Source organism: Rhinoderma darwinii, chromosome 4, assembly GCF_050947455.1.
Source record: "Rhinoderma darwinii isolate aRhiDar2 chromosome 4, aRhiDar2.hap1, whole genome shotgun sequence".
Classification (NCBI taxonomy): domain Eukaryota; kingdom Metazoa; phylum Chordata; class Amphibia; order Anura; family Rhinodermatidae; genus Rhinoderma; species Rhinoderma darwinii.
In genome coordinates this window covers 363,196,500-363,340,678 of record NC_134690.1, presented here as the reverse complement: position 1 = coordinate 363,340,678, position 144,179 = coordinate 363,196,500, and the positions used below count along the sequence as shown (strand labels likewise).

Here is a 144,179-nt window from a genome sequence, read left to right as displayed (position 1 = left end):
ACACGTTGGGTCAACAAAATGTTCTAGTTGAGGGGTAGTTAATTTGGACTGAGAGAGTAACCAAGTCAAGGCAGATTCTGCAATGCACCAGGATCAGAATCAGGTTGTTAGGGCCCTTTTACACTGGCCATTTATCGCACAAATGAGCATCCACAGAACGCTCGTTCCCGATAATTGCCCTGTGTAAACAGGGCAACAATCAGCCAATGAACGAGCAAACAGGGAGACGCGCTGCCGACATGATAGAAATGTATGTGTAAAGGATCTGCCAGGCACAGCGGGGTTAACTCCCAGAACTAATCAGTCAGCACCTGAGAATACTTCCCTGAGACTGACTCCTGCTTCCACCATTCAGGCTGGCAGGCTTAGGAGTGGGAGAGCCTATCGTAACCTGGCCAGACTCAGCTAGCTCCCGCCCTCGGTCTATTTAAGCCTGCACTTCCTGTCCCTCGGTGCTTGTTATTGCTTGTGTTTCCCTCCTTGTGGTTTCCTGGCCCAGCTACAGCTCCTGCTATTTTTGATCCTGCTCCATACAGACCCTGGCTTACCGACTACTCTTCTGCTTTTCGTTTTGTACCTCGCACACTCCTGGCTTGACTCGGCTCGTTCACCACTCTGGTTGCTCACGGTGTTGCCGTGGGCAACGGCCCCTTTTCCTTGCTTGTGTTCCTTGTATGTTTGTCGTGTTTGTCGTGCACTTACTGAGCGCAGGGACCGCCGCCCAGTTGTACCCCGTCGCCTAGGGCGGGTCGTTGCAAGTAGGCAGGGACAGAGTGGGGGGTAGATTAGGGCTCACTTGTCCGTCTCCCTACCCTCTGCCATTACATAATAACAAGCCCATACCTAGTCTACCCCTGGTCCCTGACACCACTATGGATCCCCGTGAGACCCTGGCTCAGCAAATGCAGGGTCTCTCCCTACAGGTCCAGGCCCTGGCTCAGAGGGTCAACCAGCCTGATGCTACCCTGGTAGTTCCCCTCACCGCACCTCTTGAACCCCACCTCAAGTTGCCCGACCGGTTCTCAGGGGACCGGAGGGCTTTTCTCTCCTTTCGGGAGAGTTGTAGGCTTTACTTTCGTTTAAAGCCTCATTCCTCAGGTTCTGAGAGCCAACGGGTGGGTATAATTATGTCCCGGCTCCAGGAAGGGCCCCAAGAGTGGGCCTTCTCCTTGGCTCCTGACGCCCCTGAACTTTCCTCCGTTGATTGTTTCTTTTCTGCTCTCGGACTTATTTATGACGAGACTGACAGGACTGCCTTTGCCGAGAGTCAGCTGGTGACCTTAAGTCAGGGTAAGAGACCTGTTGAGGAGTATTGCTCTGACTTTCGGAAGTGGTGCGTAGCTTCTCGGTGGAATGACCCTGCCTTAAGGTGCCAGTTTAGGTTGGGTCTGTCGAATGCCCTGAAAGACCTGCTAGTTAGCTATCCCTCTTCTGACTCCCTAGACCAGGTTATGGCTTTAGCGATACGACTTGACCGACGTCTCAGGGAACGACAACGTGAACGTTTATGTGTTTTCTCCTCCGACTCCCCCATGATGCCTCCCGAAGCTCCGTTGCTTCGTTCCTCCCCGAAAGATTCAGAGATACCTATGCAACTCGGGGCCTCCGTGTCCCCCCAACAACGTAGAGAATTCCGCAGGAAGAATGGTCTCTGCTTCTACTGTGGGGACGACAAGCATCAAGTGAACAACTGTCCTAAGCGTAAGGTTGCAGCCAGAGAACTTCCGCGTCTAAGTGATCATCGGGGAGGTCACTTGGGCGCACAGGTATTTCCAGTAAATATGAAACGTACTAAGATCTTGCTTCCCTTTCAGGTCTCTTTTGGTGGTAGGTCTGCTACCGGCAGTGCCTTCGTGGATTCAGGGTCCTCTACTAATATCATGTCTGTGGAATTTGCTATGTCCCTTGCTATGCCTCTTATTGATTTGCCTAAACCTGTCCCGGTAGTGGGTATCGACGCCACTCCTCTTGCTAATGGTTATTTTACACAGCATACCCCTGTTTTTGAACTCCTTGTTGGCTCCATGCATTTGGAGCAATGCTCTGTACCGTTGATGCAGGGATTATCGTACGATTTGGTTCTAGGTCTTCCCTGGTTGCAGTTGCATAATCCTACGTTTGACTGGAATACTGGGGAGCTAACCAAATGGGGTAATGAATGTTGTACGTCATGTTGTTCTGTTAATTCTATTTCTCCCCCTAAGGAGGCGAATACGCTACCCGAGTTTGTTCAGGACTTCGCTGATGTTTTCTCTAGGGAGGCCTCCGAAGTGTTACCTCCTCATAGAGAATACGATTGCGCTATCGAATTGGTACCAGGAGCTAAGCTTCCTAAGGGTAGGATATTTAATCTTTCTTGTCCCGAACGTGAAGCTATGAGAGTGTATATCCAGGAATCCCTGGCCAAGGGTTACATTCGTCCCTCTTCTTCTCCGGTAGGTGCTGGCTTCTTCTTCGTGGGGAAGAAGGATGGTGGTCTTAGGCCATGCATTGACTACCGTGGCCTGAATAAGGTCACGGTAAGGAACCAGTATCCCCTTCCTTTGATTCCTGATCTCTTTAATCAGGTTCAGGGGGCCCAATGGTTTTCTAAATTGGATCTACGGGGGGCGTATAACCTTATTCGCATCAAAGAGGGGGATGAGTGGAAGACTGCGTTTAACACGCCCGAAGGCCATTTCGAATACCTCGTCATGCCCTTTGGGTTGTGTAATGCCCCTGCGGTCTTCCAGAATTTCATAAATGAGATTTTGAGAAATTACCTGGGGATTTTTCTGGTAGTGTACCTTGATGACATACTGGTGTTTTCCAAGGACTGGTCCTCCCACGTGGAGCATGTCAGGAAGGTGCTCCAGGTCCTTCGGGAAAATAAACTGTTTGCCAAAACCGAAAAATGTGTGTTTGGGGTACAGGAGATTCCATTTTTGGGTCAAATCCTCACTCCTCATGAATTCCGCATGGACCCCGCCAAGGTTCAGGCTGTGGCGGAATGGGTCCAACCTGCCTCCCTGAAGGCGTTACAGTATTTTTTGGGGTTCGCTAATTATTACAGGAGATTTATTGCTAACTTCTCGGTCATCGCTAAGCCCCTTACGGACCTCACTCGCAAAGGTGCTGATCTCCTCCACTGGCCTCCTGAGGCTGTCCAGGCTTTTGAGGTCCTTAAGAAGTGCTTTGTCTCGGCCCCGGTGCTGGTTCAGCCCAACCAAATGGAGCCATTTATCGTGGAAGTTGACGCATCTGAGGTGGGAGTGGGGGCTGTCTTGTCCCAGGGTACCAGCTCCCTCACCCATCTCCGCCCCTGTGCCTACTTCTCCAGGAAGTTTTCGCCAACTGAAAGTAACTATGATATTGGCAACCGCGAACTCTTAGCCATTAAATGGGCATTTGAAGAGTGGCGCCACTTCCTGGAGGGGGCTAGGCACCAGGTAACGGTCCTTACCGACCACAAGAATCTGGTTTTCCTAGAATCTGCCCGGAGGCTAAACCCGAGACAAGCTCGATGGGCGTTATTTTTTACCAGATTCAATTTTTTGGTTACCTATAGGGCTGGGTCTAAAAATATTAAGGCTGATGCACTGTCGCGTAGCTTCATGGCCAGCCCTCCTTCGGAGGAAGATCCTGCTTGTATTTTGCCTCCAGGTATAATCATTTCCTCGATCGATTCTGATTTAGTCTCTGAAATTGCTGCTGATCAAGGTGCAGCTCCCGGGAACCTTCCTGAGAACAAGCTGTTTGTTCCCCTGCAATTCCGGCTAAGGGTACTTAGGGAAAATCATGACTCCGCACTATCTGGCCATCCAGGCATCCTGGGTACCAAACACCTCATTACCAGAAATTATTGGTGGCCTGGGTTGCCTAAAGACGTTAAGGCCTACGTCGCCGCTTGTGAGGTTTGTGCTAGGTCCAAGACTCCCAGGTCCCGACTAGCGGGCTTACTGCGTTCGTTGCCCATTCCCCAGAGACCTTGGACACATATCTCCATGGATTTTATCACCGATTTGCCTCCATCCCAAGGCAAGTCGGTGGTGTGGGTGGTGGTGGACCGCTTCAGTAAGATGTGCCACTTTGTGCCCCTCAAGAAACTACCCAACGCCAAAACGTTGGCTACCTTGTTTGTCAAACACATCCTGCGTCTCCATGGGGTCCCTGTCAATATTGTTTCGGACAGAGGGGTACAATTTGTTTCATTGTTTTGGAGAGCCTTCTGTATGAAGTTGGGGATTGATCTGTCCTTCTCCTCTGCCTTCCATGCTGAAACCAATGGCCAAACGGAGAGGACTAATCAATCCCTAGAACAATACTTAAGGTGTTTTGTCTCTGACTGTCAATTTGATTGGGTCTCTTTCATTCCCCTCGCCGAATTTTCCCTTAATAACCGGGTCAGTAACTCGTCAGGGGTCTCTCCTTTTTTTTGTAATTTTGGGTTTAATCCACGGTTCTCCTCCGTTTCACCTGGTAGTTCCAACAATCCTGAGGTAGAGGTCGTTCATCGGGAACTGTGCACAGTCTGGGCCCAGGTTCAGAAAAACCTAGAGGTGTCCCAGAGCGTACAAAAAACTCAGGCTGATAAAAAACTTTCTGCTAACCCCCTGTTTATGGTCGGGGATCTGGTGTGGTTGTCGTCTAGGAACTTGCGTCTCAAGGTTCCGTCCAAGAAGTTTGCTCCCCGGTTTATTGGGCCGTATAAGGTCATTGAGGTCCTCAATCCTGTCTCCTTCCGGCTGGAGTTACCCCCGTCTTTTCGGATACACGACGTGTTTCATGCCTCCCTCCTCAAACGCTGCTCCCCGTCCTTGGCTCCCTCGAGGAGACCTCCTGTTCCCATCCTCACCCCGGAGGGGGTGGAATTCGAGGTGGCCAGGATTGTGGACAGCAAGATGGTCCAAGGCTCCCTCCAGTACCTGGTCCATTGGAGAGGATACGGGCCCGAGGAGAGGACTTGGGTACCCGCCCGGGATGTTCACGCTGGGGTATTGGTCAGGAGGTTCCACCTGCGTTTCCCCAGTAAGCCAGGTCCACTTAGAAAGGGTCCGGTGGCCCCTCATAAAAGGGGGGGTACTGTAAAGGATCTGCCAGGCACAGCGGGGTTAACTCCCAGAACTAATCAGTCAGCACCTGAGAATACTTCCCTGAGACTGACTCCTGCTTCCACCATTCAGGCTGGCAGGCTTAGGAGTGGGAGAGCCTATCGTAACCTGGCCAGACTCAGCTAGCTCCCGCCCTCGGTCTATTTAAGCCTGCACTTCCTGTCCCTCGATGCTTGTTATTGCTTGTGTTTCCCTCCTTGTGGTTTCCTGGCCCAGCTACAGCTCCTGCTATTTTTGATCCTGCTCCATACAGACCCTGGCTTACCGACTACTCTTCTGCTTTTCGTTTTGTACCTCGCACACTCCTGGCTTGACTCGGCTCGTTCACCACTCTGGTTGCTCACGGTGTTGCCGTGGGCAACGGCCCCTTTTCCTTGCTTGTGTTCCTTGTATGTTTGTCGTGTTTGTCGTGCACTTACTGAGCGCAGGGACCGCCGCCCAGTTGTACCCCGTCGCCTAGGGCGGGTCGTTGCAAGTAGGCAGGGACAGAGTGGGGGGTAGATTAGGGCTCACTTGTCCGTCTCCCTACCCTCTGCCATTACAGTATGGGAATGAGCGATCGTAGTAATGAGCGCTAGTCCCCATACTAGCTCCTTGTGAAAGGAGCAAACGAGCGCTGATCAATGAGCTGTCGCGTTGATCGGCGCTTGTTTACATGGCCCACGTCGGGCCTTGTAGAAGTACCTTTAGGCTATCTCACTATTCTATCCACTCTCTTATGAAACTGTCTGACGCACGAAGTTTGACAGATTCAAACTAATGCCTCTCTTTTCTGAACTATCAGCATGATTGTTAAAGGGTATATTGCTAGGTTTTTAAAGAAGATCAATTAAAATTTAAAGTTTTAATGTACTTTATTATTTAGAAAGTTCAACAAATATTTAGTGATGGAATATACTGTAAACTATCAGTAGAACCGTTTACTGTCAGTTTTCACATGACCTCAAGTTTTTGTCACGGTACAATGATAACATCAATATAGGACTAATAGTATTGTGAAATATTTCTTATCCCTTCTTCAGTAGTAACATTATTGTAAAGCAGGAAAAGGGTCTTATCTTGTTCAGTTTGGTCAGTACATGCTATCACATGTTTGTATGTTTGTGGTGTCTACTGGTCATCTTGTGTGAGATAAAGTCACTATAAAGCTTGCAATGCCCTCAACCATAACAATGGTTTGTAAATGCCTTTTTTAGAATTTTCCTAAATGACTGTGTATATTTAATCTTTGAGCTTCACCAATCCATGGTAAGGCAGAAAGTTTATAAATGGAAAGAATAAAATACCTTGGTTACTTTTCTAGGGGTGAGTCACACATGGACAGTGACGTCAGGGGATTCTCCAGGGCCGGAATCCCTGGCCAAAGCATTGCTGGCGCCCTGGGCGGGGACTTTGAGGCTTTGCAAAGCTACCGACGTCACTGTCCATATAAGGACAGTGACGTCAGGAGCTTCCACATCGTTGGAGTCCCTGGGCAGAGCATCTATAAGCACTCTTCCCGGAGACTCCGGTGCCTTGGAAGCTCCTGACGTAATTTTTTGCCAACAGTCTTGTTTGCCAACAGTCTTGCTCAGCACCTCTAGGAACGCCTTCAAGACTGTTGGCAAACCATTCCAGGTGACTACCTCATGAAGCTGATTGAGAAAATGCCAAGACTGTGCAAAGCTGTCATCCAAACAAAATGGGCAACTTTAAAGAATCTAAAATAAAAACCAAATTCTGGTTTGTTTAAGGGCATGACCACACATGGCGGAATTCCTCCGCAACTGTCCGCATCAATGCCGCACCTAATCCGGGTTGCGGATTACGGCTGCGGATCTGCACAAAATGTGCAGAAAATTGATGCGGACTAGCTGCTGCGGACTGCGGGAAAAGTGCTTCCCTTCTCCCTATCAGTGCAGGATAGAGAGAAGGGACAGCACTTTCCCTAGTGAAAGTAAAAGAAATTCATACTTACCGCCCGTTGTCTTTATGACGCGTCCCTCCTTCGGCATCCAGCCCGACCTCCCTGGATGACGCGCCAGTCCATGTGACCGCTGCAGCCTGTGCTTGGCCTGTGATTGGCTGCAGCCGTCACTTACACTGAAACGTCATCCTGGGAGGCCGGACTGGAGACAGAAACAGGGAGTTCTCGGTAAGTACGAACTTCATTTTTTTTTACAGATACATGTATATTGGGATCGGTAGTCACTGTCCCGGGTGCAGAAACAGTTACTGCCGATCGCTTAACTCTTTCAGCACCCTGGACAGTGACTATTTACTGACGTCTCCTAGCAACGCTCCCGTCATTACGGGAGCCCCATTGACTTCCTCAGTCTGGCTGTAGACCTAGAAATACATAGGTCCAGCCAGAATGAAGAAATGTCAAGTAAAAAAAGCAAGACGCATCCGCAGCACACATGACATGTGCATGACAGCTGCGGACTTCATTGCGGAACTTTGAATCTCCATTGAAGTCAATGGAGAAATTCCGCCATGAGTCCGCCACTGCTCCGCAACAGACAGAGCATGCTGCGGACACCAAATTCCGCTCCGCAGCCTATGCTCCGCAGCGGAATTGTACGCATCGTGTAAACGAACACTGCTAAATTAAAGTGAAAGTCAATGTAGAAACGGCTCCGCTGCGGATTAACGCTGCGGAGTGTCCGCAGCGGAATTTAAGTGCAATTCCGCCATGTGTGAACCCGCCCTAACACTTCTTTGTTCAATTAAAGTTTTTATGTCTTTAAAATGAATCTACATTGCACATTGTAGAAAAAAAAAAAGAAAGACCATGGAATGAAAAGGTGTGTCAAAGTTTTTGACTGGTACTGTGAATATATATTTTATATATATATACAAAGCTGTCTGCCAGGTGACCGATTCCTTACAACAACTTTTTTAGTCCCAATAGGGTATATTAACATTTAATAATATAATCGTATACACAGGCATTTGCTTAAATGGATTTTCTGAGATAAAATGACTATGTGTTAATGCTTGTAATTTATTCATGTAAATACATTTGTAATATACTTACATTTTCCAAATTGGCCCCGTTTCCAGATGCTGCCGTGTGGTACTTGACGGGTGATGTCACTCTCTGGCCACTGTGTTTATCTTCAATTCTTCTCTGGGTATACGACACGTCACTTGTGACGTGCCGTGTATGGGCTGTTCTGTTGTACAGCCCGTAACGCGCATGCGCGGTCCCTGCTGTTCTCGCGGTCCCTGCTTTTCTCACTGCTGTACAACAGAACAGCCCATACGGCACGTCACAAGTGACGTGTCGTATACCCGGAAAAGAATTGAAGATAAACACAGCGGCCAGAGAGTGACGTCACCCGTCAAGTACCCCACAGCAGCATCTGGAAACGGGGCCAATTTGGAAAATGTAAGTATATTACAAATGTATTTACATGAATAAATTACAAGCATTAACACATAGTCATTTTATCTCGGAAAACCCCTTTAAGGTCTTATCCACACAAGTGTGTCCGATCTCCGTCCGCAAAAAAACCATCCATTTTTCCATCCATATGAATGTCCGTGTTGCACCCATGTGCATTCCCATTGTGCCTGGTCTTTTACGTTCGTATTTCATCCATTTTTCTAATTCGCAAAAAACTAAAGGTCTAGTTTTGTCAATTTTATTACAATATTGTCCCAACGTACTGAAAACACTGACAAGATGGTCACATGATTGCTCAAACACCATTTTCTTTTGCGTTTAAAGCAAAGAGAACTTTTTTTTTGCCTCGCAATAGATCGTGAAAAACGGACAGCACACGAATCTCGTCCATGTGCTGTCCGTATTTATCATGCACCCAAAATGGGTGAGTCTGGTCCGCAAAACGGACCAGAATAGGGCATGCTGTGAGTTTCTCGCAACAGATACACACTCCACTGAAAAAACTGATGTGTGACTTGCCCCATTGATTTGTCAATGTACTGCCAGCACATGGATTGGAAATACATTCGTGTGAATAAGTCCTAAGATATTATCACTATAGACTGTCATAATTGCTAAGTGCTGAGGTTCACAGGAACATCTGAAAAGCATCTGGTCTAAGGAAATAATTTGGCAGATTTTATTGCAGGTGTGTGGCTCTCAACCACAGCCTTACTTCCGCAAATGATGGAGGGGACACAGCTGTTGTGTCCGTGAAATCACCACACTATATATAGACTGTGCAGCCATAACAATAAAACCACTGACGGGTGAAGTGAATAACATTGAGTACCTTTCAAAGGCTGGATATATTAGGCTGGGTTCTGATGCCCTGGTCAAAATGCCTTTTTTGTGATGAATGGGGGCAAAACCTTGCCATTTTGCAGTAAAGTCAGAATCCAGCCTGAGGGATCAAGTGAACAGTCAGTTCGTGAAGTTGATGTGTTGTAAGTAGGAAAAATGGGTAAGCCTAAGTATCTGAGCGACTGGGGTCAAATTGTGATGACTAGTTGACTGGGTCAGAGCATTTCCTACATGGCAGGTCTTGTGGGTGTTCCGGTATGCAGTTGTGAGTACCTAGCAAAAGTGGTCCAAGAAGGAAAAATGGCTAACCAGCAACAGGGTCAATGGCACGGCAAAGCAAAGATGTTTCTGGGGAGCAAAGATTAGCCTGTCTGGAAGAGCTAATGTAGCACAAATTGCTAAAACGTTAATGATGGCTATGATAGAAATGTGTCCGAACACATAATGCATAGCAGTTTGCTGTGTTTGGAGCCATTTAGCCGTAAACCAGTCAGTGCCCATGCTGACCCCTGTCCACCACCAAAATCACCTACAATGGGCGCGAGAGCTTTAGAACTGGACCATGGAGCAATGGAAGAAGGTGACCTGGCCTAATGAATCACGTTTTCTTTTACATCATGTGGACGACCGGGTGTGTCACTTACCTGGGGAAGAGACGGCACCAGAATGCACTTTGGGAAGAAGGCAAGCCGGGAGAGGCAGTGTGATGCTCTTGGCAATATTCTGCTCAGAAAACCTTAGGTCCTGGCATTCATGCGGATGTTACTTTCACATTACCACCTAACTAAACATTATTGCAGACCAAGTACACACCTTCATGTCAATGGTATTCCCTAATGGCAGTGGCGTCTTTCAACAGGATAACGCGCCCTGCCACACTGGAAGCATAGTTGAGGAAAGGTTTAAGGAACTTAACAAAATCTTTACGCATCTCAATTCGATTGAGCATCGGTGGGATGTGCTGGAAAAACAAGTTTGATCCATGGAGGCCCTACTTTGCAATGTACAGGACTTAAATGATCTGCTGCTAACGTCTTGGTGCCAGATGCCACAGGACACCTTCGGGGGTCATGTGGACTCCATGTCTTGATGGGTCAGAGTTGTTTTGGCGGAACGTGGGGGACCTACACAATATTAGGAAGGTGGTTTTAATATTATTGCTGAACGGAGTATATCTGTTGAATTCTGTTAACTGCTATGCAACAGAAAAAAGTGCAAATGAAGGGCCAGATTTACCTACAGGCAGAGTAGACCTATGCCTATAAGCTGTCCAGGGAGAAGGGCATCTCCTGGAGGGAAAATTATATGTATTTTTATGGTAATTGGGCACTCACAGTGCTATGAGAAAGGGAGAACACCCTTGGATAAATAAGTGGAGGGACACAAAGGATGCTAGATGTTGTGAAAAGTGCACTGCAATGTTCTGCTTAATTTTGTAAGAGCAAACAAGATTTCAATTGTTATCAGTATTAATTGTTGTGGGTTGTGCCTTGATATCTGCCCACACAAATTCTATTTCGAAGACAATCTTATTTTGATGTATTGCGGTGTTTGGTTCCAATACTTGTATTTTTAGGGAAAAACAAACAATGCATTTGAACATAAGGCTATGTTCACATGGGATTCCGCCGCAAATTTTCACCTCCCATTCATTTCAATGGGAGTCAGACACTTCTGTTTCCCACTAGCTGATTTTTTCAGCTACCAGGAAAAAGAAGCATCGTGCTCGATCTTCGGGCGGATTCCGCCCGAACCTCCCATTGAAGTCAATGGGAGGGAGGTATATTCCTGCCGACAGCAGGAATAGTTCCGCGGCAGATTTTGTGGCGGGACCCACCACGCAAAATCTGCTATGTGAACAGGGCCTAAGAGTTTTTTTAAATTGAATAACAAGGTGATGGTAGTATAAGAATAGTCTTTATATATAGCCCCAACATATTCAGAAAAAGCAGTAAATATACTTAGGCAGTAGAAGAAGTAAATACAGTTAGGGGGGATTCACACGAACGTGTATTGGGTCCGTGCGGGCCGCGTGGTTTTCACGCGCCACGCACAGACCAATACAAGTCTATGGGGCAGTACAGTCCGTGCTTTTTGCGCAGCGTTTGTCCGCTGCGCAAAAAGCGCGACATGCTCAATATCTCCGCGTATTTCGCGCATCACGCACCCATTGAAGTCAATGGGTGCGTGAAAACCACGCAGGTCGCACGGAAGCACTTCCGTGCGAACCGACTGAAACAGCGCACCAGCTGTCAAAAGGATGAATGTAAACAGAAAAGCACCACGTGCTTTTCTGTTTCCAAACATCCAAACGGAGTGTCTTTGAGATGAGCGAACCCGGACAACCGAACCGAACTTCACTGGGTTCGGCCGAACTCGTTTTGGCCGAACCCGGCAAAAAAATTTCCGGTACGCGACGTCAGGAGATAGTCACTGTCCAGGGTGCTGAAAGAGTTAAACTGTTTCAGCACCCTGGACAGTGACTTCCGATCCCAATATACATGAACGTGTAAAAAAAAAAAGAAGTTCTGACTTACCGATAACTCCCGGCTTCTTCCTCCAGTCTGACCTCCCGGGATGACAATTCAGTCCAAGTGACAGCTCCAGCCAATCACAGGCCAAGCACAGGCTGCAGCGGTCACATGGACTGCGGCGTCATCCAGGGAGGTGGGGCCCGATGTCAAGAGAGGCGCGTCACCAAGGACGCGTCACCAAGGCAACGGCCGGGAGGGAAGTTCTCGGTAAGTACGAACTTTTTCTTTTTTTTTAACAGGTTTCTCGATATTGTGATCGGCATTCACTGTCGAGGGTGCTGAAAGAGTTACTGCCGATCAGTTAACTCTTTCAGCACCCTGGACAGTGACTGACGTCGACTAGACTCATCTCTATGATGGCGGCTGCGCGAAAATCACGCAGCCGCGCATCATACACGGATGACACACGCAGCTGTCAAGTGTTTTTTGCGCGCGCAAAAACGCAACGTTCGTCTGAATCAGCCCTTAGTCAGAAGAAGCCGTAAATGTAGCAAAAGTGAGATATAAAAAAAAACAAACAGCTAATGGCAAAAAAAATAAAAGAGAAGTTCCTGCCCATTAGAGCTTAAGGGATTATTCCAAACTCAGACATTTATGACATGTCCACAGTAGGCCACCTACACATTCATTCTCAGCCTGGATGCGGCGGCTGGCTCACCAGGTGGGTTGGTGGATCCCTTTCTCATATATGGGACCCAGAGGTAAGTGCTCTATTGTTACTATTAGCAGCAGGACTGCTGCTAATCATTGATTTCAGTTATCTCTGTGTTTGGCCGTTGCTGGGCAATGCCTTTGGTCTGAGTCTTGAGTTGGCCATCATTTACCGTACCTGGTTAATTAGGGCAGAATACTTTTATTGGGCCTATATATACTTCAGGCCTGCAATACTCAGGGGCAGGTTAGACTGTTTCTGGCATGTGCTAAACTCTTTCAAGATTTGTTCTTGTCTATGCGTTTGTTTATACTGTGTATCACGTAGTGGGGTGTGGACCCACTTGGCCGTAACGCGTAGCGGGATGGCAGCTGGCCAAACAGGTAAAGTACAGAGTTCAATAGTTCAGCGAGGATACCTGAGGCAACGTAGACAGTAGCGAGGCAGGCACGTCCCGGACAAGGCGGCCGGAAGACCTCAGGTGAAGCATAGAGAATCAAGCGTAGACTGTAGCACAGCACGGCAACAGCACAGCATGGCACTAGAACTGGGTAACACGGAAACAGGATACGGGATACAGGAACAAGGTACACTGGGAAACTGGAAGACACTGGGAGACCATTAGCACGACAAGCTATGAGTAACAAACAATGCTCTGGTAAAGAGCAAGAGGGCAGAGCCCTTTTTATAGCCCAGGGCATCCTGGCCTAGATTGCAGACTTCCTGCAAAATGCGCGCACTGGCCCTTTAAGATCGTGCACGCGCGGGCGCCCGCCGAAGAAAGTCTCGATGTCCGGAAGTGAGTGCCGGTGCCTCACATGCCGTCGAGGTTTAAGTCAGAACGACGGGCCCTGGCCATAGACGTTACACTGTGTACCTGTTGGTTCTCTGAGAGATCTAGTTTTTGTATAGTGTATTTATGTGTATACTGGGATCAGTAGTTCCACTGGTTTGTTTGCCTTTCGTGTGCGTTTAGTCTGCTGCCAAGCTATTATCTTACCCTGCTGTGGGATAGTATTCAAATCGGGTCAGTGAGTGCTGTTAAATCTGGTCCACTGTCTATTAATCTGTTAACTGCTTGCATGCTATTCATCTTCCATCCACTCCATTTATGCGTCTTCATCTTCTACTATCTTCAGTGTTCGGTTCCGCTCGTCCACTGGTGAGTTAGTTGTGCCTTTTGTTTTCTGTGAGTGCTGATGCGTGCTTCATCCATGTGATAGCGATTATGTAGTGTTGTGGTCTTGAGCACCACCAGCATCATAACACCTAGTTGGTAAATCTGCCACAACGTATATACATCACTACCATTAACCGTCACACTGGCTAAACTCATGACATTTTTTTCTATGCTAGGGCCTCTGTTGAGTGGAACGAAACGTTTTTTCTTCTGATGTGAGACTTTTTTAAAAAGCTGCATTTCATAAATGTGTCTTAGGGCATGACCACACATGGCGGAATTCCTCCGCAACTGTCCGCATCAATGCCGCACAGAATCTGCGTTGCAGATTCTGCAGCGGATCTGCACAAAATGTGCAGAAAATTGATGCGGACTGGCCGCTGCGGACTGCAGGAAAAGTGCTTCTCTTCTCCCTATTCAGTGCAGGATAGAGAGAAGGGACAGCACTTTCCCTAGTGAAAGTCAAAGAAATTCATACTTACCGGCCGTTGTCTTGGTGACGCGTCCCTCTTTCGGCATCCGGCCCGACCTCCCTGGATGACGCTCCAGTCCATGTGACCGCTGCAGCCTGTGCTTGGCTGCAGCCGTCACTTACACTGAAACGTCATCCTGGGAGGCCGGACTGGAGACAGACGCAGGGAGTTCTCGGTAAGTATGAACTTATATTTTTTTTTACAGATACATGTATATTGAGATCGGTAGTCACTGTCCCGGGTGCAGAAACAGTTACTGCCGATCGCGTAACTCTTTCAGCACCCTGGACAGTGACTATTTACAGACGTCTCCTAGCAACGCTCCCGTCATTACGGGAGCCCCATTGACTTCCTCAGTCTGGCTGTAGACCTAGAAATACATAGGTCCAGCCAGAATGAAGAAATGTCATGGTAGTAAAAACAATACGCTCCGCAGCACACATAAGATCTGCGGACTTCATTGCGGAATTTTGACTCTCCATTGAAGTCAATGGAGAAATTCCGCCATGAGTCCGCAACCAGTCCGCCACTGCTCCGCAACAGACAGAGCATGCTGCGGACACCAAATTCCGCTCCGCAGCCTATGCTCCGCAGCGGAATTGTACGCATCGTGTAAACGAACACTGCTAAATTAAAGTGAAAGTCAATGGAGAAACGGCTCCGCTGCGGATTAACGCTGCAGAGTGTCCGCAGCGGAATTTAAGTGAAATTCCGCTATGTGTGAACCCGCCCTAAATCTTGGCCATGTAGTAAGCCACGCCAACTATTCAATCCAATTTTACAAACTGACATCCATGGAGCAAATGGCTGTAAATTCTGGTGCAAATGGTTTATTAAATATGTTGCATAGCAGATTACAAACTATTTTGGTGAAAAAATTGCCCAAAAAAAAATAGAGCACAAATACATTGCTAAATATGTGCCAAAGTATATTAGAAAGTTGCGGAACCTTTCACTATACAACTATTACAACCCTTTAAAAACGAGATATGAGAATAACATTGTATGCCATGAACAGCTGCTATGAAACCTGTAGAATGACTCTGTACGATTTCCTATCACATCCGATATGTATAGTACATTACAGTAAAATGTCTACTGTTTTGGCCTGTGGTCAGTGTTATTATAGCAGTGATTGTCTACTTAGAGTGATAGTGGTTTAGATTTTAGTAGCCGGATGTTTGTGGTTCTTGGATATGGAATGGTGAAGAAAAGTGAAGATAATGGAGTGTAGATAAGTGGCAGGAAATTAATGATGGGTTGATGCGGGGATGGGTAATGTTGACATAATGTTAGTAACGACGGTGGATTTAGATTTCCAATATATTAGAAATGTAAAATATAGATGACTCCGCCAGAGTAGGCTCTACTATAAAGCTATGTTCACACGTACAGGCTTTGCTGTAGAAAATTTCAGCTGTTTGGTGTGTTGTCTCATGTGAAAGAGGTTGTTTCTACTGAGACAACTCCTTCAAGGGTATGTTCCCATAGGGAGGATACGCTGCAGATTCTCTGAAACAGAAAACCTGCAATGGAATCTCAAAAAAACCGCAAGTAAATCAGTTTCAGAAATCTGCAGTAAATAGTGCGTTTTTCTGCGTATATTGCTGCAATCATGCTGTGGATTTTCCACAGCGGTTTTACCTGCAGATTTAGTATGAAGGATTTATTATAGCAAACCTTATGTGCATCTGCAGATTTTCTGTGTGTTTTAGTGCAAATCCGCTGCACAAACCGCAACACAACTCAACTTACGACATTTAGCACAGAATTTATGCTCGCCATTGAAGTTTACAGGCCAAATACGCAGCAACTCCGCACAGAATATGCAGCACAAATTGACATGCTGCGGATTTGAAAGTCGCACCGCAGAACAGAACTTTTCTGTGATTTAGTTTTGCAGTATGGGCCTGAGATTTGCAAAATCGTATCCACTTTGCTGCTACTGTAAACGTTGCGAAATTTCCGCACAGAATTCCACTGTGGAAATGCTGCAGCATTTACACCAAGGGCCTCAAACTTGGCCTCGTAAATTGGCCACACATAGCAAAAATTGTGAAAATGACGGGCCGCATTACTTTCAAATTTGATACAATACAAAATTATTGTTAATCAATTAGTTATTTGAACTACTACAACACTATATTACTATAATAATATTAATAATAATAATACTACATTACTATAACAATACTACATTACTATAATAATACTACATTACTATAATAATAATAATAATAATACTACATTACTATAACAATACTTAATAACTATAATACTACATTACTATAACAATACTTCATTACTATAATAATACTACATTACTATAACAATACTACATTACTATAATAATACTACATTACTATAATAATAATAATAATAATAATAATAATACTACATTACTATAACAATACTTCATTACTATAATACTACATTACTATAACAATACTTCATTACTATAATAATACTACATTACTATAACAATACTACATTACTATAATAATACTACATTACTATAATAATAATAATAATAATACTACATTACTATAACAATACTTCATTACTATAATACTACATTACTATAACAATACTTCATTACTATAATAATACTACATTACTATAACAATACTACATTACTATAATAATACTACATTACTATAACAATACTACATTACTATAATACTACATTGCTATAACAATAGTACATTACTATAACAATACTACATTACTATAATAATACTACATTACTATAATAATAATACTATATTATTATAACAATACTTCATTGCTATAATAATACTACATTACTATAACAATACTACATTACTATAATAATACTACACTACTATAACAATACTGCATTACTATAATAATACTACATTACTATAACAATACTACATTACTATAACAGTACTACATTACTATAACAATACTTCATTACTATAAAAATACTACATTACTATAATACTACTACATTACAATAACAATACTTCATTACTATAATAATACTACATTACTATAACAATACTTCATTACTATAATAATACTACATTTCTATAACAATACTACATTACTATAACAATACTGCATTACTATAATAACACTACATACATTACTATAACAATACTTCATTACTATAATAATACTACATTACTATAACAATACTTCATTACTATAACAATACTTCATTACTATAATAGTACTACATTACTATAACAATACTACATTACTATAACAATACTTCATTACTATAAAAATACTACATTACTATAATAATACTACATTACTATAACAATACTACATTACTATAACAATACTTCATTACTATAAAATACTACATCACTATAATACTACTACATTACTATAATAATACTACATTACTATAACAATACTTCATTACTATAAAATACTACATTACTATAATACTACTACATTACTATAATAATACTACAGTACTATAATATTACATTATTATAATAATACTACATTACTATAATAATACCACATTACTATAACAATACTACATTACTATAATAATACTACATTACTATAATAATAATAATAATAATACTACATTACTATAACAATACTTCATTACTATAATACTACATTACTATAACAATACTTCATTACTATAATAATACTACATTACTATAACAATACTACATTACTATAATAATACTACATTACTATAATAATAATAATAATAATACTACATTACTATAACAATACTTCATTACTATAATACTACATTACTATAACAATACTTCATTACTATAATAATACTACATTACTATAACAATACTACATTACTATAATAATACTACATTACTATAACAATACTACATTACTATAATACTACATTGCTATAACAATAGTACATTACTATAACAATACTACATTACTATAATAATACTACATTACTATAATAATAATACTATATTATTATAACAATACTTCATTGCTATAATAATACTACATTACTATAACAATACTACATTACTATAATAATACTACACTACTATAACAATACTGCATTACTATAATAATACTACATTACTATAACAATACTACATTACTATAACAATATTACATTACTATAATAATACTACATTACTATAATAATACTACATTACTATAACAATACTTCATTACTATAAAAATACTACATTACTATAATACTACTACATTACAATAACAATACTTCATTACTATAATAATACTACATTACTATAACAATACTTCATTACTATAATAATACTACATTTCTATAACAATACTACATTACTATAACAATACTGCATTACTATAATAACACTACATACATTACTATAACAATACTTCATTACTATAATAATACTACATTACTATAACAATACTTCATTACTATAACAATACTTCATTACTATAATAGTACTACATTACTATAACAATACTACATTACTATAACAATACTTCATTACTATAAAAATACTACATTACTATAATAATACTACATTACTATAACAATACTACATTACTATAACAATACTTCATTACTATAAAATACTACATCACTATAATACTACTACATTACTATAATAATACTACATTACTATAACAATACTTCATTACTATAAAATACTACATTACTATAATACTACTACATTACTATAATAATACTACTGTACTATAATACTACATTATTATAATAATACTACATTACTATAATAATACCACATTACTATAACAATACTACATTACTATAATAATACTACATTACTATAATAATACTACATTACTATAACAAAACTACATTACTATAATAATACTACTTTACTATAACAATACTACATTACTATAATAATACTACACTACTATAACAATACTGCATTACTATAATAATACTACATTACTATAACAATACTACATTACTATAACAATACTACATTACTATAACAATACTTCATTACTATAAAAATACTACATTACTATAATACTACTACATTACAATAACAATACTTCATTACTATAATAATACTACATTACTATAACAATACTTCATTACTATAATACTACTACATTACTATAATAATACTACATTACTATAACAATACTTCATTACTATAAAATACTACATTACTATAATACTACTACATTACTATAATAATACTACAGTACTATAATACTACATTATTATAATAATACTACATTACTATAATAATACCACATTACTATAACAATACTACATTACTATAATAATACTACATTACTATAATAATAATAATAATAATACTACATTACTATAACAATACTTCATTACTATAATACTACATTACTATAACAATACTTCATTACTATAATAATACTACATTACTATAACAATACTACATTACTATAATAATACTACATTACTATAATAATAATAATAATAATACTACATTACTATAACAATACTTCATTACTATAATACTACATTACTATAACAATACTTCATTACTATAATAATACTACATTACTATAACAATACTACATTACTATAATAATACTACATTACTATAACAATACTACATTACTATAATACTACATTGCTATAACAATAGTACATTACTATAACAATACTACATTACTATAATAATACTACATTACTATAATAATAATACTATATTATTATAACAATACTTCATTGCTATAATAATACTACATTACTATAACAATACTACATTACTATAATAATACTACACTACTATAACAATACTGCATTACTATAATAATACTACATTACTATAACAATACTACATTACTATAACAATATTACATTACTATAATAATACTACATTACTATAATAATACTACATTACTATAACAATACTTCATTACTATAAAAATACTACATTACTATAATACTACTACATTACAATAACAATACTTCATTACTATAATAATACTACATTACTATAACAATACTTCATTACTATAATAATACTACATTTCTATAACAATACTACATTACTATAACAATACTGCATTACTATAATAACACTACATACATTACTATAACAATACTTCATTACTATAATAATACTACATTACTATAACAATACTTCATTACTATAACAATACTTCATTACTATAATAGTACTACATTACTATAACAATACTACATTACTATAACAATACTTCATTACTATAAAAATACTACATTACTATAATAATACTACATTACTATAACAATACTACATTACTATAACAATACTTCATTACTATAAAATACTACATCACTATAATACTACTACATTACTATAATAATACTACATTACTATAACAATACTTCATTACTATAAAATACTACATTACTATAATACTACTACATTACTATAATAATACTACAGTACTATAATACTACATTGTTATAATAATACTACATTACTATAATAATACCACATTACTATAACAATACTACATTACTATAATAATACTACATTACTATAATACTACATTACTATAATAATACTACATTACTATAACAAAACTACATTACTATAATAATACTACTTTACTATAACAATACTACATTACTATAATAATACTACACTACTATAACAATACTGCATTACTATAATAATACTACATTACTATAACAATACTACATTACTATAACAGTACTACATTACTATAACAATACTTCATTACTATAAAAATACTACATTACTATAATACTACTACATTACAATAACAATACTTCATTACTATAATAATACTACATTACTATAACAATACTTCATTACTATAATAATACTACATTTCTATTAGGGCATGACCACACGTGGCGGATTTCCTCCGCAACTGTCCGCATCAATGCCGCACAGAATCTGCGTTGCAGATTCTGCTGCGGATCTGCACAAAATGTGCAGTAAATTGATGCGGACTAGCTGCTGCGGACTGCGGTAAAAGTACTTCCCTTCTCCCTATCAGTGCAGGATAGAGAGAAGGGACAGCACTTTCCCTTGTGAAAGTCAAAGAAATTCATACTTACCGGCCGTTGTCTTGGTGACGCGTCCCTCTTTCGGCATCCAGCCCGACCTCCCTGGATGACGCGGCAGTCCATGTGACCGCTGCAGCCTGTGCTTGGCCTGTGATTGGCTGCAGCCGTCACTTAGACCGAAACGTCATCCTGGGAGGCCGGACTGGAGACAGAAGCAGGGAGTTCTCGGTAAGTATGAACTTATATTTTTTTACAGGTTGATGTATATTGTGATCGGTAGTCACTGTCCAGGGTGCAGAAACAGTTACTGCCGATCGCTTAACTCTTTCAGCACCCTGGACAGTGACTATTTACAGACGTCTCCTAGCAACGCTCCCGTCATTACGGGAACCCCATTGACTTCCTCAGTCTGGCTGTAGACCTAGAAATACATAGGTCCAGCCAGAATGAAGAAATGTCAAGTTAAAAAAGCAAGACGCATCCGCAGCACACATAACATGTGCATGACAGCTGCGGACTTCATTGCGGAAATTAGAATCTCCATTGAAGTCAATGGAGAAATTCCGCCATGAGTCCGCCACTGCTCCGCAACAGACAGAGCATGCTGCGGACACCAAATTCCGCTCCGCAGCCTATGCTCCGCAGCGGAATTGTATGCATCGTCTAAACGAACACTGCTAAATTAAAGTGGAAGTCAATGGACAAACGGCTCCGCTGCGGATTAACGCTGCGGAGTGTCCGCAGCAGAATTTAAGTGAAATTCCGCCACGTGTGAACCCAGCCTAACAATACTACATTACTATAACAATACTGCATTACTATAATAACACTACATACATTACTATAACAATACTTCATTACTATAATAATACTACATTACTATAACAATACTTCATTACTATAACAATACTTCATTACTATAATAATACTACATTACTATAACAATACTACATTACTATAACAATACTTCATTACTATAAAAATACTACATTACTATAAAAATACTACATTACTATAATAATACTACATTACTATAAGGGCATGACCACACATGGCGGAATTCCTCCGCAACTGTCCGCATCGATGCCGCACAGAATCTGCGTTGCAGATTCTGCAGCGGATCTGCACAAAATGTGCAGTACATTGATGCGGACTAGCTGCTGCAGACTGCGGGAAAAGTGCTTCCCTTCTCCCTATCAGTGCAGGATAGAGAGAAGGGACAGCACTTTCCCTAGTGAAAGGAAACGATTTTCATACTTACCGGCCGTTGTCTTGGTGACGCGTCCCTCTTTCGGCATCCAGCCCGACCTCCCTGGATGACGCGCCAGTCCATGTGACCGCTGCAGCCTGTGCTTTGCCTGTGATTGGCTGCAGCCGTCACTTACACTGAAACGTCATCCTGGGAGGCCGGACTGGAGACAGACGCAGGGAGTTCTCGGTAAGTATGAACTTATATGTTTTTTTACAGATACATGTATATTGGGATCGGTAGTCACTGTCCCGGGTGCAGAAACAGTTACTGCCGATCGCTTAACTCTTTCAGCACCCTGGACAGTGACTATTTACAGACGTCTCCTAGCAACGCTCCCGTCATTACGGGAGCCCCATTGACTTCCTCAGTCTGGCTGTAGACCTAGAAATACATAGGTCCAGCCAGAATGAAGAAATGTCAAGTTAAAAAAGCAAGACGTATCCGCAGCACACATGACATGTGCATGACAGCTGCGGACTTCATTGCGGAACTTTGAATCTCCATTGAAGTCAATGGAGAAATTCCGCCATGAGTCCGCCACTGCTCCGCAACAGACAGAGCATGCTGCGGACACCAAATTCCGCTCCGCAGCCTATGCTCCGCAGCGGAATTGTACGCATCGTGTAAACGAACACTGCTAATTTAAAGTGAAAGTCAATGGAGAAACGGCTCCGCTGCGGATTAACGCTGCGGAGTGTCCGCAGCGGAATTTAAGTGAAATTCCGCTATGTGTGAACCCGCCCTTACAATACTACATTACTATAACAATACTTCATTACTATAAAATACTACATTACTATAATACTACTACATTACTATAATACTACAGTACTATAATACTACATTATTATAATAATACTACATTACTATAATAATACCACATTACTATAACAATACTACATTACTATAATAATACTACATTACTATAATACTACATTACTATAATAATACTACATTACTATAACAAAACTACATTACTATAATAATACTACTTTACTTTAACAATACTACATTACTATAACAATACTACATTTATATAACAATACTACATTACTATAACAATACTACATTACTATAATAATAATAATACCACATTACTATAATAAAACTACACTATAACAAAACCACATTACTATAATAATACTACATTACTATAACAATACTACATTACTATAATAATACCACATTATTCTAACAATACTACATTACTATAATAATACTACATTACTATAAAACGAATACATTACTATAATAATACTACATTACTATAACAATACTAAATTACTATAATAATACTACATTACTATAACAATACTACATTACTATAATAATACATTACTATAACAATACTACATTACTATAATAATACTACATTACTATAATAACACTACATTACTATAATAACACTACATTACTATAATAAAACTACACTATAACAATACCACATTACTATAATAATACTACATTACTATAACAATACTAAATTACTATAACAATACTACATTACTATAATAATACTACATTACTATAATAACACTACATTACTATAATAACACTACATTACTATAATAAAACTACACTATAACAATACCACATTACTATAATAATACTACATTACTATAACAATACTACATTACTATAACAATACTTCATTACTATAAAAATACTACATTACTATAAAAATACTAAATTACTATAATAATACTACATTACTATAACAATACTACATTACTATAACAATACTTCATTACTATAAAATACTACATTACTATAATACTACTACATTACTATAATAATACTACATTACTATAACAATACTTCATTACTATAAAATACTACATTACTATAATACTACTACATTACTATAATAATACTACAGTACTATAAGGGCATGACCACACATGGCGGAATTCCTCCGCAACTGTCCGCATCAATGCCGCACAGAATCTGCGTTGCAGATTCTGCAGCGGATCTGCACAAAATGTGCAGAAAATTGATGCGGACTGGCCGCTGCGGACTGCAGGAAAAGTGCTTCTCTTCTCCCTATTCAGTGCAGGATAGAGAGAAGGGACAGCACTTTCCCTAGTGAAAGTCAAAGAAATTCATACTTACCGCCCGTTGTCTTGGTGACGCGTCCCTCTTTCGGCATCCGGCCCGACCTCCCTGGATGACGCTCCAGTCCATGTGACCGCTGCAGCCTGTGCTTGGCCTGTGATTGGCTGCAGCCGTCACTTACACTGAAACGTCATCCTGGGAGGCCGGACTGGAGACAGACGCAGGGAGTTCTCGGTAAGTATGAACTTATATTTTTTTTTACAGATACATGTATATTGAGATCGGTAGTCACTGTCCCGGGTGCAGAAACAGTTACTGCCGATCGCGTAACTCTTTCAGCACCCTGGACAGTGACTATTTACAGACGTCTCCTAGCAACGCTCCCGTCATTACGGGAGCCCCATTGACTTCCTCAGTCTGGCTGTAGACCTAGAAATACATAGGTCCAGCCAGAATGAAGAAATGTCATGGTAGTAAAAACAATACGCTCCGCAGCACACATAAGATCTGCGGACTTCATTGCGGAATTTTGACTCTCCATTGAAGTCAATGGAGAAATTCCGCCATGAGTCCGCAACCAGTCCGCCACTGCTCCGCAACAGACAGAGCATGCTGCGGACACCAAATTCTGCTCCGCAGCCTATGCTCCGCAGCGGAATTGTACGCATCGTGTAAACGAACACTGCTAAATTAAAGTGAAAGTCAATGGAGAAACGGCTCCGCTGCGGATTAACGCTGCGGAGTGTCCGCAGCGGAATTTAAGTGAAATTCCGCTATGTGTGAACCCGCCCTTATACTACATTATTATAATAATACTACATTACTATAATAATACCACATTACTATAACAATACTACATTACTATAATAATACTACATTACTATAATACTACATTACTATAATAATACTACATTACTATAACAAAACTACATTACTATAATAATACTACTTTACTATAACAATACTACATTACTATAACAATACTACATTTATATAACAATACTACATTACTATAACAATACTACATTACTATAATAATAATAATACCACATTACTATAATAAAACTACACTATAACAATACCACATTACTATAATAATACTACATTACTATAACAATACTACATTACTATAATAATACCACATTATTCTAACAATACTACATTACTATAATAATACTACATTACTATAAAACGAATACATTACTATAATAATACTACATTACTATAACAATACTAAATTACTATAATAATACTACATTACTATAACAATACTACATTACTATAATAATACATTACTATAACAATACTACATTACTATAATAATACTACATTACTATAATAACACTACATTACTATAATAACACTACATTACTATAATAAAACTACACTATAACAATACCACATTACTATAATAATACTACATTACTATAACAATACTACATTACTATAATAATACCACATTATTCTAACAATACTACATTACTATAATAATACTACATTACTATAAAACGAATACATTACTATAATAATACTACATTACTATAACAATACTAAATTACTATAATAATACTACATTACTATAACAATACTACATTACTATAATAATACATTACTATAACAATACTTCATTACTATAACAATACTACATTACTATAACAATACTACAATAATATAATAATAATACTATATTACTATAACAATACTACATTACTATAATAATACTACATTACTATAATAATACTACATTACTATAACAACACATTACTATAATAACACTACATTACTATAACAATACTACATTACTATAAAAATACTACATTACTATAACAATACTACATTACTATAATACTACATTACTATAATACTACATTGCTATAACAATACTACATTAATATAACAATACTACAGTACTATAATAATAAATACTACATTACTATAACAATACTACATTACGATAAGGGCGGGTTCACACGTGGCGGAATTTCACTTAAATTCCGCTGCGGACACTCCGCAGCGTTAATCCGCAGCGGAGCCGTTTGTCCATTGACTTACACTTTAATTTAGCAGTGTTCGTTTAGACGAGGCGTAAAATTCCGCTGCGGAGCATAGGCTGCGGAGCGGAATTTGGTGTCCGCAGCATGCTCTGTCTGTTGCGGACCAGTGGCGGACTCATGGCGGAATTTCTCCATTGACTTCAATGGAGAGTCAAAATTCCGCAATGAAGTCCGCAGATCTTATGTGTGCTGCGGAGCGTATTGGTTTTACTACCATGACATTTCTTCATTCTGGCTGGACCTATGTATTTCTAGGTCTACAGCCAGACTGAGGAAGTCAATGGGGCTCCCGTAATGACGGGAGCGTTGCTAGGAGACGTCTGTAAATAGTCACTGTCCAGGGTGCTGAAAGAGTTAAGCGATCGGCAGTAACTGTTTCTGCACCCTGGACAGTGACTACCGATCCCAATATACAGCAACCTGTCAAAAAATATAAGTTCATACTTACCGAGAACTCCCTGCTTCTGTCTCCAGTCCGGCCTCCCAGGATGACGTTTCAGTGTAAGTGACGGCTGCAGCCAATCACAGGCCAAGCACAGGCTGCAGCGGTCACATGGACTGGCGCGTCATCCAGGGAGGTCGGGCTGGATGCCGAAGGAGGGACGCGTCACCAAGACAACGGCCGGTAAGTATGAAATTCTTTTACTTTCACTAGGGAAAGTGCTGTCCCTTCTCTCTATCCTGCACTGATAGGGAGAAGGGAAGCACTTTTCCCGCAGTCCGCAGCAGCTAGTCCGCATCAATTTTCGGCACATTTTGTGCAGATCCGCAGCAGAATCTGCAACGCAGATTCTGTGCGGCATTGATGCGGACAGTTGCGGAGGAAATCCGCCACGTGTGGTCATGCCCTAATACTTCATTACTATAATAATACTACATTACTATAATAATACTACATTACTATAAAAATACTACATTACTATAACAATACTACATTACTATAATAATACTACATTACTATAACAATACTTCATTACTATAATAATACTATATTACTATAACAATACTACTTTACTATAAAAATACTACATTACTATAACAATACTACATTACTATAATACTACATTGCTATAACAATACTACATTAATATAACAATACTACAGTACTATAATAATACTACATTACTATAACAATACTACATTATTATAATACTTCATTACTATAATAATACTACATTACTATAACAATACTACATTACTATAAAAATACTACATTACTATAACAATACTACATTACTATAATACTACATTGCTATAACAATACTACATTAATATAACAATACTACATTACTATAATAATACTACATTACTATAACAATACTTCATTACTATAATAATACTATATTACTATAACAATACTACTTTACTATAAAAATACTACATTACTATAACAATACTACATTACTATAATACTACATTGCTATAACAATACTACATTAATATAACAATACTACAGTACTATAATAATAAATACTACATTACTATAACAATACTACATTATTATAATACTTCATTACTATAATAATACTACATTACTATAACAATACTACATTACTATAAAAATACTACATTACTATAACAATACTACATTACTATAATACTACATTGCTATAACAATACTACATTAATATAACAATACTACATTACTATAATAATACTATATGACTATAATAATACCGCTAGGTTTAAACTTACCGGAAATTTGTGAGTTTACTACATGTGCTTATTTTTAGGCCTAGTTTTATTCCTAGTTCACACTGAGTTTTTTGCAGGCAGAAAATTCTGCCTGGAAAAATCAGCTCCGTTTTTTTTGCACCACACAGGCGTTTTTTACCTCTTTGTTCAAAAGGCAAAGAAAAAAACTGCAAGCTTTTTTTTCCAAAATCCGCGTCAAAAAATGAGTCAAAACGCTGCGGCCGTTTGCGATGTTTTTTTCCGTCTCCCATTGATTTCAATGGGGTTTTTGAGGCAGAAAACGCCTCAAGATAGGTCATGTCTCTTTTTTTTCCCGCGAGCGTTTTTTTACTCTAGTGGGAAAAAAATGTCTCCCATTGAAATCCATAGGAGACGTTTTCGGGCGTGGTTTTCGACGCGGTTTCCACGGCACAAACCGCAGCAAAAAAAATGTGTGAAAAGGCCTAACAATCCAGGTTTCCAGTTTATGGCCCTGTTCACGCAGAGTTTTTTTGCAGGCAGAAAATTGTGCCTGGAAAAATCAGCTCCGTTTTTTTAAAGTGGTTTTGCACCACAGGCGCTTTTTGCCGCGTGTTTTTACCCCTTTCGTCAACAGGCAAAGAAAATAGCTGAATAGCTGAAAACGTCTTAAGATAGGGCATGTCACTTCTTTTTCCTGTGAGCATTTCTTTCCGCTTGCGGGAAAAAACATGCCTCCACCACCCTTTGAAATCAATGGGAGGCAATTTCGGCCGTTTTTTGCAGGGGTTTCCATGGCAAAAACCACGTAAAAAAAACCTCTGTGTGAACAGGGCCTAAGAAAAATCTGACTCAAAATTCCTTCAGGAATTGTAGATAAAGCCACAGTGCCCTCTGTAGATAATGCCACAGTGCCCTCTGTAGATTATGCCACAGTGCCCTCTGTAGATACTACCACAGTGCCCTCTGTAGATACTGCCACAGTGCCCTCTGTGGATACAGCCACAGTGCCCTCTGTAGATACTGCTACAGTGCTCTCTGTAGATATTGCCACAGTGCCCTCTGTAGATATTGCCACAGTGCCCACTGTAGATAATGCCACAGCGCCTTCTGTAGATACTGCCACTTTGCCCTCTGTAGATAATGCCACACTACCCTCTGTAGATAATTCCACACTGTCCTCTGAAGATATTGCCACACTGCACTCTGTAGATAATTCCACAGTGCCCTCTGTAGATAGTGCCACAATGCCCTCTGTACATAGTGCCCTCTGTAGATAGTGCCACATTGCCCTCTGTAGATAGTGCCACATTGCCCTCTGTAGATAGTGCCACATGGCCCTCTGTAGATAATGCCACAGTGCCCTCTGTAGATAATGCCACAGTGCCCTCTGTAGATAATGCCACACTGCACTTTGTAGATAATGCCACAGTGCCCTCTGTAGATAATGCCACAGTGCCCTCTGTAGATAATGTCACACTGTCCTCTGTAAATATTGCTACAGTGCCCTCTGTAGATACTGCCACAGTGCCCTCTGTAGATAATGCCAGTGCCCTCCGTAGATAGTGCCACAGTGCTCTCCGTAGATAGTGCCACAGTGCCCTCCGCAGATAGTGCCACACTGCCCTCTGTAGATAATGCCTCAGTGCCCTCTGTAGATACTGCCACACTGCCCTCCGTAGATAGTGCCACACTGCCCTCCGCAGATAGTGCCACACTGCCCTCTGTAGATAATGCCTCAGTGCCCTCTGTAGATAGTGCCACAGAGCCCTCTGTATATAGTGCCATAGTGTCCTATGTAGATAGTGCCACAGTGCCCTCTGTAGATACTGCCACACTGGTCTCTGTAGACAATGCCACATGCCCCCTGTAGATAATTCCACAGTGCCCTCTGTAGATAATGCCACAGTGCCCTTTGTAGATAGTGCCACAGTGCCCTCCATAGATAGTGCCACAGTGCTCTCTGTAGATAATGCCACAGTGCCCTCTGTAGATACTGCCACACTGCCCTCCGTAGATAATTCCACAGTGCACTCTGTAGATAATGCCACAGTGCCCTCTGTAGATAGTGCCCTCTGTAGATAGTACCACATTGCGCTCTGTAGATAGTGCCACATGGCCCTCTGTAGATAGTGCCACAGTGCCCTCTATAGATAATGCCACAGTGACCTCTGTAGAAAATGCCACATTGCCGTCTGTGGATAATGCCACGGTGCCCTCTGTAGATACTGCCACAGTGCCCTCTGTAGATACTGCCACAGTGCCCTCTGCAGATACTGCCACAGTGCCCTCTGTAGATAGTGCCAATGATCTCTGTAGATAATGCCACAGTGCGCTCTATAGATACTGCCACACTGCACTTCATAGATAGTGCCACAGTGCCCACCATAGATAGTGCCAGAGTTCTCTATAGATAATGCCTTAGTGCCCTCTGTAGATACTGCCACAGTGCCCTCTGTAGATAGTGCCACAGGGCCCTCTGTAGATAGTGCCATAGTGTCCTATGTAGATACTGTCACAGTGCCCTATGTAGATACTGCCACACTGGTCCCTGTAGACAATGCCACATGCCCCCTGTAGATAATTTCACAGTGCTCTCTGTAGATAATGCCACAGTTCCCTTTGTAGATAGTGCCACAATGCCCTCCGTAGATAGTGCCACAGTGCTCTCTGTAGATAATGCCACAGTGCCCTCTGTAAATACTGCCACACTGCCCTCCATAGATAGTGCCACAGTGCTCTCTATAGATAATGCCTCAGTGCCCTCTGTAGATACTGCCACAGCGCCCTTTGTAGATAGTGCCACAGGGCCCTCTGTAGATAGTGCCATAGTGTCCTATGTAGATAGTGCCACAGTGCCCTCCGTAGATACTGCCACACTGGTTTCTGTAGACAATGCCACAGTGCCCCCTGTAGATAATTCCACAGTGCCCTCTGTAGACAATGCCACAGTGCCCTCTGTAGATAATGCCACAGTGCCCTTTGTAGATAGTGCCACAGTGCCCTCCATAGATAGTGCCACAGTGCTCTCTGTAGATAATGCCACAGTGCCCTCTGTAGATACTGCCACACTGCCCTCCGTAGATAATTCCACAGTGCACTCTGTAGATAATGCCACAGTGCCCTCTGTAGATAGTGCCCTCTGTAGATAGTACCACATTGCGCTCTGTAGATAGTGCCACATGGCCCTCTGTAGATAGTGCCACAGTGCCCTCTATAGATAATGCCACAGTGACCTCTGTAGAAAATGCCACATTGCCGTCTGTGGATAATGCCACGGTGCCCTCTGTAGATACTGCCACAGTGCCCTCTGTAGATACTGCCACAGTGCCCTCTGCAGATACTGCCACAGTGCCCTCTGTAGATAGTGCCAATGATCTCTGTAGATAATGCCACAGTGCGCTCTATAGATACTGCCACACTGCACTTCATAGATAGTGCCACAGTGCCCACCATAGATAGTGCCAGAGTTCTCTATAGATAATGCCTTAGTGCCCTCTGTAGATACTGCCACAGTGCCCTCTGTAGATAGTGCCACAGGGCCCTCTGTAGATAGTGCCATAGTGTCCTATGTAGATACTGTCACAGTGCCCTATGTAGATACTGCCACACTGGTCCCTGTAGACAATGCCACATGCCCCCTGTAGATAATTTCACAGTGCTCTCTGTAGATAATGCCACAGTTCCCTTTGTAGATAGTGCCACAATGCCCTCCGTAGATAGTGCCACAGTGCTCTCTGTAGATAATGCCACAGTGCCCTCTGTAAATACTGCCACACTGCCCTCCATAGATAGTGCCACAGTGCTCTCTATAGATAATGCCTCAGTGCCCTCTGTAGATACTGCCACAGCGCCCTTTGTAGATAGTGCCACAGGGCCCTCTGTAGATAGTGCCATAGTGTCCTATGTAGATAGTGCCACAGTGCCCTCCGTAGATACTGCCACACTGGTTTCTGTAGACAATGCCACAGTGCCCCCTGTAGATAATTCCACAGTGCCCTCTGTAGACAATGCCACAGTGCCCTCTGTAGATAATGCCACAGTGCCCTCTGTAGATATTACCACAGTGCCCTCTGTAGATATTGCCACAGTGCTCTCTATAGATAATGCCTTAGTGCCCTCTGTAGATACTGCCACAGTGCCCTCTGTAGATAATGCCACACCCCTCCCAGATACTGCCACAGTGCCCTCTGTAGATACTGCCACACTGCCCTCTGTAGATAGTGCCACAGTGCCCTCTGTAGATAGCGCCATACAGCCCCCTCTGTAGATAGCGCCATACAGCCCCCCCTGTAGATAGCACTATACAGCCCCCTGTAGATAACGCTATACAGACCCCCCTGCAGATAACGCCATACAGAACCCCCCCCTGTAGATAACGCCATACAGCCCCCTCTGTAGATATCTACAAAGGGGGCTGTATGGCGTTATCTACAGCGGGGGCTGTATGGCACTATCTACAAGGGGAGGGCTGTATTGCGCTATCTACAGGGGGGACTGTATGGCGTTATCTACAGGGGGGGCTGTATGGCGTTATCTACAGGGGGGACTGTATGGCGCTATCTACAGAGGGGGTCTGTATGGCGTTATCTACAGAGGGGGCTGTATGACGTTCACTACAGGAGGGGGCTGTATGGCGCTATCTACAGGGGGACTGTATGGCGCTATCTACAGGGGGGGCTGTATGGCGTTATTTACAGGAGGGGCTGTATGGCGTTATCTACAGGAGGGGCTGTATGGCGTTATCTACAGGAGGGGCTGTATGGCGTTATCTACAGGAGGGGCTGTATGGCGTTATCTACAGGAGGGGCTGTATGGCGTTATCTACAGGGGGAGGGCTGTATGGCATTATCTACAGGAGGGGCTGTATGGCGTTATCTACAGGAGGGGCTGTATGGCGTTATCTACAGGAGGGGCTGTATGGTGTTATCTACAGGAGGGGCTGTATGGCGTTATCTACAGGAGGGACTGTATGGCATTCTCTATAGGGGGGACTGTATGGCGTTCTCTACAGGGGGGACTGTATGGCGCTAACACCATACAGTCCCCACTGTAGAGAACGCCATACAGCCCCCCCTGTAGGGAATGCCATACAGCCCCCCCTTCTAGGGAACGCTATACAGCATCTGTATACTCCTCTAGAAGCAATGTTTCTGGAGGAGCATTTCTCAAATTCAGAATGCAATTTATTGTATCCCAATTATTTCTCTTATGTTCCCGCATGAAACCGTGAGAAAAAACCCTGTGTATGTCCCTGGTATAAGCCAGTCGACTTCTAGGGGTGCTCTATTATGTATTCGTAGAACGTGGATCTTTAGTACAGCCTGTGGATGACAGCGACGGGAAATATGTCCTCTGAGGCTGTGTTAACAGCAGCCTTTATCTTTCTAAGGCACAACAGACACAGAGAAGAAGGGGGAATTTGATTTCCCTGTTGCTACTCCATTATTGGATTACTCTCACTCAGCGTCCCCAACCCCCCAAAAAAATGCGACCTACAGGGTGTCCTACAAAAGACATGTATCCCCTATCCACAGGATAGGGGTTACATGTGTGATGTGTGATGTGTGATCGCTGGCAGCGATAGGGAGAACGGGGGACCGAAAGTCCCCCGAAGTTCTCCATGACTAACCTCTGACTTCCGGCGTCTGCGCAGCTCAATAAAAATGAAAGGAGCGCTGGTCACGCATGCGCAGAAGCGCGACCGGCGCTCCATTCATTTCTACGGAGCTGCCGACACAGACCCCGGAAGTCCGAGGTTTGTGATGGAGAACTTCAGGGGACTTTTAGTCCCCCCGTTCTCCTTATCGCTGCCAGCGATCACACATGTATCCCCTATCCTGTGGATATCCTGTGGATAGGGGATACATGTCTTTTGTTTACTGGCATAGCGGGGAGATACCTCCCTGCTCTGCCGTAGTGTTCAGTGGCGTCCCGCTGTAGCAGCCATAGCGGCTGCTAGCGGAGCCTCCGGCCATGGTGGGGGCCCGTGCCGGCGGACGACACGGGCCCCCTCATGCCGCGGGCCCAGTAGCAGCCGCTACGGCTGCTACGGTGGTAGTTACGCCACTGATCCTGGATACAAACACCAGCGCATGCGCCATACTCCCAGGCCTCTCTCTAGAGCACGCACGGTGACATCAGCATGTCAACACGCACTCCACTTTCATTACCCCGTCACATCAGGTGACGTACTGCACTATACCTATTGGTTATCCTCCACTGTGGGTAATACGTCCTCCTAGGCCTATTAACACGGCGGTGCACACGCGCAGTGATGCCACTACAATCGCGCATCCTCCCTACTCGTCACATCATGTGATGCGCTAAAAAATTGTGAAGCAAGGACACACGTATAGCAGACTGCACTTCTAAATATGAAATTACTTTATTATCGCAATACAAAAAATGGAAAGTATAAAGCAAACAGTACCAATAGCTTTCTGCTTAGTGAATTGAAAAATGTGAAAATTATGTTTGATTCCTATCTGCATATATTTACTCTGTATTTCTCTCTTTTTATTTCTATTCTTTCTCTTTTTTTCCTTTTTTTTTTTCTTTTTATGTAATTTGCTGATGGTTTATATAGAAATAATTGAACACAAAACCTTTTATTTATTGTATGTTTTTGTAAAATCAATAAAAATAATATTTAAAAATAAATAAATAATGAGTGGGGAAAAAAAATTGTAATGCAAGGACACACGTATAGCAGACTGCACATCTAAATATGAATGAAATCACTTTATTATCACAATACAAAAAATGGAAAGTATAAAGCAAACAGACAAAATCTCAAAACACCTAAAAGTGCACAAATGTGTGCTGGACCCCAGTCCTGGCCCCTGGTTAGTCCACAGGACGATCGCTCATGGGAAAAAGACTGATTATATAGCATACACCACCTATCACATAGAAAACAATGTGTAAGATATGCATCCCGGGTTAAAATACGCCTATGTACACAAACATGTCTCCTTACTCACGTGGCGGAATTGCTGTGGACAGTCCGCAGTGGAATTCTGCAGCGGCTGTTTTTTACATTTCTTTCTATACATTTTTAGGAAACTTAGTTCAGACTTTGCAGAAAATAACCGTGCAGAAATTAGGCTGCGGTGCAGATTTTTCCCTCCGCAGCATGCTCTTTACATTGCGGAGAAGAATCTGAATTTCACTGCGGATTTCAGCCTTTGCAATGCAAAAACTGAAATCTGTGGCTTGTCCGCTGTGATATCTGCAACGTCTGAATTACCTGTCAAATATGCAAATGTTAGTGCAGATTCGTTGCGTAATTGCCCCAAATCTGCACCAACATTTGCAGCGGAAAAATTCTGCCACGTCTGAACGTGCCCTTACAATGATGTATGAGGTTAAAAACCCCTATGACAATGAAAGGTATCAAACAAATGCATGTACAATGTACTAATAAAGTATACCAAAATACAACCGTGAGAGAGAGGAATGGTGGAAGACCGCACGCTTTTTGCCGGGCTGACGGCTTGGTGAGGGGTCCGCGCGTTCTCCCTTCTCGTTACATAGCTACCTTCATAGACATATCAGTATACTCCTGCATTACTGTAGCCTTGCTGTGATACCATGTTATTGCTATTATGTTTTCTTGTATGTCCCATCCTTCACTCCAATACTAGATATCGGCACAATATGTAAATTCCAATAACTAGTGGTACTAACGGATGTTGCTGCCTGTTTCCTTATACTGTTTGTTCCCTCACATGGATCTTGGAGCACCCACCATGGACTCTTCTGGTGCTTCGTTTCTTGGCCTCCATCTGGCCACTGTATTACAAACAGGACCACCGAGGCTCTATTTTTAAACCTATGTTAAATGTCCGATAGTCGTATGTGATATACACTAACTTAGATGACCTCTATGTACTACTATTAATTGTTTATTTCACATTTTGTATTATGTTTCTAAGGCTTCGTTCACATCTGTGTCAGAGGCTCCTTTGAAGATAGCGCCATCCACCCTGTAGATAGCGCTACCCATGTAGCTAGCGCTACCGCCCCATAGATAGCGCCATTGGGACTACCTCTAGGAGTGGAATCCCCAGCCAGAGCATAGGTCACGGATTCCGCTCCTTGAGGGAACTCCTGATGATTGCCCGTATACCCCTGGCCACATGGGACACCACCCGGAATGTGGGACTGTCCGCACAGCATGCTGCGCTAGTGTGTCTAGTAAAATCACATACACCTCGACGGAAAGCTCACGGAACCTATTAAATTCAACGGAGCAGAACTGACGGAGCAGAACAATTGAACACACCAATGCAGGTGTGAACCCCGCCTAACATGCATTATTTTCGGCATCTTTTTGCAGTGTTTGAAAAAGGCTATGTTTATAGGCCGAGACGTTACACAAGCCTTATGTTGCCTATTTCTGAATAAATCTAATCTGCATATCTAAACGGAGTGCTCAAGTCTATCTCTATAATGCAAGACCGCATTGAGAAATTTGAATGAAGCTGCGGTCCAGAATGCATCAAAGTCTATGGGACTGACCAAGAAGAGAAATACAACGTTTGGCTGTTACCGTCAATCCCGTAGACCTTGAAGCACATGCTCAGACGTCGCAGGGGGTTCAGGACCCCTTGTTCTAGGGATTAGTAGGGGTCGCAGTAGTGGGGCCCGCAAAGATCAGACACTTATAATAGATAGATAGATAGATAGATAGATAGATAGATAGATAGATAGATAGATAGATAGATAGATAGATAGATAGATAGATAGATAGATAGATACTTTATTTATCCCCAGAGGGAAATTGGTTTACAGTTGTAACTCCCATTTACAGTACATATTATACAAAACAATACAACATACAGCAACGACATATAATACAACATATAATAAAACAAATAGTGTAGATGCGTATTTGGCAGACGCTGCTCTTTTTGCTTTGGTGGGTTTTGTGCTTGTTACAGCCTATCCGTAAGTAAAATTTAGAGAAGACATATCACCTTTCTGACATGTCTGTTTTAGTAAAAAATGGGAGTCCCCATAAGATAACTATTCTGAAGCATCTTTTTTTTTGGGCAAAAAGTTTGTTTGAAACCAATGTGCCGCCCGATAGATTGTTGGAGAAAGCATCAGGAACCAGTTTTTAATGTGGTGGGGCATCTACTTTCAGAATATAAATAAATATGGTGGCTTCTAAGCGTCCATTCACATGTTGCAATTGAGCTGCACTTAAAACTGCAGTGAAAAAAATACATCCGAAAACCGCATGCAATTTTACGGCGATTTGTTGAATTTTTCAATGCCGCTGCATTTTTTTTACTGCAGCCACATCGCAAAACGCACCACATCGTGGTAAAAACGCATGCGGTTTTCGGAAGCATTTTTTCCATGTGGTTCTAGCTGCAGCTCAATCACAACGTGTAAATGGAACCTCAAAGGGATTTTTTAATTAAAAGGGTTCACCAGTTAGAAGAAATTGATGGCCTACCCTCAAGATGGGTCATCAATATCTGATTGATGGGGTTCCAACTCTCGGCACCCTCATCGATCACCTGTCTTGAAAAGGCCGCGCCGCGGTAACTATAAGTGTGTCACCAATTCATAATACAGAGCAGCGACAGTAATGACGGGGAATTAGCGCTCGCATGAGCGTCGTGGCCCCTTCAAAACAGCTGATCGGCGAGGGTGCAGACAGTCGGACCTCCAATCAGATATTGATGGCCTATCCCGAGGATAGGCCATCAATTTCTTCTAACTGGACAACCCTTTTAAAGATATTTGCAGCATATAGCTAGCCTGTGCCACCAATGTCCGATAAGGAAGGAGTCCGACTGGTGTGACCCTAGAGCAATATGGCTGTGGCGCTCCTGTCGGCTCCGCTCACTTTCTTTCATTGCCAATAGCCATCCATGTTGCCGTATGGAGGACAGGGCTGTCCCAGCGACGCTGCCACTTTGTGCTCGTGTCTGGCAGGGGTCGCAGCCACCAATGTCTTGGATGAAACGACACATTTAACTCTTTTGGTTTTGTCGTTTTTAATCTTTTGGGAGAATACTTCACACGAAGCGGAAGCGTTTTTGAAGAAACAATCCCTGAACTGAAGCATTGCAACAATTTGTCCGACTACATAATTAAGTTTAGAACCCAAATTACCAGCAGTGAAAGGGTTAAACCAGCGCAGTAAAAGATTTGGCAAATAAAGTCCATAAAACACGCCGGTCATGAAGGGGTTAAGAGACTGTCGTGTCAGCAGAGCATTCCATATCTATCAGCAGACCCTGCGCACGGTTCCGCTTTTCTCCCCAGATAAGACTGTGTCCCTCATGTAGAGGCCGTCACGTCACGTGAGGAGACGGTATATGGTTATAATAGGTGATGCGCCATATTTATCACCACAGGGTAGAACACGCCCATATCACGCTCTCCATATACAGGCTGTGAACGTGTATTGTGTGGAATATATAGCCCTGTGCACAGAACAGTAGCGCCCTCCTTGCCCTGGTACCAGGCTGTGCCCACCCAGTGTCAGTAGGAGGAGGTTGAGCGGCAGTGCAGGGGTTAAGGAGCGCTCACTTCCTCATAGCGCGGGCTGACGTGCTGTGTACATGGTGATGGCGGGATCCGGGAGTGCTGCGGCCGCCGCTGTCATGAGGCTTCCATGCCGGGGGTCTGAGCTGCGGGCGGCGGTGTTCCTAGCAGTAATGACGGTGATGTGCCGGCTGCCTGGGCTGTGCGGTGCGATACAAGAGGAGAGCGCAGTGAGGCCGGTCACCTCCGGCAACTGGACCGCGGTGTTAGAGGGGCAGTGGATGGTGACATTGTGAGTATACGGCCGCCAGTGACAGGAGGAGGGGAGCACACCGCTGTGCTGGGTTACAGCCATTGTGCGAGCGATCATTTATATGCGCCGTGTACACGTCATTCTTCACTGCGGTAACGCCTCGGTGTGTACTGCGCGCGCTATGTACTGTTCTTATAGGCACCGGGATTAAACCCTGGACATAATGTAAGAGCAGACGATTCACACCCCATCAGTGCCCCGCAACGTGATCCCAGGGTGCCAAGTGGTTTGCCATAGTGCCCTCTAGATATTTTCAGTTTGATGATGACAGGCAGTCATTGGAGAAAAGAACGTGTCACGTGAGGGCATGTCCCCGCCCTCTAGACTTGTTTATAAAACTGGAAGTGCCTGAGAATACGGCTGAAAGAGTCACATGAATTTCTGATTGGCTGAGATGTCTCATTGATAGCTGGCAATGTATGTAGAGGGCTAGCTCTTCAGCAGGTTATTGGAGATAACGGAATTATATAATCTATGCAATGCCAGTGAAAACCTGACCTTTCGGGGGAATCTGAGGAATGGCCGAGTGTATGTGGGACTAGACAGACCTTCCAAATGGAAACTTAGATGGAGTTCCCTTTGTGTGTCTAGTCCGGCCTTCTATGAATAGGTTCCCATGTTGCGTACTTTAGGTGCGGGTTACAATGAGGTTTTCAGCGGTGGTTCATGTGACGTCCTGTAAAGATGGTTGAACATTTGCGCTGCCGCTGTATTCAACTGCATAGGACTGACCGAGTGGCGCCCTGTACTTGGCTATCTCCGTCAGTCTCGTAGAATTGAGTGGAGCGTCAGCGCACGTGTTCGACTGTCGCTTTATTCATGTGAAAAATTTACATTCATGGGGAAACGCCTTCCCGCCAATGGAAATAACTACATCCATTTCAGCGTTACATTCCCGCAACCGGGTGTACAGTTACTTCCAATATATACAATAAAATAAAACTGACAAACTGCTGCAACGAGTTCTCTCTCATCCCGGCTGGTTTAATCCCTAAGATCCCGTGGACCATAGCAAATGTGGAATCTAGTTAGTCTGGTTAGACAGCGGGAGGGGCTCCATCTGTCATCCCATCAGTGCCCCGCAACATGATCGTGGGGTGCCAATGGGTTTGCCAAGGCCTAACAAAGGCTCGGCCTAATAGATTGCCTTTCAGTTTGATGATGACTGGCAGTAATGTTTTGGTATACTGAGTGGATCAAAGTAATATAGAAGCGATCAAAGGATCGCATTGTAAAGTCACGTAGTGGGACTGTAAAATGAATGAAATAAAGTTTAATAAAATGTATTAAAAAAAAAATTGTACACAGTGGGGAAAAAAAAAAAAAATGAAACCACTTCTCTATAAAAAATGGTTTTATAAAATGACACACATATATGGTAATGCCACAATCGTAAGGACTTGTATAATACAACGAAAATGTTCTTTAAACTGCAGGGTGGAATGATATATACAAAAAAACAATGGCGGAAATGCTTCCCCCCCCCCCCCCCCTTTTTTTCTTTTCTTTTCTTTTTTTTTAGTTTTGTTCCTCTGCCATTTATTTCCTCACCCCCCCCCCCCCCCCCCAAAATGAAAGTTAATCAATAAATTATATGAACCCCAAAATTGTTATTTTAATTAATATGACTCCTCTTGCGAAAAAACAAACCTACATACAGCCTCGTAGACGAAAAAATCAATAAGTGAAGGCTCTTGAAATGCAGCGGCGACATGACGTTATTTTTCCCATGAAATGTTCTATTCTTGTGCAAAAGTAGGAAAACGTAAATAAAACCTATACATACTTGGTATCCCTGTAATCGTACTGACCCATAGAATAAAGCCAATATGTTATTTATGCCGTATGGTGAACGGTGTAAAGTTAAAACACCTAACAAAATGGCAGAATTGCAGTTTTTTCTTTCCACTCCCTCCCCAGAAAGTGTTAAGAAAAGTTAATCATTATGTCATATTTACCCCAAAATGGTGCCATTACGAAATGCAACTTGTCCCACAAAAAAATAAATGAAAACAAAATCCTCGTACTGCTACGTTGATGGAAAAATAAAAAAAGTTATGACTGGGAAGGCAGGGATTAAATGAGCAAAAAAAAAAAAATTGCCACGTCAGGAAGGTCAGAACTGGATGCAGCGGGACGGGGTTACGGGCAGCGGTCTATCTCAACGGGTCCACTGGGCTAAGGCCCCATGCACGCGACCGTAGTTTCATCTATCCCGAAATACTGCCCATAAATACGGATCCGTAATCATCCGTATATATGGATCCGTAAAAACAGGGAGGATGAAAATGATGTCACCAGCATGTTGCATAGCAAAGCTTCTGTAAATACGGACGGTATATGGATGCACATTCGCAGCCATCCGTATTTACAGAAGCTCCCATAGACTTCTATGGGAGAGTCCTTGCCGTAATTACTGACGAGAATAGGACGGGTTCTATCATTTTTTCCAGCACGGACACCCATAAGTAAAAATACTGTAAGGAATCTGTGGCCAATAGAAATGAATAGGTCCGTAATTACTGATGAAAAATACGGCCGTGTGCATGGGGCCTCGGAGTGCCTTTTACACGGTGATGTTAACTGCACACTGTTTGCCGCTATTTTTTAGTCTCAAGGACAGATGGAGCACGTGGTTTTTATGTGCCTCACCTGTACTAGTTTCAAAACCGTGACAATTGGCAGTAAACCGCGTGGCCAAGATCCGCTACATGTATTTGCACACTGACACAATACAGATGATTGGGGTGCGAAGAAGCGGGGGAGGGGAGTGTCTCCTCATGAATACATTGGACTCATAACTATTAGCCCTCTGTATTGCACACAGCGCCATGGTTATTTTTTTTGTGCTGTTGGATCTAAGGGTATGTTCACACACAAACTCAAAAACGTCTGAAAATCAGGAGCTGTTTTCCCTTGAAAACAGCGCCGTATTTTCAGACGTTTTTTAAGCCACTTGCGATTTTCGCTGCATTTTTTTTGGGCTGTTTTTGGAGCTTTTTTCAATAGTCAATGAAAATCTGCTCCAAAAAACACCCCAAGTGCACTTCTTTTTCGTGGCTGTTTTTTTTACACGGCCCGTCGGAGCAGAACATCGTTTTTCCCATTGAAATCGAAAAACGCCCGAAAAAAGGCAGTGTGAACATACCCTAATAGTCCAGCTGTCCAAGAAAAAAGGTTAGTTCAAAATGCCCTTCTCCCCTATATCACCCTATTAGCAGTTTTGAGACCGGTTCCCTTCAAAGGGGTTGTCTCATGAATACAGTAATTTTCAATCTACCTTATTTGGCATATAGACATCATGCAGTGGGTTCCCTATTCGGGCTGCCATCCCATTGAGCCAGAGCAGAGAGCCAATGACATACAGCATCTCTTGCTTTGGCAGACCACCCCACCCACCCAGTCCATGTATTTCATGGTACTACATCCCTAGTGCAATTATATGGCTGGCTACCACTTCAAAAGCTGAACCCACTGGCGATGAGCTGATCTCATGGCCGGCTTTTATCTGAAAAGAGATAGTTTTGTGAGTCTAAGGGTACGGCCACACGGAGCGGCCCTGACACTGTCGTAACGCGGCTAACAATCGTGTCGGCACCATGTTTGGTGGGCCTGTCAAACAGCCTGTTAGTGGCCGCATGTTAACGCGGTTAAACTGTCCCTTTTATCTGCAAAATTGTGCGGCCATGAATTAATACACCCTTTATGGCCGCACGATTTTACAAACTACAACTTACCCCCTATTCATTCTCTATGGCAGCGCCTGAAAAAGCCGAACACTGCACTCGGCTATCTCCGGCACTCCCATAGAGAATGAATGGAGCCGCAATGCGCGTGTAACTGAATACCCCTTAACGAGGTATTTGACAGCCGTGTACATAGTGCCAGGGCGGTTGTTGGCCGCATTGCGACCGTGTCAGGGCCGCTCCATGTGGCCTTACCCTAAGAGCTCTTTTACACCGGCCAATTATCGGGCAAACGAGCGTTCGCAGAACGCAAACGCTCGTCCGTCAGCTGATTGTATCGTTTTAAACGCTGAAAATATCGTTGTTGGCAGCACATCTCCCTGTGTAAACAGGGAGACTTGCTGCCGACATGATAGAAATGTATAGGGGCGAGCGATCGTGGTAACTCATCCCCATACTATCTTCTTGTGAAAGGAGCAGACGAGCGTCGTGCCGTGTAAGACCATCCTTAGCCCTGTTCCCATCACGTTTGTGATATATACAATTCGTGTGTACGCAGAGAAAGCTCAAGACGCACACACTAAACATGTGCACTGGGTTACATTACGCTGACTAGACAAAAAGAGCGTCTTTCTGGCCTCCGACGGATACCGGTATGGCATCTGTTCAGTGTATATCCTGGAAACTTTTCCCGGCATATACGTTAAACAAAGGCCATAAACGTGGTGTGAACAGGGCCTTACCTCTTTACTAAATAACTGTATTCAAATATAACCGTCTGAGACTTTCATATTGTGACGTCTGTTGTGTGATGTCCTGTGAGTGACGCTGCCTGTCATGACTTTCTTTATCTCTTCGGAGAAGCCAAGGCGCTGCCCCCTATAGCAGCCACTATACTCGCTATGACAGAAGTATAGTCTGATAAGGAGCGGTGCCTTCCAGATAATCGGCTTCTACAGAACATGACCTTTCCAAGAAATTGCTTCTCTCCCATGTGTATGAAAAATACTAGGCCGCAACTCTCCAGCACTGAGCCATAGGAAGCATTGATCTCTGTGACAATAGCCGCACAATCTCTCAGTGCATCCCTGCCAGTTCTTGTGTGGTTACTGTGCAGAACGATTGCATCAAGCTTTGTAGAATGTAGAATTATCAGTCCACAATTCCAGTTCCGGTACTTGAGTCATTCTCTTGGGTATGGCTTTAAAAGGCTATATACGCCTTCGCAATCTTATTTATATATATATATATTTTATAATAGTAATAAAATTGTGTATCAGTGTTATTGGTGCAACTTCCTAAATACATTTTATTATAAATGCTCTTTACTTTTTGAGATACAGCTGCTTTGTATCCTGTATACAGAGCAGCTGTATCGTTCGCTAAGACCTGAATCTGTCGGGTCCGCAGGACTGATGGGTTCAGTGAAAGCGGGTCCTGCGTCTCTCTGACATGCAAGATCCACTTGTAATCCATGAACTTCGATGTGATTGAACCAGTCAGTGCTGCAGATCTGATGGTTTCAGCGCTAGATCCAGATGCTCTGTATACAGGATACAAAGCAGCTGTATCTCAAAAAGTAAAAATAATTTTTAATAAAATGTATTTAGGAAGTTGCACAAACTACACTGAGGGACAATTTTATTGGAAACAAAATCAACAATTTCAAAAGTGTACATAGGCTTTAACCACTTAACGCCGAAGGACGGATATTTCCGTCCTCAGCAGCTACTAGTTCGCGCAGGAGGACGGGTACTGACCGTTTACCCACGTGTTCAGTGACAGGAGCACGGCTGTTATACACAGCCTGGCTCCTGCTGCAACTGCCGGAATCGAAGTGGGCTCTGATTCCGGCAGTTTAACCCATTAAATGCCGCGTCGCCGTCGGGTTTCCATGGCAGCCGGGGGCCTAACAAAGACCCCCACGTCTGCCTTCAGCAAATTCCTGTTAGGCGATGCCGGCGGCATGGCCTAATAGATTGCCTGCCAGTTTTACACTGACAGGCAATAATGCTTTGGTATACTAAGTATACCAAAGCATTATATATGCGATCGGCACATCGCATAGTGAAGTCCCCTGGTGGGAGTAAAAAAAAAAAATGTAAATCAGTTAAATAAAGTTTGTGGAAAAAAATAAAAATAAAAATTACAGTCAAAATCAAATAAAACTACTTTTTTTGCCCAAAAAGTGGTTTTATTTAGTAAAAGTGTCAAAACAAATAACACATGCACATATATGGTATCCCCGCGATCGTAAGAACTTAAACAATAAAATGAACACGTTAATTAAACCGTCGGATGAACAGCGTCCAAAAAAAACACTGCAAAATTCCTTCTTTTCTCCCATTCCCCCCATTAAAAAATAAAATAAAAGTTAATCTATAAGTCCTATGTACCCCAAAATAGTACTAATGAAAACGACACATTGGCCCGAAAAAATCAAGCCCCCATACGGCCACATTGACGGAAAAATACAAAAATATACGGCTCTTGGAATGCGGCGATGCAAAAACAAGTAATTTTTTTTCTAAAAGGCTTTTTATTGTGCAAACGTAGGAAAACATATAAAACCTTTACATATCTGGTATCCCCGTATTCGTGCCGACCCATAGAATAAAGTTAACATGTTATTTACGCTGCATAGTAAATGGCGTAAATTTATAACGTGAAAATCAATTTTGGAATAGCTGCTTATTTTCAATTCTCTCCTAAAATAAATATATTCTAAGCATCTAAAAATGGTACAATTACAAAATACAACTCGTCCCGCAAAAAACAAGCCCTTATACGGCTATGTCGAAGGAATAAAAAAAAAAAAGTTACGACTCTTGGAATGCGACTGTGAAAAAACAAAAAATAATCCTTGGTCATTAACGTGCAAACTGCCCTGGTAATTAAGGGGTTAAACATTTTGGACATTATTTTTCGTTTTGAAAATTTAGTTTTCAGTTGACTTACTGGCTTCGAGTGGTCTCTCAAATGTTTCACTGAATTAAGCTGCCCCAAATCTATGAGGTTCTTGTCACCAGCTTTAAAGTTAGTCTTAATCTCTTATGCTTTTCATTGAAGATTGGGAGAGGATCAATCCACCCAGACTGTAGTAAAATTCTTAAGCATGGCAGGACCAGAATAATGGACACGCAAACCTCGTATCCGCCTAGGGTGCAATTCTAGATGATGATACGTTAAATGTCCAGCAACGCTATATGTGTAACCGTTCTCCTTGAAACGCGGTAATCATTGCCTCCATATTATAAAATGGTTGGTTAGGGACTAGACTGCATAATGCCCCAGGGGCACTATACCAACCGTTGCTCCTTGAATACCAAACAAGGAAGCGCTGATGATCGTAAATGAGACTGCCGGGCCTGCCTTCAAACTGAAAAAAACTATACCTGGCACTTTGAGCAGTTCTTGTGAGTAAGAGAAGCCACAATACACGGTGCGGGAGGGGGTGGTGGTTTGTTTTATACTTGGGGACCAATATCACCTTGTCTTTAGTTGCAACTTCAGTTCTCCTTTTCAAAGACGTCTTCCTTTGTGAACTCACATGTGGTCTAGTTTGTACAATCTTTTTCTAGCGGCTGACTCATGCACATTGACATTGAGTGCAGCGTGACATCTGCTTCTAGATTCGGAGCACCCAGTCTAATCTGAGATCTAATTATTGTACAATGTGTACTTTGTGCTTGTTGATCTATCAAAGAAGCCGAATATTCACATGTGGTGGTGGGTAAACCAACAAGTTTAGGTTTGCCAGTCTGTGCCGCTGCCTACTTGGTTCTTCTTGGATTGGAGTCAAGAGATTGATCCGCCCTGTTGGTAACGTTCACTACTGTAGAGGGCTGCATCTCCTTCTTATTTTATTGTTATTGCATGTTGATCTATCAACTGACTCGCGTAGTAATTGTGTAGATGTCCCGAAAGGAGTGTTACAATAAGACCCAGCATCGGTGCCCCGTGGTTCTGCCAATACAGTAGTGCCACTTATTGCACGCCCTGTAAAAAAGTGCACGTCACTTCTTGAGCCGTTTTTAGAGCCGTTTTTTATTGGGTCAATAGAAAAACGGCTCAAAAAACGCATCCAAAAACGCTTGATGCATAAAAAACGGCTGAAAATCAGAGTCCGTTTTCCCTTGAACAGCTCTGTATTTTACAGCCGTTTTTTGTCTAGCGTGCGAACGTACCCTTATAGGTGGCTGGAAAACTTCACATTAAGAGCTACATAATTGACTAGTTGCAAGTTCGGAGCCTCGAACATTGAAGCACACACTGCAGCAAATATTTGGGTTGTGTACCCCACTGTTACCCCATATTACCCAGGCCAAAATTCCCAAATGAATCCTAGTTAGAACCTCCAGACAATTCTGTGCCCTCAATCTGAGTCTCCAGTGATAATGACGCAAATGACACCCCTAAATTCTTCCAATCAGCGGTGCTTACAGCAGAGTGGGCCACACTGCACCTACACAGTAGTGCCACCTTGCAGCTACGCCTCATTGTAAGATGTAGTGTAGGAAAGCGTTTAGTGCCCATACAGCTATGAAATCAGCACAGAATACCCATACAATGCGCCCGCCGAAAAATAATTACTCGGCCACATAACAGTGACCATAAAATACTGTATCTTTTGGACTAGACAATTTTTAGTAAGACCTTTTGTCTCCTATAAAGTGTCTGATTTTCAGCGGTTTTTTATGTGTTTTTTTTACGGCCGCTTTTGGAGCTGTTTTTCTATTGAGACAATGAAAAACTGCTCCAAAAAACGGCTCAAGAAGTGACAAGCACTTCTTCTTTTTTACGGGGCGTTTTTTGGGCCGTATTTACAAACGGCTGCGTAAAAAAAAATGCCCCGTGGGAAAGAAACGTCGTCTTTCCCATTGAAATCAATGGGCAGATGTTTGGAGGCGTTCAGCCTCTGTTTCTTTAGTCGTTTTTCAGGGCGTTTACGGCCCGAACAACGTCTGAAAATAGCCCGTGTGCACATACCCTAATAGTAAAAATTGTGCACCCCACCGTCCCACTCACTTCCCAAGTAGGCGATGTGGGACTACCTGATGGACACCATGATGGATACCTGATTGAACATATTAAAGTCAAAGGGCTCCGTCGGGCGCCGTGTGTGTCCGTCATGCAATGGATCTGGTGCTTCTGTTTTTTTTTTCTTTCGTTCTGCTCCTATGCCGGAGCCGAGCAATGGAAAACCAGAACGCGCATGTGAACAAAGCTTTCCCAGCCACTTCCTTGTTCTGGTCTGGGTTCAGTCTGTGAAGAACTGACGATTCTGCGTCAGTTTTTTTTTTTCTTCCTGTAATTGCTTTAAAGGGGTTTTCCAAGATAAAATGTCTGTGTTAATGCTTGTAATTTATTAATGTAAATACATTTGTAACATATTTACATTTTCCAAGTTTGCCCCGTTTCCAGATGCTGCCGTGGGGAACTTGACGGGTGATGTCACTCTCTGACTGCTGTGTTGGTCTTCAATTATTTTCCGGCATACGAGTCATCAGTTGACTTGACGTGCCGTGTATGGGCTGTTTTGTCGTACAGCCCATAAAGCCCATTTGCGGCCCCTGCTGTTCTCGCGGTCCCTGTTCTTGCGAACAGCAGAACAGGCCATACATGGTACATCCCAAGTGACGTGTCATATACCCGGAAAATAATTGAAGATCAACACAGCGGCCAGAAAGTGACATCACCCGTCAAGTACCCCACGGCAGCATCTGGAAACGGGGCCAATTTGGAAAATGTAATTATATTACAAATGTATTTACATGAATAAATTACAACCATTAACACAGACATTTTATCTCGGAAAACCCCTTTAAGTTTGTGAATTTCTTTCGTCTGGGTGGCATCCGTATGCCAACTGTTTTTCACATCTGAAAACGTCCTTAATTGTCCCAACACACTGAAAACACCGGCAGGATGGTCACGCGACCGCAGAAAAGGTGATTTCTATTGCTTATATCATAGAGAGCATTGTGAGATTCTTCATGTTCATATTTTTGGCTTCTGACCATATTTTAATCCAGGATCACACTGCTCTGGTTCCACTTCTCAAGGGTCTCCAGACCACCATCGGTAAAAAAAGGGAACAGATTGCATCCGCGTGGCCTTCGTTTTTCACGCAGGCCCCTTGACTTCTATGTACCATACCTGCGTAAAAAAAAAATTTAGAAAAATAGCACATTCTGCTAATTAGAATTTTTTTTTTTTTTTTTTTTAACTCCTCATAGATGGATGGTCCGCAAAAAAAAACTGACTTCCTGAATTGGCTTGTTTTCTGTAATGGGTCCATGCTCAGTCGGAGTGCTGTGCTACACTCGGGCAGTACGCGGATGTAAAAATAGTTAGTTTGAGCTCGAAGTCCTATGACCCAGGACACCCTACCTGCTGGTCATTTCTCTCCAATATATCTACCTGAATTTTACGATCAAACTATTTTATTTTTATCTGGATTATTTGAAGTTTCCTAAATGTAACAAAAATCTGTGCTTATTATATGTGAAGACTAAACATTGTGAGATTGATTTTATCCTGGGCTTTACAAGGATTAATATTTAGGAATTGATTTATTCATGTAATCCTAACACTACAGCAGTAATCTAATCTTGCAACAGAAATCTAATGAAAGGAGAATAAAAGGGTCAAACGACTACTTAAGCCTGAAATCCGCATGAAATCTGTATGCGTCGTCTAGGTTTTGTATTGCTAAAAGTAATTCTTTATTGGAATCCATACGGGTAACTACAGAGAAGACGTAATGGTGTCCCCATTATAATTAGATATCGGTGTTGATCCTAATAATATGGCAACGTGGTTAACATCTGACAAACTAGCAACAAAAGTCCTAATCCAGCATACAATTTTAGGGATACTAATGTCTGTCTTTGCATTTTCTATGCCCATCAGCATAATATGACAGCCCCTGTGTGAATACCACTCCCAGAATATAGGCTGCAGTACAGTACGTGTCCTGTTCTATTCTGAAGGTACCTACAGAGGAGTAGATGAGGATTACAGGGACGGATTGGGACGAATAGTATGCGGATGTCATCCGTGTGTTGTCCGTGTTCTTCATGCACCCATAGACCTTCAATGGGCGAGTCTCATCTGCAAAAACCAACCAGAATAGGGCATGCGGTGAGTTTCACACAACAGACACGCTGCGTGAAAAAACACGGATGTGTGAATAGCCACATAGAATTGCATTGGTCAGTCTGCTGTCCGTTATACAAATGGACAGCACACGGACGTGAAATACATTTGTGCGAATAAGGCCTTAAAGGGGTTTTCCGTCTTAGACATTAATGGCATATCCACAGGATATGCCACAAATGTCCGACAGATGCGGCTCTGGGACCCGCACTAATCTGTAGAATGGGGTCCCCTAAACCCTGTCCTACCTTGCTTGTTTCCCGCTGCCTTCCGGCCACTTCCTCACTAGGTGGTCAGGAGTTACGGAAACCGCCTAGCTCGCTGAGCATCTCTGTTTCCTCCTCTGGAGGCAGCGTGAGCCGTGCAAGCTAGAATGGGGTTTAGAGGGCCTCGTTCTAGAGATAGGTGTGGGACCTGCATTTGTTGGACATTTATGGCATATCCTGTGGATATGCTATAAAAGTCCAAGATGGGAAAACACATCACTCTTTAGCAGTTCTCGTTATCACAGGATGACAATGAAAGGCTTTTATAAAGCTGGAAGCAGATAACAGAAGGTCACACCACTGATTATAGATGATGGGGACTTCCCGCCTCCTCCCTTATGTGACCTCTGCACATGTTTAAGAGCATGCCCACATCACTCTCTCTTGGGGTATGTTCACACACTGTGTATTTCGGGGTGTAAACTCCTCAAAATATTCCTGAAAAAACGGTAGCTAGATGCCTACTAACATCTGCCCATTGAATTAAATGGGGGGTGGGGAATGGCGTTTCGTTCAGACCAGACGGGGAGCTTTTTTATGCCACTGTTAAAAAAAAAAAAAAAAAAAGAGCGTAAAAAGGAGCATGTCTCTTCTTGAGCTGTTTTTGGAGTTTTTTTTATTGACAATAGAAAAACAGCCCCAAAAATGCCTAAAAAAACCCGGCTGAAAATCAGTCTGTTTTCCTTTTTGAAGACAGCTCCGTAATTTTCAGCAGTTTTTGATTTTGCATGTGAACTTAGTAACAACTTATGCAAGTACATGTGCCATGCAGTTTCAAAAGTCGCCATGTTTTGGATAGGGAATATCATCCACTTCTCTTCAGAACGCCCAGCTTCTGCCAGATCACGCTGTGACGTCACTCACAGGTCCTGCATCGTGTCAGACGAGCGAGGACACATCGGCACCAGAGGCTTCAGTTGATTCTGCAGCAGCATCGGCGTTAGCAGGTAAGTCGATGTAGCTACTTACCTGCAAACGCTGATGCTGCTGCAGAATGAACTGTAGCCTCTGGTGCCGATGTGGCCGACACGATGCAGGACCTGGGGCAGGAAGTGAGTGACGTCACAGCGTGATCTCTCGAGAACACGGCTGTGTCTGCACTGCCAGAAGCTGGGTGTTCTGAAGAGAAGTGGATGATACTTCTCATCAGAACGCCCAGCTAGTAAAAGTATTAAAAACGCCCCGATGTACGCACATAATACACGCCCAGTTAGACTTTTACTTTTAAACACACCCACTTGGACTTTTGCAAGCCTCATTTGCATAACTACAAAAATGGTCATAACTTGGCCAAAAATGCTCGTTTTTTAAAAATAAAAACGTTACTGTAATCTACATTGCAGCGCCGATCTGCTGCAATAGCAGATAGGGGTTGCAAAATCTGGTGACAGAGCCTCTTTAACCAAACCAGACAGAGCTTCAGTGCAAAGCATGGAGGAGAACGGGTAGGATCTGGAGTCTCTGAGACCGTAGATGGATTTTACTTCAGACTACCTTAGACATCCAATGCAGCAAAATTATTATCCATAGGTTGTGATTGTTAAGGAAATATTGTCTATGGATTTGCATTCTATCTTTCTCACCCTTCTCTCTCCTTCTCTCCCTCTTTTCTCATTAAAAGGGTTGTCCAGGATTAGGAAAGCATGGCTGCCGCCTTCTAAAAAGAATGAGACGCCTGTCCACAGGTTGTTCAGTTTTACCAGTTCAGCCCCATTCACTTCTATTGAGCTGAGCTGCAATACCAGACACAGCCCATGGACAGGGGTGGCGCTGTTCCTGGAAGAAAGCAGACCTGTTTTTCCTTATCCTGGACAACCCCTTTAAACCATGGCCTGTTGATAAACTGTGATTTGTATTTCTTACTTCTGGAGCACAATTTTCTATAAATAGTATTCTAATACTTTGAACAGAATGAGTTAAGAGCATGGAAGTAGAGAATTTGACTTTGGAGAACAATAACCTTCCATGGCTGATTGTAATGCGTTGTTCTTGTAATAAATGTCTCGCTCGGAGCTACTTTTGAGTATGATTTAGATTCAGCTGTGCTGTGGAAATTGAAGTACATTGTTTTCCTTTCTCTGCCTTTTCTCCCCCCCCTAAAGTAGCACAAATTGTTTTATCTCAGAGATGTTCATTCATAATCCAAAGGGCAGATTGAAGAGATGTTACAGCCTTAGGAGACATTTAATTATTTTCTGTTCATGGGTCCTTAAAGCATCACAACAAAAGAAATCTCACTTCCAAAGCTTCTTGATTATATTTTGCAAACCGATTTGATTTATGTGGCTCAACAATCTATAGTTAAAGACCGGAATATGGGCGTTAATGCCGTCAGTCACTGCTGACCCATTACATCAGCGGTCCCCAGCCTTTTTTAACCAAGGACCAGTTTCATGCAACCCCATTTTTCCACAGACCGGCGGGGGGTTTCGGGGTTTAGAGTCCGTTCACACATTTCCTACATACTGCATACTACATTTCAGCAACGGAGCTCCTTATGAAAAATCCGCAGCAAAGTACTAGAACAAACCTGGTCGCTGACCACAAACTCCTTCCATCCAGTCGACGCCCTTCTCTCCAGAGATGTCTGCACATACGGCTGTCCTGTTCCACAGTGACCACCAGGGTGCGCTCGCGAGCTCAGTCCAGACTCAAGAAGCCAGAGCGCACGCATGTGGGAGATTGTGCTGATTGCTTCCTGAGCACCCTGGGCTATAAGAAGGTCCCAGCCCCATCCTCCCACACCTGAGCGTTGTTGTCGCATTCCAAGTTTGTCTTGCAAATGGTCCCCTAGTAGTTCCTGCTCCCAGTGTTCCCTCCTTGTTCCTGTTACCTGTATCCTGTTCTAGTGCTGTGTTGTGCTGTAGTCTGGCTGTGCTGTATACCACGCATGTCCTGCTTCTCCACGCCTGACTGCTTCCTGCTGCCTAGTCCCAGCTAAGCCTGCCTTGCTACTGTCCGAGCTGCCACAGGTACCCTATATGGACTATAGACTCTGACCTGCGCCCTGTTGGCCAGCTGCCATACCGCCAAGGCGATACGGCCCAGTGGGTCCACGAACCCTACGTGACACTCATCCACACGCTGCTTAAATAATGAGCATAAAAAACACTCAGAAATTGACTTGCAGAGTTTTATTCCGCAGCATGTGAATTGTGTTTGCGTAACTGCTGCTTATTTGTTGCGGGTTTGCCCCATTGACATCAATGGGAGGGTAAAACCCATAGCAAATAGCAGTTGTTGCGTTTATTGGGGCAGAATCGTAATGATTCTGCCGCAAGAAACGCAACTCTGAAAAAAAAAATCTACTTTCTCAGAAGTCTGTTTTCCTTCTCCAGGCTGACCTCCTAGGATGACGTTTCATCGCATGTGACCGCTGCAGCCAGTCACAGGCTGCAGCGGTTTCCTGGGATAAAACGTCATCCCAGGAATGCTTAGCGGTTTTCCGCAGCAGATATTCCGGGTGAAAAACCACCACAATTTGGTGCAGTTTTTCGCCCGGAATTCCCTTCGGATACTGCGGCCCAGTACCAAATGATTCACGGCCCGGTGGCTGAGGATCACTGTATGTACTATACATGATTTTTGTACTTCGAATTCAAAAGATGCTTTAAAGTTTTAAAACAGAGCCTATTTGTTGAGTGTATATGTTCACACTGAAAATACCTTCTACCGCAACTTCACTTCTAACCAAAGAAGTGTATTAGACCCCCTTTACATATGTCCGGTGATCCTTTTTGTTGCCTACCATTCCCAAAACTTGTTTGATGTGACTGGTAATGACTGGCTCTGAGGTAGTTTGTTTCAATAGCTTCAGATCCATAAACGACAAGGGTTTTGTTTCATCAAGCTTATTGGCTACATGTAATTTAGCTGCTGAGATTTTTTACTGTGAGAGGGGAAGAGCGAGCTGCTTCATTAGCAATCTGGACACAAGACCACAACAAAGACTATACGCTGTGAAATACTGATTAAATAAAAACGGAAAAAATTTAATTATGCTACAACACTGTACAAATTTTTTATGGTATGTTTATAATAAAATTTTAGGGATTACTTACACTAGCATATTTAAAGAAGTTCTCTGGTAGAAAATGAGACAGAGTTTAGATTGAATTGGTTACCCTGGTATTTTTTTGGATCTGGTGTAGTAATGGGAGCGCTTCCATTAATAACAATATTTTAGGGAATTGCTGTTTACGCCGTCTATAATACACCTCTAAACTAGTTTTTATTACTTTTGACTAGAATAGACAAGATCGTCTTTAAAAACTTGTATGCCTTACCCTCTAACTTTGTTTTTTCTAAAGTCTACAGGCTACATGCACACGTTGCGGAATTTGAAAAGTGAAAGTCGCACACGGAAGCACTTCCGTGTGACACGCGTGATTCGCGCAACAGTAGATAAAGAAATTAACCCCTTCGCGCTCAGGTCAGTAATAGTACGTCCTGCTAAGTAGAACGTTCGCGCTCAGGTCAGTACTATTACTGACCTGAGTAAACACGGCGCCATCTTTCCCCGGCGCGTGTCTGAGCTGTGATACCTGCTATTTCCGACAGCAGGCTATCACAGCTTAGTGTGCAGGGACCGATCGCGGTGGTCCCCGCCGATTAACCCCTTAGAAGCCGCGTTCAATAGCGATCGCGGCTTCTTAGGGGTTAAGCTGCCATCGCCGGCCTGCTACACGATAGCGGGCCGTGATGGCTACTATGGCAACCAGAATCCTAACAATGGACTCTGGCTACGCCATCGACGGAAGCCTAGTGGATCCCGACAAAATCAGGACCCACTATGCTTGCTGTCAGCGAACAGCTGACAGCTCTAATACACTGCACTACGCATGTAGTGCAGTGTATTAGAATAGCGATCAGAGCCTCCTGCCCTCATGTCCCCTAGTGGGACAAAGTAAAAAAAGTGTAAAAAAGTAAAAAAAAGTTGTGTGAAAATAAAAGATTTAAAAGTAATAAAAGTAAAAGTCCCCCTTTTTCCCTTATCAGTTCTTTATTATTAATAAAAATATATAAATAAACAAATAAACTATACATAATTGGTATCGCCGAGTCCGTAACGTCCTGAACTACAAAACTATGTCGTTATTTATCCCGCGCGGTGAACGCCGTAAGAGAAAATAATAATAAACCGTACCACAATCACAATTGTTTGGTCACTTCACCTCCCAAAAAATGGAATAAAAAGAGATCAAAAAGTCGCATGTACCTAAAAATGGTACTGATCGAAACTACAGTTTGTTACGCAAAAAATAAGTCCTCGCACGGCTTTCCTGATGGAAAAATAAAACAGTTCTGGCTCTTAGAATAAGGTGACACAAAAAATAAATTATATTTTACAAAATGTATTTTATTGTGCAAACGCCATAAGACATAAAAAAAAAATATAAACATCTGGTATCGCCGTAATCGTATCGCCCCGCAGAATGAAGTGAATGTGTCATTTATAGCGCACGGTGAACGCTGTAAAAAAAATTGAATAAAAAACAATAGTAAAATTGCTGTTTTTTTAGTCACCACGCCACCTAAAAATAGAATAAAAACTGATCAAAAAGCCGCATGCACCCCAAGAAAACTACAATGGATTCCTCAAGGGGTCTAGTTTCCAAAAAGGGGTCACTTTTGGGGGGTTTCCACTGTTTTAGCACCATAAGACCTCTTCAAACCGGACATGGTGCCTAATAAATTAAATTAAATTAATTAAATGTCACCTCTACTTTGCTCTAAATTCCTGTGAAACGCCTAAAGGGTTAATAAACTTTTTAAATGCTGTTGTGAATACTTTGAGGGGTCTAGTTTCTGAAATGGGGTGTTTGATAAGGGTGTCTAATATATGGGCCCCTCAAAGCAACTTCAGAACTGAGCTGGAAACTAAAAAATAAAATAAAAATGAGGCAATACTTCGCTTCTTACATTATACTGATAATGAGCCGTGCCCACCCCGAGATGACCCCAGTTTTGACCGTTTGTATAAACGGAGACCCCTATTAGACCGTTTCAGCATTCACCCCCGAGAAGTGTATTTCTATAGATGAATCCCTGGTACATTTGAAAGGGAGGCTTCAATTCCGCGAGTACCTGCCGGGTAAGAGGGCAAGGTATGGCGTGAAGATGTATAAGCTGTGCGAGAGTGCATCACGGTATACCTACAAATTTAGGATATATGAAGGGAAGGACACCAGTTCTCAGCCCCAAGAATGCCCCCCCTTACTGGGAGTTAATACAAAAATTGTGTGGGATTTGGTGCACCCACTGCTGGACCAGGGTTACCACCTCTACCTGGATAATTTTTATACCAGCGTCCCACTCTTCAACTGCCTCGCTTCCAGAAGTCCTGCGGCATGCGGCACTGCTAGAAGAAACCTGAGAGGCCTCCCTACGACTCTGCTTGGGCAAACACTCAGAAGGGGTGAGAGCAGGGCACAATCCAGCAGCAACATATTGTGTGTCAAGTACAAGACCAGGGAGATGCCACACCAGTACCCATGTACCTGTACGAGGTACCAGTACAGGGACCCCCAAACTAGACTGCATCCTGGACTACAATAGGTACATGGGAGGGGTGGACTTGTCAGATCAAGTCCTGAAGCCTTACAGTACTTCTGGAAGCGGGGCCACAGGCATCGTACCAGGGCAACACTTTTTAGGAGAAGTTCCCCAAACTGGCAAGAAGGGAAAAAGTCAAAAGACGTGCAGAGTCTGCTATAAGAGGGGGATAAGGAAGGACACAATATATCAATGTGACGCGTGTCCCGAAAAACTAGAGCTCTGTATGAAAGAGTGTTTTCAAATTTATCATCCATCCCTTTATTTTTCATTTACCTCAGTTTTACTCGCTCTGATCCACTTCGCACAGCTTACCCCTCCTCATCTTTCCCCTCTGAGCCCTGCTGTGTGCCCAGGCAGCTGATAACAGCCACATGTAGGGTATTGCCGTACCCGGGAGAGCCAACATTACAGTTTATGGGGTGTAGGTCTCCGGTGGCACATGCTGGGCACAATATATCGGACACTGACATGGCATATATATAGAAAATTGCAAATCTCACTCTGCACCATCTGCTGCGTATTATCTTTTACACAATACCTGTGGGGTCAAAATGCTCACTACACCTCTAGATGAATGCCTTAAGGGGTGTCGTTTTTAAAACGGGGTCACTTCTCGGGGGTTTCAACTGTACTGATACCTCAGGGGCTTCTGCACACACGACTTAGCACCAGAAAATTCCCAGTAGGCCACATGGTGGTCCTTTCCTTCTGAGCCCTCCTATGGGCCCAAACGGCAGTTTATCACCACAAATGGGGTATTGCCGCACTCAAGACAAATTGGGCAACAAAATGCGGTATTTTATTCCTTGTGAAAATAAGAAATTTTGAGCCAAAACTACCTCTTATTGGAAAAAATAATTTTTTTTTAATTCACAGCCCAATTCAAATAAATTCTGTGAAAAAACTGTGGGGTCTAAATGGTCACAACACCCATAAATAAATTCTTTGAGGGGTGTAGTTTCCAAAATGGGGTGACTTCTGGTGGGTTTCCATTGCTTTGATACCTTTGGGGCTCTGCAAATGCAACATGGCACCCGAAAACCAATCCAGCAAAATCTGGGCTCCAAAGAACACATAGCGCTCCTTTCCTTCTGAGGCCTCCCATGGGCCCAAACGGCAGTTTATGGCCACAAATAGGGTATTGCCGCACTCAGGACAAATTTGGCAACAAAATGGGGCATTTTGTTCCCTGTGAAAATAAGAAATTCTGATCAAAAATGACATCTTATTGGAAAAATTGTCATTCTTTTAATTTCACAGCCCAAATCAAATACGCGCTGTGAAAAAACTACGGGGTCAAAATGGTAACAATAACCATAAATTAATTCCTTGAGGGGTGCAGTTTCCAAAATGGGGTCAGTTTTGGGGGATTCGTACTGTTTTGGCACCTCAACACCTCTCCAAACCTGGCATGCTGCCTAAAATATATGCTAATAAAAAAGCACCACCAAAATGCACTAGGTGCTTCTTTGCTTCTGTGGCTTGTGATTTAGTCCACGAGCGCACTAGAGCCACATGTGGGACATTTCTAAAAACTGCAGAATCTGGACAATACATATTTAGTAGTGTTTCTCTGGTAAAACCTTCTTTGTTACAGAAAAAAAATAGAATAAAATTGAAATTCAGAAATCAAAACGAAATTTGCAAATTTCACCTCCACTTTGCTTTAATTCCTGTGAAATGCCTGAAGGGTTAAAAAACTTTCTAAATGCTGTTTTGAATACTTTGAGGGGTCTAGTTTTTAAAATGGGGTGCTTTATGGGGGTTTCTAATACATAGGCCCCTCAAAGCCACTTCAGAACTGAACAGGTACCTTAAAAAAAAGGCTTTTGAAATTTTCTTAAAAATATGAGAAATTGCTGTTTATGTTCTAAGCCTTGTAACGTCCAAGAAAAATAAAATAATGTTCAAAAAACGATGCCAATCTAAAGTAGACATATGGGAAATGTGAACTAGTGACTATTGTGGGTGGTATAACCCTCTTTTTTACAAGCCGATGCATTTAAATTCTGAAAAATGCTATTTTTTTCTAAATTTTCTCTAAATTTTGCAATTTTTCTCAAATAAAGACTGAATATATCGACCAAATTTTACCACGAACATGAAGCCCAAAGTGTCACGAGAAAACAATCTCTGAATCGCTTGGATAGGTTTAAGCATTCCGACATTATTACCACAAAGTGAAATATGTCAGATTTGAAAAATGGGCTCTGAGCCTTAAGGCCCAAACTAGGCTGCGTCCTTAAGGGGTTAAGGAAGTGCTTTTAGTTTTTATTTTTCCACACTTCAAAACCGCGTGTCATAAGCAAGGCATATGCGTGAAAATCACGCAGCCAACACGGATGACACACGGAAGTGCAACGCGCGCAAAACGCACACGCTCATGTGAATAAGGCCTAATAGTGTGTATTTTGATGCGGAAATATTTATTTATTTTTTGTTTTTTATGCTGCAGATTTTGGTGCGTTTTTTTTTTCCCCCTAAATTTAGTCAGATACAATTCACAAGCGGAAACGCAAGATAAATTGACTTACTGTGGATTTGAAAATACGCACCGCAGGTCAATTTACATGCAGAATGCAGAAAAAAATCTGCGACATGTAGATGAGCTTTCTTGAAATCTCATTTACTTTGCTGGTTCTGTATTAGGGTATGTTCACACTCTGAGCCAAAAACGTCTGAAAATACGGAGCTGTTTTCAAGGGAAAACAGCACCTGATTTTCAGACGTTTTTTGAGCAACTCGCATTTTTCGGGCCGTTTTCGCGGCGTTTCCGTGCCGTTTTTTCGGCCGTTTTTGGAGCTGTTATCAATAGAGTCTATGAGAAAACAGCTCCAAAAACGTCCCAAGAAGTGTCCTGCACTTCTTTTGACGAGGCTGTAATTTTACGCGTCGTCTTTGACAGCTGTCAAATGACGACGCGTAAATTACAGGTCGTCTGCACAGTACTTCGGCAAACCCATTCAAATGAATGGGCAGATGTTTGCCGACGTATTGCAGCCCTATTTTCAGACGTAAAACGAGGCATAATACGCCTCGTTTACGTCTGAAAATAGGTCGTGTGAACCCAGCCTTACGCTGCGAATTTTCCGCACGAAAATACACGTGCTAAATTCGCACATAATACACATCGCATGCATTTAACCTGCGTTCAAAATTCAGTACTGATTAAGCTATAAGGGATCTGTCTACCTTGTTGACTGGATCTTGTAGAATTTAGAAGAATTGTGAATACAGCTCTGGACTATAGCTCAGACTAACTTTGGACCAGTGCAAGATAGGTAATATATTTTACAAAGTTAATCAACTTTTTATTTAGATAAGGATAATGTGTAAAATGGTGCTCAAAAAGGTGGACATGCCCTTTACATGGGGTCCACAATGAACACTGTTACATATAAAGGCTAGCCATTTGAGGAGGTATAGTTCCTACATTTTCTCAGCAGACAGGCCATACATTTCAGATTTCTCCTGCAAATTATTGGAGAGATTCTTGTAATAAGATAATATTTGTGAAATTACTATTTTAGCAATGTGATATTTTAAACCATGTGACTCCATAGATGTACAAAAACGTCACATTTAGGCTATGTTCACACGGGGTATTTTGCCGAGTTTTTTGACGCGGAAACCGCGTCGCAAAACTCGGCAGAAACGGCCCGAGAACGCCTCCCATTGATTTCAATGGGAGGCGTCGGCGTCTTTTTCCCGCGAGCAGTAAAACTGCCTCGCGGGAAAAAGAAGCGACATGCCCTATCTTCGGGCGCTTCCGCCTCTGACCTCCCATTGACTTCAATGGGGGGCAGGAGAAAGTGTATTTCTCGCTGTTTTATGCCCGCGGCGCTCAATGGCCGCGGGCGAAAAACGGCGCGATAATTGCCGCGAAAATCGGCGTGCAGGGAGAGGAATATCTGCCTCAAAGTTCCAAACGGAATTTTGAGGCAGATATTCCTCCCCCAAAATACTCCGTGTGAACATGCAGTCTAGTCAATGCCCTGCTCTATTAAACAGGTAGTCTCATTACAGGCAAAGCTGGCATATTGGTAGGATAAGCCACCAATGTCCGATTCACTTGCATTGTCTGGACATGGCCTTGTTGATGCTAGAAGGGTGAGGTCTAAGATAAAAAAAATAAGTTCCCTTTTATATGTTTTTGTATTTCAAATCTTGAATTCCAGTTTTCACTATGGCCACTAGAGCACACACATCAGGCTGACATTTCCTGTAAATTTTGCTGTGTAGACTGGGACATTGTCAGCAGAGAGCGGGAATATTTAACCCCCTAACGTATTATCACGTAACTGTACATAAGGGTTAAGGGGAAGTATGGAGCGAGCTCATGGGCTGAGCTCGCTCCATGCACAGCGGGTGACGACCGTGTTACACAGCCGACACCTCACTGCAACGGGCGGAATCAAATATCACTTTGATTCCGCCAGTTTAACACCTTAAATGCCGCGGTCAATCCCGACCGCAAGCATTTGAAGTCTTCTAATTAGGGGGCTGCTCCCTCAAACACGCCATCGCGCCCCCCCTGCAGCACGATCGGCCGGTAACAACGGTTGTTATGGCAGCCTGGGGGCCTAACAAGGGCCCCCAGGTCTGCCTTCTTTATACTCCTTTGAAGCTCTGCCTCCATGTTTCTGTCATTATGGACAACATTGGGTTAATCTGTAAGGTACATGATGGGGTTAATTACTATTAATGTGAGGCACATGGAGGTTAAATTCATCATACCTCGTGCCTTACATTAAGTGAAATAAATAAGTTTTTATTTTTTATAGCGTACACATCATAAGTGACACAAAAAAATTGTTGTGCAGGTTATTATGGCCGCGCCAATACCGAATGTGTATATTTTATGTATTGAGACTTATTTTATTTAAAAAACGTGTGTGTGTGTGTGTGTGTGTGTGTGTATTTTTTTTAAATTTACCATTACTTTGTTTTTACTTTTTTATATTTAAACTTTAATGTACTGGCATATATCTATATGCCAGTACATTAGCCTGTGTTAGGACATACCCAAGTATGCCCTAACAGGAAATATGATCAGACAGCCCTGGGGTCCTTCAATGGACCATGGGCTGTCTGCCCATATATGGTATGTCCCTCAATCGCGTCACAGGGAATCCCTGTGACGCGATCCAAGGGGCATCCCCCTTATTTTACCCTTGAATGCTGTGGTCCGCTTTGATCGCAGCATTCAGGGGAATCGCGTCGCAGATGAGCGGTTTCTCTGATCTCCGCCGTTAGAGCGAGGCTGCGGCTGTGTAATGCAGCCATTGCCCCACTACTGACAATGAGTGTGTGTGTGGTGATGCGGCGGCGCTGCACTAATGTGCGACGGCACTGCACTAATGTGCGGCGGCGCAGACACTGAAGACAGAACGTGGGGCTGTTTTTCAGTGCGCCTGCCATGTTCTGTCTTCAGTGCCGGCCGCATCACCTCATGATGACCGCGTGCACACTTAGGACGCACAGCTGCAGCCCCGTTCTCATACATTCATGTGTTACAATGCTAAGCTGTGCGGCGGCACAGCTTAGTATCGAATACATGAAATAATGGTATCTAACAGTTTGAGGGTGCACTGCATAGAAACCGTATCGAAGTTTCGATGCATCCCTACTATTGACCCATCTGTTCATTCATTGCAGCTGCCATAAAGCACATACACCTTGCTGTACTCTTTATACAGACCATACAGGACATCTTGTGTCTTCAATGTGGCCACCCTCAGGGACGTCTTTAGAAATGAAAAATTAAAACAAATCAAATACATTTTCTCTTTTACAGATTTACCAATAATAAAATGACCGTTAAATACATGAGACCTTCCCTTTAAAATCTGGTCATATGATGAAAATGGTAAAAATGTTTTGTTTTTGTCTCTTAGTGTTTTATCAAATATAGTTCTTAATATGGTGATATCTAGAATCCAGAGCTTCATTTTGGGTAGAGTGGGCATTTTCGTCAGTTACATAAAGGGTATTAACTTAGGCATGGCTTGGCACAACGTCCTACAGATGGCATGCCTTGGGTTACTCTTGTTCATTTAGTTTAGAAGGACTAAAATAAGCATTAATAGGCGAATAGCAAAAAAAGGAGAAATTGTGCTTTTCATTGGCATGGATTGCCTTATTGTGATTGCACTTGTTTTCCAGATGAATGAACACTATAGGTTTCTGGCAGTGAAGCTCTTAGGCTGGTTCCAGAAGTGTTCAGTCTTTTCTATAAAACCTACTACCCCGGTTAATGTCCAAATCTGTCCGGATGGAGTTTGTAATGCGGCTCTAGGGCCAGATTGGTCTTTATTTGGTGCCATTGACAAGAAAACTAACGTTTTATGGGTTCTAAAAAACAAAGACTGTTCATAAATTAGTTTTTTTACGCAGTTCTCATTTTTATATGTGGCTGAAGAGTTAAAGAAGTTGTTTGAGATGATAAAAACATGGCTGCTTTCTTCCTGAAGCTGTGCCACTCTTGTCTATGGGCTGTGTGTGGTATTGCAGCTCGTCTCCATTCATATAAATAGGGATCAGCTGCAATACCACACACAGCCCATAGACGAGAGTGGAGCTGTTTCTGGAAGAAAACGGCCTTTTTTGCAATGCTTTGCCTGCAGATTACGTAACATCGTGAGATGGGCTTTATTTATTACTGTCATTTTGCTCTCATTTCCTTATTGTAGCAGAGATGATTGAGTATTACTGGAACGTTTAGCTATTGCAAGTCTAGTATTTTGCTGTGAGAATTATTAGTGTTGATTTTATTTATTCCCTACAGCTGTGGATCTGAGACATTATCATGTTAGTGACTATAAGTGCTAGTATTCGTGATGTCATTTAAAGGGGTTTATTCACTCCTAAGAATATCCTCCTACACTTTTGCAATATAAAAAAAAAAACGAAACGCTAACGCATTGAACTTTAAAATATATGCATCGGTATACTTTTTCTTTTTACCGTATGGAGTAGCATAGTCCACTACATCGGAGCCTTCTGTCGGGGGTATACATCAGGAAAAACTTCTGAAATATACCTGTTAAGTGGTGGGGGTGGGGATTCTGCTCCGCTCTCTTATACCGGTTTCACTGAACATTAGTCACCAGTACAGCTCCAGCATTAAATGTTTCCGAGCGTTCCAAGATTCCTGAATAGCAAATCCTTACACATGCGGTATACGTGTTAATCTTCTCTATTGTTGCATGAATAGGCCGATATATTCATGAAAAGCTGGTTGACAACTCCTATAGTAACTGTAATATCAGCCATATTGGTTGTCAACCAGCTTTTTGCTAAAAACCGGTATAACTAAAGAGGGCAATGTAAGTATTTAAGATAAATGGTGTTTTTTTGGTTTTTTGTTTTTTCCTTTTTAAATGAGTCGTCTTTAAGATAACTAGTGTGTTAGTGTACACCAGAGTTATTTGTGCACTCCTTGCACGTTAATGGAGCTGAGCAGCAATACCAGACGCAACCTATAGACCGTTATGGCGCTGTTTCTGGAAGAATGCCTCCAGTGTTACGGCCTTCTCTCATTCACTTGAATGAGAGAAGGCTGTGAACTGCCGCTACAAGTGTGTCGGCGATTCACAGTAGGAGCAGATAAGGAATGCCGCAGCCCCTTCAAACAGCTGATGGGCAGGGGTGTCAGGAGTCTGACCCCACCAATCAGATATTGATCATCCATTTCTTTTGAATGGACATCCCCTTTAATCTATTGTATTAATAAAACCGACAGCATGGTGTATCAAATGTTGGCAGTCATGCTTGAAGCGCTGGCATTCTGGGTTACCATCTTACCAAGGGCAACATCTGCCTTTAGTTTGTATGTTTCCCTTTACTTCAGTAAGGGGGTTTTACACTGGACGATTATCTGGTAGGCCACCATTCATAGAACGCTTGTTGCCGATAATTGCCCGGTGTAAACAGAGCAGCGATCAGCAGATGAACGAGCAATCTGCTGATTGTATCGTTTAAAAAAAGTAAAATACTATCGTTGTCGGCAGCACATCTCCGTGTCTAAACAGGGAGACGCGCTGCTGACATGATGATAATGTATGTAGACGAGCGATCGGCGTAACGACCGCTCATCCCCATCCATAGCTCCTTGTGGCAGGAGCAAACGAGCGCCGATCAACGATGTCTCGTTGATTTGCGTTCGCTGCACAGGCCAAAATCGGCCGGTGTAATAGGGGCTTTAGTTTCCTCCGGGGTACTCCGTACTCCAAAAAACCTACTGATAGGTTAATAGGCTTCTTGTGAAATTGTTTTGTGTGGTTGGATTGAATTATTACAATCTGTGTACACCGCTCTAGAACGTGTTGGCATTTTCTAAACCGTATAATAAAAAATTGTATCCATCTTTCTCATTTCAGCTTTGCTCCGTGGTGCCCTGCATGCCAGCAGATTCAACCAGAGTGGAAAGATTTTGCAAAACGAAGCACTGTCCTTGATGTAAATGTAGCGAGGGTGGATGTCACTGAAGAGCCAGGTACAAGCCTCGTGTTGTGCGGCCTGGAACTTCTTTTTGGTTCATGCGATTTACCGTTGCGCCAAACATGCATCAGCACAAATCATTATGTAGTGGCATGCCAGGGGCACAGCTGCTCTGCCAAGGGGGGGGGGGTGACACTTGTAATTATTACGTTCTGAAATTAATTATGCTGAGTATTCAGTACTTTTATTTTATTTTTTCTCACAAAGCTCTGGATGTCTTGTGAACGTATGACTCCGCAACCAGCGCTCTATGTTATTCCTCAGTAAATTGAACACAGAGATAGGCAGACGGTGAGAGCTGCCCTCCCCAATTCCATGCTGAATGTGATCTTCAAAAAAAATACCTAGTTTTAATTTGGATTTGTAAGCAGAAACCATGTATTACGGGGCACATTGGTGGACTCAAAAGGGGAAAATGGCAGAAAAAGGTAAATGTGTAATGGAATATTTTACATGAACTATCCGGATACGTTGTTGAGTTGTAGGCACAGTTATTATGACCTGAACCCCCTGTAGGGAATATAATTTTCTTCTATTGGCATGCAAATGTATAGTTAGCTAAATAAGATGTTTATGGGCAAAAAAAAAATAAAAAATCCGATTGTAATTTATATTGATGACATTCCCTGAACCGCCACATATTCCGGTGTTTATGTGCCATAACCCGGGGACTTGCAGTTTCCATGGCAGCAACATAGAGCAGGATAAAGCATTAGTGATTTTATCTTAAAAATTCTTTACATGAAAACCCATTTCAATAAAATACAGAGTAGCAGCCCCCCCCCCCCATAGTTGAGATGTAACGTGCATATTAATGCCAATATAATTGTACCTCGTTCTTGCCAGTGCAATAGTTCCCACAAAGTAGAAAGATAAACTAAAGAGCAACCCTTTTACCCTTTTCCTTATGAATGTAATAGTGGGGGTTTCTTCATTGGGGCTGACTTTTTTTTATGAGCCAGAGCAGATGACCGCTGCAAATAAGCGGCCCCCCGCTCATGTAGACTCAACGTAGTGTATGAAATGGAAGTCACTTTATTGCGCCATGTAATACTACATTAGATACTGCTGGGGAATTGAATGACTCCAAATAGGACAATTCCTTTAACTTGCAAGGGGTAGTTGTATCTCACCTTCTGCAGTTGCACAACCGCCTAGAAGCATGTACCAGTAACTGCAGCAGACACTACATGATGAAGAGGCTCCAGCGTGCGTTGTACTATGCACAGTGAGGCTTCGTGGGATGCAACTTCATCTTCTGGATTAAAGGGGTTTTCCAGAGACACAACATTTTTGAACTAATATTCGATGTAAATATTTCTCAAAGTTCCTAATATAGAGTCTGCATTAAATCTGAACACTTTGCTTTCTATTCTCCCTACCTTTGCCCTGCCGGAAGTTCTGCTTTTTATCTGGTTTTTTTTTCCCCTCGACACTGGCTCGTGCACGAGAGTCAGAATACACAGTCCTGTGTCGCTACCTCGCTGACCTACGTAACGACACAGGGCTGTTCTTCACTAATTATTCTGCCCCCTCTGTGTCTATTGGCCCTCCCCACTAGTTCTCCCTTCCCCCTTTAGTTTAGCCCGCCCACAGAATCACGTGACCGCACCTCAGATATCTAATGTGATCCCCATCATCCCTAAACATATGTAATCCCCATCATCCCTAAACATATGTAATCCCCATCATCCCTAAACATATGTAATCCCCATCATCCCTAAACATATGTAATCCCCATCATTGTAGATACCAACGGTGCAGGCAGCTTTCAGGCACTGATGAAAATGGTGCCGCTATTGAAGCAGAAACAAAGACTGAACAGAGAGGACATTGAGGAGGCTGTGGACGAATAGGATGCCTCAAACACGGGACTTCTGTCGTATACCCGAGTTTGAGGCATCCTATTGGTCCACAGCCTCCTCAATGTCCGCTCCGTTGAATTCTTTGCTTATGCCTCAATGCCCGCCCCATTTTCTTTTCATTAATGAAACTCCTCAGTGCTCGTGCGCTGCCCGCCTGGAAAGAATGTGTCCCTGGAAAACCCCTTTTAATTTTCTATGACTGTGCTATCATTACCTCTTATTGTTGTCAAAACTAAGATACACGATACTTGACATAGGGTAAAAGGTTACATATGAAAGGGGCTGTGCACTTAAATAAAACGGTGCCTGAAGGCAGCGATCGGGTGGAATTACAACTTCCAAAAATACATCCTGTCCCTGTTCTTCCCAGTACTGATCACTGCTGGAGATCTTGCCCTGGATGTCTTACCCAAATTCAAAGTTCTAAATGAATTGCAGCAAATCTTCGTATTAAAGAGGTTACTCCACTCAAAAGGGATAGGGTGGGAATGGAGCAGTTCTAATAGCGGCTCCTGTACGGTTTACCACATGTCACCCCCGGCTTACAGACTGAGAAGACAGTCACCCTATAGGAGGGGTCTCAGACAGAAGACAGTCACCCTATAGAAGGGGTGTGGGGACTCCTGGTAGGCAACATGGGTAGCTGTACAGATGCTGGCTGTGCAGATTACATATTTTTTTGGCTGATCCTGTTGTTTTCATCAACAGCCACTGATAATCTTTAGGCCAACAGCTATTTTATCTTCAGTGTTCTCCAGTTGCCTTTATGAACTTTGTGCAGACTTTTGTCCACTCCTAAACTCTTCCTATAATCGGAAAACGCATGAAGATAATCAGGTTTTTGCTTTTATCGACTCAAGCCCGTTTTCTATGACGTTCACACCACCACGTTCATTTGGACCGACCAGCAGATCTCGCTAATCTTGACAATGTTAATCTTGTAAGGGGGGACAACTGTTCCTAAATAAGGCCATCTTTTTCCTTTTTTTTTATTTATTTTATTTTTTTATTTTTTTAAATCACAAGCAGAAGGCAAGGATAAAAACTGCTTTGAAGGATTATTCCAGAATACATGAATGAGGCTTTTGGGGTTTAAAATGTGAAAATTTTATTTTCTCCTATATTCTCATTTAATGATGCTGCTAAACAGTCCCTGGTCCTCACTTCTTTTAAGGCAATATTATGGCATGATGTAGCATGGATGAAACATTACTGTCGCGGGTGCTGATTGGACGTCGCAATCATGTGATGTCCAGTGTACATCACCTTAGCATGTCGCCTTAGGGTATGCTCGCACGACCTATTTTCAGATGTAATGGAGGCGGTTTACGCCTGAAAAGACTGCTCCATTACGTCTGCAAACCTCTGCCCATTGCCTGCAATGGGTTTTACGATGTTCAGATGAGGTGTAATTTTACGCGTCACTGTCAAAAGACGGCGCGTAAGATTACGCCCGCGTCAAAGAAGTGCAGGACACTTCTTGGGACGTATTTGGAGCCGTTTTCCAATGAAGAATAGCTCCAATTACGTCCGTAAAAGACGCCGCGAAAAACGCAAGTACATGCAAAAACGTCTGAAATTCAGGAGCTGTTTTCTCCTGAAAACAGCTCCATAATTTCAGACGTATTTTGCGCTGTCGTGTGAACATACCCTTAGAAGGAGAGCGGACTGGGAACTGACAAGGAGCCTAATTTATGTCCAGTACAATTTACTTTGAGGTTCTAAATGCTATGAATCATGACTTATATATTCAAATGTGTTAGGTTACTATTTTGTCATCCATATAGAATATTTTTGTATTGTAATACCGCTGATATTTACTTTTTGGTCAATGTTTTGTTTGTACTGCTTAACTAGAATATCTGAATTCCAGAATAATGCTGGCATACATATCCGTTTTTCTTATTTTTTACATAACCATGGTCAGGCAAAAATCACCATGTGTGGGTGAGATAACACACCATCACAGTGCAGTAGGATGGGAAAGGTGACGTGCACCATCAACAAGGTCTCTGACATCTTGTCAGAACCTCATTGGGGGGGGGGGGGTCCAAGGACAAACAGCGGTTAAGGAAAGACTGGCTGTCATTGAGTCAGATTTGTACATACTGTGCTTATCTAAGGACACTTTGTAGAGCAGCAAGTTTCAAAGTATTATTGTCTTGCTCTCTAATAGTCTAGTAGTTCAGTCTTTACGTTTATACCATATTATACTTTGTGCTTTGGAAAGCAAAACCCTTTCAAACTGTTTGATACACTTAAAGTGGTTGTCTCGTGAAAATGACACCTTTTAAGGGGGGAGGGCGGCCTAAACTCCAAACAGTGTAGACGCAAGTCTGAACGGCTCTTCTACACAATTATAAATCCTGCTTCATCCTCCACTTTCCCCGCCTTGTTCACAGCAGAATTCACCGCTACCGATGTTCTAGCAATCGGCCGATTGCTGTGTTTCTTGCACACGTTGCTTCTAATCTACTGATGGGGCCTACCTCGCGGCTGAATCCCTGGCCTCCCTTCATGCGGGGGGCCTGTGATACTCATCAGGGCGCACTCGCCGGGGTACCATTCTGACCCATCCACCAACTGGGAGCAGGCCGATCAGTGGCGGTTTCTAGAATGGGAGGAAGGAGTGCGGATGGAATGAACTGTTGCAGTGGCAGAAGCTGCATCCCGAGCCTTTTAAGACCCCTGGCCGGGTGATTGAATTCTGCAACCTCCTGGCGTGGCTCCATCAGTGCCCCCACTCAGGCCCCCATTGCTCCACAGAAGGCCTACAACAGACTATATAGCTTTATACCAACAGACTGCTACCTAGTCTGGGAAGGCACAGGAGCAAATTCAAAATTCAGCAGCAGCAAAGGCAGCCTGGGTTTGAAAATACACCTGTGGCCCATTTCAGTTATTTGCCAATTTATTTTCATATTGGGACTTTACCTGATTCATCCTTCCTGCACCAGACCTCATAGGGACCTGAATCACATGACCTTTTGACCGAAGTGTAAGAAATGGCCAGACTGCCCTTTTAATACCCAAATACATCAAAGGGATTACTTATTTTGCTCCAGGGCCTACTATCCACCACTAATAAACGCCCGGAGTCCAAGATTTCAGTGCCATCGTATTGCTGGGGCACACAGCCTACGTACCATAACTGGCTTTAAGAACAATTTAAGCCCCATAAATTGAGACATTCCCTCCCCCAGTGCAGTGCCCGGTGTGTGGTAAGGGGTCGCTACTATATATCGGTGACGCCTATCTTTCCTAAAGCCTTTTCTTAATTAGTTCTACCACGTTAAACTTCCTGAGAATGACATACTAGTCCTTCTCAATTAATTAGAATATCATCATAGTTAATTTATTTCAGTAAGTCAATCCAAAAAGTGAAACTCATATTCTATAGATTCATTACACACAGTGATCTATCTCCAGCATTTTATTTTTCTTTTAATGTTGATGGTTATGGCTAACCGTTAATGAAAACCCAAAATTTTGTGTCTCAGAATAATAAATAAGCCCAATTTCAGAAATGATTTTTAATACCGAAATGTTAGCCCACTGAAAAGTATGTACAGTATATGTCAACTGTTATATTAAGTCCAGAGTCAACTCAGGAAGTTTTAGAGCACTTCATGCTTCCTCTGCTGACAAGCTTTATGGAGATGCTGATTTCATTTTCCAGCAGGACTTGGCACCTGCACACACTGCCAAAAGTACCAATACCTGGTTTAATAACCACAGTATCACTGCGCTTAATTGGCCAGCAAACTCGCCTGACCTAAACCCCATAGAGAATCTATGGGGTATTGTCAAGAGGAAGATGAGACACCAGACCCAACAATGCAGACAAGCTGAGGGCCGCTATCAAAGCAACCTGGGCTTCCATAACACCTCAGCAGTGCCACAGGCTGATCGCCTCCATGCCACGCCGCATTGATGCAGTTTTTCATGCAGAGTCGGAGCCCCGACCAAGTATTGAGTGCATATACTGTACATACTTTTCAGTAGGCAAACATTTCGGTATTAAAAATCATTTTTGAAATTGGGCTTATAATCTAATTTTCTGAGAGACTAAATTTTGCGTTTTCATTAACTGTTACCATAATCATCGTTAAAAGAAAAAAAAATGCTGGAAATGGATCACCCTGTGTGTAATGAATCTATATAATACATGAGTTTCACTTTTTGAATTGAATTACTGAAATTAACTTTTTGATATTCAAATTCATTGACCAGCACTAGTATAACAATCGCACTCATTCCTCCAAAGAGCAAGGATCAAAGCTCTTCAGCCTATTGCGGAGGTACTTCACACTATAAAACAAGATGTCAGCCAAACTGGATTCAGAGTAGACTCATTAGAAAACCCCATAAGGGACAGTGAGTGAGCATACAGAAGCCACAGCCCAACACTTCCACGCTTGTTAAGATCTGAATTTATTATAAGATTACATGGAAGACCAGGATAATCATTCCAGAATGTGTGGCTTCGGAATCTGTCAAGTACAGTGAAACTTATCCTTATTTCTATAGTTGGGGAGAACTACCCTGAAACTAGCGATTTGAAAGAGTACATAGATCACTCAGCACGATCGAAAATCTATGTGCCCCCAAGAGATGTAATTTGCTGGCTATTGGACTACACAGTGAAAGAAGCTATATTGAAAAAGACCAGCGAAAATGGCCCCTGCACCCTTTGAGGGACATAACGTCACTGTTCCAAGACCTGGTCCCAATCCCCCTCCCCAAGAGGCACTTATTAAACATGTTCTACGCTCTAAAAACATCCCCTACAGGTGTCTCTTCACCTCTTGGCCTGTTTACTACCGTGGAACGTACTCGCTACACCATATGTGTGAAAAATGATGGTGATCCTCTTCTAGATAAACTAGATCTTACATGTGTGACACTACAAAATTGGAATATGATACAAGATCTTTCAAGACTGCTCAGAATTCCACCACCTACACCATGGGAACCTGCAACTTGAGAAGAGCAGGAAAATCAGAAGAGAAGCGCCAAAAGCATTCTGTTGGACAACACCTGAAGAACAAAGACTCTACTAAGCTGACTAGTTATATCCTTTGCTCTAATATGGTTCCTTTTAACTAGGAATTACTACTTTGAAAATGCCGTGCTGCAATAATACAGATTTCTGTTTTGAGGTTTTCTCAATTTTCTTACTATTTCATATCATTATGATGTGACCGGAAAGTTAGCTACATGTCAATAGACATATACCCCCTTATGTTCTTAATCGTATAACACTTACTTTCTTAGTGCCTTGAAAATTACACACCCAGTTAATTTCCTTGTTTTATACCCTCTCCGGACTATGTGCGTTTTAGAGGGAACTTCCTTTCTCTTCGTGTGGATCATACCTCATTTGCTGTCCTGGCTTTGTGCCATTCTTTTAAACAAATACTCAATGGCTGATCTCAAACTTACATCATACCCTATGTGGGGCATAAATTCTCCTTCTAAAATGAGATAATAGCATGTCTTATAATCAGAACTGCTATCTGCCTGCTTCAAGAGAACTGGTTTAGAAATAATCACATCTGTGTCAAATGTTTACTTATCCAATGGTTTCATAGTGGCCCTTCCTCATGTGCCTCTAAAGGAGTTCAACTCTGTTCTTCTGAACCAATTAGCTGACTCAGACGGCAGATACCTATTCCTTCAAGAGGCTCTGTCACCACATTATAAGTGCCCTAGCTCTTACATAATGTGATCGGCGCTGTAATGTAGGTAAGGGCCTGTTCACATCACCGTTTGGCTTCCGTTCCGGGGTTCCGTCTGAGGTTTCCGTCGGGTGAACCCCGCAACGTAAAGTGAAACTGACAGCACAGCTTCCGTTTCAGTCACCATTGATCTCAATGGTGACGGAAACATCGCTAATGCTTTCCGTTCGTCACCATTCCGTCTGGTTTCCGGGGTTCACCCGACGGAACCCTCCGTCGGAACCCCGGAGCGGAAATGTACGGTGATGTGCACAGGCCCTTACAGCAGTGTTTTTTATTTTATTTAGAAAAACAATCTATTTATGAGCGATTTTAGCCTTATGCTAATGACTTTCTTAATGCCCAACTGGGCGTGTTTTTACTTTTTGACCAAGTGGGCGTTGTGTAGAGAAGTGTTTGACGCTGACCAATCAGCGTTATACACTTCTCTCCATTCATTTACTCTGCACATAGTGATCCATCGCGTCCAACCAGGATGGGATGTCTATTAACAATCCCGACACTTCAGTAACGTTTGTGTGTGACTTACAGCACAGCACATCGAGTTCACCTGGTTGGACGCGATGTCTATTTACTGTCAAGACACTTCAGTAACGTTACTGTGTGTGTATGTGACAGCACATAGTGAACAACGCAGGATCACTATGTGCTGAGTAAATGAATGGAGAGACGTGTATGACACTGATTGGTCAGCCTCATACATTCCTGTACAACGCCCACTTGGTCAAAAGTAAAAACACGCCCAGTTGGGCATTAAGAAAGTCATTAGCATAAAGCTAAAATAGGTCATAACTTGGTGAAAATTGATCGTTTTTGTAAATAAAAAAACACTGCTGTTACGTTATAGCGCCGATCTCATGTAAGAGATAGGGCCCTTATAATGTGGTGACAGAGCCTCTTTAAAGGCACTGTGGGTATCAATTGGTAACTACTGGAAACCTCTACGCTCCTAATATGGATCAGATAACCTAGCGGACGTCCTCTTTACAATTATTTCATGATTTTCAAGAAGCTATCCCACTCCTTCAGAAGAGATTTTAGCTTGGTTCTAAATCCTGTCCTGGACATTCCCAAATCTCACATCCTGCTTTGGCCAAACTCTCAAAAGTCTGCATACTTATGAATTGGTGAGGTTTTTTTTAAAAAAATCCCGGCCAACGAGCATATACCCATTACTCTGCCCCCCTGTGAATTCTACAAACAATTAGATTACCTTCACTCCTCACCTGCAAACTGTACCTAATTGCAATTGACACACCGATATTCTCGGACCACTCTCCTATCAGTATGCTACTTGTAATCGCAAGTCTTTCTCCTAGGACCCAGACCTGGAGGTTAAATGAGGTGCTCAACTCGCCTGCAAATTTTGAGCAGCTTTCTAAAAAAAACTTGAGTTCTTTAAAATGAATGATGAGGGCTCTGTCTCCATGGGAACGCTATGGAAAACACACACAGCTTTATTTAGAGTGCATAGTTTCGGCTTCTCATACTTAATTGAAAAAAAAGAGGTAAGATTGAAAGAGCTGCTTAGCACCTCTTCTGAATTTAAATATTACACCCATGGAGACAAGCTTACGAAATTCATGATTTCAAGGGTCAAACGGAAAGCTTTCATCCCGGTTTTACGGCTGGCGAATGGGCAGCGTTTCATAAATACGGATTCCATCGCTGAGGAGTTTTGGTCATTTTACACTGACCTATATAACCTAGGCAGCTCTGACTCTGTAGAAACAACTGGAAACATACTGATTTTTATTTTTAAGCTCCCTCGGTCTACCCCATCTTTTGGAATTGCATGCGGATTCCTTATGTCAACCATTTTTAGAAACCAAAATACTCCAGGCTCTTCGAAACGCCCCTAAAAACAAATGCCCTGACGGACCACCACCATATTATATGGCGTTCCAAAAAATTATTTCCATACCTAACAAAGTTGTGCAATGCAGGGCTAAATTATGCTCTTTGATGACCCATGTCTCTATTATACATAAGTAGGGTTAAAAGACCCTCTCTCATTATTGAACTCTAATTTAAAGCTGTATGCTAAGTTACTTGCCAATAGATTAAATACTCTGTTACTTGCTCTTTTAGACCCTGACCAGATTGGTTTCATCCCATAGAGAGAGGGAAAAGACAATACATATAGAATACTACAAGTGATGCAATATGCTAACGCGTCCTCAATCCCAACTATCCTCCTCAGACACCGGAGCCGAGACGGCTTTTAATTCGTTAGTTGGTCCTACATGTGGGGAGCACTCAAACAATTCAGTTTTCCCAATAAGTTTATAGATGCCATTTTCTCTATGTACTGCTGCCTCACGACAAAAATAGCGGTTAACAATGTATATTTTTTTTTCCTTCCCCATTAGAGATTAGCAGTGGGACGATACAGGGATGCCCTCTCTCATCCCTCTTGTTTTTTCACACTTTAAGGCTTCGTGCACACTTCCATCACCGTTTTCACGGCCGTTTTTGACGGGTCCGTGAGCCCGTTTTAGCAGCCGTGTGATTTCTGTGTGCACTCCGTGTTTCCGAGAGCCGAGCATGGTACTGTCCAGGTTGCTGAAAGAGCAGGGTTGTTCAGCGCTAGTCACTGTACAGGGTGCTGAAAGAGCTAATGGGCTGCACTGATCGGCGGTAACTCTTTCAGCACCCTGGACAGTGACTAGTGCTGAAGAATGACCATGCTCGGCGCTCGCAAAATACAATTTATGAAATAAAAAAATCAGTTCATACGTACCCAGAACTCCCTGCATTTTCCTCCTGTCCGGCCTCCTGGGATTACGTTTCACCCCATGTCACCGCTGCAGCCAATCACAGGCTGTAGTGGCGGTCACGCAAGTCTGGATGACGTCCGAAGACCGGCCTCCAGGGTTAACGCTTCATCCGACGTGACCGCCTCTGCAGCCAATCACATGCTGCCGCGTCATACAGGAAGGACGGACTGGAGGAAGAAGAGGGACTCGTCACCAAGGCAACGACCGGGGTACGTATGAACTGCTTTTTATTTTATTTTTAATCAGCAGCCTCTTCTCTCGATCAGTGATTGATAGAGACAAGTGGCTGCCGATTAGTGAAATATATCTGTAATGTACTTCTGCCCACCTGGCCGTTGCTAGGCAACGGCTCCGTCACACACGGACGGCACACTGATGCCTTCCGTGTGCCTTCAGTTTTTTTGACGGCCCCATTGACTTGCATGGGCCTCACGGTCACAGAATCTCGGACCAAAGTAGGACATGCTCTACTTTTGTCGGAACGGAGCAACGGGACCGTAAAAAAAACCTGAAGTGTGCATGGCCTCATTGAAATCAATCGGTCAGGGGGCTAGCCGTCAGAAAAACTGCTAGCACCCTGAAGAAAAAGACTGAAGTGTGCACTTAGCCTAAAGACTCTTACAAAAGCTCCTGCTAGATTCAAACTTTCAGGGACTGTGCTATGGGGGAAGGGACCGTAAAGAAGCCGCGTTCGCTGGTGATTTATTATTAGTAGTCGTCGCTAATCCAAATTTGTCCTTGCCCCATGTACTTTCTCTTTTGAATCTTTCATATTCATATCTGGTTTTAAGGTTAATCTGTCCAAGTCCTTTAATATTGCCCGTCTGGACAAAAGATACCCTTAAGAGCACGTCCTTTTTGATTGGTCCAAAAATGTGCTTAAGTACTTGGGAGTGCATATTTCTTCTGACTTAATGACCCGCTATAATAAAACTACATCCCTATAATAACTCAAATAACTCCTGGCAATTACCATTCTCCTCTTGGATCGGTCAAAAAAATCTCATCCAAAGCTTAAAGGGGTTGTCCGAGATAACATAATATTTTAAATAACACCATTAAATCATTTAAGTTAAAAAAATAAATACATTTGTAATATACTTACGTTTTCCAAAGTGGCCCCATTTCCAGATCCTGTCGTCGGGAACTTGATTGACGTCTCTCTCTGCTCAGGCTCTGCCGCATTGTTGATCTTGAATTCTTGCCGGGTACACGACACGTCACTTGTGATGTGGTGTGTATCGGCTTGTTCTGTTGTAACGCGCATGCGCGGCCCCTGCTGTTATCTCAAGAACTGCAGGGACTGCGAGAACAGCAGTGACAGCGCATGCGCGTTACTGCATGTGAAGCAGAAGAAGCCGATCTACACCACGTGACAAGTGACGTGTCGTATACCATCCGAGGTCTCTCTGGTGCGAGACCATGTGATCGGGATACAACACGACAGTGGAGGCGGCTGAAAAGGTGACGTCAGAGCTCAAGTGACCAGAAGGAAGAAGCAGCCAGAGCGGAGAACAGAAGCAAGATTGCACAGGTAAGTATATTATGCAATTTTTAATATGTGTAATGTATTTCTAACTGTACTTAAAAATAAAAAAATCTCGGACAACCCCTATAAGAATTCCAAAAATTATATACTTCTTCCAAACGCTTCATATTCAGGTACCGTCGCCCTTCTTTGTCACTTTTCGTAAACCAATCTCCAAATTTATATGGAGGGTTTCTTGGCCACAGATTGCACATAATATATTGACTAGATAAGAAGGGAGGTATTGGTCTGCCTGATCTACCTCCTTACTATAAATCAAAACACTTTAACCGAGTGGTGGAATGGCTATGCCAACCAAAACAGAAATATTGAGTGGCTATAGAACTAAATCTCTCTGATATTTTTACGGCAACTAATACTTAGAGGCTCTGTCACCAGATTTTGCAACCCCTATCTGCTATTGCAGCAGATCGGCGCTGCAATGTAGATTACAGTAACGTTTTTATTTTTAAAAAAATGAGCATTTTTGGCCAAGTTATGGCCATTTTTGTATTTATGCAAATGAGGCTTGCAAAAGTACAACTGGGCGTGTTGAAAAGTAAAAGTACAACTGGGCGTGTATTATGTGTGTACATCGGGGCGTGGTTACTACTTTTACTAGCTGGGCGTTCTGATGAGAAGTATCATCCACCTCTCTTCACAACGCCCAGCTTCTGGCAGTGCAGATCTGTGTCGTCACTCACAGGTCCTGCATCGTGTCGGCCACATCGGCACCAGAGGCTACAGTTGATTCTGCAGCAGCATCAGCGTTTGCAGGTAAGTAGCTACATCGATTTACCTGCAAACGCTGATGCTGCTGCAGAATCATCTGTAGCCTCTGGTGCCGATGTGTCCTCGCTCGTCTGACACGATGCAGGACCTGGGGAAGTGACGTCACAGCGTGATCTCTCGAGAACACGGCTGTGTCTGCACTGCCAGAAGCTGGGCGTTCTGAAGAGAAGTGGATGATACTTCTATACACAACGCCCAGCTAGTAAAAGTGGTAAACACGCCCCGATGTACGCACATAATACACGCCCAGTTGTACTTTTACTTTTCAACACGCCCAGTTGTACTTTTGCAAGCCTCATTTGCATAAATACAAAAATGGTCATAACTTGGCCACAAATGCTCATTTTTTTAAAATAAAAACTTTACTGTAATCTACATTGCAGCGCCTATCTGCTGCAATAGCAGATAGGGGCTGCAAAATCTGGTGACAGAGCCTCTTTAATAGAGATAATACCTCCCTCCTCAGCTCCCCTGTCAAAATTATTTACCAAACCAACTTTTGGCATTTGACTTAACTCATAAACTAGTTACCTTCCCATCCACTGTAATCCAGGTCAGAGACCGGTTGTCACCTTCTAGCACGACTTCAAATGTGGAATAGCCGGATTTCTTCCGTATAAATATATAAAGCCATGTTATATGTTGATAATGGACTGGTTCCCACCATAACATAAGTTAAACATTTCCTAAATGTGGTTAATTTCCCCTTTTCACATACCATGCACTGAAGCTTGCCCTAAAATCCATTCTAAAACATTCAGAGCTCCCACTTGGTTTGAGAGCATTATTCTTCAGAACAAACCCCCTAGGAAATTGCTCTACCTAATTGTCTCACTCTATTGCTCTGCCTCTTTGGCCTGGGAAAGGGATTTACAGATAAGTTATCAGAGGAAACCGTTTCATATATATTAGCAGTTCCCAAACTCTCTTCCAGATGCTCCCGCATACAAGAAAATGGTTGTAACGTTCTAACTCCCTGGCACGTAACCCTGTCTAAGATGCAAAAAAATGCATACCTCGTACCCGAATACTGGTTGGAAATGCCAGATTGAAGAAAATACGTATTTCCACGTGTGGTGGACTTGCCCTAAGGTTCAGAAGTTCTCTAATCTCCGCCCAAAAGTTTTGGGAAAAGTTTTTGAGTGTCCAATCCCGTGCACGCCAGAATTTTCTCTGCTACATATAATGCCTAGCGACCTCGCTCCCGTTTTCGAATTCATGGTGAGACCCTTTTTGCGTCAGTGAGACTGCTCTTATCCACATCATGAAAAGTCTACTGTATCTACATCCATTTCACAATGGATAGCCAAAGTTGATCAGATATATTGGTTGGAGGAACTAGCATATTGGGGACATAGAAACCACGAAAAATCTTAGCAGTTTGGTCCCCTTGGATGTGATATAAGAATTATGAGACTGCCACATAAAATTGTAATTTTGTGAACGATGCCGACTCCCAATCCCCGACTGCAAACCTCATGCTCTGGATCTAATCTTGGACTTTTGATACTTTTATTCTTGCGATTGAAAAAAAAGAACACTTATTTTAAATGTTGGTTAGCCTGGTCAGTCTGCTTCTTCTAACCCCTGAGGATCCGGTAATAAGGGTATGTGCACACGATAACTGCATTTACGTCTGAAATTACGGCGCTATTTTCAGGAGAAAACCGCTCCTGAATTTCAGACGTAATTGCATGTACTGGCGTTTTTCGCTGCGTCTTTTACGGATGTAATTTGGAGCTGTTCTTCATTGAAGTCCATGAAAAACGGCTCCAATTACGTCCCAAGAAGTGTCCTGCACTTCTTTGACGAGGCTGTTATTTTACGCGCCGTCTTTTGACAGCGACGCGTAAAATGACAGGTCGTCGGCACAGTACATTGTAAGACCCATTGAAAGTAATGGGCAGATGTTTACCGACGTATTGAAGCAGTGTTTTTCAAAAATGTAGTGTGAACCCAGCCTAACGCAGATAGACGCTGCGTCTGACTATGCAGTATTAATATGCCAGCTGAATGAATGACCGTGGAAGAGCTGGGTGCACCACCACATTGAGAGACACTTACTGTTAGAAGCTCTTCATTCTGGCCCATAAAGCCAAGCAGAGAACCTTCCTTCTATAATGTCCATATGACCTTTAAGGATATTTAGAGGTTAACTTACTTTTGTTTGTGCCTTCTTAATCCTCATACGACTGAAAACGTTTAAACATCCATTTTACCATCATTGTTACTGCCTAAAATGTATCTATTGTGTTTTTTTTTTGTTTGTTTTTTTATCTAAATGGGTCCAAAATGTTGTACTGATTTAATTCCTATTGGGGCAGATCTATGTTTTAGTATTAAAGCCCCTATTCGAGCAGAGTTTGAGCATGAGCACTGCCTATCCTGTGGCTAGGTGATAAATGTTTCGTGGGCTAACCCCTTTAAATGTTAGGCTGTCTTCTCATTTTATTTTTACCCTTCATTGGGTTTATACCTCATACAGTTACATATGTTGCCCATAGACTCCCTTTGTAAAAGATATAAATGTGTTTTAGATGATGTGCAAAAAAAGAAGTTAAAGATGGTATAGGTGGTCAACGTGCGCCGCTCTAGGTACCGTTCCTCCATATATCTCCTGTGTACTGGGAGAAACTGGTCATTCTGAACAAGTCAGGCAAACCTCTCCGTTATAGCTTGCACTTAAACGCTATGTACACCCTTTTTAATAAAAATGTGTATCCGTGTGATTGGTACAACTTTCCAAGCAGCTGTATCTTGCGCTGACACCTGTATCTGTTCGGTCCGCGGGACTGACTGGTTCAGTGACAGCGGGTTGTGCGTGTTGACCCGCTGAGCTGACGGATTCAGGTGTAGCTGAAAAAGTAAAAATTATTTTATTATAGAAAGTAATCAGAAGGTTGCACACTGATTAAAGATTGATATGGATCAATAGTTCCGATTGTTCGTTAACTGCATTCTTATAATTTTCTTAGGACTGAGCGGTCGTTTCTTCGTCACCACCCTTCCAACAATATACCAGTAAGTGGATGTATTACCTTACTTGATACTGTAGATTTGCAGAATTATACAGGTTGTATAGAGTCGGTTGGATAGTTTTCCCCTGGGATGAGGAAAATTTGACTTCTGCCTTTTAGGGGATATTTTACCTGCCTCTGGATCAAAACCACAAGCGTGCAGTCCCACATGGCGTGTTTGCCTTGTATTTCCTGTGCAATGTCCTATGCAGACTATATTTTTACCTTTTTGGATTATGTTGAAAATCTCTTTGCAGCGTGTTTTCGCACTGCAGAAATACAAGGCAAATCCGCCATGTGTGACCTCACCCTTATGGGTTGAACTCGATTGGCTAACATAATTGTGTATACTTATAAACTGTGTATCCCTGTGCTAAAGATAAACCTGAATGGAACTAATCTAATGTCTTTGGGTATCCTATTACAATTCTTCTATAGGCCGGTTTCAAATGTCGCGCTGAAAATGGGCTTTTTTTTTTTTTTTGTGTACATTTTTGTAAAACCGCACCATTTTGTTTCAAGTTTGCAAAAATCACTGCAAAATGGCACGGTGGTATAGGAAAAAAATAAGAAAATTTTTTGATCACGACGTGAATACAAAGCATAGGAAGACCTTTCTGTTCCATCATGACTGTGCCCCAGTGCATAAAGCAAGGTCCATAAAGACATGGTTGGGTGGGTTTGGTGTGTAAGAACTTGACTGGCCCGCACAGAGCCCTGACCTCAACCCTATCTAACACTTTTGGGATGAACTAGAACAGAGATTGCGAGCCCGGCCCTCTCATCCAACATCCGTGTCTGACCCCACAAATTATTTTCTGGATGAATGGGCAAACATTTTCACACTCACACTCCAAAATCTTGTAGAAAGCCTTCCCAGAAGAGTGGAAGCTCTTTTAGCTGTAAACAGGGGGACCAACTCCATTTTGAACGCCTACGGTTTTGGAATGGGATGTCTACCGTACTTTAGACCAAAACGGCTGCCACAACAAACGAGAGCATGGCAAGATCTGCTCTAACTTCCAATTTACTAATACATGGATGAATGAATTCTGCGGCTTATTTATTTCTCCTAGTGTCATGGATGGAGTGTTCCGACGTTATCATGGATCAAGAATGGCAGAAGACCTTCACACCTTCATTGTAGAGGAGAAATGGAAAGTTATAGAGCCGGTGGCAGGATGGAAAGCGCCTTCATCGATCCTGTAAGACAAAAATATAGCAATGCTTACCTTAAAGCCAATGTCCACCTCTTTAACAACTTTGGACATTTTAGAAATCTGACTCTTTATTGTTTTTTGTTTTTTTTAGTGGGTAGAGCTTTGCTTTGTCTGATACAGAGCTCCGAATCCTCTGCATAGACTGGGTTAAAGAGGCTGGCCGCTTGTGGGAAGCCTAAATATATGGCCTACTTACTAAAATGTACTTAGAAGTTCTGTGCTGTTTTCCTATTCCAGGCTTTTATCTGTGCTTACACAGGTCCTGGACGTCCAGAATACCAGCGCAGGTGAAGTGTGTTATCAATGGAGGAGGCTGATGGACGTGTCTCATTACATACCACTCCATCTGCAGTCATTTTCAAGATGAGAGCACCGTGTGGTTGGGACAAAGAAAGGCCTTTGCTTTTAACCATCAGAAAACCGCACAAAACGTCTAATATACAGGGTGGGTCATTTATATGGATACACCTAAATAAAATGGGAATGGTTGGTGATATTAACTTCCTGTTTGTGGCACATTAGTATATGGGAGGGGGGAAACTTTTCAAGCTGGGTGTTGACCATGGCGGCCATTTTGAAGTCTGACATTTTGTATCCAACTTTAGTTTTTTCAATGGGAAGAGGGTCATGTGACACATCAAACTTATTGAGAATTTCACAAGAAAAACAATGGTGTGCTTGGTTTTAACGTTACTTTATTCTTTCATGAGTTATTTACAAGTTTCTGACCACTTATAAAATGTGTTCAAAGTGCTGCCCATTGTGTTGGATTGTCAATGCAACCCTCTTCTCCCACTCTTCACACACTGATAGCAACACCGCAGAAGAAATGACTGCCGATCTAACCCCCTTAGACTTTTATCTTTGGGGTCATCTGAAGGCAATTGTCTATGCTGTGAAGATACGAGATGTGCAGCAACTGAAACTACGGATACTGGAAGCCTGTGCTAGCATTTCTTCGGCGGTGTTGCTATCAGTGTGTGAAGAGTGGGAGAAGAGGGTTGCATTGACAATCCAACACAATGGGCAGCACTTTGAACACATTTTATAAGTGGTCAGAAACTTGTAAATAACTCATGAAAGAATAAAGTAACGTTAAAACCAAGCACACCATTGTTTTTCTTGTGAAATTCTCGATAAGTTTGATGTTTCACATGAACCTCTTCCCATTGAAAAAACTACAGTTGGATACAAAATGTCCGACTTCAAAATGGCCACCATGGTCAACACCCAGCTTGAAAAGTTTCCCCCCTCCCATATACTAATGTGCCACAAACAGGAAGCTAATATCACCAACCATTCCCATTTTATTTAGGTGTATCCATATAAATGGCCCACCCTGTGTGTGCGTGTGCGTGTGCGTGTGCGTGTGCGTGTGTGTGTGTGTGTGTGCGTGTGTACGTAAGCTATGTATGTGTCCCACGCATTTGTTAAAATTAAACCTAAAGAGACCATCCATTAACATAAAGTGACCAAAATAGAACATTCTGACTACATGCAGCCACCACTAGAGGGAGCATACTGCAAAATTTGAATGATAACACTGTATATGTAGTAAGCTCCTAAAAAACTCTGTGCCACTGTATGATTTTTATAGGTGTTATTATTGATCTGTACAACATAGATCATGTACGTGAGCCCATAAAATAAAGATCTGGTTGGTTTGGAGCCGCATGAATAATCAGCCAACGTACTGTTCTGGTTACTTTTCTGCTGTTGTCTGAATACAGGCGTGATCTGTGAATGAACGGCCCACAAAGGCTCTTGCCATTCCTGTCAACACATTACGACAGCCCCTACAAGTAGTCCAATTATTTACCAGTATCTGATTTCTACGGACACACTCACAATGTAGCGCTATATCTGTATAATTTCTAAAAAAAAATTGTTCCCCCTTTTTGCAACCTCTGATTTCATGTGTTGGATATAACCAATGTTCAGGTTTAGGACTGTTGTTGTTTTATTATTAATCTTTGCACATCGACTTTCTGAGCGTTCTTCCTCTGTGGTTTTGCCGTTAGGATTATTCGAGGTGCGGTTCACTTCCATGAAAATAATGCTTGCAGTCAACCCAACTTTGTGTCTGGTTCCTAAATATAACTCATGTTTTCGTTCTTTCTGCAGTGTTTGTCTTTTGTCTGAAGATTACAATCAATTTTTCAAATAAAATAAAGTCCTGCTGATCATAATTGTAGGAAATGCCTGCGAGAGCGTTCATTGCCAACTGCATCCTGTTCCAAACACATGGAAGATGCACGAAGTTCCTTTTAGGTTATTTTATACTGAACGCTATTAATACGTGACCCGTTTTAGGCAGTAGATGTCTATGTGACCGGAGTGGAGACGGGAGTCAGATGTTAGATCCCTGTGATGTGTCCGAGAATAGAAGACTGTAAAACCGCCAACTACAGAATACACTTTATCATGACTTTTTTTTTTTTCTGTCTCCATAGCAAAGACCAGAGTGTGGAAAGGTTGCCCGCTTTCAAACAACCAAATGTTAAAGCTCTTGAAAGGAGCGTTTCTTTAAAGGGGTAAACCCTGCTCAGGACTTCATCTCCCCTGACAACTATATTTTAGTTAATACTTCCATTCATCATGAAATAACAATTCAGGATCATTTCTTAGAGCTTTGTAGTGTACTGTTCCTCTATTATTCCTCCTGGGAATGTACAAATCGGTAAATAGGGTGTGTTCCTACACACTCTGACATTGGCCAGTCTGTGCTGACAGTGTGAAGGTGTGTAGGGGCACACCGTATTAACAAGGGCAATCGTAACGCCCAGTTGTCCAATTTTTTTTTTGACTGGTTTAGGAATACGGAATGCAAGTATTTACTGAAATAGCCTACCAGGAGAGCTGCAGGGAAAAATAGCATTTGTTGTCATTTGGGATATATATATTTAGCTTGGATAGACTTCTTTTTTTTTTTTTAAATTACAAATTATGTAACCCAGTGCTTCTCAAACTGTGAGGCGCCCCCTAGCTGTTGAGGCAGTGATCATAAGCTGCACAGTCCTTTCCACAACATACAACCTGGTGGGCCTGATAGATGCCAAATGAGTGACGTTTGGCATTTCCCGGGTCAGGTATATGTTGGTATGCCTTTTTTTTATTTTTATTTTTTTTTTTTCTTCTAGATTTAGGAAAGTACAGCCTGCAGCACTTATACAGTTGGCCACAGCAAAAAAAACTAAACCATGTGTTATACTTTGTGTTTTTTTTTTTTTGTATGAATGCACTATAGAGACTGATCCTAAAGAAAGGGCAGCCAGTGGCAGGTCTGAATCACTGACTGAAGTAGTAATTTTAATTGACTGCCCCTCTTGGCACTCATTTTCTGGCATAAATAAGTTGAAATATTTTTATGAAGGCACATTTTCCAACACATGCGAAGATGCTCTAAAAAGTGAGTGTAGCGTAAGAGTCCTGCTGAGCGCCACCCATTCATCCAGCGTTTTCCACCATATCCGACCGCACGTCCTGTCTATGAATCTGTCACATGCTGCACTAGGAAAGTTGCATCAATTGTATGGAGCGTCTGTATTGATAAATCTTCCCAATTATGTTCTGTAGGAGCTTCACTTCTAAGAAGATCAAGTCACAATGATCTTCTTATTTGGGACGTCTAGGATCTTGGACCTCATCTAATTTCTAGGGCTCTCTAGGAGGTTATAACCTTATTGACACTGCTCAGAAATTCCTCTTCTTGGAAATTGGGTGCAGCATTTTAAGCAAAGGGTCATATTCAGGTCAATGACCATTTTAACAGTAACGAATCTCTGGGTTCATGTTTTCCAGAAATCAGTGGTGGACCAAGGTCAGACACACGGACCCTGCACCAATCAGCTGCGCCGGATGTTATAAAGGCTATGCAGGATTCGGAGCCGGAAGCCGATGTCTCCAGCCACTGCATAGCGGCCGTGCTGCCGAACAGCAACTCTGCTCCTATTGACTTGAATAGGAACAAGAGCGGCGGTACAGCAGCACGGCCGCTATTCTGTGACCGGAGACATCTGTTTCCGGCATGGGTGCCCAGAGGCAGCTGATTGGTGCGGGGTCAGTGTTTTGGATCCCTACCGATCATATACTGATGACCGATCCTGTGGATAGGTCATCAGTTGTCCGTGCCTGGACAACCCCTTTTAATCTCCTCAAATAGATCTATGACCTATCGGAAGATAATTTTGACTGGATTTCATATGATTCCAATATCAAATATCTGTTGTGTTTCTGTAATGCAGGTCACCCGGCCACAAGATGTGTCTCTGACTATAAATCTCTCTCTATCTTTCCCAGTCACATTAGCTACGGTCTCTAGCCAGATCCAGACAAGCAATGCTTCTTGTAAATTGTGACTATTGATTGTTTGTGTGATGTCTGTAATGCTGGACTCTGGTTCTTTTTAGGATGTCTGGGATGGCCGGTCTATTTCACTTATCAGGATGGATCCGGGTAAGATTTTCTGTTGTAATGTCAGGTGTACGTGGCTATTAAAGAAAAAAAAAAAGGTAAAAATATGCGATGGTTCTGAATGTTTTTCATTCTCATTCATATTTGTTGTGGGAAGGCTTTGGAAAATGACTTTTGGGGATTTCCTTATATTCGGCTACTAAGGACTGACTGTCCGCATTCCTGTGGTATTCAGAGGTTTAGAATAGGATTCGCACATAAAATAGCAATTTCAGGCTTGCAAAGTTAACAGTAGGCAAGTATGTTTGACGTATCTGATTCAGTCCACAAAGCTGAGTGCGTCCTGATATTATTATTATTATATTTATTTTTTATTATCACATTGTGATAACATGGAAAAATGTCAGTATTCTACTATACTCTTGCAGAAGGACTCTTTAAAGAAGCACTCCGGCCATTATTGTTTCCGTCCCCTCGTTGTGTAATGTGGACATGTGTAGCGAATTACCTGGTTCTGTATTTGACAGGCTGCCGCGCTGTTCCGGGCCACCGTGGGGCACATTATCTTCATTAGGACTCCGTGTATCCTACAGTGTCTGCTGTAGGGTCCGGATGTCAGGCTCTCAATGCAAGTCTATGAGAGCCAAGATGTGAGTCTCCACGGACATCTGGTTTCTACAGTAGAAGTTGTACGATTTGGGTGGTCAGAGTACAAATCACAAGACCCCGCAGAGGCCACCAGATAAGTTACTACACGCGTCCACATTACACTACCTTAAGACAAAGTCTTCTTTAAAAGTTTCCATACAAAGGGAGAATGGTCACTATTGAAGAAACCTGCTCCACGAGGTTCCTTCCAAAATACAGACGCTTCTCCCGCACTGATGGAGTGGTATGCGCTACATTTCATGATTTCGGATTCATGATTTTTTTTTTTTTTCTGATACACCGTAGCCTTCTAGTCCAACGCCCCTTGTAAAAATCGAGTGGTCTGAGGACCTTGGGGACGTTCCACTGATATAGAGCACTGCATTTAACTCCTTCCTTGCTGAGCTCAGAAGATGCTGGCCCCTGCAAATGTCCAACATAAAACATGATTGTCAAACACGCAATATACATTGGAAGCCAAGTTTCCATGTGCGTCCTGAGAATCATGGCTTCCACTGATCAGATCGCCTCAGAACTGCATGGAGGCTGGTGCTGTGCATCCACTGGTACACCAAGGCCCTACTATTCCCTATGTATGGAGACTTTTGAATGTCCCAGTATAGCCGGATAGATCTGCTGCGCTTATGTAATTTGCTGATTCACAGAAAATAAGCGCAAACACGGGTAGAAAATAATGAATCAAATTCCATTTACTATAATACAGCCATCAGCCTGTGTTCACAGATAAGCTAGCAGCAGTATGTACACGTATCGGCCGAGGGTTCGCTTCCAGTATAACGTGCTGTCTATATTGCTCTCCTCTTGTCTTCTACATCTGGCTACATTTACTCTTATTACTGTGATGTTTCAGCCCCCCCACCCCAGTGTATAATGTTTCCATATGTAAATCTCATTTTCTGCTTTTGCAAATTGGCGCCACCTACTGTTCTTACCTGATAATTAGCGGTGCTGCAGATAGAAAATAAATATTAATAAGCCACTTAACTCTTTAGGGACTTGGACAGTTTTAGTCTCCTGGACTGAAAGGCATTTTTCATTTTCGCCTCCCCATATTCTGACCGAGATTTTTTTATTCTGAGACCGCTGTATGAGAGCTTGTCTTTGGCTTTTTTTTTTTTTTTATCTTTTCTGTTGATTTCGCTTACTTTCCTTCATGCACACGGCTCTCTCCATTCTGTTCTATGGGAGTTAGACACAGGCGAGCAAGCGCTGCTCAGCTGTTTCCGTAACTCCCATAGAACAGAATGGAGAGATGAAAATCGACAGCGTATGAGCCACGTGTGAACATAACCTACAGACTCAATGACTCGAAAGTTTAGCACATTAACCTATTAAGAACACTGCCATTTTTTAGTTTTTTCATTCTTATTCCCAGGGCCCATACCCTCCGTTTTTTATTTTTTTTCTGTTGGTGTAGCTGTATGAGGGCTTATGTTTTTGCAGGATACATTTCACTTTTAATAGCACCATTCTGGGGAGCATATACTTTATAGTATTGAAAAACTTCAATATGGTTTTTTTTTGGGATGATGTAATAAAACAACTAATTCCACCTTTTTATTTTTGGGGTTTTGTTTTTACAGTGTTCACTATGTGGTATAAATTACATGTTAACTATTTTGTGGGTCAATAGGATTATACCAAATTTATATAGTTTTGCACAATAATAAAAAAAAATTGCTAGTCTTTTTGTTTGTGTTTTACTATTCATGGAGTTTTAGGAGTGTTTCACTTCTGTATTGCGGTGTACTATGCCTGTCGGTGTAAAACTGGCTGACAGCCTCCCTCCATCTGAACACTCCGATCATACAGTCGCTATTAACCGCTACATTTGAGGGGTTAAAACGGCCAGTAACGGATTTATCTCTGATGCCGGCCGTTGCAGCAGAGTTTCAGTTGTCCTAAACATCCCTGTGCTGTTAGTTTACGACAATTTCCACTAACCAAATAGTGTAAATGTACAGCATTTTGCATTAAGGGGTTAACATAGGCATCCCTCGGCTCTCTTCCTAATTAGTTGTAGAATTTGCAGAGTAGCAGCAAATAAAATCTAACGTAACCTTTATCGGTATGTGCTGCTAAAAATGGTACATGTCCGCTGAAATACTGGCAAAAGCTAAGGGGGCATCACTGACACCATCTTCATTCCAGGGAATTTCTATTTTTGCCATTCACTAAGGTTGTATTTAAAGGAGCTTTGATGTCGGGCTCCGCATTATAATAAAGCCGTTATTTAGCTTGGGTTTGACAGCACAGTTTGCCATGTCGCGCTGTAATGTGGTTCCAGTCTTATTGAGCGGTTTATCACTTTTTTAGACACATGGTGACCTGGAGGGATAACAGATTGAGTAATTATTTACACACTTCTATAGCAGACAGGAGATCCACACAGACTATTGAGTACTATTTAATGCTTTGGAGGGTAATCTAGAGCAGGAATAGCGTGCATCAGTGCTGTCGATAATTCAATATCAGCCGCGCTCCCTCCTGCAAGCTATTATTATTATTCTCATTATGCATTATATTACAGAATCTGAAGGAACATATAAAAAAAAGAGCATGAGCTATAGAAATATAACTTCATCCAGTATGTTTTTTTTAATGTTGTGTTTAGTTGTTTCTGATTTTACCTGCGTCTCATATCCGTTAATATGCTGGGTGACCGCCACTAATGGCCCACATGTGGGCCGTCATTTAGCTTTCAACACATCCTGAAGGGCATATTAAAGGGAATCCTTCACCAGATCAGTTTATAAGGTGCCATTACACTTGCTGAACAGCATCCCGAACTCCAGTTGAGCGCGCGCTGCTAAAAATGTGTTCACATCGAGATCACGCTAGGCTGTCATTTACAGTGTAATCTCGCAAGATTATGCTTGCTGTGCTGTAAATCACACGCAAACGTTACTGAAGTATCCGGATTCTGAATAGACATCACGTCCTGGCTGGTAGTGATGGCTATTAACTCTCAGGACACTTGAGTAACGTTAGTGTGTGTATGTGGCTGCACATTAGGGATGCACGGTGCATCGAAACTTCGATACTGTTTCGATACTGTGCATCCCTAAACGGTTCGATACCGCTATTTCCTGTATTTCGATACTGAGCTGCGCAGCCGCACAGCTCAGTATAGTAATACATGAATGTATGGGAGCGCGGCTGCGGCTGTGTAATTCAGCCACAGCCCCGCTCCTGAGTCATGACATGTGCGCGCGGGGTCAGGATGATGCGATACGGCCAGCGCTGCACTAATGAGCGGCGGCACTGAAGACAGAACATGGCGGGCGCACTACAAAACTCCCCCATGTTCTGTCCTCAATGCCTGAACCGCCGCTCATTAGTGCAGCTCGGCCGCATCACCTCATGCTGACCGCGCGCGCACTTCCTGTCAGGAGCGGGGCAATGGCTGTATTACACAGCCGCAGCCCCGCTCTATAACGGCGGAGATCAGAGAAACCTCTCATCTCTGCCGTTATTACCCTGAATGTTATGATCACAGCTGACTGCAGCATTCAGGGGAAAGTGAGAAGGGGGGATGCCCCTGGATCGCGTCACAGGGAATTCCTGTGACGCGATCGAGGGTCATACCATATATGGGCAGACAGCCCAGGGTCTATTGACGGACCCCAGGGCTGTCTTACCATATTTCATGTTGTTAGGACATACCCAAGTATGTCCTAACAACTGCCTGTGTATTATCCGTCCACAGGCTAATGTACTGGCACATATCTGATATATGTCAGTACATTAAAGTTTAAAAATAAAGTAAAAACAAAGTATTGTTAAAATTTAAAAAAAAATACACATTCACCTTTTTTACAATAAACATTAAAATAAGTCTCAATACATAAAATATACACATTCAGTAATGGCGCACACAACAATTTTTTTGCATCATTTATGATGTGTGCGCTGTAAAAAAATGAAATAAACACGGCTTTCATTCACTTATTAATGTGAGGCGCGAGGTGCGATGAATTTAGCCTCCATGTTCCTCACATTAATAGTAATTAACCCCATCATGTACCTCGCACATTAACCCAATATGACAGAGAAACATGATGGGATTAATTACTATTAATGTGAGGCGCGTTCAAAATTCATCACACGCTGCGCCTCACATCAGAAAACGGAAGAATTTTTTTTTTTTATTACTGTTGGCAAAAGTATCGAAATTGGTATCGAAATCGCAATACTAAACGAAGTATCGGTATCGAAGTCCAAATTCTGGTATCGTGACATCCCTACTGCACATAGTGATCTAGTAAGATTACTAATGCTGACTAAATGAATGGAGAAAAGTGTATGACACTGATTGGTCAGCATCATACACTTCTCTCCACAACGCCCACTTGGTCATATAGTAAAACACGCCCAGTTGTCTGTTAAGAAACTCATTAGCATAAAGCTAAAATAGGTCGTAACTCGATCACAAATGATCGTTTTTCTAAATAAAAAACACTGCTGTAATCTACATTACAGCGCCGATCACATCATGTACAAGATAGGGCACTTATAATGTGGTGACAGAGCCTCTTTAAAGTGTACCTAACTTTTCAGGTGACTCTTCAGAATAAGCTGCCATATGTGTACATGAGGAATAACACAATTTATGGCAATTATATGACTTGTATTTTATACCAGTTTTCCCCTCTGCATGCTCTACCGCTATTTCTCAGTTGTCTCTAAGCTTGTGAACAGAGCCTAACTGCTATCATGTCTTCTATACACTGCACACGGAAGAAGAGAATCCTGCTCTCCTATCTCGATCTATCACATATATAGAAGCTGCAGCAGCATGGAACACATTATACAACAGTAATGAGCAGTGTAGCTGAGAATCCAGCACTGGGATGAAATATAGATCTTACCTGTAGCTGCTGCACATCTGTCTGTATCTTTCTCACTCTGCTCCTGCACCCTCCTCCTGCTTCCCCTCTCCATAGAGTTCCATTGGCAGTCCGTGAAGAGACGCACCCACTGTAGTCCATCTCCTCTGCTCTGTAACTAGGGACAAATTTTGCTTGACAACAGGGGTGGGCAGCAGATTACAGGAAGGGAGACACCTAGTAGCAGTAATTTCACACTGAATTTGCAAGGATAAAATAACTAAATTTACACAGCAAGTAAATCACAAAGTTGATCTATATAAGGTGTACGATTGGATTAGCATAAGTTGTTTAAAAGGTTAGTGTCCATTGAATTGTCAATATGCATTTAGGAAGCAATGAACAATCAAATCAAAATTCGGCACAAAGATCTCCATAGCCTCTCAAGCTAGTTTCCCTCAGCATATGTGTTGCAAGTACCTGATCATTTTCTTTTTCTCACTGGTGGTTTAGCAATCTTTACTTTATAATTAATCAGAGTGCACTGACTTTCTGGTGATCATGTGATGGGCTTGTGTTTATACACAGCAGCCAATCTGAAGAGGCAGAGCTGCAGTAAGGAGGGAGGGGGCAACAACCTAAACTAATGATGAGACGGGGGGGGGGGGGTGCGTGCGTGCGTTCCTATCTCTGACTCCATTTAGACTCTGCAGATCGATTGTAGTCTCAGATCACAGCACTGCCCTAATAAAGCTGAGCCGAAAAGCAGTCAAGCTGCAAGCGCTAAAGAAAATAAATATCAGGTGACATCACTTGACATCACAACAAATTTTTTTTTTTAAGCTCACAACTACATTGTCCAGATAAGGATAAAAATTATTATTGAATGAAAGTTTTTAGTTAGAAATGCTGCAATCTGTGAGGCGCTCCTGGAAAAGCTCTTCAGGCTCAATGCACACAATGCCTATCATGTGCGGTTTTACTGTGGCAAATCCGCAGCGTAATACAGTACCAACATAGTCTGAGATTCCAAGAAACTTCATGTACATGCTGCAGTATTTTTCGGGACGGAAATTGACCTGCAGTGTATTTTTTAGAATCCGCATCATGTCCATCTATCTTCCGTTTCCGCTTGCAAATTCTATCTGCCTAGTGCAGAGGACAATCGCATCAAAATCCGCAGCATGAAAAACCGCACTGAAAAATGCATAAAAAATGCACCATTAGGTGCGTTTTTTTTTTTTTTTGTTTTTTTTTTACCTGCGTATTGCTGCAATTTTGGTGTGGATTTTTCGCAGCGAAATATGCAACATGTGCATGTTGCCTCAGGGAAAGATCATGATGATAGCAGTCAAAGAGCCAGAGTATTTCAGTGTGAGCTTGAAAATCAAATAATCTACAGGAATAACCATAAAACCGCTACAATAGCAGCAGGGCAGTCTATGCGGTCACATCCGTCAATTTCCACCGGCTACTGATCGCATAGACTTTGTGAATTCTAACATATTGGTTTCCTAATTGTATGAGCGAAGTCCAGAAGCTGCGCCAATTGCTCGCTTCATGTCGATGTCACAAACATGAAAAAGATAACAAAATAGAAAAATAAATAAAATTGCCATCACCGCCTATTGTCCTCAGGGTAAATGAAGAATCGATCGTTTATCTGTGAGCGTGACCTTCCTAGACATTGCATATCCTCTGTATTATAGCAATGACACGGTCACCGGAGCTCTTGAAAATCGCTCGGCTTTCCTCAAGGTTTTCAAAATTGCCCTTTCACAGAGTATTTCTTGTGCGCGCGCGCTGATACTCCTCACGCTAGTGTCTTTTTCTTTTATTGGTTCTGACAGACTGTGAAGATGTGAAATCTTGTCTGGGCTGCACTTTCAGGGAAATAATTTGCAGAATGTTCTCGTACTAGTCTCCCTGTAGTGACAGGTTTTAGTCTGAAAGCCATTTCATTTACAGGTCTAAAACCCTCTCTAGGCAATAATCGGATTAAGCAAGTGACTGTAGTTTATAAAATTTTAAATGAGATTAATGCTGCTGAAAAGTTGGGTTATGTTTACACATTGCATTCAAAGGGTTGTCTCGTTTGGAAAACCCACGTACAAATGCCCTATCGGGGAATTCTGATTTCATAGAGGGGGTTCTTCATTCTAGAGTAGCTACAAAGAGTGTCTCTTGCTTTCGTAGGACCCAGCATGTCCATGCATTACACAGTAAGCCTGTTGATTTTGAATTAAACTGTGTAATGCTTTATTTTCTCCTGTGGTGGCGCTGCAGGGAAATTAAAAACCCACTGCTAAATTCCCTGACTGTTTACAGCTGATCACTGGATGTCCCAACAGCATGACCCCTTGAAATCCCTTATTGTCTGGGGACCTTGCAAACAGAAATGTTCCTGCCCTGTGTTGTTTTTTTTGTGCAGTATTTTCCTTTTTTTTTTTTTTTTTTTACTGTATTTTAACCAGTTAAGTTCTAGGCTGTTTTACAGCTAAATGACCAGAGCAAATTTCACAATTTTGCTATGCGCTTCTTTAGATGACTGCAGGTGAATAAAGTTCATCTTTGAATTTTACACTCTTTTTAAAGGACAGATAGGGCTTTGTTTTAGTGGCATTTGTCAGTATATATCTTTTTTTTTTTTTCTCTAAAGCGGGTAAAATTGGAAAAAAATTCAAGAATTTAGCCATTGCGTCCATTTATGATAGCATTTTTCACATACCGTATAGACCACAGACAAAGTTCATCTCCTTTTACATTCTTCCACTTCTCCCGTGCATGGGGATACCAATATGTGTGCCTTATTCACTGTGCGGGCATGTGCCAGGGCTTGGCATAAAAGGAGGCTTTTTGGCCTTTTCGGTCCAGAAATTCTGCATTTGATTTTATAGCAGCATACGGTTTTCTGGGGGGCCTAATGCTGCTGAAACATTAGAATCACCCCATAAATGACTTCATTCACACAAGTAGACCCCACAAGGTTTTCTTCAAGGGGTTTATCATATTTTTTAGACCGCCCAGTTTTCTTCTGAAAGTTTCTTGAATAAGATGGAACAAAATTAAATTAAAAAAAATAAAATTAGCAATTTTTTAGCAAATGCGTCAGTTTATACCAGCATTTTTCACGCACAGTATAGACCACGATCAAAATTAATCTCCTTTCACATTCTGCCACTTCTCCCGTGCACGGGGATACCAAATATGTGGGCCTTATTATCACATAGAGATGTAGGAGGGCTGACGATAGAAGAAGCTTATTTCACAAATCACCTTTTTTCAAAGCTGGTTTGACAAAACTCCACAGAGTTTCTATAACACTTCCAAAATATCTGCTCTTGAAGCAGAAATCCCAAAATATTCATCTAGGGGTATAATGGGAATTAATTTTTTGGGGTTTTCTAAAATAAGAAATTGCAGGTTTATGCAAATGGAGCTCTCCAGCAGATGAACTTTAGAAAACATGCAAACGTGACTCTCACCCTCACCCTTGGAGTAAAATCAGGGGAAAAATGTAATATAGGGCAAATATATTTTCAACTGATTAACTAAAATCTAATAATTCAGAACAGTGTGGTATTTTTTTAAAACATGGCTCAATGCACAGGCCTGGTTGCGAGGGACATGATGGACAGAAATATCGGGAATCTTTGCAGTGCCCGTCTTTTCTGCAGATGCGGCACCTTTTCTGGGGGTTGCTTCTGATTGGTGTTGGGGGAATGCGAGTGATGAAATGTCTTTCAGTCACTAGTGGTACCCAACCTGACGAAGGGGCCGGTACGGCCTTGAAACACATTGTTGTTATTGTACAAAAATAAAAGCAATTTTCAGTACGGCTGCGCCCTCGGATATTCCATTTTTTACCTCCTTCTCTCCTGGATCCTCCTGTGATAGGTTTTCACAGCGATCACATGTTCAGTGACAATCAGGTTGGTCCCTGATACTCTGCCCAGTGCCCAGAGCTGTTGGTAACCGCGTGGGCACAGGGCTTTGTGCACGCGATTGCGAGCACACCATATTTACACAGAAATGCATGTGATCGCTGTGATTGGTTGTCACAGCGATCACATGTTCAGGGACCAAAAGATTGGCCCCTGACACTCTGCCCAATGCCCATGGCTGTTAGCAACAGCCAGGGCACAGGGCTGTGGGCACGCGATCGGGTGTACAGTCTCTGAAGTGCTGCCGTAATTCGTCTATACGGCGGACTTCAGAGACCCTGACCGCTGGCCGTAAAAACACAGCCAGCGGTCGGGAACCTGTTAAGCCAAAGTCCTTCCTGTGAATATGACTTTTTTTTTTGTTGTTGCAGTTTTCACTATTCAAGTGACTAGGAAGCGGCAAAAGCATGTCTTGTGTGTTTTTGTTTTTTTTTTTGTTTTTTTTTTTATGCATCAAAAGCAAAAATTTAAGGCCTCATGCACACGACCGTAGCCATGTGCACGTGGCCGCGGCCATTATTTTCAATGAGCCCAGACCGCAGAACACGGCCGTAATAAGGCTTGCCCATTCTTTCTGCGGTCCGGGCTCCGGGGCCATGCACACACCATGAAAACCACGGTTGTGTGCATGGCCCCATAGGCATGAATGGGGCCGCAATTCTCCCGTGGATTTTCGGGGGAATTGCAGCCGCAAAAGCACGTTCGTGTGCATGGGGCCTTTTACAACGTCATTAAGTAAAAATGCATTACGTGGATTTTTTTTTTTTTTACATTTAGTAGCATGTAGCAGTATTGTAGTCTTTTTTTTTATCACTAGCTGGTACAATGTTACATAATTTTAAGGTTTGTGAGTGTGTTCAGGAGCTATCCGAGCACTCCATTTACCGTACTGCACCTTCTTGGTTTATCTCGGGACCTTGCTTGGTATTGGTGCAGTTGTTGCAGTGTTTGTATCAGTAAAAGAGATCCTCCCCAACTTTGTAATCAAGTCTGCCTAAGAATTCAGACCCCCAAATCTGATCTTCAGAACTGCGGCTGCAGGTTTTTAGCTTCGTCTTCTATGGACCGGAATTCTATCTAGAAATCTATGCATACAGTATGTGATTTTATCATTTGTGTCATGAAACCATGTTTAGCTTGGGCTGTAACGTTGGGATAGTGTGCCTGCATGCGGTAGGACCCCTCCTGTTATAGGTAACATTTGATTACAAGTGCCACAAGGCTGCCGCATGTGTTTGCTTAATAGTGACCTTGTCAGACGGATGACTTTGCAGTGTGTAAGATGTTGCTTCTCAGTATGTGTCAGATCGTCACCCTAATGACTCTGAACATGAGCTGACCTCCCTGCATCCGTTAGATGGCAATGCTGGAGGACTAAGATTATTTCTGTAGTTGTCAGTGGACTCACTAGTTAGATATTGACTATTAGGGTATGTGCACACGCTTACTAAAACAACTTCTGAAAATACGGAGCTAAAACGGCTCCTGATTTTCTGCCGTTTTTTTAATCAAACTCGTGTTTTTCGTGGCGTATTTTACGGACGTCTTTGGTTCTGTTTTTCTATAGAGTAATTGAAAAACTGCTCCAAAAAACGGCTCAAGAAGTGACATACACTTCTTTTATTGCGGGCGTTTTTTAACGTGGCAGTCTTTCAAAACGGCCGCGTAAAAAAACGCCACGTCGGAACAGAACGTCGTTTTTCCCGTTGAATTCAATGGGCAGATGTTTGGAGGCGTTCTGCTTCCGACTTTTCGGCTGTTTACAGCCCGAAAAACGGCCGAAAATAAGCCGTGTGAGCATACCCTTATGCTCACTAATGCAAACGACCGTAGTTATTTGTCTGTGTGCTATTCACAATTTTGCGGATAGCACATGAGCCCATTGATTTTATATGGCTCCATGCACACTACCATGGCGTTTTTGGATCCATGTGTGGGCTGCAAAGACTCAGGACATGTCATTTTATTGTCTGTATTTGCATCACGGACTTACTCATAGAAGTCTATGGGACTGTGAAAATTGCGCACCGCATACAGGTTGCCGTCCGTGTGTCGTCTGCAATTGCGGATGCGTTGCCAACCAACGCTAGGGAATTCATGAGATTCAGCGATCATGTGACCTACTCGGGGAGTTTGGACAAACTGGTGACCAACTCCAGACTTTTTTTTTTTTTTCCCGGATCCGTGAATACTGAGGACACACAGATACACTAATGGAAGGATTTTTGTGGACAAATGGATCACAAATAGACAACAGATCCATGGTTTTGCGGATCGCAAAATCAACATGGTTGTGTGCATTAGACCGAAGACTTCATGCACATGACCGTGTATCTCTTCATTCGTTTCTATGGGGCCATATACGCGTCAGTGTTTTTTGGGGGTCTGTTCCATTACGCAAATCCTACAATGTCTACTATACCTGTGTTTTTTTTTTTTGCGACCTGTGCTGCCCATTTAAGTCTATGGCTCCACAAAAATAACGGACAGCACATGGAAGCCATCCAGGAAATATCTGTAAAATTCTCTCATGTGACCTTCCCATGGGTGTTTCCAAGGGTGGTGGGACAAGATGGTGACCATTTCCTCCTGTGTTTTTTTTTATTTGCGGACCCCAAAATGTAACACGGTCGTAATATACGGAGGTACAGAACGGTTGCGGAAGCCACTCTGAGGAATTATGGACACTAGGATCCATAGTTTGCGGCCCGATCAACGGCAACAGTGTATGGGTGGATGTAAAGACTCTCGTTACTTTTTAAATAAACTTGGGATTTCACTTTTTTGTTTTGATTTCATTAGACCAGGGGTCTCAAACCCGTGTCCCGCGGGGACCCGCAGCTCCCTTGGGAGGGGAGAGTGCAGGCCGAAGGAGGAGTGTGCCGGCGAATGACTAAGCCCCTGATGTCACTTTCTATATATAGAACGTAATGTCGGGGGCTTTCCCAGAGCAGAGCTTATACTAGCACTCTGCTCTGGGACTCCTCCTCTGAGGAATCCTCTGACATCACTGTCCATATATGGACAGTGATGTCAGGAGCAGAGCTGGAGTCCCAGGCAGAGTGCTGGAAGCGGCTCTGCTCTGGGACTCTGGCGTTGCCCCTGACATCACTATCCATATATGGACAGTAATGTCAGGGGCTTCCACAGAGTTGTGGAGCAGAGCCTATTCTAGTGCTCTGCTCTGGGGTTGCCCCTGACCTCACATTCTGGTCCAGGAGGATCCCTTGACGTCACTATTTATGGACAGTGTCATCAGGGTCTCCTCCAGCAGAGGAATCCCCGGCCTAAACGTTGACAACGCTCTGGCTGGGGATTCCAATCCTAGAGGGAGCCCCAATGGAGATATCTACAGGGAGGTGTGACTATCTACAGAGGGCACTGTGGCAATTTCTACAGGTGGGTGTGTGGCAGTATCTACAGAGGGCACTGTGGCACTATCTACAAAGGGGCTGCCCAATCTTCATATTCTTGTCTGCCAAACGCTGCCAGCAGAGCCGCCAGACTGCATTTACCGACATTTAAACTAGAAACTCGCAAACTTCCGTTAAGCTTAAACCTAGCGCTATTGTTATAGTAATGTAGTATTGTTTATAGTAATGTAGTGTTGTTATTATTAATGTAATGTAGTATTGTTATAGTAATGTAGTGTTATAGTAGTGTTATTATAGTAATGTAGTGTTATAGTAGTGTTATTATAGTAATGTAGTGTTATAGTAGTATTATTATAGTAATATAGTGTTATAGTAGTTCAAATAACTAATTGATTAACAATAATTTTGTATTGTATCAAATTTGAAAGTAATGCGGCCCGTCATCTTCACAATTTTTCTATGTGTGGCCCATTTACCTGGCTGAGTTTGAGACGCCTGCATTAGACTGTCTTCATTGTCGGGAAACATATCGGACTTTAAAAACTTGTAAATTCATATTTCGCATATGCCCTGTTCCTCTTCATTTACATTTTAGATTCAGTCCGTATTTTACATCAGTATTTTGAAGCCAAAGTTAGTAGTGGCCGCACAGAACAGAAGTTGAAATCTTTCCATTATATTTCCCCTGTATTTAGGATGCACTTCAGGTTGTTGCCCATAAATTGCATATATTGCACCAAATTTATGTTAAACTTTTTGACATTTGCCTTCTCACTCCAAAAAAGAAAACTGGCAAGAAAAGTGGGTGTAGTTAAGTTGTAAATGTCCTTGTTAGACTCCTTTATCAAAGTCAAAGGTTAAAATCTCTTACGGCTGGTAATTGGCATAAAAAGAAATCCAAACAGTCAGGCAATTCCAAATTCGCCTAATATGCACCATTGTTAAAAATAGATTCCTCACTTTTTCAAGATCTCTTCTTGCTTGTCAGTAACTGAAAACACTCGTTGCACACAATCGGAGACTGAAAACCCATCTTTGTTACAAGTGCGCGCTCTGATGCGTGTACCTGTATTGTTTAGGCCATATTCATATGCAGTGATCTTGCCCTCGTATTTTATTGCTGTGGCCATGTGTTACACTGTAGTCGGTGAGATTTTATAAAACCTCATACACCTGCAGTTTTCATGGCATGCTGCATATTTTATTTTTAAACTTCTGCACGCCTATTAGTGAAGTTTTTTTACATTGACTATGTTGAGGGATTGCTATACAAAGTGTATTAGAAACATTTTAATTACGCAATCATTTGCATAAAAATGAAAAACCTGCTTCAGATTGGATGACTACTTCAAAACAGGAAAATGTAACTATTAACCTAGTAGGCAACTGTTGTGCCTTTTTCGGCTGCATTCACATCTGTGTCAGGGCTCCGTTCCGACATTCCGTAGAAATTTTCTGTAGACAAGAACCATTGATTTTAATGGTGACCGATCTGGTGCAAATGGTTTTCGTTTGTCTCTGTTGTGCAAGGGTTCCGTCATTTTGACTGAATCAATACCGTAGTCTACTGCGCTATTCATTCCGTCAAAATGACGGAACCCCTGCACAATGGAGACAAGCGGAAACCATTGGCACCGATCCGGATCCTTCATCATTGAAACCTCTGGTTTCCATTTGTGTCAGTCTGGGCTCTGTTCCAGCTGAAAATTTCGTCGGAGCGGAGCCCTGACTCAGACGTGAACGCAGCCCAAACCAGACTGAAAAGTAGCTCATGATGTCATTTGCACATGTGGGGGGATGCATGTGTTTTGGGGATATTTATTTGCTGGTGTCTTTTTCGCTTAAATGCTCCATTTCTATTTCAGCAAACACACAACTACTTCACAGGACCTCTTGGAATTCCAGCCTGGGGATCGTACATCGTCTTTATTGTGTTGACCCTGGTGATTGGATTAATACTAGGCTTGGTAAGGCTGGTCTTTTTTAATATATTATTTATATTTTTATATAAACTTATTATTTTTATTTTTTTTCATAAATGTAGCTCATAACTGAGTGCTGAATGTGGACTAGCTAAGTGATTGCTCTCTGACACATCTAGCCTACGTTCAGTTCTCAGGTATAAGAGCTGCATTTATGAAAGTGTAGGACCCCTTTAAATTATTTACGCAGCTTCTATTTCTTACACGGTCATAGAAATCTCCGTATTTTTTTTTTACTTCTGTCAATTTATTTAATGCCTTTCTGCCCATCCCTCGTAAACTAAGCCTCTAATGGCTCTGTCCTTGCATCAGAAGCCCGTTAAACTATGTACTCTATTTGATGGCACTGCGCCCTCCTGCACACAGTACTGTCGACAGGATCGAGCTGTGACATACAAATTCTGATTCTGTATTGTGAAAGGCAATTAGGGCTGGGCAATTAAACGAAAAACAAACTAAATCAAAATTCACTTAAATTAACCGACATCTTGCGCATTTTTGTATTTATTTCTTTTTTCTTTTTTTTCCCGGTTTCAACTGTATCTGCATCTTCAGGACGCAGATACAGTTGAATCCAGTGGTAGAGCAGGGGGCCGTAAGGTCCCTGCTCTACCAATCACTATGTATCGCCGGCCACTAATGGCTCGGCGCAGGCGTGAGTGACGTCATTGCCCCTCTCTGCGCCGAACCACTCAGACCGGAGAAACAGAGGGATCTCCTCTACTCGTCATTGGAATGGGGTTAGGTGAGTATGTATTTTATTATTTTTATTGGGGCTGTGGGGGGCATTATACAGCATGGAGGCAATATACTGTGTGAGGGAAGCTATAGGGGCATTATCGTGTGTGGAGGGCAGTTATGGGGCATTCTACTGTGTGGAAGGCAGTTATGGGGGCTTTATCCTGTGTGGAGGGCAGTTATGGGGCATTATCCTGTGTGGAGGGCAGTTATAGGGCTTTATACTGTGGAGGGCAGTTATAGGGGCATTATACTGTGTTGCCATTTTATGGGGCATTATACTGTGTGGAGGGTAGTTATGAAGGCATTATACTGTGTGGAGGGCAGTTAGGGGGAATTATACTGTGTGGATGGCAGTTATGGAGACTATACTGTGTGGAGGTAAGTTATGGGGCATTATACTGTATTGGGGCATTATACTGTGTGGATGGCAGTTATAGGGGCATTATACTGCATGGAGGTCCGTTATGGGAGCTTTATACTTTGTGGGGGCAGCTGTGGGGCAATATACTGTGTGGGGGCAGTGTATCCCTGGCCAGTTGGATTCCGCTCCTACAGGGAGTTAGTGGTGCCGATTACGGGGGGGGGGGGGATGATGATGATGATGATAAGTACAATTGGAGTGGTGCTGTCTACAGGGGGAGCTATATACTGGGCTTGTGGCACTATTTACATGGGTACTGTTGCATTACAGGGGACACTGTGGTGCTATCTACAACTGGCACTATGTGGGCACTGTGGCACTATTTATGGTGGGCACTGGCACGATCTACAGTGGGCAATGTGGCACCATCTACAGTGGTATTGCGTCACTATCTACATGGGCACTGTGGTGTTTTCAGGTCGCTGCGACAAATAAAAAAAACCCTAACGAATAAAATTCATCCGTTTTTAACGTCCATGAAAAATGGATGGCAAGTGTCGGTGAAAAACGGTCAGACGGTCGGGAAATGGATTCAAATTTTGAGACACATTGATGCAAAACAGCCATAAAAAACGGATCCGTTGTTAACTAAAGCCCTCTTATCCGCTCACAGTGATCCAGGGTGACTGTGTATGTATATGTGAGTGTGTGTGTGTGTGTGTGTGTGTGTGTGTATATGTATATATATATATATATATATATATATATATATTAGATTATTTCTAGAGAAATATTCGATAAATTCTAGTGAAATTGTAGAGAGATTGTCATTAAAGGGTTAATATTTTATTCACAACATATAGGTTTTAACACCTAGCGGATTTATCAATGTTTGATGATCCCCATACCAACTCTTACCAGATTGTCATCTCTGCGAGAAAAGAACATGGTTGGTTACACAAGGCCGAGATTTCGCAACCTATTTATTCAAGTCTGCTCATAAGTATTTGGTTTGTTTTTTTACTGCAAAACTTGCCATTTTCAGCGGGATCTACTGACAATCTGCAGGGATGCCGGCGGAGCTTGCAGGCTGTTGCTTCCCATGTGGATAAGATGGTCAGCTTGGATGTTTTCCTCGAACATGAGAAATTCCTCTCTTGATGATCATCAAGCTGAAATGACACATTTATGGGATAGAGGAATGTGGGTGATGACAGCGTTCTTGTATATTTGAGCTGGCTCGGTGTGCTGCAGGTTTCTATTATTGTAGATTTGACGTCTTTCTTGATCTATTTCCTTTGCAGATACTGGTCCTACTAGCAGACTGCTTTTGTCCTGCTAAACCGAAGTATCAAGGGGTAAGATCTGGTAAGTACGGTAAGGCATCAAGGTTAAAATGAATAGAATTTATCAATTAACTAGACCTTTTGCTTAGAAGTTTTAAGGCTGGTGACAACCACTCGTTGAGCTGACATGGAGGCCATACTGGATATTATCTAATCTTCCGCAAAACCGATATAGTTAAATGGACATTTTAACACACTCTGATAGAGGACGATGTAAGAGTTACGGATCTATTGCATGACCATGCTCTAAATAGGATTTCTGACAAATATCTAACATCGCTTCGAAAACGTATTGATTGTTCGCGGTCCAACCGCTGGGTCCGGCCTTCACTAGATTTGAAGGGCATTGTCACTACTTTCAGTAAATAAGAAAATGTAAAAAAAAAAACAATCCTCTGACTCATTATTGTGGGCAGAACGTGGATGGCATAGAATAGACCGATGCACGGTCTCATGCTACGGATGGGTTAGTTTCGTTGCACAAGTAGAGCGGTGTTGCTGGTAGAGAATAACATGCTAGGATTGTGAAAAAGGTGGCACTTTGGCACCATAAATTGTGAATGTGTAATGGTAGGCTGGCACCACTGCTTAGTATACCCTAAAGGACAAAGTGGGATCTACAGATTTACTGGGAGCGCATTTCTTCCTGATGAATGAGTGGACAACTTGTAAGTCATATGTGTATTGCACTGTTCATTTGACAGAATTTAGAGCTATTAGAGCTTGCTCCAGACAGTGCTCCTTGAGGGTGTTAACATGAAGAAAAAGTTTCTGTATCATCCCCTGGGGTCACTGGGGGAAAGACTAATCATTATTCCTGCTGTCACCCTCCCACCCCTCCCCTACTGTGCACACACATAACCAGGAACTAAAACGTTTCATCCTGCTCCCAGAATTCAAAGGAGTGCTGGTCCCCGAATATTGAACCCAGATTATTGATCTTGATATAATTTTGAAAACTAAGATTCTGGCCATGATTCTGATGCTAAGCTCCAGTCCTAAAGTAATGATCTATTACGTACATCCTTAGCAGGCGTAAAGCATAGTGTGAAGTTAAAGGAACAGCAAGCAGAAAATATACAAATAATGAAAGAGAAAATTCTAGCAATTCCTCCCATAATCTCCTCTTCCTGTGTTGGAGACTACTGGCTGCAGTAGGAGCTTTGCCCCACAGAGAATTTTAACCCAAACCCCTTGCCAAAAATTGAATGACTAGATCAGGAGCAAGTTTTCAGTAGCATGGAGAAAATCCTGAAGACCAGCCAATACTTTGGGCAAGTTTATCTCCTGTCTTTGCTGTCATCATTCATTTCTAAGTTCAGTGTTCCTTTAAATACCCCTAATAAAGGACTGCTGCTTTTCACTACAAACTTGTCTTGAGCCTTTTTATTGTATTTTCCTGATATGAATATATAATTTTGACTATAATTCCCTGCCAGCATCTCAAAGCTTTTTATTTTTCTGTTTTACTAAACATGTTTTAGAATTAGGTATTTTTTATTTAAGTAATCATAATGGGGAAGATTTATGAAACCTATCTAAGGCTATGTTCACACCTGCGTTATCATTCCAGTGTTGCTGCTCCGTCAGAGGAGCAGAACAAGGGAATAATGGAAGCAACGGTTCCTTTGTAACACGGGGACAACACCGGCGTCTGATGGAACCCATTGACTTTAACGGGTGCCAAATGATTTTCATCAGGGTGTCCGTGGTTTTATCGGAGACAGTAGTGCAGCATGGTGCGCTATGGTCTCCAGTAATCTCAGCCAGATCTGCAACGGAGGCTCCAACGTAGATGTGGACGAGTCCGAACAGAAAAAAAATATTTTTCCATAGCAACCAATCACAGCACAGTTTTAAAAAAAAAAAATGTATAACCCTTTTAAAAAAGAAAAAACTGTGCTGTGATTGGTTACTATGTTTTTCTGAAAGACTGTTTCTTTAATATTATTCGTCGGATAACCTCTTTAAGGAAGACATCTAACCAGTCTAAATAACTACATTAGTAACCAGTCTTTCAAAGAGGTAAATGCTTTATATTGTCCCATCTGCCAAACACATGGAACTACTTCATCTCCTCAGCCATTAAACACGTCCCCTTTAAATCATTTTAGTTACTATTTTTCTTCATATTTAACCTTCTCACTTGCTTTGTACATTATCTATTTTAAAGCCCAGTTTTTAGAAATAGACTGTCGTCCTGGTCAAATTGGTTTCTCTCTAAAGCCACATTTGTTTGGTGATTCCATAATGCTCATCTGATCATTATCTGGTTCTGCTTTGTATAGATGATCTTCTTTTAGAGTCCTTACAAAAAAGTATATCTTTTACATCCAAGTGCTGTTCATCATCGCGAGACAGCTGGAGGAGAACATTGATCCTTATCCACATGTTTGTAGATAATGAATGACAATTCAACTGAGATTGTATGTTCTTCATAAGTATTCTATTTGAGGTAGAATAATGATCTGTTTCTTCGACTTCTACAGATACCACATGTTGATATAAACATCAAAGGCCTTCATTAAATGTCAGGGGTTTCATATGTGTATTACTATAGAGGTGATTTGCATTTGTGGTTGAGATCTCATATGTCCACCAGCTACAGTCAGACTAGAGATAGATCCTCCAGTTCATGTATATGTCTATTGGATGCCTTACTGAGGTCCTGTTATTTTACTCCGAGGAGGCCTTCAGGACAATTGTCATTAACCTTTGTTGCCCTCGTATAGCGTTGTCTGGGACATTTAATAGCATAGCCCTTTCATTATTTTGTCCAGGCACAGCGCCGTACCTGTACTGCAGCTCAGCCATGTTGGTGGACCACCTCCCCCGTCGATCACACATTGATCTATTTGCGCCTACATGCAATTTTGCTTCAAAGCATAACAGGTTTTTTTTTTTTTGGGGGGGGGGGTCATTCCATAAAAATAGCCCATTATAGAAAATGTAATATATCTGCAAAGCTGATTGATTTTAGATATAGAGGATAATGAGCCATTGTTTAGATCTTTGGTAATACCCCTTTAAGATGGCTCATGAATAAAGTAAGAAACCTGTTTTTACCATCCTTTCGACTGACCGCTGAAGAGGTCGATGTCTTATACCGCTGGTCGTATGTTTAATCGCTGCTGAATCCTGTATTCTATTTTGCTTCCACTGCAGAGATAAACCAGGATGATGTGGAGATTCCAGATAAAGATCAGAGGGATTCTTCTGATGGACTGAAGGATACAATTGACAATGAGGATGCCACTGAAGAGGACAATGAAGGTGACCAGGAAGATGACCAAGCAGAGGACAGTGACGTGGCTAATTCTAATAGTGATGTGAAGGATTCTGAGGAGGACTCGGCAGTGGAGAAATCTGACCCAGAAGAAGAACATAATAGTCATCCACAACAGCCAAGTACGCCAGAGACTGAGAGTGCCTTGCGGCATCGCAGAACTGAAGCGGTGGCCGGTGGACAGTAGACCTCCGCGTATCTGTAGGTTTATCTTCATGGACCAAAGATATGTCTCCAATATTTTTGCTGCAGTTTTTTGGTGTGATTAGTATTTTGAATGGAAACTTCTTTTATTACAGTAATCTTGTAAGAGAGAACGTTTTAGAAGTTGTCTCCAGGTGTTTAGGTTCGTAACACAAGACATTTGTTGATCGTTTTCTTATCTTGGTTTCCGGCATTGACGTGTTACGACTGAAGAACTCCCCTTTTATGTCTAGTTTACTTCAGTTTATGCCAAATTCTGTTTCTAATGGAAAATGATTTTTTTTATGCTATTTTTGCCGTCACAAATTTGTAACTGTTTACATTTTTTTTAATAGTTGTACCAATCCTTGGCTTCAGTGCTTAATGAACTGTTCAACTGTTCGGGCACTGTATATACAGATATTGTTAGCTAACTGTGATACAAGTCAATGTTCACATTTATTTCTGTGCTCTGCTCATAGAAGTAAAACAACGAAAATGATGGCGCTGACCGGTTTCATTACGGATACCAATCCTGCCCATGGTTTCCATTATTTTCCCAGGTAAAATGTTGCTGCGTGCTGCCCTATTTTGTCCAAGATTTTTGCCGTAATCTGCGATGGAGGCTTCTAACAGATCCTCCAACGCAGATGTCAACTTGTCCATAAAGAAATATTTTGGTGAGGCATAACTTTATTAAGTACCCCTCCTCCTCCTCTACCACCTTCTGATGTAAATGACTGACAAATTTTAAAATATTGTGTCAGAAGAAAAGCTGTAAAATGACAGACCCTTGGGTGACATGTTAGCTACTGAAATCAGGGCTGCCATAACCAGATGGATGGCTCAACAAACCACCGAGAGATCAGCCTGTTCACTATCGACACGTCTGCGCCATCACAATCATCCCCATAATCGGCCTTATTCACACCACGCTATCTGGGATACTATAGTTAATAACTGGAAACCAGTAATGATCATTTTGAAGCATTATAAAGCAGGTGGGTAAGTCCCCCACTATGAGACTGCCATTCATCTGAACGTTTTGTGTTGGCATTTGTTCTCTGACCTTAAAGGGTTCTATAGGTTTTTATTAACTAGGGCATTAAAGAGACTCTGTCACCACATTATAAGTGCCCTGTCTCCTACATAAGGAGATCAGCGCTATAATGTAGGTGACAGCAGTGCTTTTTATTTGAAAAAAACGATCTATTTTCACCACTTTATTAGCGATTTTAGATTTATGCTAATGAGTTGCTTAATGCCCAAGTGGGCGTGTTTTTACTTTAGACCAAGTGGGCGTTGTACAGAGGAGTATAACACTGACCAATCAGCATCATGCACTCCTCTCCATTCATTTACTCAGCGCATAGGGACCCTGTTAAATCCTTGTGTGCTGTCTTAGGGTATGTTCACACGATGAGAGGCTTTTACGTGTGAAAAGACAGACTGTTTACAGCTGCCTCGTTTCACACGTAAATGCTCCTCGTAATTTACGAGGCGTCTGAGACGCTCGTAAATCTTGAGCTGTGCTTCATTGAGTTCAATGAAGAACAGCTCAAATTACGTGGCAAAGAAGTGTCCTGCACTTCTTTGACGAGGCTGTATTTTTACGCGTCGTCGTTTGACAGCTGTCAAACGACGACGTGTAAATTACAGGTCGTCTGCACAGTACGTCGGCAAACCCATTCAAATGAATGGGCAGATGTTTGCCGACGTATTGTAGCCCTATTTTCAGGCGTAAAACGAGGCATACGCCTCGTTTACGCCTGAAAATAGGTCGTGTGAACCCAGCCTTATATACAGGGTCCCAGCCTAATACTAACACATTAACAATACTGAAGTGTTTAGACAGTGAATAGATATTCCACGGGATGTCTATTCACAAACTCTGCACTTCGTTACTCTGTCTGTGGTAGTTACAGCAGAGGAAGCGTGATCTCGTTGTAACCTGTCATTTACAGTGAGATCTCTCGAGATCACGCTTCCTCTGCTGTAACTACCACAGACAGAGTAACGAAGTGCAGAGATTGTGAATAGACATCCCGTGGAATATCTATTCACTGTCTAAACACTTCAGTATTGTTAATGTGTTAGATCACTATGTGCTGTCTTATACTAACAGGATCCCTATGCGCTGTGTAAATGAATGGAGAGGAGTGCATGATGCTGATTGGTCAGCGTCCTACACTCCCCTGTACAACGCCTGCTTGGTCTAAAGTAAAAACACGGTTCTTGGGCATTAAGCAACTCATTAGCATAAATCTAAAATCGCTAATAAAGTGGTGATAACAGATAGTTTTTTAAAATAATAAGCATTACTGTCACCTACATTACAGCGCCGATCTCCTTATGTAGAAGACAGGACACTTATAATGTGGTGACAGAGCCTCTTTAAATAACTGAACACAGCATTTTCATTTTCTATAACAGTAAGTGATATTAAGCTGGTGTCACTGACTGCTGCATGCTGGGAGATGTTGCTTAAAGAAGCTTCATGTATACCCATCCATATAGCGTGTCGGCAACTATGGGACACATATACATTAGAGTTACATAAAGTCATATTATCCTCACAGACCATGTTCAGGGTGTGTTTGCTCTGTGTTCACATAGTATATTGGGAAATAGAAGCGCTACCAGTGCCGTGTCTGATTTAGACTTTCCCTTGTTGTATGGCCTAGTACGGGATGCAGATCTAATAGAGCTGTCCCTAATCAGGATCTCCTCTGTCACATCTAGCACAGACATAATGGTCCCCCCACAAACGGAGATAGGATTCAATTAAACTTAGAAGACCCCCTTTAAACATTTACATATACGCCTATACACTGAGTATTAGTAGATCCTACAGCTGGAAACGTGGAAGATATTTGGTGCACTCGTCCATTACAGATGACCGCTCGCGGGTGGATTCCAGTTTCAGCAGATAAAGGTTACGCAAGTTATAAAGATTTTTTTTAAATATTTTCTGTTATCAATTCCTCATGTTCAAGATCTCTGCTTGCAGGCATTCAATAGGAACCTCATGAATACAAATATATCCTGGCAATGTGATAGACACAGGTTCACAGCTTGTTACAGGACACCGCTCTGATGACTACTGTAACGAGCCGTGCACCTGTGTGATCATCACATGACCAGAACACATTCTTATCCACCAAAAGTAAGCAATAAGGTTCCTATTGAAGACCGCAAGCAGAGATCTTGAGAACCGAGGAATTGATATATTGGAAAATGTTAGAACTTGTCATTACACAATGAATAACCTTTTATTTGCTGGAAACTGGAGTTTCTGTAACGTTGAGTTAAAAAGTTAGAAGAATTCAGGAAATGGATTGTAGACGTTTACGGTGTACTTGACATTTGTTATAATTGAGAGCTTTTTCTTTTTGTAATTTTTTTTTATTGAAGGTTAAACTGGGGATATGAAGGGATGAAGTTTTAATTTTTGTATTGTTATGGTTTTGTTTTTAACCTGTAAAATATGGAAATAATCCTGTTTTTATAGATCTATGGATCTTTCTTCAACAAGATTATTTTTTATCGATATTTGAAAGCTTTGATGTCTTGCTATAGCTGCTTGAACAACATGTAAGATTATTGGTTCAAGTTGGAGCCTTTTGTATTTGATTTCAGGAGAAAAGATGTTTACATTGGCTTTATAGTCACGTTTGGGTCCTTTTTAAGGTAATTGTACAGATTCCTAATCCATTTGTGTGTCCGGCGCAGTACAATATTCTGACCTTCCATAGGCTCTTGATGTAAGACACTGCACACACCATACATAGGTTTTCATATAGCTTTGGAGTTGTCTTTTTAGGATTATTACTCCAGCCTTCCCTTTAGTGTTGGGGAATAGTACTGAAGTGAGACAGAACCAGACCGCACTGTAGATCATTAGCACGCTATTAATTAGCTCTGTTTGTAGCTTCCTCTCTATGCAATATTTATCACATTGCTTGTGGGATTTTGCACTGCGCCATCTTGTGGTAGAGAACAAGAATTACAATGGATATCGAATTGCAATAAAGCTGTAATAGCAAACACTTCTTGCTTGTTTGTTGTATTTATTAAAACCGTAACCCAAGATATAATATAACAAACCTATAATGCATGCAAAGCTTGTGTATCAGAACTGCACACACCGGCTGCCATTACAGCTGCAACACTGTTTCTCATCCAGCTTTTCCTTATTCCGTAATGTGATGTTTTATTTCATATTGCCTTAAAACGAATTTCCACCTTTAGGGCTAGTCCACACGTGGCATAAATACTGCAGATTTTCTGCAATGTATTTCATTGTGGAAAATCCGCAGCATAATACAGTAGCAGAGGAGTGGATGAGATTTCAAGAAATGTTATCCACACACTGCGTACGTGATATGTGGAGATTCTGCACGCTTTTTTGTTGCGGTTTTTCCCCGTTGTATTCAATGGGGTTCTAAACCCCACAACAATCATTCAAGTGTTGCGACTTTGAAAAAATAAAAAAAAAAGCCTCTGATGTTCTGCAGGCCGGCCTCCTGGGATGATGCTTCATCCCATGTGACCGCTGCAGCCAATCACAGGCTGTATCGGCGGTCACTTGGGATGAAACGTCATCCCAGGAGGCTGGCCTTGATTGTCAGGGGCTGGCCTTCCGGGATGACATTGCCTGTGATTCGCTGCAGCGGTCTCCCAGGAGGCCGGCTTGCCAGTAGGCCGGCTAAATGCTGCAGTTTTCTGCAGTGGACAGTCCAGGCGAAAAATTGCACCACAATTTTTGTGCGGTTTTTCGGCTGGAATTTCCTGTGACCACCTGGGCAGATGCACTCTGCCTTTTACGCAGCGTATGCGTCCCATGTGAACTGAGCCTTAAACTCCATGTAGTTTTTAGAAACAAAAATTCTGTGCCGTTAATTTCTTAATATATCTTTAAATGATCCGAGCTTTCGGATACGGAGCTCCAATTCTCCTACATAGATACAGATTTAAAACAGAACACTCTTGCTGCCGGCAGCACACACTAAGGAGAGCATGGAAGTTACTGCATACTGAAAAATGGTGTTCAAGGGTGAGAACTCACTTTAATCTGAACAGAACTAAAGAAAATAATGCCATAATAAATATATATATATATATATATATATATATATATATATATATATATATATACACACACAGTAGTGTTAAAAAAAAAAATATACGTACAACATCGTTAACCTGATAAATCAATGTTTTTGGTAGAAGTAAAAGTAAATTTGCGATGTAGAAATTTCAAGTGTAGTAGAAAAAAATACAGAGACAACAATTAGGACATGCATGCCGCTCATTCTGAGTAATTGAATCATTAAAGGGGTTGTTCCACAAAACACATATATCCCCTATCCACGGGTGTCGGACCGCTGGGACCCCCAGCAACAAGGAGAATGGGGGACCAAAAGTGCTCCATGAGAGCACATGCACGACCGGCGGTCCCTTCATTTCTATGGAGCTGCCGGATACACAAGCCGGGCACACCCCAGATGTCCCAAGCTTCTCATGGAGCACTTCGGGGGACTTTTGGTCCCCCCATTCTCCCAGCGGTCAGACCCCCAGCGATCACACATGTATCCCCTATCCTGTGGAACAACCCCTTTAATTGAAAGTGGCTTGTTCAAAATAAGAGTTAAATTGGTGGTCATTTATTCTGTGGAAGAACAGGTGTTGCTTTTGGCCCTTATTTAAGGTAAGAGGGTGGCAAATGTTGCACATGTTGGTTATAGTGTGTTTCCTTCTGAAATACTGGGGAAAACCGGTCGTCTAGACCTTTTTCTTATGAAAAACATACCTTGATTGGAGAGGGAAACGCATATAGAGAAGTGCAGCAAATTATAGGCTGCTGAGCTAAAATGATCTCAAATGCCTTGAAGTAACAACCAAAACCTGAAAGACGCGGAAGGTAGCGGGGAACTACGGTTCGAATGGATCGAAGAATAGCCAAAATGGCAAAGGCTCAGCTAATGATCTCCTCCAGAAAGATCAAAGAAGATGTGAAGTTACCAGTGAGTAACTTTATCAGAAGACGATTAAGAGAAGCCAGCAAGAACTCCACGCAAAGTCCCATTGTTGAAAAAAAAGACGTGTCCTGAATAGGTTAAAAGTTGCCAAGGAACACATTGACTGGCCCAAAGACAAATGGCACAACATTTTGTGTCTGGTGGCTGCAGACATTATGTCAGACGACCCCCCGAGCACAGCATTCAAGCCACAGTACACTGTGAAGACAGTAAAGCATGGTGCTGCAAAAATCATGATATGGGGATGTTTCTCATTTCATGGTGTTGGGCCTATTTATCACATGCAAGCGATCATGGATCAGTTTGAATCTATAAAAATACTAGAGGAGGTCATGAAATGGGTGTTTCAACACGACAATGACCCAAAACACACCAGTAAGTGAACAACATCTTGGTTACAGACAAACAGGATTGAGGTAATGGAGTGGCCGGCCCAATCCCGTGACCTCAATCCCATAGAGAACTTGTGGGGTGACCAAAAACTGCGGTTTATGAGGCAAAACCCAAAAATGCAGAGGAACTGTGGAATGTCGTCCAATCTTCCTGGACTGGAATACCTGTTCAGAGGTGGCAGAAGTTGGTCGACTCCACGCAACACAGATGTCAAGCAGTTCTCAGAAACAATAGTTATACCACTAAATATTAGTTCAGCAAAGTGGAATCTGAAACATTTTTTCAGTTTATACATAAAATGTTTACGTTTTTAAAGAAAAATGCCGGCACTGCTATTTTTTAGAGCAGCCTAATATTCCTTGTAGTATTTCCAGTGCATTTGTAATTCGGCAAAAAAAAGTTATGATTTTGCGCTTTTTTTGCTTTTTAAACTCACAGCTATTTTTTTTGAACACTACTGTTTATATTTTGTTATAAACTTAACCAAAACTTAAATTTTAAAAACACAAATTCTGAGTAAAGTCTATCCATAGTTGAAAATACTAATATGAATACAGCAGTGAGTTGTAAAATAATGATATTTACAGTCACAATCTGAACAAGTAGCGGGCTGTCAGAGAATTTACGGACGATTGAGTTCTGAAGGTTGCGCAACTCAGTACCTTAAAGTGTAACTCTAACTTTGAACATTATTCGATTTTAGGTCTAAAGATCTGTGATAATTTAATATATATATTTTTTTTTTTATAGGGGTTTGAGCTTCAATTTCCTAAAACAGAGTTCCAAAGCCCCTGTGTAGACAGAGTAAAAGGTAGGACAGGTCATCAATATATGATCAGTGGGGGGGGTCGGGGGTCTGACTTACGGCACACCCACCAATCTGCGGATTAAAGAGTCCACGGTGCTCTGGTTAGCGCTGTGCCCTCAGCTTTGCTTGCCAGGTACAGCGCCGTACATCCAGTAGTGGCTGTGTCTTGTACTGCAGCTCAGTCCTATTCTCTTGAATTGTACTGCGCTGCAAAAAGCTCTAGTATTCGGCATAGTCACTTCTGAATGTAATGACTAGGCCATAACACTCATCGGAGCGCTGCAGCCCCTTCATCCAGCTGATTGATGGGAGTCAGACCACTACCGATCTGGTATTGGTGAACTATCCTAAGCATAGTTCCTCAATATCCACACCCTGGAAAACCGTTATAAATGATTAGAATGTTTTCCTGAAGCCACCACCAGGGGGAGCGTTCTGAAGATGGGTTTATTATTGAGTTTAATGGTTGTTGTATAAATCCGTCTTCACTAAGCTTTCACTTGTGACTGCAGGCAGACCGTTACATGATAAAATTCTAATGCCCGAGCGTATCCGTTTTGCGTTTGCAAAAATGTGGCATCAGCTTTTCACATCCGTGTTTACGCACTTCCTGTTTTTTGTTCTCATGGACATATATAAAAAAAAAAAATGGAGCTTTGACCCCAATAAAGAAATATGACATAAGTAAACACCAAACTTTGGACCTAAAAACAATATGATGAGGTTATACTTTGAAAAATGGTATCACACTTGCCCAATGTGAGTGAATTTCCCCATCTTAGTCGCTCTGTGAGCACCTTTCAGTAAGCAGGCAGTCTTCTAGTTCTTATTAAAAAATCTGACATCACAAGCTTCAGTTGTAATGGCATTCGAGATTGAGTCAGAATATATCCCAAGTAGTATAAATAATTGTGGAATTATTCTGAAATCCTTAAACCACATTCATTAATAGCACAAAGAGACATCTTGAAGAGTCAAACATTCATGATCTGCATCCAACATCCTCTGTGCTTGCTTAAACCCCATGGATGTTCGCACAATACAACGCTTGTACACGACCTCTACCTGGTTTATTTAAAATTCTGCAAGGAAATGTGAAGTGAGGGATTCAAGTTCTTTAGATTAAGGTTTTAGACTTTGCAGACAGAAAATATATTCAAATCAAACTATTTTTCTAAAAAAAAAAAAAAGTCAAGCGAGCAGGATAAGTGAGCGGTTTCAGAGGTTATATTATTACTGTTTAATATGAGCCTCATCTGGCATGCATTACCACGGAGCACAAACTGGCATGGGAAAACAGTTGACTCTGACCACAGCTGTTGGGATAGGAAGTTAATAGTTAGGGAGTTAAAAAGAGTTTGAGAAAACTAAATGTGCCCTCTGTTTACAGGCACAGATGCACGCTGACATTAACCAGTGGCACAAACAATAAGCTCTTGCAAACTAGAAATACTTCTTGCCCAACATGAAATATGTCTTGCAGGGCTCTAAAGATTCAGCATGGATTTTTGTAATAAACAAAACATTTTGCGAGCTACATTAGTCTGTATAAAAGAGTCACACTACAGGACAAGGGAGGTTTATGGCGTGTTATATTAGATGATGTGACCTGGCTAATACATAACAGCCATCCCACATCCCCTGCTCCGATTTATTTCATGTTGTGAAGCCCACAGGAACACTGTGGTTTTGTGAGTCTGTGGGACAAAGTACAAAAATAGCGTGTTGGCAGCTGAATAAAAACAACTATGTTCTCCGTTTGTACTCACTGCCGGTGTTGGGTTTATCTTGGGGCCATATATTGTTCTCCTGGTTTCGCCTACTTTTTCTCATTAATGTCCCTGATGAGAAACTTTATATGTTTATTATGGCTTGTGCTAGTAGATGGCCTCGCTTAGAGGGGCTCTGATAGGTGTTTAAAAATATCTGTACATACAATGGCCTGGAAATGGCACAAAAAAATGGCATCGATGCACCAATTCTTTTTAGCATATTTTAGGCGCTGGCACATATGAACCACTGCCCTGATCTGGGATATACGTGATCCATGGAAAGAAATAGATGCAGGCTGTAGTTTCTTTTAGCATGAGCTTTAGGTCCTATTTTGCCCCCACACATAACAAAGTTGCATAATTCTCATGCACATGGAGTAGTACAGCGCTGTACAGTTGTGGTGGATTCACATGGCAGATTTTGTTGCGTAAATGATGCGACTAAAAATCTGTTCCATTTATCTGAATGGAACTTGTAGAAATCCATGAATATGAATGGAACTGTTTTTTAATTGCAGACATTTCTGCAACCTAATCTGCCACGTGTGACCCCCCCCCCCCCCTTATACAGCACCCATAATAATAATATAATAATCTTTATTTATGTAGCGCCAACATGTTATGCAGCACTTTACAATTTAGGGTATGTGCACACACACACTAATTACGTCCGTAATTGACGGACGTATTTCGGCCGCAAGTCCCGGACCGAACACAGTGCAGGGAGCCGGGCTCCTAGCATCATACTTATGTACGATGCTAGGAGTCCCTGCCTCCCTGCAGGACAACTGTCCCGTACTGTAATCATGTTTTCAGTACGGGACAGTTGTCCTGCAGCGAGGCAGGGACTCCTAGCATCGTACATAAGTATGATGCTAGGAGCCCGGCTCCCTGCACTGTGTTCGGTCCGGTACTTGCGGCCAAAATACGTCCGTCAATTACAGACTTATTGAATTACTTACTGAATTAGTGTGTGTGCACATACCCTTAGAGGGAACATAAACAGACAATATCAGACATTACATAGTGACAAAGCTAATTTACGATTCAGACAGGAGCATTCAGGACCCTGCTCGCAAGAGCTTACAATTTATGAGGAAATAAGGGAGACACAAAGTGTAACAGTGTTTGTTCAGTACAATAGTCCGGCAATTTTTATACACATGGGTGGTACACATAAAGCTGCATGAGCCGGTCACCAGCCAGTATCCGTGTATGACGGACATGAAATGCAAGGAGTGTGAGGGAATCTTATTCTGATGACTAATGGGGCCAAGGAAAGGAATCAGATTAGGGAATGTTATAGGCCCGTCTAAAAAGATGAGTTTTCAGGGCACGTCTAAAACTGTGGATGTTGGGAATTAATCTGATTGTCTAGGGTAGCGCATTCCAGGGGACATTTGCAGCACGAGAAAACCTTGGAGATGGGTGTAGGAGGTTCGGATTATGGAGGATTTTAATCTAAGTTCGTTGGCAGAACGTAGAGCCCGAGTAGGGTGGTAGACAGAGATGAGGGAGGAGATGTAAGGAGGTGCAGCACTGTGGAGAGCTTTGTGGGTGAGAGTAATAAGTTAGAATTTAATTCTGAAGGGGATGGGCAACCAGTGTAATGACTGGCACCGGGTATAGGCGTTGGTGTAGCGGTTGGTCAGAAAGTTGAGCCTGGCTGCTGCATTGAGGATAGATTGGAGAGGGGAGAGTTTAGTGAGGGGAAGACCGATTACTAATGAGTTACAGTAGTCAAGATGAGAGTGAATAAGAGCAACAATGAGAGTTTTGGCTGTTTCCTCGGTAAGAAAAGGTCAGATTCTGGAGATGTTTTAGAAGCATAGAGGGGCCTTACTGCACCTCCGTATGCCCACGATTTAATATGGAGACATACGTGGGTTTTCAACAGACAAAAAAATTGTGATATGTTCCAATGGACGCAGCATTGCGAAGATAATCCGCCCTAGAAACATTGCTATTAGGGGAGAATCTCTCCGAAATGAAATAACATATGGACATGCAGTTTCAACCGCTTCATACTACGGAGCTACAGGGATTCCATGTGCCGCCATGCGGCCTCCTGCACTAGGCTCTGCATGAGGCCTAAGCTACAAGACTACCAACTATTATAAAATTGTCTCAAGCCTATAACATAGCAACACCACCCAATTTGCATGGATGATACTTTTCTACATACGTGCTTCACTGGTTTTATTTTATTTTTAATAAAGTATTATGGGTGAAAGTAACTGTGGAGATTTCTTTTGTACTGTAAGCGAGTGATTTTCTGGAAATTTTGCAGATTGAATATTTTAGCATCACAGACCTAGCAGACCCCTGTGCTCTTAAGATGGATCTTGGCTTATTTGGGTTTTCATCAGAAGATATACCCCTTCATTACTCTTCCCCATCCAACCATTCCTAGACCGGGATCACACACACAGTCTTGATGCAGTTTTTATGTCAGCTCTTGACTCAGAAGTGGATCCAAAAGGAAGAAGAGGTATAAAGTTTTAAAAGACTAAGGCATCTCCTGTCTTTTTTTTTTTACTTCTGTATTTTTGTCAAAAATCGGAGCCAAAAACTCTGCGTGTGATCCTGGATTAAAGAGTTAGGGTATGTTCACACGCAGTGAGCAAAAACATCTGAAAATACGGAGCTGTTTTCAGGCGAAAACGGCTCCTGATTATCAGACGTTTTTGTAGTAACTCGCATTTTTCACGGCCGATTTTGGAGCTGTTTTTCAATTGAGTCAATGAAAAACCCCTCCAAAAACGTCCAAAGAAGTGTCCTGCACTTCTTTTGACAAGCCGTCATTTTACGCGCCGTATTTTGACAGCGACGCGTAAAATAAAGGCTCGTGGGAACAGCACATCGTAATTCCCATTGAAAGCAATGGGCAGATGTTTGTAGGCGAATTAGGGGCGTTTTCTCCGGCGTAATTCGGCGTAAAACGCCAGAATTACGCCTGAAACCACTGCATGTGAACACCTTACACTTGCAGTTTTTGGTGCAGATTTGTATGTTGTTTTTCTTTATACAAAAACAAAAGTTGGATACAAAAGAAACAAAAACTATTAGGGTAAGTCCTCACATAGCATAATTACTGTGGATTTTCCACAACAGATTTTGTTGCAGAAAATCCGCAGCATAATACAGTAACACCGAAAAAGGCCATACTTACAAATGGACACAGACAGGTCAGAAATGCTGATGAAGGAGAGTGAGCAGATGCTTTAAATAATAATAGCCACTCCCACTAGTCTTGAGGGTAGTGGTGTGTGGTGCATGGGATATAGTAGCAGCAGAGTGGATGAGATTTAAATAAATCTCATCACACGCTGCGTAAAAAACCAGAAATCGATGGTTTTCTGTTGCGTGATTTCCCCATTGAATTTAATTGGGAAGTAAAACCAGCAACAAATAGTGGATGTTGCCATATTTGCGGCAGAAAAGCTGCAATTCCGCCACAATAATCGCAACTTCCCCAGATCTCTCGATTTCTGGTTTGCAGCCCAGCCCTCAGGGATGGCGTTTTATCCCATGTGACTGCTGAAGCCAATCACAGGCTGCAGCGGTCACATGAAATATCATCCCAGGAGGCTGGGCTGCAGAGGGACGCACCGCCATTACGACGGGCAAGTATAGGCTTTTTTTTTTTTTCACCGCTGTTTTCTGCAGCGGACCTTCCGGCCGAAAAATTGCAGAAAAAATCCAGAATTCCCTGAAGTAACCAGAGCAGATACGCTGTGTACTTTTACGCAGCGTATCCACCCTGTGTAAACATAGCCTTATACTTCTCTCTTTCCACAGAAAACTGCATCAAAAACTCAATAGGTGAATGTAGTTTGGCACCAGCAGACAGAGACAGCCGGACACACAAAAGGCGGTTTACCACTTTTGTACTCTCTGTTTTTATCTTCTATTGGCCCCTGTGATCTTGTGATTGATGGTTGGGACACTGTAGGGAGCTACTAGGTCAAACTAAACCCAGCACAACCATAATAGTGATAAATATCACCATAAGGGTAGGTGCACACTTGGCGGAAAAATTGCCACGAGTCCACGATTAATCAACAGCAAAAGTTAAAATATTGTGTAACATGTAGATGAGATTTCAAATGTCATCTACATAACTGGTACCGTAATCCGCACAGAAAAAACAGGGTTGGTGGGGCAGTTTGTTACAACAGAAATCCATATTGTAAAAAAAAATAAAAATAATAATATGTATCAGAAGTTCTTTTATGACCTTTTTGGTACACACTGTGTACAGAATAAAAGGGAAAAATAAAATCGGGACAGAAAATACGGCTGCCATCCCAACTCTAGCTGAACCCCCATCACCCAAAACTATGTGTTCTATATCAAAATGACAGAAAGGGTATGTGCACACGATAGCAGGCATTTACGTCTGAAAAGACAGACTGTTTTCAGGAGAAAACAGCTGCCTCGTTTCAGTCGTAAATGCTCCTCGCATTTTGCGAGGCTTCTCTGACAGCCGTAAATTTTGAGCTGCTCTTCATTGAGTTCAATGAAGAACGGCTCAAATTACGTCTGAAAGAAGTGCCCTGCACTTCTTTTGACGAGGCTGTATTTTTACGCGTCGTCGTTTGACAGCTGTCAAACGACGCGTAAATGACAGGTTGTCTGCACAGTACGTCGGCAAACCCATTCAAATGAATGGGCAGATGTTTGCCGACGTATTGTAGCCCTATTTTCAGACGTAAAACGAGGCATAATACGCCTCGTTTACGTCTGAAAATAGGTTGTGTGAACCCAGCCTAACAGAAAAACTGCCTGTGATGAAGATGAAAATAGCCTGCAAATAAAGTTATAGCATTGTACTAAACATTGCTAAATTTTTTACTAATCTTTATAGTCATTAACCCCTGGTCCTTCGGGACTTTATATTACTCATTTGGATTCATTGTAAGGCCTCATGCACGCAAACATGGGGGAATTTATTAAGACTGATGCTTCATAGGCCAGGTTTAATATAAAGAAAGTTGAAGTAAAATGCGCCTAATTCATTATAAATTAGGTGCATCCATGGCCGTCCATGTGCCAGAAAGTGAAATCTACGCTATTTATTCAAGCTTCTGGCGAAATTTATAAAAATGTGTGTCAGGCTGCGGATGATGCCGTCTTCTTTTGCTAAGCTTCACCTACTTTTTAGAAAATTGTTATGAGCGGTGGAAATGGCACAAAAGTCACAATTTTTTCCACAAATTGAGACTTTTGCCACTTGTGATTTTTCTACACCAGAAAACTGGCGTAAAAAAGTTAATAAATTCCTCCCAAAGAGTCTGTACGTTGGAATACAGTCACTCTTGTGCAGTACTATGAAGCCTAGGCACTCTGTGTGCTGCGGTATGGTGCCTGCAATGCTTCTAGGGGAGAATACCGCCATAATACGGCATCTGATTAAGCATGCCATGAAAACAGTCATACAATATGGCCAATAGACTTCTATTGGTGTCACATTAAAGGGACACTCCGGTCAAAACTGAACTTTCCCATGTACCATGATGGTATTCCATGTGTTAGTCTCTCACCCGTTATTTTTCTTGCTGCTTCTATCTCTATATATCAGACTGGGTTGGTTGCTTAGCAGAAATATGAATCCGGCTCGGTGACACGCTTTCTCTACATGAATCTATGGAGATCTATGTGTCACCCATCACAGGCTTCAGCAGTTCCTGTTACTACACTAGTTATACACAGGGGGGACAGTAATTTCTATCATCAGCTGCCACTGATACTTAGACAGGTTCCTGTCACACAGGTATAATGTAGAAGAATATAGTGCAGCCTCCCTGTCTGTATACTTAGGACGGGTTCCCATGTAGCATAAACGCTGCGTAACTTCCGCAACGGAATTGTGTGCGTAAATTCCGCAGCATTTACAGTAGCAGCGAAGTGGATGAGACTCAGGAAATCTCATGCCCACACTGCGGGGAAAAAAACCGCAGCGCAAATGTTAATAATTTGACCTGGTGTGCAGAATTTATTTCCGCAGCGTGTCAATTTATGCTGTGTTTTTGTTGGTTTTCCATTGCAGATTTTCCCCGTTGAATTCAATGGGCATGCAAAACCCGCAACAGAAAGCCAAGTGTTGTGACGGTTGCAGCGTATTCACATTGATTGCGCCGCAAAAATCTCAACTACGGGGGGGGGGGGCGTAGCCGGACGCAGATAGGAGAGGACGTGTATTTCGGAGCTCAGGCTATAACAAAACCATTGAGCCGAATCCTTCCTCCACATTGCATAAAAGTGCTAAATAATTGGAGATCCAGTGTCAGCAGCAAGTCCAGAACATTTTAATACCAATATTGAGCTGTTTCAAGCATTTTCATATTTGCGGCCTAGCGCCGCATGTGAAGCCGCGGCCTTGATTTTAAAGCTGTGCCGCCCGCGGATCCTCTTCATGGCGAAAACTCCACCAGACCACACAAAAGGTGAGCACCACTACCAACACGACCCTAGACAGTGGAAACATGGAGGTGCCAGATCTGGGCAGCGGGATTAATCTGAAAAGTGGCGGGACATAATAGATCTATCCTCAAATAAAGCTGCTATAGAAATAAGGTCTGCGGCCTTTAAAGACAGGGACTCACTATATCCTTGAGAAGAAAGGATAAACCCATACCTGAGACACAGATCTCCATCGCTCCCTTTCTAGGCTCTGCAGCACCAGCCTACATTTTTGGAGCGGTGCCATTTCAGTAAATTCCGCATCCCCTTTCTGTGATCCGGGACTATCACAGGTTATTGGATAGGTTCCTAAACAAAAGTAATCACCTATCTGACAGATGGGGCCTGATACGCAGAATGCGGCCTTGTTACACGTCAGAAGCCAGGACCTAAAGTAATCCCTTCACACAAAGAGCCGTGTCCACCATCTTGGGAAGCGCTGCACATGGGGAGAGAAGGTCCCACACTCCTCGCTCCTGCATCGTAGCTTACATAGCCTCTTTTAGAGGGAAATTCAAAGCTGGACTTCTCTCTATTTCTATCACCAGGCACAGGCAGGTGACAATCACCTTTATTATTGCGGACATTGTCTAACTTTAGACAGCCGATCTAACTGCATTTGGGAAACATCCTCTAAACACCATAAAGGTGAATGATATCCTCATATTTTGAATGTGAATGGTCACTTCTGACATTTTTTTTTTTTTTTAAACTCGGTTTATTGTAAAAGTACATACAAGAATCATCAGCAATTGAAAACAAAATAGTAACATTAACATTAACGTTCCTGCATACCATGAATACACATTAGAAACAAGAGTTTGCAATTAACATTTATACATGAAGGTGAGTCACAGGAGACTCCAAATATTCACTGCACGCAGGCAGGTCAGTGTCCCACTTATGTGTGATTCTGCAGACATACAGGTCGCAGTTATTTACCAGATCCATGCTCCATTCTCACACCTAGGGTATTTAATACCTGTTCAAGTAGATCTCAAATCCTTCCTACGTGGAGTGGTAAGGATTCTCTAAGGTCGCCCACGCTGAAGGAGGCAAGAGGTGAGGAGCACCACTCTCCCCAGATTTTCAAGAATTTATACTGACATCCTCTATGTTTATATACTATATTTTCATATGGGAAAATAGCATTGACCAGGCTTTTCCATTGTGAAGTATCCGGAAAAGTGTCCCCCATCCATCGAATGGCTATCGCTTTCCTGGCTAAGAACAGGGCTTCTCGCAGGAAGATACCCTCGTAGTGTGTCCGTGTCCTCTCTCCCAACAGCCCCAATAAGCAGAGACCTGGTTCACATGGAATTGGGTTGGTCATAATTGAGGACAGTATTTGCGTCACTTCTTTCCAGAAGTTGGCTATGACTGGGCATAACCACATCATGTGATCAAAGCCAGCCTGATCTTGAGAACATCTAGGGCATCGTGCGCTAGGCACCCTTCCCATCCGATATAATCTGATAGGGGTGATATAACATCTGTGTATGATGTACAGTTGCGTCAATTTATTCTTCGCTGCAGGCGAGACCAAGAGATGTGACCCCATGGCCTCCCCCCAGTCCTCACTGGATAGTGTGGGAATAAGACCCCTCCATCCAACCTCAACCGACATCTCAGCGTGAGAGACCCTCTGCGACAGAAGGTAAGTATAAAGGGCAGATACCATCCCCCTTGGGCCCTGTGTTCTCAGAATACCAATGAGTGGAAGTGAAGAAATGGATCTCTGATCTTCCCTGAACTGGGATTGTAAAGCATGCCTAATCTGTACACAACGGAATGCATCTCTCTCAGGGACCCGGAATGTATCCTGTATCTCTCTGGCGGATATCATATGTCCCCCGTCATCTATCAGGTTTTGCACCTGCGTTATACCTACTTCAATCCAAAAATCAGAATCCTGCATCCCCCTAAAATGAGACAGACCCTGATGAGACCAAACTGGCAGCTCTGCAACTATGTCCTCCCATTCCAGAACTTTCTTAACATGTGACCAGACCTGCCTGGCTAGTTTAAGTATTGGCAAGGAATGCCTAGGGTTATATCCATGTGGCTCAAGTATGGGCCACAAAGAGGGGATCCTAAGAAAGTGGGCCAAGTGGAATTCTGCATTAGGCATTGGTTCCTCAGCCACCCATGCCTTAATATATCTTAATTGGCCTGCCAAGTAGTACAAGAACACGTCAGGTAGAGCGGCCCCCGCCTGTTCCTTGGGGCGTTGGAGTGTGCTAAGTTTAAGCTTGGGGCGACTCTCCCCCCATACAAATGAGGAAAATAAAGAGCTTACCAGGTTGAAAAATCGTTTAGGGACCAGGGTGTCCGCGTGTTCTAGGAGGTATAACATTTTGGGCAGCACTATCATGTTAATTAAATTTATTCTTCCTGCTGTCGATATAGGGAGCGCCTTCCAGACAGCAAATTTATCTCTCAGATATGTCAACAGGGGATATATATTAAGATCATATGAAGCGCCACTGTCCCTGACTATATGGACCCCTAAGTATTTAAAACAGGAGACCACCTGCAGGCCCTGGAAGTCCGTATCCCATCCACAGTTTTCAGGTCTAAGGGGCATAAGAAATGACTTACTCCAATTGATATATAGGCCTGAGAACCGAACAAACTCTTCCAGTATTGTCATTGCTCTTGGTAAGGAGGCGTTTGGATTAGCCATATACAAAATCATGTCATCGGCATAAAGACCGATCCGATCCTCCCGTGGTCCTATGCGGATACCCTGAAAAGCCGCATCCAGACGGATGCGGATAGCCAGGGGCTCGATGGCCACTGCAAACAGAAGAGGGGACAGGGGGCATCCCTGCCTCGTGCCTCTATGGAGACAAAAGGAGGGAGACAAAATCCCATTGACCAACACCGATGCTCTCGGATCTTTGTATAGGATTTTAATCCATTTAAGGAAGCTCTCGCCAAAACCAAATCTGCGAAGGACCTCAAACAAATAAGGCCACTCTACTGAATCAAAGGCCTTAGCCGCGTCCAAGGAGGCCAATGCCCAGTCCTGCTGCTCCCACCACCCTATCTGGGTCACCACCTGAGCTCTGCGGATATTATCCGATGTTGATTTGCCTGGGATAAAACCGGATTGGTCCGGATGAATAATATCTGTGATAGCGCCACTGAGTCTATTAGCTAAAAGTTTGGTTAGGATTTTATAATCCACATTAAGTAGGGATATCGGGCGGTACGACTCACATTCCTCTGAACTTTTCCCTGGTTTCAAAATGACAACTATAGTGGCATCTTTCATCGAGACTGGTAACTCACCCTTCTGAAAGGCGTCCTCAAATACAGTTAATAACTGGGGATTTAGAGTATCTGCATATTTAATATACACCTCTAGAGGGAGACCATCCGGACCTGACGCCTTGCCTTTTGTCATGGAGGATAAGCATTCTTCAATCTCCTGTACCGAGAAAGGGGCCTCTAACTTTATTCTATTCTCCTCTGACAACCCTGGGAAGTTTGCCCCATCTAAATAGGAGTTCAATTCCTCCATCGAATACTGTGCCTGCGAAATGTAGAGCTCCCCATAGAAATCTGCGAATCTATTCAGTATGTTTAGTGGCGTAGTAGCCGTTCCCTGGTTTGGTTGGGATATACGTAGCACTGGGGGGGACATGGTATTCTGTTTCGCTATTTGTGCAAGCAGCTTACTCGACTGATTACCGTGCTCAAAAAAGGATTGTTTAGTGAAGAATATCCTTCTTGCTGCCTTTTCCTTGACTAGAAGCAAATATTGTCTGCCCGCTGGCAGCCACGCTTCTCTGTTAACCTGGGTAGGGTCCCGTACAAAAGTATCCTCTAAATCCCTGCATTGTTGTGCTAAATCCATTTCTTGTCTGGCTGAGGAGCGTTTAACATAGGAAATAGAGGATCTCAAGCACCCTCTCAGATACGCCTTCAATGTATCCCACACCAGTGCACTATTTTGTTCTTGTGAATGAGCTCCTAAAAAGACATCTAGTTGGTCAGGTATTCTGTCACTTCCCGTAAACAATTGCAACCAAAATGGGTGTATCTTAAGAGCTCCCCTCCTTCCCTCTGCCCGTTGATGTAACTGTAAAAGAATCGGGCTATGATCCGACACCCCTCTGGGCAGGTGCTCTATAGAGTCCATACTTGAGAAAATGGCGGGAGATCCCATCACGTAATCAATGCGAGACAGAGCGTTAAACTGCGGAGTATGACACGTGTATTCCCTTATTCCCGGGTGGCTCACTCTCCATAGATCCAACCATCCTATCTCATCTATCATAGATGCTAGCGGCGTGGGACTCATGGGGTCCCGGGGGCCCGTCCTAACAGTAAAGCGATCTAACAGAGGATCTATGGTGAGGTTCAGGTCCCCCATTAGTATAACTCTCGCCTCCTGATAAGTGGATGCGAATGTGATGGCCTCTCTGATTATACTCATTGAGCCCTGTGGCGGGTTGTAGATACCAATTATGACATAAGGGACAGAGTTTACATTAGCATGAACCAGCACATATCTACCATCGGTATCTATTCTTGTATGTAACGCCTCCCAGCGTAAATTTCTATGTACTAGCAGTGATACTCCCCTTGATGCTGAGCATCTCGTAGCATGCCGCCCCCATTGAATCCAAGATTTACTCAGCATATGCACCTTATCTGCCGTAAGATGCGTTTCCTGAAGGCATATAATATGAGGCATGTACCTCCGTAGTACAGAAAAGATCACATTTCTTTTACCCGGCGTTCCCATTCCCCTCACATTCCAGGACATAAATTTAAGTGTCACCATATTCCTTTCTATACCATATCTCTATGTGAAGACACCATCCCCCCACAATCAGCGAGCAGTGATATTGGGACCCTGTTCCCATGTCATCATGTAGCAGGCATGCAAAACCGTATTGAACCTTAAACCAGTAACTTTGAACAATTAAGCTCATCAGGAGCTGCTTAAGCCTACGAGGCATAAAAAATGCAAAGTGCATAAAAACGGGGGAAGTTTCCACTGCTTAGGTTAGTAACACAGAGGAATCAAGATAAGCAATAGTACCTTTTCAATGGCTTCACCCTTTGTTAAGCTGTATTTCAGCCATATAAGATTCCATGTTCCTTTCCTTTTAACTTACATAAACGTGAGGGTAATTAATCCAGTTATTTAAACAATAACATTTTTACTCCTATGCCGCCTCAATATATTTGCCCCTCTCCCCTTATCTTCTTCAAGGTTTAGTACATACATATACTCAGTACATCAGTGATACTTCCAAGTATATAACCCATGTGTGTGCGAGATCAAATATCAACTGCATAGGGACCCCTCATAAAATGCATATTGCAATCATGTAAACTCACTGTCCCCTGCATATAAAACATGGTCCTCAAGTCAGCGTCGAGGAGATCGTCCATGTCTGGTGAGCCACTCATCTGCCGCCTCAGGGGTAGTGAAAAACACGGATCTCTCTCCATCCACTACTCTCAGTCGCGCGGGGTACGCCATAGAATATGGGATCTGACGCTCCCGAAGTCGTCTCTTGACGTGCATATATGAGGCCCTCTGTCGTTGTAGCTCCGGGGAAAAATCCGTTGTGTTCTCCACTCTGATCTCTCCTTTGCGCCTCGCCGCCTGCAGCACCATATCTCGGTCCTTGCAATTTAGCAATCTCGCCAGCAATGGTCTGGGATTCGCCCCGGGTGGTGGTGGTTTCGCTGGCCCTCTGTGCGCCCTTTCCACTGCAAAGGCCATTGAAAAAACTGTATCCGGGAATAGGTCTTTCAGCCACTTCTCCACAAATTCATCTGGTCTGGGTCCCTCCGACCTTTCAGGGAGGCCTATTATCCTCAGATTATTTCTTCTCAGTCGATTCTCGAGATCATCTGCTTTTTGGCGCCACAGCTCCACTTTCCCCGACAGGTCCCTCAGCGTGCGCGGTACTGCTGCCGTTACATCTTCCAGGTCCGAGACCCTTGTCTCAACCTGAGTTACCCGGTCTCTCAGATTATGGAGGTCCTGCCGCATCAGACCGACATCCACCTTCACCTCCTCCACTTTCGTTGTTACCGAGGTACGTGTCTCCAAAATCGCCGCCAGGAGCGTCTCCGTCACCTGCTTCAGCGTTAACTCGGGGGGCCCCGCTTCCCCTGCCTCGACGAGTGCAGCAGGCCGTCTCTCCTGAACATGTGCCGACGAGGACTGCTCCCCCCGGGCGCCATCTTGTCCCGAGTTCCTGGTGAACTCTTTCAGTTTTTCCACTGCTCCCGAAGTCTTGGAGGGTCCCATATTGTGCCGAGTGGGTTTCCTACCCTTCTTTCTCAACAGGTAAGGAATTTTGGCTGAAATACTTTCTCCACAGGATGAAATACAGGGTTCAGCACATGGAGCTAAGGTTCAGTGCGATCGCTCACATCCGTGCCTGGCCACGCCCCCCCCACCTCTGACATTTAAGAGATTTGTATCAACCAGGAGCAATGCTCCAATTTTTCTAGTCGATCTTGTGATGAAACTCAACAAAGATTGACAATAAAACATGTTACATGTAACCAAAAACGGACACTCATGTTTTCTCCTCAAAGATTCCATATGGAATAAAGTTCTTAATCGATTGAATGTTATAACCGCTTACACAATGCTGAACAAGTTATACAAAGAAACAGACCAAAATGGGTAAAATGTAAAAAGGCTCAAATGAAGACCAAATCAAAAATAGTAAAACTCCTAAAAGAAAACCTGGAAGCAGATAGGCCTTTGATGGGCCACACAGTTCCAGTTTAACAGATAATACTAAAATGGACAAACTGAGCGATAATTTTCCCTCTGGCACATGGCCAGAAAGCGATGAAGAAGAACCACCAGCTCGATTGCATAAGGAATATGTTCAAAGAATTCACTCAATCGATGAAAGAGGAAATTTCCGAGATGAGAAATGATGTCAAACAAGCTTTCCCAAGAATCCAATCTTTAGAAGATACCTGTTCACAAGTGATATCACATTCCGAAAAAGTCTCTGAGATCCTATTAGATAAACCGAAAGAACTGTATTTACAAAAACTCCACATTGATGATCTTGAAAACAGATCTAGGAGAAATAAACTAAGGATCAGAGGCATCGTGGAATCGGTTACAGATAAGAAAATTCCAATTGTACTGTTTTCAATGAACTTTTGGGTAAAGATCGAGATAATGATGTAGGCATCGAGAGAGCACACCCGGGTGTTCAGGCCTAAGTTAGTGAGTCCTGATAAACCAAGAGACATTTTATGCTGCTGTCGTGGAAATCCATCGCTCAAAATATATTAGACTGAAATTTATACGAGTCCAAACAGACTCTCAAGGCCAGACTCCATTAGTCAGAATCCTAATTAGGATATTTCACCGATATATATCGAGAGACGAGAAGAAAACACACAGACGCGCTGAAATGTTCAAAATTCTCATCTGAAGGATTTATTACCAAACTCAAACTGTTAAACTGAAATTCAGAAGGGGTGTCGGCTTGAGGTTAACCAATCAGAGACAATGTAACAATATTTGTTATTCAGTAAAAAGCATACAATAAAATACATCATTATAATTCTTCACACATTATGTTTACAGGTTTCTTATCTCTCTTTTGGACAGAATGTCCTCGTGGAGATGGGGGGAGACCTTCCCTCACGCATACTTGCCATCCCCCCATCTCACTCCCATCTCACTCCCTGTCCATCTTCGCATGGGAACCAAGGTCAAAGATAAAACATACGAAATCAACATTACTTGTATTAAAGGAACAATGACTTTCCTATTCACTACAATAAAACCAAGATGGGAACTCCAGACAAGATGGCTGCTGCACGAAACTAAATCATTTAAACATTATCATCACTTTCACATAATACATATCTTAGTAATTCGGCCTCCTGCTTGATAATTCACAATGTAATTTCATACAGAGAATATAAGCAAATAAATCATCCTTCACAAACCTCCCTTTTTCTCATATTAAATTACAGAAATTATATATTATGATTATGAAACTCAAACAATATATCAATAGGGCCACAACTAATATGATGCCATCACCAATGTCCGGTTAGGGTATGGGGTCCCACCAGTGTATTGACCAGTCATGTACATCATCGTCCTCTTCTTCTCCTGTCTTCTGCACTTGATACTGCTGACGGATTCACTCAGGTCTTTGGTCTTTACTTGGAACTTTGCTGATGTCATCAGGACTTGATTTGGTCCTTTTCATCTGTCAGACACCGTCTCTTTTAGTTTACGTCACCGGGCTATACACAACACCTCATGCTGTGAGCCTGGTGTGAGATCCCACGTAGGCGGATTAGTGGGGTGTTATTGTGACCCCACAAACCCTCCGCTCATCTGTCTTATCTTGTCTGGGCGGCTGCTTGGAATTGTGACACTGCCGTCAGTTCATGACAAACGCGTTGTACTGGCTCCGGCTGCGCCTGCCGCACCTCAGTAATGGAGTTCATCGTATTAAAAATCTTTTAGTTCATGTTTACTGGCACTTTCTGGGGAACCCCAACCCTTGTCAATTGTTACTAATCTGGTGATAACATCTACGTACTATAAAAGTTGTTCTAAGTACATACAATAACAATGTCAGGCCCTTAAACTAAATCAAACAAACAAACACCTTTTATATAAGAAAAACTTCTCTGTTCCAATGGACAGGGCACCTAGAAGATGTGTAATTATTGGGTACATTTCATATGCACTTGGTGTCACGCTTTCCAGCAGGATTTGTACCTTGATCTGAGCTGATTGCCTGGAACATTTCCAGCTCACCAAAATATACACAGATTCCACATGTTTATCTGACAAATGTCACAAACCAATTTTCCTTACTCTAATTTGTATTGCATGGGAAGGCCTCTCAAGGTCTGTTCTCTTTGTGGGAGGCGGGTATGATAAGGTTGGCACCGGTCTGCCAGGACTGTTCTGTAGGCAAATCAAACAGCTCTAACAGAATTTAGCAGCAACAGCTGTAAAGCCTGGGACATACCAATTAGATCTTACCAAATCGATCCTTGCAGTCTTGGGGCATATGTGAGGTCATACACCATCAATGCAAAAGCCATCAAGAGTGCCTTGGGTCTTACCGGTTCACGTTCCCTTATCCGTCCACATTCTGTTAGAATCTGGTTCTCACGCCTTCCGCTCCCAGTTGGACTCTTCCTGTGGAGAACAAGCTTTTTCATTGGATAAACATTAATTGATCTTAATCGAATAATTAATTTGAAGAAAAACATTAACAAATAACATCTTTACATCAAACGTTCACATTGAGCAATAACTAGAAGTGATACATGCAAACTCATTTTTCTTATTTTATATATATATATATATATATATATATATATATATATATATACACACACACACACACACAAACACTGCACAGAATTTTCCTTTCACAATAACAACGACAAAAAACAAATAACTAAAAATGTTTTCTAATGGGAATATTCCACTTCTGTACCTTTTATCTGACGCATGACTCTAATACTCCAATGCTAAGGCTGGTCCAGAACTTTACATAAAACTTAACCTCAGTATTTAATATTCCCACAACACTTCTTAAATACAATTGTTAAACAAACTAACTTTGGAATAACATCTGGAGAACTGCTGACATCTTATTGTACAAACATCAGGTCAATACTTGGGAGAACACTGTTCCCCTGTCACTTACACACAACGTCTGCAGTGGGGAAAATACAGGCCGGGCTTCAGCCCCCCCTGAGAACAGGTCTACACACACGAGCACCGCGTCATACACTTCTACCTCGGGTAGTTGTATGTTCTGCAGTCGCTGGGACTGTTAATCTGGCCGGGCTGCACTTTTCACAGGTACCTTTGCTGTTTTACCTATGTCATGCCGTGCGCACATCATGCCGGCTGCTACAAACCTAGTGGTGGCATTATTGTATCCAGGGACAAGCCAATTTACTGACACCTGGCTGCACATATCCTTGTTGTCAGTTCTGTTTTCTCTTGCTCTCTCAATTGGCTTACCCAATGATCCAATAAAGTTCCTACTACCAATGGGCCCATAATTGTGGGCGATGCCAAAAGCGTACCTAGAGTCAGTGTAAATGTCGGCCGTCTTACCTTCTGCCAGGTTACAGCCTCAGCGAGCACCTCCAGCTCCGCTCCTTGAGATGAACAAGAAGGTGAGAGCGGTTTCTGGGTAATTTACCTGGTGCCTCGTATCCTGTTCTACACATGCTGTATATGATAAAGTATGTCTACATTACAAATTTACATTGGAAACCCATGTCACATATAGATAGAACATCTCAAAAGGGTGGAGTTTTATTGTTCCACATTCATCTGATGATCCAGAACACTTGTAAATCCCACCCACCAGGTCCTGTAAATACCTGATTAATACAAAAACAAACAAAATGTTACTGAAATCTGGCATAAAATAAACAATATTCAAACAATTTTTTTTTTTGTTTTGCCTTCTCCCCATCTAAATCTGTAAAGACTCATCTGTGAGTGACGTCACCTCACCTCCTGTGTAAATTGGCTGGAGGGGGATCTGGAACCATCTACACAGAAAAACCTCAAAATATAAGTTACTGTCATACACATTTAATCTGGGTTACTCCTTGAAACTCATACACATTTTGTAGATCTCCTAGAACCAAATTCATTAATTCAAAACAAAATAAAACACAAAACAAAACTACCTGATCAGTCCCTTCACCATTGGGAAATCTTCAACCCTTTCTCAGCCACTGGGATAGGGCAGTGCTTGGCATAGCTCCCTCTGGCTGTGAAGGGGTCATAAAATTGCCTGTAAAAAGGAGAACAAAAAACAAAAACTAAAACTACCTGATCAGTCCCTTCAACATTCCCTCCTATTTGGACTCTGCGAAAATAATGTAGCAGGGTTCAAAACTACATATCAACATAATGAAATTAGACACTCTATCGGGGGGGCGGGGGCGCACTAGTTTAACCCCCTGTAATACACAACAGCCTGGAACAAAAAAGATTACTTTCTCCTGACAAAAATACATTTTATCTTTAAAATGACCTGCAACCATTTACCTGTAAAACATCTCACATTTTCAAAAATAACATTTAGGCAGCCCCATAGCACGTGCCTCATGTGTGAAAACAACAAAAAAAAAAAACAAGACAAATGTAATTAGTTATTCAATAACACAGAAAATAATATATCTGGTAATATTAATTACTGCAAACCAATAAACTGTACATAAGAATAGGGAACAGAGGGGGCACATACATTTTCAAGACCCCGTGTCTCACAATATCTGTATTTTAATTAATTTGAATCAACATCAAAACATTCCAACATTAAATCTTATCACATTATAACACATTAATCTGCAGTGTAGCTTTTATCTTTCTACAAACAGATCCAGCCGGCTGTAATATTTTTCTCGCTTGGTGTAGTTACAGACGACTGCGCTGCGCGAAAATAAAACACGTTCCATAAAAAAATGAAAAAAAAAGTAGAACTGATTTTAACCCCATACACAAAACACTAACATTTTTAGACATTACTGCTGTTAAAAATAGGAAACATACAATATAGTTCTGCTTTATACTGTGGCCATTAGTTTCAAACTTCACACATGTTACATTACACACATCACACAGATGTCTCATCACATCACACATGTTACATTGCACTCCCCCCCGTTCTGACCCACGTTAGTCACTGCAATGTACCTGGCTGCTCCATTTTCTTCACTCTTCCAATGAAAATTTACACCTGTATTTAAATTGTTCTTTCTCACATGCAAACATCCTTCTTACGCTGCCAGCCTTTTCAACAATTTTTTTCAGTGTGTTATTTTGCCTTCACATACTTTATAATTAAAGCCCCAGCTCCTTTTGCTCATTCTAATGTTGGCCGGGACCAGTGCCCCAAAGCATCTTTGTCCAACTTCCTCCTGACCCCATGGTCGGAGAGCAGTAGGGTGATTTCCGGTAAATCCCCCACCTCCAGGCAAACAGGCCACGTTTGCCGACAGATATCTCAGACCAGTCTATCTCCTAGACTGTCTTACCAATACGATATCAAAAGTCGTTCCTCCAGACATTCTAGCAGTGGGATCCTCTGATCCCTCACTGGATTGAACATCAAGAACAGACAAAATGCTGCCAATCAACAATTACAAGAGCAAATTCTTCAACACAATCGACATTCATGAACCTCCATTGATTCAAGCAGGAGTTGGTCACTTCACTTATGCAGAACACTTGCTGCCGGGGGGTGTCTTTCGGTTCATACAGCCTGTGATGTAGCATATATATCCCAAACTCTTTCCTCTAGCACTTTGCAATAGTTTCACATGCAAATTATATTTGGTAACATATATATATTATCCTCCCCGCTCAGCCGTTCACTCTGTGGGTTGTAGTTTAGGGGGTTGTTATCTATGTTGGTGATAATTTCTTTACGGGCTATGGGTCTGAGCCAATACCAATGTCCTTCACTGTAATTACTACTCCGACACAGGTGGCACCTGGGGTAAGTGTCAGGGTCATTCAATGAATACAGGATGTTATATTACAACGGTATTCAATCCAGCGGTCTGATGTTATACTACTACAGACTTAATTACTTGGATGTTATTTTACATCAAAGTGTATATGCCGGATTATCATGTGCTAGAAATCAGTCTGTACTGATTCCCACCTTATGCCAGTCTGGCAATGCATACAACTGGTTTATGGACCCTTACACACAATATCACTGGCTGGCAATGCGTTAGGAAAATATAAATGATTTTCTAATAGAGTATTCAAAGTTTTTCCCTATTGTACTGGGTAATGGTATTGAGTACAAATTCAATATAGACACAATTGCTTCTCCTTGCACTGGATTCTACATTATCAGGACTTAACCATTGAAGCCCCTGTGGTACTACATGATATTACTCACAACTATCTCACCTACAAACAGTCAGTACCTCCCAACTATAATCCCAGACAAACGGGTAACAGAACAACTATTAATCCTCAACAATTTTACACAACTAAATAACAAATGACGCTACAACAAAGCAGCAAGCACAAGTTTTGTTTTTTCCTCACAGTCCAGCCCAAACTCTTTGCATTTCAAATACTTCACATGTGAGTTACGACTTCTCTCTGCCATGCGCTACGTCACTGCATTCCAAACACTTCTCACAATTTTTCCTGGTTAACTATGTATTTGCTGGCAAAAATTCTCTCATGTCTTTCATATCAACAGTTTAAGATCACGTACACACCTGCAATCCTTCATCACACAAAAAGCTTCAACATACCTTTTTGGATCCATCTTTCAACCCACTGACTAAGGAGTCTCGTCCATAGAAGTGACGTTCTGACAGCTGGATTCCAAGGCTTACGCAATACATGTGTGAATGGTGTAAGAATAAGCTCCTTACCTACCGCGGTTTTTTGTAATTCACAGATGCAAAGGCAGACCTCTCCAGTGACAGCTTATCAGACGTGCAATCTTCCCGGGTTTCGGCACCATTACTGTCGTGGAAATCCATCGCTCAAAATTTATTAGACTGAAATTTATACGAGTCCAAACAGACTCTCAAGGCCAGACTCCATTAGTCAGAATCCTAATTAGGATATTTCACCGATATATATCGAGAGACGAGAAGAAAACACACAGACGCGCTGAAATGTTCAAAATTCTCATCTGAAGGATTTATTACCAAACTCAAACTGTTAAACTGAAATTCAGAAGGGGTGTCGGCTTGAGGTTAACCAATCAGAGACAATGTAACAATATTTGTTATTCAGTAAAAAGCATACAATAAAATACATCATTATAATTCTTCACACATTATGTTTACAGGTTTCTTATCTCTCTTTTGGACAGAATGTCCTCGTGGAGATGGGGGGAGACCTTCCCTCACGCATACTTGCCATCCCCCCATCTCACTCCCATCTCACTCCGTGTCCATCTTCGCATGGGAACCAAGGTCAAAGATAAAACATACGAAATCAACATTACTTGTATTAAAGGAACAATGACTTTCCTATTCACTACAATAAAACCAAGATGGGAACTCCAGACAAGATGGCTGCTGCACGAAACTAAATCATTTAAACATTATCATCACTTTCACATAATACATATCTTAGTAATTCGGCCTCCTGCTTGATAATTCACAATGTAATTTCATACAGAGAATATAAGCAAATAAATCATCCTTCACACTGCTTACTAAGTTTTAGAGTGAAAGAAGAAATACTTCATATATCAAGATCTACCGAGATTAACTCTGGAACTGAGACGTCAACTTCAATCACTTCACCACAAGAATTCTTAGAGACAAGAATATACCATATAGATGTATGTTTCCATTCGGATTAGTAATAACCTTTAACAACAAACCACTGACAATAAAAACCCCAGAGGACTTAGAATTTATTCTAAAAAACTGGACTTGAACAATCGACAAATTCCAGATTGGACTAATTCGGAAGAGCAACATGAGCTACCTCCACTCCCAAGACCTGAGAACTGGGAAACGACTTCACCGAACAGAATAAAAATAATAAAAATAATGGAACTAGAAATGGGGAAAACACCGAAAAGAAAAGAAAGATGGCTTCAGAACTGGAAGTTGGGTAGATGCATTTATCTCTATCTTTTTTTTTTTTTTTATCTACAACCATTTTCCACACCTAGTTTGAAGTTTACAGGTTTTGGATATCTGGTAACTAATTGAAATATTATTAATCACCTTCTGTGTTTATAGAATGAAGCAAACTTAAAAGAGAAAAAAAAATGCTCCTATATACGGGCGCTCAAGTGTGAATATATTATTTCTTCCACGAAATCATCAGTTGTGAAGCAACGGTTTTATTGAGAATACAGATAAAACAATAAAATAGGCTGTGCTGCAAAGAAAAGATCCCAAATTCGTAGTTTCCTGTTAAAAGAAAAAATTGATGTTGCGTTTATCTAGGAAACCCACTTTAAAAAGAGTTATACACCTCTTACAAAGAGTAAAATATACACAAATTTGTACAATTCCTGTTCTATTTTGAAGAGATCAAAAGGAGTGGCCATAATTATTAATAAAAACACTCCCTTTATCTTTAAGGACGTCCAAACAGATACAGAAGTTAGATTTATTTTCCTGAAAGGAACAGTATATGGTAGATTATTTACATTCGCAAATCTTTATGCTCCTAATGTATCACAAGAGGGTTTCTTTAACCAAATCTTTCTAAAATTGGGAAATTTTAAAGGAGAGTTAATATTGGGGGGTGACTTCAATACACCCCTTCAACCATCGCTAGATACATCAAATGACTCATCAACAATCTCTTACAAGAAACTCAAACCGATTAAAAAAACTACTTGCAGAAGCCCATTTAGTTGATGCATGGAGAATTCGTAACCCGTCAACTAGAGATTATTCGTTTTATTCAGCAGTACATAAAAAATATTCTAGGATAGACTATTTATTCATCCCTCTTTCGTTAATTAGCGCCATAGATAGAGTAACATATGGGTCTATCACTATTTCTGATCACGCCCCACTTATACTTACCCGAGCACTTTCAAACATTCAAGGTAAACAACAATTCAATTGGAAACGTAACGATAGTCTCCTCACAAACAAGGAGGATAAAGCACATTCTCTTTCTTATATCCAAAATTATTTCCAGGACAATTGCCCTGATGATAATTGTACTGCAAACATTTGGGAAGCACAGAAAGCAGCAATGAGGGGACATTTGATTGAATTAAGCTCTAGGAAAAAAAAGGAGAGAAACAAAGCAATAACAATTCTACTAGAACAAATTAAGAAACTAGAACTTCAGCGCAAAAAAATTGGTATGCATGACATTAGAGAATGAACTGTTCAATCTTAGACTTGAACTAAAGAACCTTTTGAATTACAACACAGAAAAAGTTTTCTATTTTGCTAAATTCAAATCATTCTTACAAGCTGACAAATGCGGGAAAAAGTTAGCATCTCTCATAAAGAAAACACACTCACTTATATACCCAAAATAAAGGACACTAAAGGTAGATATAAACTTGAAAATAAGGAAATCACAGTTGTCTTCTGCTCATTTTATACAGAGCTATACAATTTAAAATACACATCCTATACTGAGGGTGAAAAACATATTACTCAGAGAGTTTTAGAGAGACTAGATCTTCCCTGCATCAATGAAGAACAGAGCCTAACCTTACTTTTACCCTTCTCTGGTAAAGAGGTTGAAGACGCCATTATCTCCAGCCTAAAAGGCAAGAGCGCTGGACCTGACAGATTCTCAATGGCCTACTATAAATCTTTTAGGGAAACATTAACACCGTTTTTGACTCAATACTTCAATACCATTGACTCATCCAATTTAGAAAAGAATCATTAACACACACATATAACCTTAATCCTGAAAGAAGGGAAAGACCCAACCATTTGTGGAAACTATAGACCTATCCCCCTTATCAACACAGATATTAAATTATACCCAAAAATGATCGCCAACAGAATTAAAAAATGTATGCCGGATCTAATTAATTTAGAACAAGTAGGCTTCACTCCTGGGAGAGAAGCAAAAGACAATACAATAAGGGTATTAAGTGCCATACATTATGCAAAAAATAAAAATATTCCTTTAGCTTTACTAACAACTGACGCGTCAAAAGCGTTCGATAGGGTGGATTGGCTGTTCCTTAAGTTGAATTTACAAAAATGTGGTATACCTCTGTTATTCATTGACAACATAATGGCTCTTTATAATAATCCAACAGCTAAAATAAAAATAAATAGTGATTTCTCAGCCCCTTTTGAGATTCAAAATGGAACTAGACAGGGATGTCCCTTATCTCCCATTTTATTTGTCTTGACCATGGAAGTTCTTGCTCAGATCATAAGGGAAAATAACTTAATAAAAGGTTTAAATTGTAACGGGATGGAACACAAAACAGCCTCCTTCGCTGATAACATGCTAATCTTTCTCTCGGATCCTAAAAACTCTCTGGAAGCTCTACTACAGGATATTAGTTTATTTGGTATAATGTCTAATTTAAAAATTAATCTGACGAAATTGGAATTATTAAATACAAATATAAACACAAAAAATTGGACAGTTATATCTAGAATCTCTCCATTTAAAAATGACTGCTCTAACATCACCTACCTAGGGACAAAAATTAATAACTCATATAATAACCTATTCGACTTAAATTACAAAACATTATTGAAAAAAGTAGAATCTGATTTAGAAAAGTGGGATAAATTACAGATATTTTGGTTTGGAAGAAACAACTTAATAAAAATGGTATTGTTACCAAAACTCTTATTCATGCTTCAGGTTTTACTAATCGATATCCCTAACAACTTCTTCACAAACCTTAAAAAATTAATAGCGAAATTCATATGGAAATCCAAAGGCTATAGAATTAAATACACTACACTTATAAGGCATAAAAGATCGAGAGGCATTGGATTACCAGATTTTGAAAATTATAGAAACGCGACACATATATGCAGACTCCTAGAATGGCAGCATACCCCTAGAAGGAAACTTTGGGTGGATATTGAGTCTGTTAATCGATCAAATTGAGAAATTTATATGGATGACCCCGCATAATAGGTTTAAATACTCTGACAATGCAAACCCGCTATCTAACTTATCTATTAGAATTTGGCATAAATTAAATAAAAAAAACATTATTCCGTATATTTGAAAATATACCCCATTTTATCTCTTAATTCCTAACAAATTCAGGACACTTAAAATTTTTGGGCTACACAGGAACCTAAATACTTACACATACAGGTTAAAAATTTGTACCACAAAGAGGTATTGATCCAACTCCATAAGGCAAAAGATTTATTTCCTAATACCAACATTGATGAGCAGAAATTCGCTTTGAACCAGACATTTTAGGTACTCTCCCCAACAACTTTATTGGGGAATCAATATCTTCTAAAAAAGTACATTAGAAATCTCTCTCAAAAATATATCAATTTTTGATGGCCAACTCTGAAACGCCATCATATATAGGGAAATGGGAAAAATAATTAAACGTACAATTTCCTAAGGAAACAATTAACACTATTCTTGAGAATGCTCAATCGGACTCTTGTTCAATACGAATACAAGAACTAAATTACAAAATAATATCTAGCTGGTACAAGACACCAGACCTACTAAATACACTAGATCCCAATTACTCTCCCAAATTCTGGCCTTTAAAAAAGAGATAGGAACCCCTTCACACATTTGGTTCACATGTAATCCCATTGAACCCTTCGGGACTAAAATCCAGAAAATATTATGTACATTTTTAGAAAGTGAAATTACTCTATCCTTAGAATTGGTACTTCTGAATGTTCTCAATAAAAACTCTTCTGTCTCATTCCTCATGAATGCTGCAAAAACAATTATCACAAGGAACTGGAGAGAGTCGGACACCCCTTGAATATTGGAATGGAGAAAGGAAATTTGTTTAAAACAAACATTAGAAAAATTCAATAGACCACAATTTAGAAAAATATCACAAAATCTGGGATCCGTGGGTGAATTTACATGCCTCACAATATTTAGACTCCCTTTAAAGGGAATTTTTTTAAAAAAAAAGATTCGGGGTTGCCGACTCCTTCCAAGATTCACATTTAATCTATCATGTGTCATTTGTTTTGTAGTGATTTAAGATAAGGCGATTATTGAAGTCTAAATAACCTTGTTCAGCTTTATAATATTGTATTGGATGTAATAGCAGACACAACGGTTCATTTTCTTGTTTATTCCCTTGTTTGCACTCCCCAAATCAACCTCTTCCCTAACCCAACCTTCCTTATTTTTTGTACCCTACGCTCTCCCCTATTTCCCTCTAAAAATCTGCAAATAAAAATGTTAAAAAAATAAATAAATCTCAACTACGAAAAAAAAATACTCATATTTACCCAGAACGCCCTCCTTCATCCTGCAGTCCGGCCTCCTGGGATGACATTAAATCCCCTGTGACGACTGCAGCCAATCACAGGCTGTAGTGGTGGTCACATGGGAAGATACGTCATCCCAGGAGCCCGGCCTGGATGACGTCAGAGGGCCTGCCTCCTGGGATAACGTTACATCCCATCTGTCAGCTACTGCAGCCAATCACAGGCTGCAGCGGCCACACGAGCTGCAGCGTCATCCAAGGAGGACGGACCAGACTGGACAGAAGGGAGACGTCGCCATAACAACGGGTTACGTAAGTATGAGCGTTTTTTACTGCTGCTATCCACAGCGGAAATTCTGTCCGGAAAAAACGCACCACAATGTGGTGCGGTTTTCGGACGGAATGTACTGCGGGTTCCAGGTCGGATATGCTGCGTGGTTTTTACGCAGCGTATCTGTCCCGCGGGAACCCGACCTTATGGTTTCTCAGCTTATTTAGGAGAATATATAGAGAATTATAATCGCAGTGTCACCCAGCATTCAGAAATGGTATGGTCTGTAGCTGGTCATGTGATGCTGTGCTGAAGCATCATGGGATTGATTGCAAAAGCAGAGCGGAAGAGAAAGCTGGGGAAATCTAAGAATCAAGATGGAGGCCTTTTTAAAGCTCAGACAAGGCAGCAGATATAAAAGTAAGTACAGTATACATAAAAGAAGTGTAGAATGTGGTATACAGTCAGATACGGGATGCAGACGTGGAAGTTGTGTTTCCACTGGAGGTCTTCTGTACGGCTTGGTCCAACTCAGAGCATGTACAGAGCCGTAATATGGCTGTGTACATGAGCCCTAATATCTTAAACCTAGAGGATCAATTCTCCCTAATAACATAGGCAAACAAGTATTGAATATAGAAATTTTCTTTTACATTCATTTTCCCCAACACCAATTAGACCAATTCTAGACGTCCAGGGCCTTGCAGATCGATTCATCTCTATATCATCTACTATTATCTTTAAAATGTAAATGCAGAATCTTTGTGTCTAGTCACTGATGATTTCTCTTCATGTTTTCACTACTGACTCATCCGTCTTCTTCTACTTTATTACTTGTTCCCGCGCATTATACATTATGATAATCGCACAGTAACCTTAATAAAGTGACGGTGCATGTTAATAAGCGAATTACAGCTAGTGAAAACTTTCCGTTAAGGAAACTTCTTAAAGACACAGGAGGAACTATGTTCTGAGGAGGAAATAAAGCAGGAAATGTGTGTGTGGAGTCTTTTTTTCTACTGTGGGAAACCTAAGGAAGAATTTTTTTTCCCTGCTAAAATGTAGATTTAATTCACCGGGATGATGTCACATCCTAATAGTAATATCCACACAATACCTTTACTATATTTTTGTGCACCTCAGTTGATTCGTTAATTTTGTTATTGTACATATAAATTATTCAGGAAAAAATAGATGTATCTAAATCTGTTCATTTTGATAGAAACTGGGAACGAATTACATAAAAAAAGGTGACTCAAATCTTTAAATTACAATACCCTCTCCTCTTCCCAAGACAAATAGTGGTACACGGATTGCAATATAGGTGAACAGTACTAACCCATATTGCAGCCCGTCAAGTACCTCCCTGTGCCACAGTATTTTCACAAATTCAATGCTTCTAGGGAATGCTCTCCCTAATACTTCATGTGTTGTACCATTCCACAATTTTTTTTCTTATGAGTTGCTATGAAATCTGTGGGAAAAGACCCCTGTGTGCCTCTATGTAAAAGTCAATGCCACATGGAGGTTCATCAAAAGCAAATAGAATATTATGAGCAGTGCATTAAAGTAATGTACATCATGTTTCAATGGAAATCGGTAGATCCCCCGACCCTCCTAGATTGGTATGTGGAAAAAACCTTAACACAAAAGATAGAGGAACTCATCATTCACCCCTGAGGAGTCCACCCAATATTTTAATACCTGGTACCATTGGATCTCCTTCCAAGCTTCCCCCACCTATCGCACTCTTGTAAGTTGATCTGGCCCCCTTATTTTGTACTTTTGTTCTTGAGTGTACTTCATTGGCACTACCTACAGCAGCGCCTGTGTTACCCTTGACTCAGGGAGATTACACCCGCTCTGATTGGTCTCCCCCATGGCATACACTCCTGTCTTTCCCCTTCCCTTCTCCTCCTTTTCTTCTCTCTTCTCATCCTCTGCAGGTAATGCCTTTAAAATAATATTTATATTAGTAGCTCTTAGAAGATGTCCACCCGACAAGCCAAATCGGCCTGGTTCATCAAAAGCAAATAGAATATTATGAGCAGTCCATTAAAAAAATGTACAACACAGATCTTGAATGTGTTTGTCTGCATTAACTCTTAGTCCTAGTTCACACAGAGTATTTTGCAGGCAGATTTTGACCTACCTGCACATTCTTGCCGCGGTTTTTGTGGCGTTTTTCGCCCGCTTTTTCTGTCTCCCATTGATTTCAATGGGAGGTCAGAGGCGGAGCCGTGGCAAGAAAAGAGATGCCGATTTTTTTACCCCTCGAGCAGCTAGAAGCCGCCCGGGA

General features: G+C 41.9%; 1 protein-coding gene across 1 annotated transcript; it reads left to right on the top strand.

The window, feature by feature from the left end:
- Positions 1–38,477: 38,477 nt before the first annotated feature.
- On the top strand, positions 38,478–108,344 carry TMX4 (thioredoxin related transmembrane protein 4). Its single transcript, XM_075863059.1, has 8 exons — positions 38,478–38,945; positions 65,019–65,134; positions 80,821–80,866; positions 81,939–82,067; positions 86,492–86,537; positions 101,177–101,278; positions 103,700–103,763; positions 106,907–108,344. Exons 1-8 carry the CDS (start codon positions 38,731–38,733, stop codon positions 107,212–107,214), a joined length of 1,026 nt encoding a protein of 341 aa, XP_075719174.1. The 5' UTR covers positions 38,478–38,730; the 3' UTR covers positions 107,215–108,344.
- The last annotated feature ends 35,835 nt before the right edge of the window (positions 108,345–144,179 follow it).

What these genes read in the sequence shown, in the direction of transcription:
- TMX4 (XM_075863059.1), top strand. Translation starts at nt 38,731, where the DNA reads ATGGTGATGGCGGGATCCGGGAGTGCTGCGGCCGCCGCTGTCATGAGG. An exon ending in GGATGTCACTGAAGAGCCAG is followed by an intron (nt 65,135 to 80,820) that starts GTACAAGCCTCG and finishes TAATTTTCTTAG; the next exon opens with GACTGAGCGGTCGTTTCTTC. An exon ending in AAAGCGCCTTCATCGATCCT is followed by an intron (nt 82,068 to 86,491) that starts GTAAGACAAAAA and finishes GGTTCTTTTTAG; the next exon opens with GATGTCTGGGATGGCCGGTC.